Source organism: Manacus vitellinus, unplaced genomic scaffold, assembly GCF_001715985.3.
Source record: "Manacus vitellinus isolate BGI_N305 unplaced genomic scaffold, ASM171598v3 scaffold_23_pilon, whole genome shotgun sequence".
NCBI lineage: Eukaryota > Metazoa > Chordata > Aves > Passeriformes > Pipridae > Manacus > Manacus vitellinus.
In genome coordinates, this window is record NW_021939718.1 from 11,035,197 (window position 1) to 11,179,375 (window position 144,179).

Here is a 144,179-nt window from a genome sequence, read left to right on the forward strand (position 1 = left end):
AGGATTGGGCAAGAAGAATGGGCCTCAATGACAAGTAAGGTCTGCAGGGTAAAGTGACCACATTAGAACAAACAGTGTAACTTCATTACTGTTCTAAAAGTTCCAAAATAAATAAATAATTCACCCAAGCTGCATCCATGTTGCCATTACTAGTATGGGTAGTTTGGGAATAGGTGTTTCTTTGCAATGACATTTCTTTTTCTACCTGCCTCAGGTGTCCTGCTGTACAGAGAAAACCTGAGCTGGCACAGTCAGAAAGGGCAAAAAAAAAAAAGAAGGCAGGTTGGGATGGGGGTGAAGGCTCATAAGTCAGCTTGTTTCATTAAAAACAAAACAAAACAAAACAAAACAAAACAAAACAAAAAACTCCAAACCAATCAAAACAAACAAACAAATAAACCCCCACAAGAAATAAAAAAGCTATTTCTGTTTTCAGGAATAATTAAACTTTTCAAACTCCAAATTTCTCACTCCCCTACTTCCCCTTTTGGGAATTTGTCATAAGGGGGAGAAAGGATTCCCATAACTTCTCCAGTCCATTAAGACGTATATGTTTGCTACAAACTCATCTGTTTGATGGCATCTCCAGATTTGTTATGCTGATTCTTGAACAGCCTTGGAAGGACTTGGAAGTGAGTGTACAAATTTTTATCTCCCCTGGCTGCAGAGGATGTTCCTCATTTCCCTGCTGGAGCACACTCATGCAGAGGTTTGTGCTCCAGACTGCACAGGGGGGTTGAACAATGTCCAAACCTTTTCCAAGGAAAAGAGGGAGGAGGAAAGGGACAACAAAAACATGCATTTCACAGTATGGGGAGCACAGCTGAGGTACCCTCACAGCTAATTTTACAATGGCCATTTGTCACCAACTTGTCCTTATGTCAAATTTAATCATTTTACCTCAAATTAGAAACAAACACAGCCAAATATTTCCATGTGATTTTTCAAGGGCATATTTTTCCTGCACAATGGGCGTAATTTTGTGCAGAAATATCCTTGTGGAGCAGCACAGCCTCGTGCTAGGAGGGCTGGTCCTGAAGAGAGACAGGGCTCATTGCCTGTGATGGAGCATCCTGCTAATTAAGCAAGTCCCAAATGAGTTGTGCCCCACAAAGTGCTATGTCTTTGTCTCTGAGGGCCCGCCACCCTGCACTAACTCAGAGATCTTGCACAACCTCGTGCTGTGCAGTACAACCAGGCTTTGGCATCACTGTTGACTTGCAATTACCTGGCTGGACTCTCCTTTTTTCAGCCAGAGTGCAGAAAATAAACACAAAATTTAAAAACCAAACAATCCAGGGTAACTTGTCAGCAGTTTTCACAACAACGTCCCTAAAGGCAAATTCAATGCAGTAAAGCAGAGTTTCCTTGCCCCGGTGCATCCAGTCCACAAGTTTGGTCCCTTTGTGAATTAACAGAGGTTAGTATGGATTTACCTTACACAAAACACTATGAATCCTCTAAATACTTTTATTTAGACGTAGGATGTGACACACATCACTGTCAGATATCTGACATAGAGTGTAAGAAGCCTTGAGCACAAATGGCAGGAAAACATGTCATTGTGTGGAACAACCACGTGTGTACCAAGGTCTCAGCTGAACCCCAAATGATTCACTGCACTGTGTGTGTGGCTCGGTTTTTGTTGGCACCTGCATTTGGCTGAATGTTTCAGCTCAGTAGATCATTTGATGAAAAAAGGGCAGTGTAAGTCATCTCAGGGATTGTAACAAAGAGAATGAGAGGGAAAGCCAAGGAATCTTTCACTTTTCACATCTTTGAGTTAAAAACTACAGAGCTCTTGATTCTGAAGTAACAACTGCTGCGATGCCACCTGCAAAAAATGCAGCAGCATTTAAGAATTGGGCACCTGTCTAATGAAGGTAGCAAAGACCACCCATTTGTGGAAGAAAACTTGAAGCCTTGGAAATTCAGCAGTTTCCTATTACTAATACCATCAAATCAAGTGCATTCATGTGTCTTATCTTCTATCGAGTGACTGAAGAACAAAATAAGATAAAGAAATCGATGTTCTCCTTCTGATCAGCACAACATCAAGAGTTTGGGAGATAAAGCCAAACCACTGTCCTGAGAAGGGTAGAATCTCTTTTTTAAATGTTTAAATGCTTTGTGCTCTGTTAACAGCACTGCTGACAGGGCCTGCAAAGACATTGTAATAAATTTACTTAAGAAAAAAATTCAAGACCTTTGAAGCAGAAGTGGTATTTGTTTTGAACAAGTCTCATGTCAGTCACGCTTCCAGGTTTCACCTGCTCTTTTATCGTACTCACAGCCTCAAAACGGATGTGTCTGACTGGTCCAGTCAGTGAACTGACATGCAGAGGACAAGGAACACCAGCTGTCAAGTTACTTCCACATCTCCTAAGTTTGTCCTGATGATATAAAACAAGATGGTTTATTGTCTAAGTCCTTTAAACTCTTTAGAAGTCACAACTCAGAGTCAAGATTGCTGCTTTAATTACAAATATCCTCAAGGTTTAATGATGTGTGGCCAAGGACTTTCTGAAAGCCACACAGTCCCAGGTTTCTTTGGTATTTTATGGCCATGAATTTGGAAGGACTCCAGGTCCTGTCCTGGTCACCTCCCTCACCTTGCTCCTGGGAAAGACACGGGGATCTAGAAAGATTCTTCATTAAGTCCCCCAGCATCATATAGATTTTCCTGAAAGGGTATTTCCCCTGTTCTAACCTGAAATACTCCATTCAAAACTCAGCAAAAAGACCTCTTTAAGAAGTTGAGGGATGTCTGCAACACAACACACACTCCAGTACTGCCACAGCAACCATTTCCTCCCCTGCCAAAAGCATCAGGATCCACTGTTCCTCTGCCAAATATTTCCAGCTTAGGTCACAGTGTTGTGCTTCAATCTGCACAAATATAGTGAAAAAAATAGCAAGGGCCAATATACAAAAAACACAGCGCAAATACCCCCCAAAACACATCACACAAAATTAATACTTCCTGTTGCAAAATTTCAAACGCTGTCAATTTCTCTCGAGTTTTGAAGGCTCTGAAGAAAGCTGTCAGTGAAATGACAAGCAATAAATTTCATTGGAAGCCACCCAATAAACGCTTCACTTTGGATTGATTTTTTTGTGACTGCCTGCCACTCCATCAGCAAATCTTCCCTCTTTCCATGTGGTATCTCCTGGAATGCAGAAGCATGGTTAGTGCGGGCAGTTCAGATGGTTTTTTTCTGAATTCAAGTATTTTATTCAGCACAAAATGCTGTGTCATCTTACACACCTCATTTCTGTACCTTTTGTGTGTGTCACATGTGAAATGCATATAATTTTGCCCTGCTTTATCTGGTTTGTTATCACATGTTCAGTAATCCATAGCCACTCTGCTTTGCTAACATATATGGGGTCCAGATGGAAGGATGGTAGGTACAAATTATCCGCTAGGAAACTTGGAAACTGATTTTTTGCACTTGAGTGTGAAAGGGAAGTTTCAAGAGGGCCCTTTGGATCTCAGATTTCAGAAGGAGGATCAAGGGCCATTCAGAAACCAGAAGAAACTCATAAATCAGACAGAAGAGGACTTTGGGCCCACAGAGGTGAGAAAAGAGAGATCACTAAATCCTTCATCTTAAATGTTGACTTAGCTTGGTTGACTGGACACCTCAAGACAAACTACCTGGCATCTTTTGAAGAGACAGTCCTACTGCTTACTGTTTCTTGCCAAATCAGCAACTTTTGTCTGCATCTCAGCTGGAGTTCACAGCTGTGGTCACACGAGTCGTGGAAGTGTCTTATCCAAATATTTGTGTCGTAGTTTAGCACTTTGTACAATGCCTGAGATACCCTTTGCTTCTGAGGTTTCAGCTCCACTGCCACACAGTATTGCCAGGCAGAAATCAGGAGTATCTTCCATTGAATTCTCTGCTTGTTCAATCCTTTGACCCATCAATGCATTTCAAGCTGTGTTTTCTTTACTGCTGGATGGGACTGGAAAATAGCCATGGCCCACAGCACCTCTGCTGTGGTCGCAGTATGAGGCTGAGATCTGCTCATCAGGGTTTGGGGAAACACTACTGACCTCCCAGGGCACCTGTTTTTTTCCAGGGTGAACCCTAAGAGGTCTTGGACTGGGCAGATCTCTCCTAATTGGTTGTGAAAGCTGCTGTTTCCAACAGAGAACAAGTCTGGTGTGTGAGGTTCAGGACTGTGACCAGGAAGAGAATCCCACAGGAGCACAACCGCATCTTCCCCATCACCAGCTCCTGCCCCCACTTTTTAATGAGAAACAGCCAATGCTTCTCATTACTTGAGTTTCCTTTTACATCTTCTCCTACAATGCTGTCCAGTTTTGAACAGTTATAAATGCACTTCTTTACTGTTTGAACTAAATTTTGCCTCTTTGACCCACCATCTCCATGACTGGAAAAGGAATTGAGCTTGTGTTAATTAAATTACAAAAAAACCCCAAAAACCAACAACCAAACCAAAACCAAGCAACACTCACACACACACAAAAGGAAACTAATTAAAATATCTTTCAGCCATTTTACAGTAAACAAAGTTTAGATAAATAAATTTCACTCTGGAAGAGATTTCATCCAGCAAAAGCAACCTTTGTCTCCAGGACACTGGTGCATTTGGCATGCCCAGAATTTGGGTTTGATCCTTAGCACTACTCCAAACCTTCAGTCAATGAAAAGTAGATGGAAAGCTGACTTGGATTGCATTAAAGACATTGCTCTTGCAGAAGGTGTGCAAATAACTACACATTTCCCACTCTTTGTCTGTTCGACCAATTTTGAGTGGAGATTATGAGGATTGTTGATGATTTTATTGCTCTTGCAAGCTAAAACACCAAGAAAGCCACTTCTCACAGCAGACCCAGTACAAAGTGAAGTATCCTGATTCACTTTCCACGGAAATATTTTATTCTACAAAAGCACTGCTTTTGATACTTTTTTGGAGACATGTTTTTAGAAGAAATAAGAACGCATGTGAAAGTTGCAGAGGTCTGTATCACTGACAGAAGAAACTATAAAGATGCCATTGTTGATAATTTTTGTTCTAAGCTGCCTTCATGCCACTTTATTTGGGTAAAATATTGCATTTTTTCTAAATTAGGGTTTGTTTCTGACTTGTCTGATTGTCTCAGTTTGAAGTGACTGGAATGTCTGTTAAAGAGGATGAGTTATGAGACAGTCCAAACTCCTCTCTCTCAGCAATTGTAAATTCAAAAATTAAGGGGCTTTAATCAAGGAAGTGTGGAAAAAAAGAAGAAATAGCAATCCTTTATTAAAAGATATATGTATATTGGCAAGAACAGTAACAGAACATAAAACCAGCTACCCAACAGTCCTGTGCCCAGCAGTCCCCTTCAAACAAAAGAAAGCCTGAACACTTCTCTGTCCTTCAGCGCATCCTCACCGTGGCCTGCAGGGGGCGCTGTTGGGTCACTGGAGGAGCAGAGCCTGCAGTGCTCGGTGTTGGCCTGCAGGGGGCGCTGTCGGGCTCTGCGGTCACCATGAGGGAAGGGGCTCTGGGGGGGTCTCGGATCGCGGGAGAAGCTGAGGAGAAAATGGGGACCCTTCCCTCAATGGAAGAAAAGGGGAAAAGGAAAGCAGTCCACCCCCAACGGAACTCACTGTTGTTCCCAGATGACGGTGTCTCAAGGCTCCTCTTCTCTCTCCCTCAGTGGGCACAGAGCTCTCTGATGAAAACACAGTAGGCTCCGGCTGGAGTCACGAGGCACTGTGCAAAGCCAGCCGAGACCAGTGATCCGGCTTCACCAGGGCGAGAAGCCAGAAAAACAGACCTCTAGGCCTTTTCTCCAAATGCACCCACGCAGACCCCCGTCTCCGTCCCAGAGAGAGAGCTCAGCAGTCTGACCTGTCCTGTGTGAGGGCAGCCAGCAACCCCCCGTGAGCTGGGCCAGCTACCGAAATCCCAAACTCCTTCCCCCCCCCCACTCCAGCCTTTGATGGGCCATTAGCTAGGAATGCGGCCGTGCTGGCTAGACTTTTTGTAAAGCTAATCGACTCCCTTCCCCCTTCCCTATTCGAACTCCATTCTTCCCACAGCGGAACAGGGGAAGAGAAATTCCACCTATACACCAATTTGCTGCCATACTGAGGAAAAAGTCAATATTGAGGTTTAAACAAAGTCTGGGGCAAGGATGGGGGTAGGTGTGCTAAAAAGATATGAAGAGAACAGGGAAGTAAAAATGTGTCCTCCAAACAAAAGGATATCATCAAAATATTAATAACTTGAAGTCAAGAAAAATAATTGAAGCATAACTCTGGAGAAGAGGAAGAAGAGAAAGCAATTGCTTTGTTTCTAATATTGGACAATTTTTTGGTACTGATTAATAGTAGGTTGCATCCAATTGGGTTTCAGTCAAAGGTTTCCAAGCCCAAATGGGGTTTCAATCATGTGACCAGACAGCTCACTAAATCAATATATGATTTAAGTTTGGTTTTTTTAAATTCTAGATATAAGGAAAACTTTTTTTACGCAGCTAAATAAATGAACAGATTCCTTTAATTTCTTCAGCATAAGATGGAAAAAACTAAGCACAACCAAGCCATTATTCACACTGAGAGTCAGATTTGCTGAGTAATAGAGTTCCAAGCTGATCCTCAGGCTGATCCCATCCCACCTGGGCACAAACACAAACACGCAGAACAGCACTGGCCAGCTCTCAACAACTTATGAAAAGGCTGTTTCTCTCCTAACCCAGCAACGGTCCGTCACTCCATGGCTATGCTCATTCCAAGGCTGGATTCTGGTTGGGACCACAGTAGAAAACAGCCCTCCCCTGGTTGGCTTTGCCATTGGTACCTGAGCCCATGGCCACCATGTCGCAGTTCCACTACCAATGGCTCTGTGGAAAGTTTCGTTACAAGATGGAAGAAGTTCATCCCCAGCTCCCTCAGAAGCAGCACCACTGGCACTCAGGGGACCAGCTTTTCCAGAATGAGGAATAAAACCAGTATTTGGGTGAGGAATAACTGGTAAATCCTGCAGAATGCCATGAGCAAGTAGATGGAGCGTTAACTCCAAGGTGACATTGTAATAACCTTTGAGCACTGGTTGTGTATGGGTTGTTTCTTTGCTTTATGACTACTTGAATCAGCCCCATTTAAGATGTCACTGAATTAACTTAGTGAATGAATGAATCAGCTAAAAATTAAAAAGATAATTTCCATGTTACTCAAAACACTCCAAAATCTTGGGTGATCATAGAAGAAGACAATTGCAAGAGTATAGCTCTCCAAACTTAGACCTTTCAAAAAAGATCATTTAGTTATAAACCAAATAGAAATGTCCTTCTGCTTCCATTATCCACCCTGGACTCTACCACTGCCCTTTCACACTGATAGCTTTATTCCACTCCACACAGAGCACAATTCCCAGGCACTTGTATCATCACACACTGGCTATGAATTATTTATTTGATTAAAAGGTTGACATTACTTGGCAAATAAATACCTCTGCAGTAATGGATCTGAGTGCGGACTCTCCGCTGGTATTCCTGGAGAGAGTTCGGCTGCGCTGTCCCCCTTTTGGCAGGAGGAGAGAGAGACCAAGCTTCCCTGGGTGTCCCATGGCGAAAAGACCTTTAATCTTAAACTTGCGCGGTTTATATGGGTTTGGGGGGAGGGTAGGAAGGAGGGCTGTGATTCGGTTGAGGTACAGGGGGAAGGGAGTGGCTTGAGAGCCCACTGACCAATGGGAGATACAGGAGAACTGCGTTCCAGTAACCGAGACAGGGATTTGGGGAGAGGCGGGGACAACAGGAGTCTGTAATTGGGGAGGGGAGACAACGCTGTTCTGAGTAGGGGGGCCGTGTGGACCAGGGGAAGTACATAACTCAGGGAAAACCCGTACAATAAAAACGCAAGTAGTTGTTTTTCTGCTTCGCTCGGTCCCGGGAAGCTGCCACCGTAATGGGCCTGTTTCTAAAGCTGTTCTTTCCCGGTCTCGTAATCCTGCCGGTCATCCACACTGCAGGGCACTGAGGCAAGAGACATTACTGCCTAGATGTTTCATGTGACATCATAACTCAGGAATAAACTTTGTAATGCATGGACACAGAGTCCTGTAGCAAGGAAAACAAATCCCAGCTCCTCCCAGTGATGCCCAGCAACAGGACAGGAAGCCATTGACAGATACCTACCTAAGCAAAAGAAAGCACTATTTTATAGTCAAACATCAGGTGTCCCAAGAGGCTATAAAGTCTCCCTACATGGACATACTCAAAACTCCTGGTCAGCTTGTTCTGCCTTTGAGCAGGGAGGTTTGCACTGGGTGATCTCCAGAGGAGCCTTCCATCTTCAGTTGTTCTGTGATTCCAAGAAAATGAAGGTGTAACAGTGCCACACTTCCAACAAGACATCACATAAATACAAACTCCTCTGCTTTGCTTTCTTTCATTGCACATTCCTCTTTGAGTAATTAAACCACACTATCTACAAGGCAATATCTCGTTCTTCCCCCAGAAACCAACTAACTGCAAAAAGTCATGATAGTTTAAGATTTTAACTATTCCGGTCACAATTTTCTACATAATTCATGACCATATGATATTTATCTCTCTATTGATGATTCGAGTAACAAAGTATATGAATTTAAAGCTACAGGTTCCGTGTTCCAGGCATAAATTAATAATTTAGAATGATTACTCAGTAATAAAAGCAGCCAGACTGCAGATGAAACTGTAGTGGGCACTGGGCAACTGTAGTGATTGTAATAGAAATACGAGACACCGTTGATAGATGTAACAAGACACAGTTGTCCCCCTACCCCAAAAAGTCTCCAAAGATTAAACGATAAAAGGATTGCAAATGTGATTTGTAGAATTCTGCATAATTTGGGGAAAGTTTAAGGCTCATACTTTAAAGATCAAATTTTAACTAATAAACTACTGAACTTGGCATCCAGGAAAAAGAAAACTTATCAAAAATGAGATACAAACCAAAAATTTCACTGTTCTAGTCATTATATATATATAATGTGGCATGAGAACTGAGGATATTAATGAAAAGAGAAGATGAACAGTCAAAAATGAGTCAGATAGCTCTCTGTGTACAGAGAAAGTATGTGATTTATCTGAAGGAACTAGTGCAGGTTTGGGTTAATTTGAATTTCCCCGCATCGTCCTTGCAATTGTAACAAGAAATGGAATTTCTACAGCAACTTCTACCAACAATACCCAATATTTGAAAATACAATTTTAAGTAATATTCCCCTGCAAATGGCAGTCTACTCTCTTCAGAGTACACTAAGAACAACTAAATCAAAACAGAGTCACTTTGAAGTCTACCGGTCTGGAAAGAAAGTACTCAAACCTCAGCTGATGGTCCTGTGACAGGAATATAAGATTATATTCTCCTTAGAATAACTTGTGAAATGAAATGGTTTTATTTTCTATAGCACCTGACATTCATAGTACCGCTGGTCTATCACAAGTTAACCCGAGGCTGCTGCTGAAAGAAGTGAAAATAAAGTAAAAAGGGAAGAAAAAGAATCTTTCCTTGGATGCTGCTTCCCCTCGCAATAACCCACCTCTATGTGACATCTAGTGTTCGTTTACTCAAAGGACAAGCCTGTGTGCAGCAAAGGAAAGAAAGAGAAAGAGCCTGGAATCATCCAAGTCATCCCAACCGTGCCACCAGGGGGGTGGAGGAAGGTGCATCGTTATGATACAATTATTTAATAACAGGTATGAAATTGCTTTACCTGTTCTAGCAAGATCATTACTAGAAATGGACCTGAAATGAATTAACCCAGTTTATTTCATTTAAAGGATGAATAAAACAGCCTTTCTCAGGTGTTCTCTGGGTAGTGCATGAGGTGGGTTCACAACCAGAAATCAGTTAAGGAAATAAACTTCACTGAGTGAGCTTTAGTGCTCTACAGAGTTACTGACATTTGTAATCTCAGTCCTTGTCAGTGGACAGGTCAAATAAATAAAGCACAGAGGAGAGGCTTTTCAGAGGGTCCTAAAACAATTAAAAGGGAAAAAGCTGGACAGTACTTGTGTCCCTCAATCCTCTTGATACTATTGTAAACCCACCGTCAGCTTTGTAACTTCTTTGGAATCCCAACTTTATCAGGGAAAATACAAAATCCTCAAGAGCCTTTCTTGTTGACTGGATGATAGGAAAAAGAAATATGCTTTTAAACATGTGGTTTGTAGTTTCCATTTAAAACAGTATTTGTGGCTTAAGATTAAATTTGCCGTTTTCCCCAAGGTTGTCAGCGAATGTAACAAAAGGCAAAGGTTATAGGAAGGTAGAGGATTTTTCATTCCTTTAACTTATCTAGTTGAGAAAATGACATTTTTACAGGGAAGGGGAAAATGGAAACCCTTAAATCCTCTGTTACAAGAGGAAAACTGAGAAAGAGCTGCTGGGAGTGCAGTGTTTTCTTTTTTCCCCTTAAACTGCAGATGTCTGACGTGCATCTGCATATCACCACATTTTTGCAGTCCATCCATACATAAAAAGTATGTTGCACTGCACCACAGCTACACATCCCTGAAGAAAGCTGTCGTAAAGTCCAAGGATATTTGTACTCCATGCAGGAGAAAACACACAGCACATTTTCTCTGTAAAAAAGCAGAAAAAAACATCAACTCACAGGCCACATGAGGTCACTTTTTCTCATTAACTGGAAACAACAGATGGAGTACTGGAGACAGTTTTGGCCGGGAGCTGCCAGAAACCAAATCAGGTTATCAGAGAGGCACCTGGAATTGCAGAGGACTGTAACTGATCACAGAGCTCATAAAAATAACTCTGCCCATACTCAGCTACTCACAGGGAATAAAACTCCAGAGGAGTAGCAGGGCATCAGATACCTGGGAAGCTGATTTAGAAAGTCTTGGCTTATAAAGCACTGATATTTTAATTCAAAACCCACCACCACAGTCTGCATGATTAAAAAAAGATAACAACCCCAACATCAGTGGACACTAATCCTTATGTAGGATCTGTTAAATTACAAATCCCTATAAATCTCTCTCAGTTGACACATCACAGAAACTCATTTCTCCTCCTTTTCCCTTAAATCACCTACTGAAATCCTTAACCACACTTGCCTTTTTATGCCTGAAGGGGAAAGGCTTTGTGTGTTCTTTCTGTAAAGCTCTTTAGGTTTGACAAAACAGCCCTTAAATGGATCTTGTGCTTCTTCAGTAAAATACATAGGGAAGAAGGAAATAAAAGCTGATGTTTCAGGAGTGTTGTTGTACAAGGACAGGCTAACAGCTGAGAGCTTTATATGCTGCACAGTGTTTGTTGCTGAAGAGGAGGCAAACATTGCACCCTCCCACTTCAAGGTTAAATCTTAAAACTGGTCCTAATATGGTCAGAAATGCCAGATTTCTCTTGAACCAACCAGAGAAGCAAATCATGCGCATTTCACAGGGGTTTTTTTAAGTTGTCTTTGGCTTTGTATTGGCAAACATTGCCTCTGGGCCTAATGCTAATCATACTGCAAAATCAAGTACTGTGTGATGATAATAAATTTGAGCAAAGCCTCACATCCCAAGTGTACTGAACCATTTTCTGTTGGAAATTAGTTTGCACAAGCCCAAATCTAAATGAAGAGCGAGTGTGTGGAGACTTAAATTCTTGTAAGAGCAAGTTCTTTATGTTCATGCATTTCCTCATGATGTTTGAATGCAGGTATTTCCATTCAGAATGATGCTATAAAAGTATGTCTTGTTGGCATTGCTTGATAAGCAATGAATATATTTACTTCTTTTATACTTATTATATAATAAGCAATTAACACACTTACTTTGTAATCTATCATCTTTTTTTCTTTCTGACTCTGATCCATGTCAGATCAGATTATATAAAACTAGTAATGATATCAAACTGACATTGTAGCCACCCAAAGCAATTCTTTTAATAGCTGAACAGCAATATAAATTATTACTGACCAAAAATATGTGCTGTAAATTTGTAAAGCAGCTTACAATTTGTCCCTTCCTTGATTAGTTCCCAGCAACCAAAAGTCTTTCAGTTACTAGGGAATCCATCATCAAGAAGAACAATTTTTTGAGGTGATGAATTCTCCCTAATGGTATAAAATATTTCCTCTGTTCAGGTAATTTTTCTCCTTTTGAGATTTTGGGGAAAAAAAAGTCCTGATTAGTTTTCCCTTTTTTCATGACTTTTCAAGGTTTTTTCCTCCTACTTTTGAACTTTCACAAAGCAATCGCACTTTTAAATAAATAATACAGAGAAGCAAATAAAGCTTTTTCACCTCCAACTCCCTGAGTGAGAGTATCTCAGATGTTAGGCAGCTGCAGGACAGGTTCTAAGCAGAGAGATACAGCCCTGTAAAATGCAAAAATTTCCATTTTGCTACTGTCACCCATTGCTAGCTGTTTCATCCACAGCTGTTTTGCCCTGGGCCATAACTATATAGATTTAATTTTTCGGCACATGTGAAGTTGAAGAAGCCCATAATCGTTAATAAAATCCATGTAGTCCAATCCTCCTTGGAGTTTATCTCATTCTTGAGTGTGGAGAGGCTGCTCTTGGAAGGAGGCTTACAAATATCCACCAAAACTTAATCCCAGATAATGATTTTATTTGTAATATTTCTCTAGTGTCTTGTTCTCCCTCTTTACCCACTCATGCAACAGACACGTATATATTTGTAATGTTTGTGCTAAAACTGATGCTTTTCCACATTGTTAAGGAAAGACTGAATAAAATGCCTCCTTGTGTTTGCATTCTATAATTTCATAGAATAGAGAATTTGGTTGGAAATTACCTCTAAGCTAATTGAATTCAAGCCAGCACTGCCAAGCCCACCACTAAAACATGTCCCTGGTTGCCACACTACATATTTTTTTAACACTCCACCACTGCCCTGGGCAGCCTGCGAGAGTACCTGACCACCCTTTCAGTAAAGAAATTTTTCCTATTATCCAATTTAAACATCCCATAAGCAACAGAGCAAAACAGAGAAAAATGGGTTTCCTTCACCACAAAAAGGCAACGGTGGGTTGAGGGAAAAGGGATGCAGGGGTTTGCATTAGATCTTGGTGATGTTGTGCTCCAAGGTTAAAAGCATGGGAATAGCTCCCAAAGGTGACTCCAAAACTTCGCAAAGTATAAGCTCCCACCCAACAAGCTGTGCACGTAGGTCAAGCTCTAAATGTACCTGCCATAAAACAGCTTAGAGATGTGAAACCGGGTATTTCACATCCAAATTCAAGTGGGTATCAGTCCCTTGATTTAGGAAGCTCCTTTTTTCCTCTCAACTGTACAATTAAATCCTGATTTATTAATTCATGTTCTGGCCCAGGTTTCAAAGGCATTTATTTACCTCTGCAAAACCAGGTTACTATAAATCACTGCAAAGGATTCCTTCTCCGCCTGATCTAGTGGAAGATGTCTCTGTCCATTGCAGGGTTTGTAACAATATGAGTTTTAAGATCTTTTCCAACCCAAACCATTCTGTTATTCTATCATTCTATGAATGTAACTGAAAAAAGGTGAACTTGATTTCTTCCGCTCTAAGAATGGAACATGCCTTTTACTCCGGATTGGATCTGTGTGAAATAAGTACTTTACCTATTTTGAGAACAAAGTTAACAAAGTGAGATTAAGGCTACTAAATATTTGCACTTTGTCTTTACTCTGGGAGAGATTCTTCTTACTATCATGATGATCAATTATATTTAAAAGAAATTGTCAACATTTATTAATTTATGGAAGTTGGAGATCATTAATTAAAGAAACACACTTCTTGGTGAGGTCAAATGATACCTGTTGATCTATATTGGGGTAGGAGGCTTAACTCTTCACTGTGAATGGTCAGGGTAGGATATTACCATTGCCACATCTGAAGATACACAGGTCTCAAAAACATCTATTATAAAGAAATATATCATAAAAAGTAAAGATATGACATTTCACTGCTACTAAGACTTGCTTATGTAAATAGTAATACAGTAGAGGTGAGAAAGGAAAGAAGTTTTTTGCTACACAAAATTCACTTGTTTCCCTTTTGTGATCTGTGCTCAACATCCACTGAGCACAAGCTGAAAATTTACAGCCAGAAAGGATTATTGCTTATGTGATGTGAGATCAGCTGGAGTAATGTATACATTGGCTATCACACAAAATATATTTGGGCCAAGATCCAAAGAGGTGTCTCTGCTTCGAGGAATTCACAGAAGTCATAGGGCAGACCTGGTTTTTCAGGTGCAGATGGCACCATACTCTTGTTAAGAAGATAAGGTAAGTGAAGGAAAATAAAACAATGTGTTAATGGATTTCTGTGATTTTATTAATCTCTCCTTTGGAAAATACTTTCTCTTTCTAAGGTTATTTCTATGTTGTTACTTGTGCCTTGAACTCCCTATATTGAACCTATGAAAACACATATCTCTGATTTTTTTATCCCTGAAAAATAAATATTTACTATATACAACTATAAAACTATGTCCTAAAAGGTAAAAGTAGTGTCATTCTTTGTGCAGTCACATGTTAGTATCCAGTACACTGCCAATCTCGAAAGACTTTTGTAGACTATACTCCAGGTTTTTCCTTAGCTTTCATATTTGGAATCTCTTTTTCAGGAAGAATCTCCCCCTTCACTCCCAAGAGCAGCATAAAGTGATGCTGGACATCCAAAGCTCTTCTCTTTAGAAGTCATTCCACTCCATTAGTATGTTAATGTCACTTCAACTTGAAAAATCCCTGTGTCCATGCTGCCTGTCACTTTAAACTCAAATGTTTGGCTTACAAATGCAAACAGCTGTTCCTAACAATTTTCAAGGACTAGAGAGCGATGGGAAGTGTAGCCCACTAGCACAAACACAGGCTAAAAGGCCTGTCTTAAATAAGGCCTTGAAGGACTGAAGTAGCTTTTTAAAAATAATAAAACACCTGTCACCATAGAATGCAGACAAAAACTAACACAAAGTGCACACACATTTAGGCCAGGTTATCAAAAATAGAATAGTGTATGTTTTGTATCATATGTAGCTGCTGTACTGGTTTGTGTTTGCTGCGAATATTACTGTCTGATTGGTCTAAATCCATTGGTATAAATTCAAATTCCTCTCTAACACAAAACTAACCTAGAATGATTTTCCATTTTCAAATCAATACTCTTTTACTTTTCCTCTCATAATTCTTTTGAAATTCACCAAAATCCACACGTTTTGTTAATAGAGCATGGGTTCCCATGGAAATGCACTTTTGGGAGACACAGGGCCTGTTACCCTGCCATGTACTAAAAAAGTTCATGTATTTTGGGTTTTTTGATCCTTGGTAATCCAAGAATTCTTTTGATTCCTGGATTTTGAATCCTTGGTAAAGATTTGAGCAAATCTGGAAGCTGTCATTTAAGCAGCAGGGGAGGAAGAACTGGGGCTCCAGGGAATCAAAAGGATCCCTCATTCAGCAAGCAAACAGCAGTCAGCAACATCTGGTGCTTCTTGCTGCCTTACTAAGCCTATTAAGAATATATGTTTTGACAAAGATGTAGCACATGGGTGAGCCCAAGGTTTGTTCTAACCTGAAGAGAGTAAACTGGGATCCTGCTGCCACTGGAATTAAATCTTCCATTACATGCTTAGAAAAGTCACTTCTCTTTTTTTTTTTTTTTTTTTTATGTGAAATAACAGGGTCTTCAGTGAACACAAATTCCTCTCTCAGGTCTGCTGCAGATCTTTTTGTGTGACCTCTGCCAAATCACTTAGGAACAAGATGTATGATTATCACCTCAAAGACTATAAAAAACACAGGACCAAAACTCCTGCCATTCTCCTGCTACTGAAGAAAACTATACCATTTATTCCCTTTTCCAAATGGATTACCCTCCTGTCTTAATAAGGACTTTTGGTGCCGTGGATTTCTCATCACTCCATGATGTCACTTCCAAAGCCTTTAATTGCTCATCATCCTGTGGCATCTATGCAGGATGCATCAGTATTTGCCTTCCTTTCATCTTCTCCACTCTTCCAACCACCACAGAAATTCAGCTACAGGACCATTCTCATCTTGAATCCATTTCTTCTAGCTCCGAACAGCTGGCAATCTAGAGGCATTCTGGTGGTAACATGAGTCCACTCCTGCCTTTGCAATAAATTCCTCACTAACATACCTCAAGGTTCCATTTCTCTGTTTTATCTGCATTCACACAGCAGCAGAGCCTCTACAGCAGTTATAGCCAATGGCTTCCCCACCTGAAAATATTTGCTACGAAAAACAAAATTTGCCAACAAATTGCACTTTACGAGATCTTAAGCTTCCTTCCAGGTCTACTGGTGAAGTTTTCAAATGATGTACCTTTTTCTGGGTGATATTTCTGTCTTTACTTCTGGGCTCCACCATGCCTGATGTGGCCTTCAAGCTTTTGTCCATGCTTTATCCAAACATTATTTTCAGGAAAATAAAGGGTGCTCATAGAGTCCTACACGTTTCTGCTTACAATCAGTAATAGAGTTGTATATTTTCTCTGGAAAAAAGAATGCATTCATCTTTTTGCACCAGCTGTTGCATTTTCTCTTCCCACTGCCCAGGGACTGTCTCTGCATATACTCAGAGCAGAGTTGTTGCCTCTAGAAATGAAGACATCTCTCCTAAGAAGGTGTCACAGACATAGATCTTAACTACGGCCACAGATTGAACCTCAATGTTCTTCCAGCCACTGCCCTGGCAAAGCAATTTCTTACTGCAAACTCCTCTTGGCAGCACATCCTTTCAGCTGGCAGCCTCTTACCAGCTCACCTGCACCTTGCTGGCCCAGCTGCTGCAATTCCTGGGACTTGTGTCTCCTCCTATTGTTGTTCCTCCATCCCTAGTAGCTGATGAGTTGTGATGTCTCAGGCAAGGGGTCCCACAGAAACCAAAGTATATCCATGAGTTCTGCCATCAGGGAGCTATCTTTTTCTCTGTTGTTTCAAAGAGTTTGTGCATCTTTTTGGGCGTAGCTGGAATTCAGGAATGTTTCCACTGACCCGCACCTCCTCTTGCTACTTAAAAGCTCTCCCAGAAGAGTAGGCCTGACTAACTCCTGCCCTGTGTGGTGTGAACCTGTGCAGGATTTGAGCCCCGTGCCCTGGGGTGCACACCAGGAGTCAAATACTATCAATATCTGCAGAGACAGGAACACATTCAGAGCAGAAACTGTTACTCTCAGGGATTTTCATTGGCTCACAAAATGCAAAATCAGTGTTCAAGTCATGGAATCATGGAATCATTGAATGGTTTGGGTTCAAAGACACCTTAATGATCATCCAGTCCCATTCCCTGTCATGGGCAGGGACACCTTCCACTATCCCAAGTTGCTCCAAGCCCCGCCCAACCTGGCCTTGGTTACTTCCAGGGATGGGGCAGCCACAGCTTCTCTGAGTAACCTGTGGCAAGGCCCCTCCACTCTCACAGGGAATGTTCTCCTCAATATTCCATCTAACCCTGCTCTCTGGCAGTGAGAAGCCATTCCCCCTGTCCTGTCACTCCAGGCCCTTGTGAGATCTCTAGTTCTCTCTTCTCTCTACTCCAATTCCAATACACTTCCACAGACTGGAGTTCAGAGATGTTCTACGTAAAGGAATCATGGACCTCATGGTGGAATTGCCTGGGATTCACAGCAGAGCCAACTCTGTGACATGAGGGTGTGCTTTTTGCAGGGGGTTGGTACTGGAACACTTTGGAGTTTACACCACAATTAGAAAAAGTCTCCAGAGCTGAATAAATTACCATTCTCTGTCTAAATAAACAAGCATGGGTGACAGGGATTTTTAGGTTTTGTTGTTGTTGTTGTTGTTTTTAATAAGGAATGTTGTCAGACTTATTTTATTATGCATAATAGAAGGTGGTGAAAAAAAATCGATATAAGCTCTGAATCTAACCTAATTAAAACTACAAACACAATGTTATTTGAATGTCTTACAACATTGTTTAAATCCAACAAGTAGACAAGAAAACAACAAATCTATGCAGGGGTTTTTATACATATGGTGAAGAAAATTTGCAAAGTGTTAAAATATATTTTCTGTTCTGTATGTTTCTGGTACGAGGAAGTGATGTGTGGATTACTGTATATTTATGAACAGAGCCTTGACTTTTACAAGCAATAATCAGCTTCAAAACATACAATGTATATCTTAAAATATCCCCTAAAGCTGCTCATACAAAGTCAAATCCAGCACCTACTAAAGTTCAGCCAGCTGACTCTTTGACTGGGCACTTGACCAGGCCCATGGTAATTGTGAAGTACCTGACAGTCTAATTGTATTCATATGAAAAAAATCACATTGCATAGATTTAAACAGGAAGACATGCAATAACAAGACAAGTCACAGTATAGCAAAAAACCTTGTTTCTTTGGTGAAACAAAAGCATATATAAAAGTTACAAAGATTTTAGACTTTCATTCACAAAAAAAAAAAAAAACCTCAGACATTCACATTATACACTATACAAGATAATAATATAAATAGAAAAAAGTATTATGTGCATTGTTTGGGGGAAGGGGTGGGCAATGAACCAGCCAACTGTGTTGGACACATGAGGGTTGAGCAGCCACGGCCTTTTCCTAAGGGATATTGTCTGAACTGTGATCCCAGTTCCCAGCCTATGGCCTGGTCACTCCATGGGCAGCTCTGCCATGTTAGCTGGCTTTCAGCTCTTATCCTTTCCTTTCCAACCTTTTTCATTACAACCCCACATGAACACAAAGGTGTCAACCTCACATCTGTGTGTATTTGTCATGTTGCTTTAAAAGGTACATCTTAAGGAACTTACTGTTCTTTATTTTCATTTTTTTCCTTTTTTCCCCCTTTTTTTGTTGTTTGTTTTTGTGGTTTTTTGTTTTTTTTTAAATCTCGTGCCCAAAGGTGTGCAAGGCACTTGGCAGGAATAACAGTCCCTTCTGTGGAGAGATCGTTCCAAATGTTAACTTCTACTTCACTGTACACATCAAGGCCAGTTATCGCACTAACCAGGGTAAGAAACCACAACAGAAAACTCCTACCTACACACTGCACCAGCTACAACCTAATCATCTCCCTGTGCACACACTTCTCTCTAGAAAGCCAAGATCCTGATTCTTCTGTAAGTCACACAGTTCTCACTCATTTAAACTGCAAAACAAATGATCCTGTTGAGCAGGAATTTTGCTCTCTGGGGAAAATAGCAAGTTGAACTGAAAGATGGTTCCAAAAGTGGAGCTCAGGGGCTAATACTGCACTGGTGAGCTCTTTCAATCTTCTTTGTATGGGTAAAATAACATCCAATAAATTAAATCAGTATGGCTTACTTCATTTATTTATGTACGCTTCACAGCTGCAGCATTCATACACAAACATTCATTACTTTATAAAAAGGTTAAAAAATGGTTATATATACAAAATTATTTACTTTTTTGATTTTTGCTTGTTTTTTACAAAAAAAAATCCCCCAAATACCAGGTCTACCTCCATTTTTGGAATGCAGAGACCTGTAATATAGACCTTGTGGTTAATGTCATGAAAGTAATTTTTTTCCTTTCTTTTTTTCCTTTTTTTTTTTTTCTTCTCCAAAAAAAAAAAGTAGCCTTGTTGATAAAGTTAATGTATTAGCACTTGGAATTTTACAGGCTCTCCCTGTCATACAAAACTCCTCCACGCAGTCCTTTCTCATGAGTGGTGAAGCTGGAATGGAGAGCAGAAAAAAATGTTCCATATTGCAGTCCCTAGTTCATGCCTCATGCCACTTTTATGTGCTCTGTCTAAACTTTGCATCTCATGGGCACAAACTGTACCTTGGATGGGAATTGGCACAGTTCTCATAAAAAAAAAAAAGTCATGTAACTTGTGTGTTTATCTTCACCTGATAACAGCAAATTTCAGTCAGTGAAGTCATTATTTCAACCATTTCCAGCCTAAGTAAACAACATAAAAACAACGTCATAAATGACTGAAGACCTCTGAGGCCATTCTAACCATAAATATGCCTGAAATTAGTGTGACTTTTCATTTTATATACATGATTTTAAAAACAACACACAAACAACATTAAAATCATCTTATTTACATTTTCATTGGTGCTAAAATCGAGCTGTTTAAATATTGCAGAAGGCTGGTACATATCATTAAAATGGTCCACACCGATGGCATATAGAAAACTAATAATCTTTACAGGCTGGAAATGGTTTCCTTTTATCCCCATAAGCACTTCTCCTCTTTTATTTATTTATTTATTTATTTCTTAAATTTTATGATAAACACCTTATCTTTTTTTATTTTTTTGCAAAAACACATTGTGAATACTGCAGTCCGTAGTTTTCAAAACAAGTTGATAATACTCCTATAAGTGATAGAAAAGGCACAGGAAGTTATGACTTTGGCTGAAATGGTGGAGATCCCCCGTTCACCATTTAGCTCTCAGCGCCTTGAGTCCTGCCATGTCCTCATCCAGCGGTGGTAGTGCTTCGACGAGTTTAGTGATGTTCCCTTCCCCAGTGAGGAGTGTTTGTAGTAGTATTTCTTAGAGTAAGTCCTTTGGTATGTGGATGCTGCAATGAGAAGGAGGAAATTAAAAAAAAAAAAGGGAAATTAGTTTAAAGTTCTTTAATTGGCTACATTTCATGACACAGGTCTGTTAATTCTTGGTTAATTAGAGAGTTATGCTATGACTGCTATGACTATGAGTGCGATGACTGTGCTACAGGCAGGAGAAGCATCTCTTACACACAATGGCAGAAAAAATCATTAGTGATATTAGGAACCTGTTGATTCCAGAAATTATAACCGTGTTATTGTTTATTTTTAAAGAATCTCAGTGCCTTCTGTAAAGACAGAAAGGAAATATTTTCATTAATATTTTAGTAGTTTTGGAGGGTTGATATTCCTTCCTATGGACAGAGCGAGCAGTGCTGCTGTCACAATCTTTCATACCACATTTGCTCTTCTCTTATTAATTACTCATTACTTATTGATCATAAATTTTCCTACTGTTTCTGGTCTGGCACTGTTTTGCTTTCAAAGAACTCACGATTCATGCAGGTAATTTTGGGCATGTCCCATCTTCCATTCCCTTGGCATCGAATGGTTGGGATGTGGCGCTGGATGAAACCGTCTTTGCAATGGTATCTGATGAGGGAGTTGATCTCGTAGCGAGGCTTCATCTTTCCAAAGGTCTTGGCATTTTCCACAACAGGAGGCTGACCACAGGCAACTTGAAGGAAGAGAGAACAACACCCAAAACATCACCCTGCAAACCCACTTTGTGCTGGGACTGCCCACTGAGCCCTAGCTAAGGGAACGGGTCAGGGGACCTCAGTCAGACCCCTAAGAGGCACATCCAGACAAGGACAGGGGGATCAGTCTTTCCTGTAGCTCTCCAGTCTTGTAGACCAAACACAGTAGCAATGTAGATTGGAAAATGGCAGATACTGTGGTTAGTATCCCCTTTCTGGTTTAAATTGTGATGTAAATTAGAGCCAAAACTGTGGGCACAGTCACACAAAGAAGGGTGACTTTCAAAAAAGTCTTTCAAAAGCCTGAAAACCAGTGAAGTTACTACGGGCATTTAAAAAAAAAAAAAAGTCTCATTTTCAATATTTCTCATGTCTTCCTCAATGACACTGTTTAAAAGGACTTAAAACTGAATCCACCAAGGCCCAGAGAACACGTTAATACAAAGTTTTAAATGCCAGTTTAGAGAATTATGCTTTTTGTCACTGGAAAGTTTGTACCTGTTGCTTTCTTGCAGGTGTAGGTCAGGTGATAATTGCATGGTACATCATTCCACTGCCCATTCTCGTGCCAGATTATAACAACACAGTCTTCTCCAGCAGAAAAGAAGCTGTCTGGCTGGTTTGGTCTCCAGTTCTCATATTGCTGCAGAGAGGTGAAGCAAAACCATGATCCCCAGTGCTGGAGAACATTCACATTCCATTTAACAGAAGTGCACCTTTGGTGAACAGCAATCTCAATTGTTTGATTCAGGCTGTTAAGCATGGACTAAATAAAGCTAGATTTATGAAATGCTCCCAGTCTATTAACAGGTTTTCTCAACGGGAAAAAAATATTCTGGTCTAACACCTCATTTACTGTAAACTGATGTCAGGTGAACAAAACAAAGAGACACAATTCAGCACAAGCAAAACCAGATCCTAAGTGTGTCAAAACCACTCTTTCCTACATAGGCAGACATGAAGTAGAATGCTAGGAAATACAGTAAATAGCCCATAACCCTCATTAGTCCATATCTACAAAGTGGTAAATCACAGACTGGCTTTTTAGACTCAGGTTATTTATTCTCTGACCTCATTTAATGAAGTCACTCAATGAGATGACGTGCAGAATTAGGTGAAACTTAAGTGAATGTTTCCCCAGACCATCCCAGAGTGATGTTTCCATTAAAAATGCTAGGTGGCAGACTGAGCACAGACAGCAGTCTTTCGGCCTTAGAAATGGGCATTCAAATACTGCCCTCTGCAGAAAAGCTGACTTCAGGCATCTATGAACATATATACGAATAAGAGCAGAAAGTGACAAACTGGTTTTAGAAGTAGAAATCCGGTTGTTGGTATGTGCAAAACAAACTAACAAAAAAATCCCACAGAAGAATCTTCAAATGACTGTAAAATATCTGCACAATGTCTTTTTTGGATGAAAATTTGGGAGGATTCAGTCTGTTTTTTCAATCAATCAGGAGGAAAAATAGCAACATAGGGAGTGTCACACCAACTGAAACCTGTGCATCAGTCCTTGTCAGGGACATACAACTTCCTCCTCTAGCAGTCAGCAGAGATGGCATAATCCTGAACCCTTTTCTCCCCTAACCTTGTTCCCAAACAAAGCACAGTAATTTGAAATTTGCACAGAGCAAAGTGAGAGAAGATTTGGAAACCATTCCTAGAGATTTTCGTTGGGATTTCTGTTGTCTGACTCTGAGAAGAATTTAATGAAGGATAAAAATAGATATCTGTAAGAGCTGGAATTCACATAAATGCCAGACATTAACTAGGCAGCTAGCTCCTTGTATGGTCAAAATTACACAGTTTCTACAGTGCTTATATTTTCCTCAGTGCTTACATCCTTCTGTCTAGAGCTAGCCTATATAAATGTCATAAAAGTTTAGCTTTCTATTTTTTTAACTTTATTACATAACCCCTATTCACTGCCTGGGTGAACACATTTTAAAAATAAAGTTAACATGCCCCACACAAGTAGTATTTACCTTCCAATGAATCAAACTACGAAAAAATAAATTAGTTAAGTACTTAACATTTTCCTGCCATGTGTCATCTTACTCATCACAGGTTTTAATTATCCAGGCACTTTAACCATCACAGTCTAAATAAATTTGTTCTGCACTGAGTTTATTACCTCTAATAAACTTCCCCCCTTTTATGTGGAACTAACTTAATTCCATCTTGACTTTCCAGTGTTTAACAGGTCTAAACTACAATGGACACTAACTCATTTACCCAGGTCCAGAATCCATTTGCTTTCAAGAACATGCACAGACACACAAAAATTGAGGAAAGCAGTAAGTCTAACGGTAGAAAATCTGATCAATAATTGAGAGCAAAGGAAAGGCTGCAACAAGCTGTTTCTTGTGGAAATGACACCAGAGAGCTGTTTGCTTCAGCAGGAATCGGAGTGTGGGAATGGAGGATATTTGATGGCTATTGGGGGCGTGTGAGCTGGAGGCGCTCCCACCCTCAGCACACAGACTCCATATACTCTTGCCTCAGCAAAACGATTCCAAAATATGTATTTGCTTTGCTGGCAGGGCTACAGTGTAATGGCAAAGGATTATATCTTGGCCCTGTGGCTTGTTTAAGAATGTCTAATACCCTCCAGCATAACTTGCTATTACCTCACATCTGATATCATAATTGCACAGATTTATTTTGGCTGAGGACCTCTGATTTTTGCCTAGGTTTAGTGCCAGAATTGCTTAGCAGAGGAAGTTCCAGACTTCTGAATTGCTTTCTTAGGTCTCCACCCAGATCTTCTGTAGTTTTTCAGCTCCTTATTTAGCCACTGATAATGGGACAATGATACAAAGAGATTCTCCCTGTTTGAGTGGAATAAATAGCTAGACAAATAAACTAATATTTTGCTTTCCTTTTATGGATTAGATCTTTGCAGGATCATAAGCATGGTTCTGATTTTCATTTACACTAGTGTAACTCAGGTGTTACTGCACCATGTCCAGTAAATATATATCAGCAAAAGAATTAATGGGAAGAAACCCTTGGCAACACTCTTAGGTTTTGAGTCTATTTAGTTTTGTCTTGTGAATGATACAACTAGGTTAATATGCTAAAGAAAAGCTGATACCACCCTTTTAGTCCTCAGTAGAAATACTTACACCGGGTGATTGCACAGTGACCTAAAAGCTATCACTACCCTGGCTTTTAAGCAGCTTTACTACAACATTTTTTCTCTGGATTAAAATATAAAGTACTTCCAGACCACACATTTTTGGACATATAACCTTAATTATGTACATGACTCAAAATCAGAGGAGGTTTGGCTCAAGACATTTTTCTCCTGCAAGCTGTGGAGAGGCAAAGCAACAATGGAATGACAGAATGGTTTGTGTTGGGAGGGACCTTAAAGCCCATCTTGTTCCCTACCCTGCCATGGGTAGGGACACCTTCCACTATTCAAGCCTCATCCAATCCACCCCTGATTAAGCCTCAGGCTCAGACCGACACTACTGTACCAGCCACTCTGCAAAGCTTTCAGCACCCACAGTGGCAGGAAAATTGGGGCTTTTTCTTAAAAGCCTAAGGTTTCTCTGTAAACTCGTAACTGCAGAACCTAGCCCTGGGGACAGGATTTTGATTCCTATTACCTCCATTTGGTCCTTGGGGAATCACTAGTCTGTCTTGCCACCATTTCAGGCTAAAAATTGGACCTCTTGTTATGCTCTTTATGTCTTTAATTATTCTGTAATAATTAATCTTCCTTGTAGATTTTTTTCTTATTATTGTTGAAATCAAAGCCTACACTGTCACATTGGATTTACTTGTTCCAGCTTTCTCTGCTAAAGGGCCCTGAAAATTTTCCTGCAGGCAGAGAGTGGATGATCCATGACTTAGAGATGGAACTGAGCTGGAATTCAGCTCTTCAGACTTTCTGTGTTGCATTAGGCAATGCACTTGGCTGGCCATTCCCAGTCCATGAAGTGGACTCACAGGGAGAGTTTGGATAGAATGGTTACAAAAGCACGTGAGGGCATTTTTTTTAAGTTCCACATTTTTGGGAAGGATTTCCTTATATGGCATGGCATTAAGTCACAGCCATGTGGTGTGACAGGCTAGCTAGTCACACAAATCGAGCTAAAGAAGCCAGGATTACAGCAAGAGCTGTAAAGTAGAAAACTTTATTAGCTAGTCACTACTTATTCTCATTCAGATGGCCGCTGATTAAACAGAAGGAGCATAATCTTTCCATAATGAACAAGATCTCACCTTGAGGGAGATTTGTTATTTAAATTCTCAGATAAGCAACCTTCCTTGACGGACTCATTTCCTTAATAACAGGTAATCCACTCAGTTTTGTCAGGTGTTTGCACTACCAAGGTGAATCTGGGAGTAAGCAGAAGCCCAGCTTTGTGACACTCCTTCGGAAATTTCAGCCATTCCTTTATCTCCAAAAGGCCTATCAAGTGGCTGAGATAATCACTTGGATTTTGCATTCCAAAACATTTAATAAGCGCTGTGTTTAATGAAAGACAATAAAATAAAGTACTGCTGCAAACAAAATTTTACTGCTTGACCTCAGTATTGTGTAAAGACCAGTAATTTACCTGAAATACTCCTATTTAGATTTACAGGTTAAGGCTTTTGCCTTTGCCCTTCTGGGCAAAGGAAGCTTGTCTTCAGCATGTTTAGATAACCTTAAAGTACAAATAAAACTGTCTTGGCACTTTTTGGCACTTGTTATTGTGATTTTTATTTTCTTTCATTCTGGCTGCTTCCCTATCTTATTCCTTCTTAATGCAAGACTAATGAGGCAAATTTAAAAAAACAACAAACAACAGTGAGAGAGGTAGGGACTGGCTGACTGGGAACTACCTGTGCCATTTCATCTGAAAGTGAAGCAGCATTTCCTGCCTGGTATTTATGACTAAGCCAAGACCACCACTGCAAACCCCATTGGCCATCATCCTTTTTTTTTGTTGTTATAACAGGAATACACTTTTTTGTTTTTTTCTTCACAATAGCAGACAAAGTCTTAGAAATCTTTATCAAGAAAGCCCCTGAAAGAGACCCTCACTATGGAGGTTCTGCTGTGATTGAATAGCTCAACTAAAAGTTATATCTCACTTTCAGACAGTCCTGGTAATTACTCAGTGGCTGAACTTCGGCAAGATCAGCTCAAGGTTACAATGAGTACATAGACTCCTCATTTGTGGCTCATGCTATTATAGAGCACTGCTACTGTTACATGAGATATTTGGAAAGTTTGAACAGGATTGCATTTTCTCTAAAAAAAAACCCAACAAACATATTTCTATGAAGATTTGGCAATGTCTGAAATACTTCTATTAATGTCACCTGGTATTTAAATGCATTTATACATTGGGAAAGACAGGAAACTACCTTATAGTGTAGACTCTTTTTCACTAAAGTTCACCCCAGTCCTGTAAAGAATTTTTCTATTTAATTTTGTGAATGGGAGCAGTCTGACAGAACTCACCAGAAGAATTCTTGAGACTAAAAACTCCATTCAGTGACTGCTTAAGCACATACCTTGATTTAGAGGCATAGGTGGTGCCTTAAACTCTGCAGGGAAGATCAGATGCCTGAGAGAGGGACCAAGTTAAGGGTATGTGTAAACCTTTGCTGGGAGAAACTCAAATCAATTTGAAGACAACTGCTGTATTTAAACTTATCTACAAGTACACACCAAAATCACATGTCATGATCCTGATGATTTTTTAGGTCATAGTTGAATAGCTTCCCTCTACCTCTTAATCTGAGTTTTGTTTGCATAGGATTTGGGAAACTGGCAGAGCTTGGCCCAGGCAAGAACCCAACACTCGCCATGACTGAGTCACACTGTGAGCAAGACAAACTCCTGAGAAGAGCTTTGCTAAGGACTTTTGCAAAAGATTTCACTTGAAAGCGTTGGGGTTTTTTGGTAACAGAAGAGGTGGGATGTATTGAAAAACTCTCTGAGTCCTATGTAGCAGCTTGAAAAAAAGAGGGACTCTGGAAAACATACGCTCGTGTGTATCTATGGATATCCACAAGAAGTGATTGCATAAGATTGAATAAGCAGGAAGATATATGCAAAAATAAATACTTTGGGAAAGAAATGTAATTAATAGGAATTAAACTAGTGAAAAAACGCCACCTGATGAAGCTGAAATATAAAAGCACTGTCAATTCTACATTTTGGGAGGAGCCGATTGTGAGGTGGAGCAGATAACCAGTTGACTTTTTTTAAAATAATACCACAGTATGACATTTTTTCCATGAAAAGCGGAAAACAGTGAGCATGGCGATAAACCCCCACTAGGTGACACTGTCTACTCATTACTGAGTCCAAATACCCACTGGAGTACTCCAAAATTATAATTATTCAGAAAAGACACCTCTTTTATTAACTCTTTCAAAGCTAAGTGAACCCATGGACTTTTATCTGCTCTGTATCATGGTTTTGCTGATTTTTTTTTTAGAGTAATCGCTTTCAACATGGTTCTTACACTGTACAGTTCAATTTTGAGGGCATGCTATGTGTGCTGGGCTTTTGGAAGTCACTTCAGTAAGAGAATTCACTTCAAAAGTAAGTGGCAAAGAGCTGATGAAGTTCTCTTGGTACTGAGCACATGTTTTACTGTGAAAGAAAGGTATGGTAGGGTGGTAAGTGTTGGTTGGTGTAATGTTCTTTGGGAGTCACACTGACATAATTATACGTTCCCAAATTGTATAGGGTGTGACTTATTCTTTTTGTGCACAGCTACCAGGAGAGCCACCGGGAAAAAAAATTTATGTCATTTATGTCAACAATTACTGCAAATTTGAAGCTGCTCAAGATTTTTAGCCCAGAGCCAACAATAATGAGGCTCTGAAGTAACTGCTGACCCCCTTGACAAAAACAAGACAAAACCCCACTTTGTCCAAGAGGACCTCCTGTACTGCCTACGGCATCCTGGACCGAAAATATACCTGTCATTAATAACATTATATAGTTCTCCTCCATTTGAGTGCAGGTCAAATGAGCATCTTAAAAAGAGGTCGTAATGACTGACTGCAGCACAGAACCAAAACATTTGGTAGGTTTAAAATCTCCTTCTCCAAGGACCCTGTGGGACACGGGCACAATGAGCTTTTTGTTTGCAGCTGACTACAGCACTTTTTTAGTTTGTTTGCTTTATTTAACCCAGAGAGGCAGGCTCCTTCCCTACAATACTCTGTGCCTTTTTGAAGGGTTTTTTTTTGTGTTTGTGCTCAATGAAGTTACTCTTTCTGAGAGGGGTGCAGTTACAGATTTTTTTTTTACTCAAGTTAAAGCTTTCTGATTCACCAGCCAGTAAAGGAGGGAAAAGAGAAGGCTTTGTTTTCACCAGAATTAAACTTCTGGTTGTTTTCTTTTTTCATTTTTTTTTTTTTTTAAATGTAGCTACCTAACACTGACAACCGGAGCACCAGCTTTGCAGAACACAAAGCATAAGTGCTCCTGTGATAAAGGGAAGGAAAACCAGCTCAGGTTCTCTAGGCAGCATTAAAAGTGGCAATATGCCCCATTACTTCCCTGGCTGGCAGCACTCTCTCAGTGACAGACAATCTGGCCACAGACACTGGCCAGCTCCTTGTTGCAGCACTAATCTTATGTAATGGGGGTGAGCTCACCGCCCTGAAAAGTTCTAATTATCAGCAGCATTTTCCAGAGGATGTGAATAACCCCCCTTGTGAGGCACCACCCCAAGTAGCCGTATGGGCTTAATCCATAACATGAATAACTCCTTCTCTGCTGTGCCTGTCACAAGGGTCCTTAGCAGGGAAAACCCAGCCGTCTAAATACAAAGGGGAAGCTGCCAAAAGCAACACCAGATTTTTCTTTCTTTTTTTTTTTTTTCCTTTTTTTTTCTTTTTTTTTTTTTTTTTTCTGTTTGGATGGGTGTGCTTTACAGCTGTAAAAGTTGATATTCACAGGCCTAAGTGAACTACTTAAATTTAGTTTTGCCCAGGGATCTTTTCCAGTATCACATTTTGTTCTCTTTCCCTTTGATCAATTATTAAATGTCTCCACTGATGACGTAAGTTTTGGTGTTTTGTAGTTTGTATTGCATCACATTTAAAGTATAAAAAGATACAAATAGCATGGACAAATTTCTCTGTCCACATTGTTCTGACTGTTTAGGTCTCTGTGTTTTTCCCAAAGTTGTTTTTATTGCTCAGTGCTTTCCATGATAATTGTGGGATGAAGATTGCCCATGATACATCCTTAAGGAGTTGTTCACTATTCAAGAAATGCTGGGAGCAAAGTCTACAGGAAAGTGCAAGAATAATTTTGATTCTGTAGTTTTCTAAATGCAAATGAAGACAATATTTAGCCATTTTCACTCCAGTGCAGAATATAAATCAGAGGAAAACTAATGTTTCTCCCACACCAAGAGCCAACAGAACAGCCCTGTAACTACCCTGCAACAGAAGGAAAAAAGAGCTAACAAAATATGCTCTTAAAAATACTATAAAATTCTCTTCTGCCTCTTCAGTCTATCCCTGTAATCATACCTGAAATGCCTTGAGCAGAAATTGGCTTGATTTTCAGTGAATAACAAAGGTCTAAAAATGTTGGGGTGTTGCGAGTTCTCTGAACACACTTCAGTACCTGCTCTCACTGCCTTCACCTCTGAGACAAATTATCTGAACTCAGGGGCTGAGCAGATATGCCAAAGTTTTCAGTTTACGAATTCCCTTCCTGCTGCTCCACACAATTTTGGGTGCTGCTCCCAGTCCAAGCCCATGACTGTGGCAGTAGCCCTTGATCTCCAGCTCTCAGTGAACTTGCTCCACATGTGAGGATCCCTGAGATTTCCTGAAAGAACATTCACTTTTTTATGTTGTACTAACACAGCTGCCATTAGCTTCTTTCCCTTCATAAGAAAAGGGAATGACTTATGCTGCCAAAGTGGTTCATCAGCTCCAGAACATGAATCCACCTCTCTCAACTATCAGAAACATTGAAAAATTATTTCTTTCCTAAACAGGAAAAAAAAAAAAAAGAGAATTAAAAGAAAGACAGCAGAAACATGTTGGGACAAATTTCTTCCTGCCATGGGGATACAGTACAGCAAATCAGAACAAATCACATACGTGGGAGTGGCCAATGGATCCCACAGCTTAGTATAATTATAGCTTATTTTATTCTGCTTATTGGCTTTGGCTAAGCTCCAAGCTTAGCCAAGGAGCTCTTTGAAGATATGCTCTGACCTTAACCAATAAGCTTCCAATTTTAATTTTTTTTAAGAATCTGCAAAAAAGACAAATATAAGCAGATTGGTCTGACCAATGAAATCCAGTATAATGATGTATCAGTTACCTGGAAAGCAATTTCTTTAAGAAAAAGTACCACCTGGACTGACAATTAGACTTGAATGCATGAGAGGTATGACACAACTACATTATTCATGTAATTTTTCACTTCTCAAGCCCAGTCTGTGTTTGGGATTTAGTGAATAAAGAATGCTGAAAAAGTGTGTTTTACCAGCATATGGTGAGACTTCATCTACACCACTCAGCCCCTTGCACAAGATTATGTCACTTTGCCTGAAAGGCAGGAAACTGCTAAGCAGTTTTAAATAAAAAAAATCAACAACAACAAAAACCCAAATCAAAACCCAAAACACTTTACAGTTAAGAAATAAACCTGCCAAAACACCCCAAAAGTACCCAGATAATGATGCATTAGACACTTCAGTGAGGTAGATCTAAAAACCTCTTCAAATTCTCTCTGCAGTAGCAGATTTGCAATACTGCGATTTAGGAGTGGACCAGTGGATAATTTTTTTTGTCTTAAAACTTTTTTTGAATGGAAAACAGGTAGACTCAATGTAGATATGGACAAAAGTTATGTGGGCCAAGAAGTATTAAATACTATTTCTTGCTTTCTCACTGAATCTGTACTTGCTTCATTATTCAAGACACCAACATTTTTCTTGGGGAATTCTGAGAATCAGAGCATGTATTTACTCTTCATTTATTCCAAGACTTGTTTTCTGTCATTATTTTTGTTCAGCATAATTCCAGTTGATGCACAAAAAGCACATACAGGAATAGAGGGGCTTTTTTGACTGCTGCTGGTTTTGATGAATTGCTAACAGCTAGTACTTTCTAGAAGGGTTAAAAAGAATGAATTCCAAAATATCAAGGGTGTCTGATTATTTTTTTTCCACTACTATGCAACTAAACAATAATTTTCAGTAGATCTGTGAGCCTGTCAAAGGTACTCTGCATTCAGTGTACGTTTCCCAGTGAGAACCTTAATTCTATATTCTCATGTACATGCTTTGTCCAACTATCATATTTAATGGTGGCTGGCATTTGGCCTCAGTTAAAAGGAAAAAAAAGGAAAAACAGAAACAGGCATAAGCTGAAAATGTCAAAAAATTACTGATTTCCCTCCATTGAGCTCATTGGTTGAAATACCTTTTAGGGGTAAAGTTAAATAAAAAAAAAAAAAAAAAAAAAGGAAATGTATTTGGGTATTTGATCCCTTTTCCAGAAATTGCTAAACAAATACATGCCACCTGGCAAAAGAGTTCCTGTCTATGTGCTGCATATTCCAGTTAGTTTCCTCATGTTTGTGGCAAAGGAGTGATGCAAACCTTGTTCCATAATCTTCAGTAATGGCGCCTTTGGTTCAAGGATTCACAATTCCAGGGGCTTTTTTTTTTTTTGTTTAAGAAAGAAAACTCATGTGAAAGAGAAATCACTAAAATTTATCACACTATGGTGTAAACAATTCCGTCCATAACATGTTTTGCTGCTGCTGCTGTTGTTGTTGTCAATTTGCTTTTTCTTTGAAGAAAGAAAGCATCAGAACAGTGTGGGGTTTTTTTCAACCCAAAACCTCATAAAATCGTGTAATCATGATTTGTAGATTAAATCAAGATCTTATTGGAGAAAATTCAAAGTAGTATCAAGATAAAGATGAAAGTACATAAACTTGTAGATGCCCAACCAGTTTTCTGATAGTATCTCCAAGACAACTATTATCATGGGGACCCTCAGCAGAATTGACAAATTTTCCCCTATGCCAGAAGTGTTAAACAGAATTGTAGATAGAGAAGAATATTTTGGAGAGCACATCAAGCTGGGAAACAAATTTAGAAACAGCTGAAGTACAGATGCATCCTGATATGTAAAACATATGAAGGCTATTTAGGCTTTGACTGTAGGAAAAACCCATCCCTAAATTCAGAAATTCAAGTTACAACCTGAGTGTTGATGTAATAAGTCTGATTTTTATGATCACAAATTGTACTAATGCATTTAACACTATCATGAATACTACTCAGCTGCAACTACATAAAAGAGGCAATTTTTTTTACCTACATAGTATTCAAATTCATTGCAAATTTAGAACATCATCAGGGAAATACATTTGATGCATATATTTAATTAGGTCATCATTTCTATTAATCACTAGAGAGGTTATATATCACTATAACCAGAACTGTGATTAGAAAGTATGAGAAATGAGTTAAAAGCCAGGACAAAGGAACAAATGAGGCAGTTGGTCAGCACCACAGGATGCAGAATCCATATGGAATAAGTTATGAGGGAAATCTATTGAAGCAGTGAACATAAATGATTTCAAGAGACACCTAAATTGTTTCTGAAGGAAGAGACAGAGGGAAGTTGTTAAAATTGAAAGAAAAAGAAAGTGAGATAAAAAAAGATCAATCAAAACAGAAATCTGTTGGACAGATGCTCTTATTCTGTTCCTAGAAAATCTTAATTTCTTAAAATTGAAAATTACACATTTGGTCAGTAGCCTGAATTAAGAAGTAGGATCTCAGTTCTAATTTCAATTTTAATTTGCCTGCCTTGCCCCAGGTGTCTTTCTACATAAATTGCAGCAACACATGCACATGTGTGTCCAAAGGCTTTCTGATTTCAGAATTCACAACTGGAAAACAAAATAATAAACATAACTAGTTTGGGGGTTTTTCCTTAATGTAATTTTCTTCAATGGGTGCTAAATAGCAATAATTCACCTGCCTCTTCTACAAAAGAGATGGGTTTGAGTTGGAAAGAGCTTGATCAGATTCTGCATTCACCAGCTTTTTGATTCTCCTTCTGCTGATTCTCCTTCTTGTTTTAAGGCAGAAAGAGGTATCAATAGCATCCTAAAATGTTATGGGTGAATTATTGGTTGCAGGCCCACTGAACCACCTCAGAATGGCTATTTCTCCACCCCAGCTGTAGAGCTGCCACATAGAACAGGCTCCAGCAATACCTGGGAGGCTCCTTTGTGCGCTCCACAGACCCAGCAAACGCAACAGCTGGAATACCAGATCCTCACCCAAAAAATGCATCCTGCTCCATGGTCGGGGAACTGCTACACATGCCCTTGTGTAAGACAAGAAATGCCCAAACCAGCTCCACCAGAGACTCTTAAATTACTACTCTTTGAAATCCTTGAGATTTCTCACACATACAAAAATAGGAAGTAAGAACAAGACTTCAGAACTAAACCACAAAATATTAGTTATCCCAAAATGATTTCACTGGCTGTTTGCTCAGGTCCATATTTGGTGGCAGCTTTTTTTTTTTTCCTGCACACAACTTCTCTCCTTGCTGGTGGGAATTTGCTATGCGACCAGAAAAAGAAATGGATGAGTGATTTCATTTCAAAGGCATCTTACCAGTGGGCTACCATCAGTCCAGCGGAAATCACGCTCAAACATCTTGTCATTGAGGCCAATCCACTGGTAGTCGTGCCCAATACCTAGGGAACCAGAAGGGTATTTTCATCAAGCTTCCCATAAATGGAACGGATTTCACCAAAGAAAATAATTTTACACAGACGTGAATCAGACATCCTGTCCTTAAGATTCTTCTACTCATTATGCAAACAACTGTTTTACAGACCCTTTGCCGGTTTTGTTTTGTTTTAAATTTGGAATGTCTATAAAAATGCAGATTCTCATCTAACATTCTTAAACAACCCTGTCTCTTCACTTCTGTTGGTGTCTACCAAGGGAAACAGAATTAGTTTTCTACCTGAACGCATATGAGAGGGAGAAAAAAAAAGGCAAATATAATATTAAAATAACGAAATCATGTATTATAGTCTACATTTTTCAAGTTTTGGTACGGCTGTGACCTGTGTTGTCTAGATTTAGCAACACAACACAGCAAGACTATTTCTGTAGGCCAAACTAATACGATATATGATGGTGTGGGCATTGATATCATGTGCACAAAAAGATCTTAAGCCTCCAGAAAAATAATGTTTCAAGAATTTCCAATGTCAACATTAAAGTTCCTATCTTCTTCCCCCCATCAAAAAGTGCCCTCTTTTCCCCCAATAAGGTATTTTCTATGCAACAAAAAATAACTTAATAGTGACAGGGAACTTGTATTTGACTGTAGAAGTAAACATTAAGAACACAAAGTGTGCCTTTTAAACATTCTAAAAGTATATTTTAAGATGGAGTTGTAAAAGCTGAGTAGTCAGGAGGGTGTTTCGCCAGCTCTGAATCCTCAGTGACCAGAGTCATGGAATATCCTGAGTGGGAAGGGACCCACAAGGATCATCCAGTCCTGGTCCTGCATAGGACCGTCCCCAAGAGTAACAAAATGTGCCTGAGAGGATCATCCAAACGCTCCTTGAGCTCTTCAGCCTTGGTGCTGTGACTGTTGCCCTGGGGAGCCTGTTCAGTGTCCGACCACCCTCCAGAGGAAGAACTTTTTCCTGACATTCAACCTAAGCCTGCCCTGACACAACTTCAGGCATCCCCTGGGGTCCTGTCCCTGCTCACACAGAACAGAGATCAGAGCTGCCCCGCTGGAGGATCTGCAGACCCCCATGAGGTCTTTATATCCTTCTAAAACTTTACCCCCCCCAAAGCTGGAGGCAGAGGAGCCCTCGGATGGGGCACATACGGTTGACGAAGATCTGCTCCTCATGGGACAGGATGCTGGTCAGATGAGCCCCCTGGAGCCGACACTCCCTCTCTGCCGTGTCCCACGTGCGCCGGTGCGCGAAGTACTTGTAGCACTGCCCCTGGAACTTGTGCCAGCCGTAGTCACAGGTCTCTGTATCTGTGGCAAACAAATAAACCACTTCTCTGTCAGTGGGTAAGAAACAGAGGGAAGTTTTGTGCAAGCTGATGGATTTTCTGTAGGGCAAAGCTCCAAGAAAAAAACCCACCTTTTAAGTAGTACAAAAGCAAACATTCATCCATGAGACCTCATTTGCAGATAGTTCTGTTTATCCAGTTTCAGTAAAAGCTGCAAGAATACTACTTATCTAAGGAGTATAACTGCAACTGGAAACTTTGTGAGTTTCCACTGATGGTACTAGGCTCTGTTTGGGCCATCTCAAGAGAACATCATCCATCACTCTGGATGAACGAAGTGCCTGGATGTTCAACTGCGGTTATTCTACATCTCATCTGAGTTTTCTGAGTCTGTGTATGTGAATGAGAATTTTTACTTGCAAGGACAAACAGTTCTTTGAGTTAATGTACTGAATTACTTTTGGAAGAAAATTATGAATGAAAATAATACAAAGGAAAATTACTGTGATTGTTCAGCCCACAGAAGCAAAGATGCAATATTGTCTTTCTGAACTTACACCTCCAAATGCTGCCCCAAAACCCATCTTCCTTGACAAAGTCTAACTTAATAAACTTTAGGCATCAGCTTCTTGGGAAGGTTGCAAAGCTGAAATACAAAGTAATGAAATTGTACATTGTCTGTGCTTCTCTGAGGCATAGTGCCGATAAGAAAGAATCACAGACAGAAGTTCACACCAGCCAGTATGTCCTTCCATCTAAAGAGAAATAAACTTGAACCTTGGAACAGAAACAACCTGTAGATTTGATGTTAATTATTTTCTCAAGTTAGGCAGCTGTAAACAGAGTAGATGGCAAGAAACTGCACCTTTTTGGTTCCAAGTTTGCTGAATGAATCACAGAAAAAAGTCAACATTAATAAGATGGACAAAACAAATGTGATGTCTGAATGTATCTGAGCTGTGCTTGAGAATGACAAAAACTTGCCACTGATAAGAGAGTGTTTTAGGGAGGAGTGGGAGAAACAACAGGGAAAACACAGACAGTTTTGAGCTATGACAGACAAAATGGCATCATAAAGGACACTTCAGCACAAGATTACAGCCTATTCCAACCACAGCTATCTCACCCTGAGGGGCCTCAGTGGCAGGATGTTGAAGAACAGAAACACAAAGCCTGACTTCCCACACCCCACCCACCCACCAGGAATTTACCCCTTCCCACCAAGTTTTATCAATCCCTGAACAAAACTGTGCCTGAAAGCAACTCTTTGGCCTTTCCAGAGGTATAAAGGTGTCCTGGGTATGAAACTGGATTTCTTATTTTCAGTAAGTCAATATAGTCAGTGGTCAATAACAAGCTTTGGTCAAAAGGGCTCTTTTTGCATTAGTACAGAAACAGCCTATTATTGCAGAACATGCCAAGGACAGATGACTGAAAATGCCTTAACTAAGACATTACTTAGCTTTGAGATGCTACCACAACTGTAGAATAGTTTTTCACAACCCCAGTCGGGTTCTCAATTCATAGCAGGAAGAGGCCATTCACATCCCGAAGCAGAAAAGTGCCTATTTTTATGAAAAAAATTTAAATTCCTCATAACAAAAACTACACTTTAGATGTATATAAATGGACTTTAAAGTGCAAATATGTCACATCAAAGGCTTACTATAATTCCTCTGATACTGGTAACACAGCAGTCATTGTCTTAGGAATTTGGTACCAAAATAATTTCCCAAAAGTCATTAGTACTGACATAAATATAATGAATGCAAAGGCATAATAAAGTTTACACTGGTTATCTTCCTTTTATTTTCAGAAAGTTGAACTGTAGGAAACTGCTTGTACCTTGAGTAATCTCAGTTACGAAAAAAGAAATGTAATCTACACTACCAACTTGCTAGATTTTTTTATCTTTTCCCTCTTTGTATTCTGTGTGAGGTACAGGATGTAGATACATCTTCAATCTCTGATATCTAGGTAATTTTAAAGCTTAGTCTGCCTTTGGCCTTCTAGAACATTTCTTTAACCACACGAGGCTGACTAACAGTCCTATGTCCTTTGTGAAAGCTCTCCAGGTTTTATTATTTGTGTTGTTCAGGGACTCCTTTGTCCCACAGGAAACAAGTCAGATAATAACAAGGAGGTTTGCATGCTGAGAAAAACGTGGCCAGAGAGGATTTCCACATTATTCTAATCAAGACCTCTCCTAGGGAAGGAGTGAAGGATTTGAGAGAAGATCTGCTGAAAGACAGGTAGAGGAGGTAAAGAGGCCTGAAAAAAAAACCTGAGAGGACCGTGTTCAGAAAATAAGATACAATGGCCTGAGTATCAATCATAAATAACACAACTTTTCTTCTTAAGATAGAAAGTGTCAAACAGTGACCAGAGAGTTCTTTATTTAAGTGCATGCACTGCAATGCACATCCAACTCCTCCCTCCTATACAAAATTGTACATTGCCTTCCAAAACAGAAATGTTAAATAACTTCTTCTGCCCCTGTTGGTAGTCCAAAAATCTAGAAAAGCAGAAAAAGACAGGACTGATGGCCATAAAATACATAATGTTTGCACATGAGGGAGAAGAGGGTAGTTTTGTTTTGGGTTGGTGAGTGGTTGGGGGTTTTTTTTGTTGTTGTTTTGCTTTTGGTTTGTTGGGGTTTTTTTGTTTGTTTGGGGTAGTTGAGTTGGTGGCTGTTGTTGTTGTTGTTGCTTTTTTTATTTTTGAGAGGAGGGGTTGATGAGAAAAGGGGAAAAATGAACAGGGAAAGGAAGATTCAGGAGGGCAGAGGATGAAAAATGCAAAACCAGCCAAGTAAAAATGTGGGGACTGCTTCGTGCCTGCACTCATCAACATCTTTGTCCTCAGCTCATGTAACTTACCAGACAAAGAGAGCTGCAAGGCTGACAGAGAGGTAAGGGTTCCATATGGGTATAAACTTTTAATGCCTTTACTGAACCAGTAAAGCCTAATTGCAGGTGGCTGTAAATTTTCTGACTCAGTCACCTGCAAGCAGAGTAGGTGCAAGCACTTACTCCACATTCATTGTGTACTCAGCCAGGGAGGCAATCACAGACCTCTGTAACCTTATCCCAGAATGTGATGGAAAGAGCTAAACACTCATATTTATGGTGTTTTGAAACTTGTCTCACTAGCGTTAAGATTTATGACAATTTACGGGAGTATTTGGGTGATGTGTGGAAGGAGTTATTTTCGCAGCTTCGTCCCTCTGTAGCTGCAATTGTACATGTGTGACAACATCTCTAAACTCTGCATTAAAAAAAGAGTTGTCTGTAGGTTTAATACATAGATAAGTACTGCTTTTTCAATAGCTGCAGTAATCTGCTGACAATAGGTCCCTTGTCTTTAAAGAAATACCATAAGGGGCTTAAAGAAAATAAAGACTGACACAGGTACTAGAACATAAAGAGAGTCTTACTCAGCTGTGAATTTTATCTATGACTCTCTGTCTTCAGCTAATGAACAAATGCCAGAGGCTCATTAGCCCACACTTCTTGAGAAGAAACCCATTTTTCTCGTACATATTCAAAATAATCCCTTCTCCTCTGAAAGACATCAGTAAGAGACCATCTGTTTTCAGAAAGTATCTTTGCACTAAGCCCTTCTCAACTACTTCAATCCCCAGCTACCAAGTCCTAGGAACAAAGTGAATTAAATAAGACTGGAGTAATCACAGACACTGGAATGATGAACTTGGGTTATTAAAAAAACCATTGTTTCTAATATGATAATTAAAAAAACCCAGTTGTCTTGTCTTCAAAACCTGGAAGAGAACAGCTGGTTGTACCATCCTGAGGAGCCTCATCCTGTACAAACAGGTGTTTTGGGGATATTTATGCATTGTAAGAAGTGATATTCAGATGTCACCAAGTGTCATGCAGAACGTGCATCTGTACTTTGAAAAGATACAGGTGATGGGCAAAACAGGGTCTAAGAGAGGTACTCCACTCACTTTTGATCTCGTCTGAACCAGAAGTGATGCTACCTGACTGAGCTAACAATCTAGTTTAAAAGTGAACAATTTCAGCTGCTCTGTTTCTAAGACAACTTTAGCTCTCTTCAGGAAGATGTTCCTGGGCTCAGACTGTTGAACTGTTTCCACCTGGCAAAAAAAGGGGTGCCAGGGAGCCAGTCCCATGGCTGAGTCTCAGGACTGATTTCCCTCATCCGGACTGGACCTCCTAGAAGGTTCCTCTCACTCCTACCATCCCAAGCTCCCTGATATGCAGCTGTGATGTCCCCCACTCACATCCCCTCCAAATGCTGACACAGGCATGACACCTCAACTGGAGATCCCTTAGTATTGAACAGTCTCACAGGGGCATCTGGGTGAAATTCTGAGCTCTGAGTTTCTTTCTGCACCAGTGGTGCAGATGTGATGGAATCACCTCCTACTTTTTGAGCCTCATTTCCAGAGGAAGCCCATGCTCCCTTCTCCTGTTCCCTGACCCCCCGTGGCATTTTGAATGCTCAGCAGTGTGCCTAAGAAAGCCCTTCAGCTTGATTTTTTTTTTTTAAGTTTTCTAAAATGAATACTATATTTGAAGGGGAAAAAAATAATGAAATAAAATCTCAGTGTATTTTTCTGTGAGCACCATCTTTTCTGTGGCACCAAGGCAACACATTCTATCATCCTGGCTGGTCTTTAAATCTAGTGAGGTCAGGACTGGTGCCTTGAAATAAAGCCTGCTTGCCAGACAACCATGTCTGAATCACCAACACAGTTTTATTTTGTCTGGTGGAACGGAAATTTGGCACTAAAACCTTTTCCCAAATCCCAAACCACTGGAGGACTTTAAGTGGAGGAAATTTAAATTCCAAAGCTGAGAGAGCACAACTCTGGTTCTGATTGACAAACTAGGAAATGTTCCCATTTACCACCTGAAATGCACTCTCAGGTCATAAAAAGGAGCTTAAAGCTACCATGGTACTCAGAGCCACTCACTGCTATGGATTTGCTGGAATGAAGGGGAGGAAGAAGGGAGTGAGAACATTTATTTCTTTTGTTGTGAAAACACTGTCAATTTATAATTTGGGACACAAGATTCAGAAAGTCGTCTCAAGTTGCAAGGTTAGCCAGACTACTGAAAAAGGTTAAACTTTGAAAAGTACTGGTCAGGTCTGAGATTTTTCAGCTCTGACAAACAAATCTCTATAAATTGAGCTGGAAGAGTTTGCAAACTGCTCTTCACTGAAACTGAGAAACAAACATGAAAATACACAACATTAATTAAACAAATCCAAAGGTTTAGTTCATTCGCCTGTGACCAAAAATATTCAACTGAAGAAAAAGAAAAAAATATTTTCATGAGCTGAGCAACTACATTTTAATACACCATTTCTTTTCCCATGGAAATGCCTTCATTACTTTTATTAACAGAATACATTTTGCTACTCTAGTCCTCCTCCTACATATTGAGTAAGCATCTCGTACTATAAATGTTTCTTGTAAATACAGTGGCATTTCTTGCAGGGAACTTTCTAACAATTACAGAGACATGGATATTTAACCTTATTTCATCTGCCAGTTTAGAAAGCCTCTTACAACTTACTTGTATAAGTAACTTACTTGTATAACTATAAATCCTCTACCTGCTTTGGCTGAAATAACTACAGAACAAGTAATTTTCAAAATTCTGGGATAAAGCTGTAAAATCTATGGCTCTCAGTGGATGAATACATAATCTGAATTATTCAGTAGATTATTCCTACATGACTGATGTTTATTGGAGGTGAAGGGTTCTGATATGTCTTACAGTGTGTGTAAATTTTTTAAGACAGAAACTCAGTCAGTTTAGGAGGCTTTGCCTAGTTACTCCAGAAGGGTGTTGGAATGGAAAAGGACAATCTCCATCACCACAGGCTGAAGAACACACCTTACCTTGCTCACAGAGAGCACCTATGTAGCTCGGCAGGCACAGGCAGGTGAAGGTATTGAGGCCATCAATGCATGTGGCTCCGTTCCTGCATGGGTTGGACTGGCACTCATCAACATCTGCAGCAAAAAGATAAGAGTGGTTTTACAACCCACCCAGCTCCCACAAGGTAAATGCTCTTCAGCCTTAGTCACACTGGTGACTGGGCCTTGTTCAGCACAGAAGAATAAAACACTGTGCAAGATCCAAGTGGTCACTGTGTGGATGAGAAGAAATGCTGCACCATGCAGCATTTTCCTGTGCTGGTGGAAAATTTGACTTTTATATGTGACCACAGCACAAAAACTCTCACTAAGCACTGAGGACCTCAAATATCTTCATGAAACTCAAATATTGGAAATCTTATCATGTAGCATCAAACACACTGCTAATTTCAGCCTGCAAGTCAGCAGGCACTGGCTTGTTGTCGGCTTGCATTTCTCATTTCTTCCTTGTCTAATCTTATCAAGATGAGGACAAAGCACCATGAAGGCCATATCACTTAATGACCAGTCAGATAGTAGCAGTCTTGCACAATAAATAAGTAACAATTTCTGTCCCCCACTCCTCCAAGGCTAAAACACCTTGTCTTCACCTTTTAAACAGGAGCATTAGTTCATTTAAAGTCATTACTTTGTACAAGTATTCATATAGTTTATAAGCTAGTCTGTCTTTTCATAAAGATCATATGATGATTTCTAATGAGTTCTGTTTCTCTGAAACAATCACAACTTAAACTTTAATGCAGATTTTGCAAACATCTCAGTCCAAAGTCAATTGCTGGTAATGATTCACTCATTGAAACATAAGACAGAAGGTAGACATATCTACAAACCAGAAAACAGCAACTAGGAATAATTGCTGCATCACGAGGAGGGCTTTTTTAAAAAATATTTCTATTTTAAAATATTCTCTGTTCAAATTTTTGCCAGGTCTTACTTGCTCCAGTCATTTGGAAAGATCTCAAGGTAATATTTTAGGCTTTATATACAGAATATCCCTGAATACAAGGGCTAAAAATGCTGAGGTTTCCTTTCTTAGGTATCACAAAACCTATTTCTACATGGCAATGGTCTGTGGAGAGTCACACTCCAATTTTTGGATAAGCCTCTAAAAGTGCTTGGGGACACAAAGTGCACAGATCATTATTTTATAAGTATTATACCTGACCTATGTTTTGCAACCAGGGGATGCCATATTCCTTGACAAAGATTTAAGATGCAGGATCTAAAATGTGATGTCTACCATTAATGAACTAGTGAAATACCAAACTCATCAGGATGAGCTAGGAAAGCAGAGAACAATATTAACTATTTTTTAAATCACATATAAAACAAAAATTTGTCTTACAGAACACAAATAAAACCATATTAATCCTGACAGCTATGCTGCAGTGATTTCTTCAACCTTTGGGTGGAGTTGAATTTTTTTCTCCCAACCTATATATGATGAGTTAAACTCATTTTAGCATATTTTTTTTCTTTCAAATTTGGCAGGCAACTGTGTAACCGACAAATCCATGGTATTTAACAGGGAATGAAACCTACAGCTTTTCAACAGTCTAAATTATCTCTGCACTAAACAGCCAACCTACCACTTTTACCATATTTTGGTTAGATTTCTGGAAGAAAACCTGGTTATTTTACACTGTACAGGTGAGTCTCTGGAAATCCACAGTCGCAGCAGGTACACATGGATGTCACATGCAGCTTGAAGAGGTCCTCAAGTAGAGTTGTCACAAAAATACCAATCTATACCAAATATGCATATGATTACCGTAATATTTACAATTTCCTGGGAAAAAAATACCAGACTGCCATTCAGTACTCATCTTCCCAGTCACTTTTAAGATAAATTTATTTTACCAGCCTTCCAAATAATTACTCCAGGCTCTTAGAGAACTATCCCAAATATTAATGTTTGTTTTGTTTTATTAAGGTATTTTTTAACTTAGTGTTCTGAATTTGAGTTCCTGTATAGCTCTCTCAACCTTTCTGTGCACACATCAGTGCACTTTATGGGGAGAGAGAAAAGAGAGGACCTCCTCAATTTTATTGCTCTTAAGGGACTCACTGCAGAGTTTTTCAAATGTCTGGTTATTCTTCAACTTCAAAACTCAGCACTTGTGCAGATCTCATGTAGGAAAACTTTTCTTAGGCTTCGTCTTACCTAATTCACACTGCTCTCCACTGAAACCTGGAAGACAGGTACAGATGTAGAACGAACCACGAGAGTAGCAGGTGCCACCGTTGAGGCAGGGGTTGCTCTTGCAGGGATCTTGGTCTGTTAAACAAGTAGAAAAAAATGAATTTGACTCCACAGTTTGAAGGAAATAGTATATTTTCAATTTTTTGGAAGAAAAAAAAATTTTCATTGCTGCATTGATGGTGCAGTTTTACTGTGATTACAGAAATTATTAACACTGGAAGTAAGATAGTTTTGTAAAACAGTAAAGCTTGTCTTCAGGCATCACCATATTTTAACTTCAACAACAAAATATGGCACTTACTAAGAACTAATACAAATTATTTTTAGAATTATGCTTTTTCACAGCAATTTGTACTGTATTTGGCAGTCATGATACTCTAAGGATTTAGTTTGCATGACATGACGCTTAATTATAGCTGAAAACAGTTAAACATATGCACAATGAATGAGAAATGCTTTTCTTTTGAACAGGGTTAGTTTATGCAGAATGACAGGGTACACAGAACATACTACTGGCTGCTGTTGTTTCAGGTCTTAATTTTATCTAATCAATCAATACCTGCAAAGTCTTTCTTAGAAATACATTTGAAGAACAAAAATAAAGATACTGAGTACATTTGTAACTGAACTAAAAAGTCAGAGAAAAGCTTACCTGATATGAAATCCTCGGTTGTTACAGGAGTTATCATTTAAATAGCTTTTCCTTGCAGAACTTTAGGCCTTCTAGTGGTGTTTATTTCCACTGAGTTTAGATACCTAGGTATTTGCATTTGATTTCATGCCTAGGAGAACTCATTCACACAAACAAGTGCACACTAAACCATTTCTAAGTGTTAGCTTCTCAGAGTTAGAGGGAAATCCTGAGGACAGTCCTTCTAGGGTACAAAAAAAAAGCCCTGGCTTTGAAAATTTACAAAATGGTTCAGAGATTTCTGCAAACCAGAGAAATGAGAAAAATTAAGATTTCTGATTATATTTTCCACAAAAAAAATCTGATTATGGTCAATGGAAAAAAAAAGGTAAATAACATCTATTTTACTCTTGCAAACTGGACATTCAGTCTTCCTAAAGTACCAAGTTCCCTGTCTAGTCATAGGAATGCAGAAAGTCTAGTTGAAAGTCTCCTGAGGAAACTCCCATGTACATAAGTTTGGGAATATAACTAAATAATTAGGGATTTCACCTTGGAGGTTTTGAAAAGGATGATACCATCCATACAAGAGGGTGTTAGTTTTAGGACTGCTTCACTGAATGTCACAAATGTAGGGTTGTGTTGAGCACCTTAATGATGTTTATTGTGTGCTTGCTGTCGCTTTGTCCTACTGCAGACTGGATATTTTGCCAGTAAACATTTTCAAGTTGACAGCTACCTGGATTGTTTGAGGAAAAATAGTACAAACCCCTATAAAATTAAGCCCATTCTTTACTCAGCTATATCCAGACAAAAATTTGGATTGAAGTTACAATACTCATAGAGACCCTACCTGCATCATCCATGTATTTGGTGAAATGGTGCCTAATAACCATCATGAAAAAAAACTCCGTGGTAAGTGATGTCTAATAAAAAGATCTGTAATTTTTAAGAGGCAGACACTTTATCAACCAGTTAAAGCTACAGATAGGCTGAAAACAAGGTCTTGTTTCTCTCTTGTGTGTAAAGTTATCTTGTATGTTAGGAGGTGCTAATTTTTGTGAAAATTCTAATCTTAAAATGTGCATGACGGTTTCTTTTTAAGTCAACTGCAAGATGTTAAGAACAACTCTACCTGCAAACCAGTTGTATGAGTACTATCTTCACGCTAGCACAGAAGAGCTATCAGACAAAATTATCTGCTTGAAACTGGAAAATTTAATAATTACAGCAGAATTCTCTACCACAACCAGTGTTACTTTCTAGAACTGGCTTGTTACCTCAAGTCTGATCCAGAGCTCCATGATGCAAACACTCATGAAGAGCCACTGGGCTGGAGTTTGGGAACCCCCATCCTCCTCCACTCTGCACGGGTTACACCCACACTGATCTCACAGCTGGAGAGTCCCAAGAGCTGATGTTATTTCACAGGATGCTCTGGTAGTCACACCTCTCACCAGAGCTAAGACAACACTTTTACAGGTGTAAACACACATAACACAGTGATCATATTTGGGAGTTACCTGGGATTTGTACTGCTGTTCCTTCAACTGAACCCACACTGGTGCCAATCACAAAATCTGATCCATTAGTGACTTCAGGAAGGGAAAATGAGGAGGTTACAACTTCAACAGTGTTTGGCTCCTCAGAGCTCATTGTGGACTGTTCATTTTGGTAGGGACGGTTGCCAGGAGCAATGCCATGTGTTGCAATGTTAGAAGAAATTGTTGTGATCTCCCCTCGACCAAACAAAGCTGATTGTGTTTCTGTGCTTCCTTCCAGAAGTTGGGAAGGTGAAGTCAGCTTTGTAACTGCTCCTTGGTCACGTTTAAATCCTTCACTTTCAATGCTGTTGGGTGAGTTCGGTGTGGAAACGAGTAAGGGGTTCTCTCTCTTAGTAGTCCTGTCTTCTTCTTGATGGGAATTACTCACTCTCCCTGAGAAAGCTTCAACTTTTGTTGTGCTAACTTTTGGGGCATCTGTGCTCACTCCTTCTCCAAAATTCAGAAAAGCAGTAGGCAAGACATGTGTTGATGAAGAATCTCCAGAAACTGTAGATTCTTCCTCAACAGAAAAATCAGTGACAGGGGTTTCTGTCTCCTCTGTCCTGCCTGTTACCACCCTGCCAAAGTGAGGAGTACTTTCCATAGATGTGCTTTCTGGGAAAGACTCAGGAGAAAGCTCCAGCGGAGAAGACTCTGTTGTGTTGAGAAGGTCTGTAGTACGGGGTTTATATGTTGCTGCAATATCAGAACTAACCTCTTTGAAGGATCCTTCTGATGAATGATTGGGCTGATCTGAATCCTTTGTTGATGATGATGATGTACTTGGAATGATTACCTCAGGATACTCAGACACTCCATTAGCTAAATGAACAGTTACTGAGGATGTAGGAGTTTGAGGGACAGAATGAAAACTCCCAGAATCTGTTTCCTCATACTCTGCTGATGCTGATTTTGTGTTTATATATACCATGGTGTGATTTTTTGCATTTTTGCTGGGTGATACAGTCACGACCTGGGATGCATGCTGTGTGGTGACAGTACTCAACTCAAGCAAGTCAGTTGTCACAGGCTTTTCTAGCTCAGTAGCTAAAACTGTTGTAAGGGAAGGAACCACAGGCTGATAATCGGTTGGTTCTTCTTGGCCCATTCCAGAAAAGTCAGACACAGAGATTGTTTCACTTGGATCTGCTATTACTCTGTTGTTTGCTGAAGTATTTGGTTCATAGCTGTCTTCTGTGGTGGTGGTTACAATATGTTTAGACTCATAGGGCACCTGAGGGATTCCCAGAGATGGTGCTGTAGGAAGGAAAAAGCTCAGTTCAGAGAGTTCAGTAGTGGTGAGAGTTTCTGTTGCAACATTCATGGCGTTCCCTGAACCCAAATCCATATCATCTGGTTTTGGTCTGTGCCTAGCTGTTACCGATTCTCTGCTTGGTGGACTGGAAGTAATCAAAGAAAGACTATCACCAGATTGAAGTGTCTTCTCTTTGGTTATGGAAAATTTGGGCGTTGAATTATATTTCTCTCCTTTAGATGTAATACTATCATCATCACTGCCATATGTTGACTGTGTAACAGGATTTGGCATTGTCTGCACACTTATTATATCTTCAGGCATTGATTTTGAGTGATCCATGTCTATAATTGTTGTGTCTTCTGATGGGATTTGAAATCTCTCTTCAATTAGAATGATGTCACCATAAACAGAAACGTTCAATAAAGTGCTTTTTTTGTCATCAATCATGGGAATAATTTTCTCATCTATCCCCGTGTCACTTGCTAGTTCTTCTGATGTAGTTGCCTTTGGATGAACAGTAGATGGATTTGACACAATCTCTGTTTCTTCAGTAAAAAGGGATGCTAGTCCTGTGATCACAGTCTGTGGCCCATCTGTCAGTGCCTCTGTAGTCGTAACTTTGGAATAAATATGCCCAGGAGCACTAGATGAAGCATTTAGTTCTACTTTTGATACCGGGGGTATTGACAGATGAGTAAACTTGTCAGGAGAAGATGAATCCAAAACAGCAACCCAGCCAGATCCTTCTCCAGAGCTTTCAGGTAATACTCTGCCTGGCATTTTTGTTGTTGATGTTACAAGACATTCGTCTGCTTGAGGATTGGGAGTTCCATTCAGTATAACAGACCCAGGAGTTACTCCACCTTTAATCACAAAATGTGAAGTTTCCTCTCGTGAAACAGCTTTAGAAGTAGCCGTTGTCCTATCTGTTTCATTTTCTCCTCTCCTATAACTAGTTTCCCGATTGTGAGGTTCTTCAGTTGCCACAAAATAATGGGTCATCTCTTCCATCTGTTTGGAGATGAAGCTCTTGGAGCTGACTTCCGTTAAAGCTGGGAAACTGGGGAACACAGAGGTGGGGAATTGGTCTCCAGTTTCTGAGAGCAGCTCAGTCACAGCATTTGAAACTTCTTCATTAACTTCAGTGTTTGCTTGGGTGCTTCCTCTTTCAAAGTCTTGTGTCTTTACAGTTGAAAGTTCAGGTCCCATGTTTGCAGGATGAAAAGTTGGAGGACTCTTGATTCCTTTAACAACCAATGGCACTATAGAAGGAATTACATCAAGGTCATCTCCTGATCCCTGTCCTGAAAATAATGGATCATTAATGAACTCATTATTTGATTGTTTTTCTTCCTGAGATGTCAGTAATGTTCTGGGAATATCTTTTGTAGGGAAAATGTTTTGTATCAACTTCTTCTCTTGTTCTATATCTGTAACTGGAGAGCTTATGTATTTTCTTTCAATCCTTATAGGTTCAGTTACTCTGTCATCATTAAATGGCAAAAGTACTTTCTGAACAGGTTTGGTTTCTAATTCCTTTTCTTCTGAATGACTGACAATCGGAACATTTGAAAATTCCAGATGTTCATGGGTAGCCTGTGTACTTTTAAAGAATGGGTCTGTTGCTGCTTTTTCTTCAGAAGATTCCATAGCTTTTGGCAAAATTTCCCTTGGCCTGTCTTCCCCAGAATATAAATCTTCTACCAAAGGAATCCTCATTGAAAAAGTTCTCACTGTCAATTCATCAGTGGTTTTCTCTTCCATTCTCAGGTCAGTTACAGTTTCCATGGTGGTTTCGTCACGTTCAGGACTTGAGACTGTCTCATCAGGGTTAGTGGTGAAGGCAAGATTCACAGATGATGTGCTGACAACATTGTGATAGTCATGCTTCTCCCATGTTTCTGGGCTCCCAGTAGGTGAAAATTCTGTTTTTGCAAGTGATCCAAAGAATGTGTCTGGTTCTCCAGACCCCTGATTAGTGAGTGAGAAATGATCCCCAAGTATTTCTTCGGTAGGTCCATTAAACATCAGTTTTGTGGTGCTACTGTCGTCTTTGAATTCTTCTCCAGAGCCATGCTCAATCAAGAGAATCTTACCCAGTGAGGCAGTAGAAGAACCAAATCTTGCATTTTTGCTTTCTATGGATTCAGCTGCTGCTTTTCCACTGCCAGTACCACGTGTCACCACATTGTCATGAGGGTTGTTATGAACCATGGATTCTGGAGATGGTGGGACTTCACCTGATTCTGAACCTTCTGTTTTAATTCCTGGTGCAGTATGAGGTCTTATCTCCTTTATAGAACCAAATATTATGTAAGAAGGAGCTGTGTAGGTTGGTTCTGTTCCCATGTTTTGTTCTCCTGGCTTTCTTGTACTAAACACATCCAAGGATGCCTCACGTGCTCCTCCAGACCCCTCTGTCAAGCCATCTGACCCAGTACTTGAAACTGTTACTGCGAATTCACCTGTTCTTGCATGTTTCCCATATTCTGTTGTTGCACCCTTTGTGGAAGCATCATCTGTGTTGTAAACTTTTCCTTCATGCTTTTCAGTATATGTTTCAGTGACAGGCCTTAATGGAACTGAAGTCAAAGTAGCAGACTGAATGATAAGGTCTATGTCACCAGAACCTGGACCAAAAAATGGGGAGTCAGTACTTACCACTTTTCTTGTGGGACTCCCTGCAAATAAGTCTGCTGGTTCTTCTGCTGATCCTTCATTTGTAAAAAGCTTCTTGTCTCTCAAGAAAGGAATGGAGGTGACCTTTTTGGTTTCAGAACTTATGGTACCTGGTACTCTTTTACTGGGTAAGCTGGGCTCCTGAATTACAATTCTGACTTCACTTGTAGTGCTCTCAGATTCATTCAACTCCAAATTTCCCTCTGCAGCAGTAGCTGAATTTTGGTGACCTGAGTAAACAGTGGTCTGTATTTCCTTTTCATCATCAATATTTTTTTCAGTTACATGAGAGATGGAAACTACTTTTTTCGTAATAAACTCAGACACAGAGTTGGTGGCAACAGGTGCTTCAGGACTTTGATCAAAAGCAGAATAATGAGTTATACCCCTGGGCAAAGCAGAGGTGATTCCTGAGGCAGTTACAGAAACTTCTGTTGGCATTACTGTACCAGAGCCCAAAGAAATATCTTGCATTGAAAGTGTTTCTGTTACTGCTATTTCTCCTGTTGTTACAGCGATGTCCTCTTTTTCATCCCCAGAGCCTTCCAGAATCATAAAAGAAGCAGCACTCATCTCAGGCTTTGCTGTAGGACTTGTTTCCAGAATATTATCGACAGAGGAATTTGCACTAAGTTTAGCAGTTGATTTATAATGACCTCCTGGAGCAGAGGTTGCCTCTTCTGGAATAGGGTCAGTCACACTTTCATGTGCTGTGGCAGGAATAAAAACTGCATCCAGAGAAGCAGTTACAGCAGAACTTTCCACAGTAAATGCATCAGGAACAGAAGTTACACCAGAATTTTTTTTATCATCTTCCTTTCTTGACATTGTCACAACTTCTAAGGCAGAAGTGGATAGATTAGACTCCATAGAGCCATCTCCAGAAGATTCAATAGTATCCAAAAGCAAGTTTTTGGCACCCTTAGTAGAGCTCTCCTCATTTCCATGCCATGTTATGATCTCTTTATTGTTTTGCAGAGACTGCTTGTGTGAAGAAGTAATGGCTATTGATTTATTTGTTGTGACAACTTCTGACTCACCACTATAGACAGGCTCTAACATTGCAACATCTGCTGTTGGCTGAGTAACTTCAAACCCCCCTGCCACTTCTCCAGCTTTGCTTGGTTGCATAGTACCAGAAGCTTCAGATTCAGATATTATAAATGTGTTTGTTTCATTGATTTGAGCAAAGGTTACATTTTTGGAATGTGCAACACTTTCAATTTTGTCACTTCTCGCTTCCTCAGCCTTTGTGCTCTTAGGGGCACTGGTAACCTGCTGCTTCCCATTGATGAACTGCAAAGCTGGAGGAGTTGTAACGTCAGTAGTATTTTCACAGTCTTCCTCTTCCTCAAATTCTATATAGTTTGGAAAGAAAGGATCCAATATTATAAATTCAGACGAATCCTGCACAGAGTCTGAGGTACAGGGTTCGGTCTGAGCTGACTCTGCATCAATGTGGGTCTCATCTATTGCATGGGGGAGCACGTGGCGATTGAACAGATCCAAAAATTCATTCACCGGATGATCTGCAAAAAAAAGAGAGTTTTTCATAATCCCTGAGTGACAGCAATAGTTGTGCATTACAGTACACACATGAAGTACAAGTAACCTGTCAGAGAAAAAAAAAACAAATAAAAAAGCCTTCAAAATTAAACAATTTTTTTAACGTCAGTGTGTTCTTCTGTTGACACAAAGTTAAACTCAGCCATGATGTGTGACTTTCTAGTTGAAGCCTTTCTGCATATTAAACACAATAATTATTTAGTGCTGTTGATTGTCACATGTATTTGACCCCAAACCCACACCCAAGTCACATTGTCCTATTCAGGAGAGATGAGAAATGGACAAGATGAAAATAATTTTTTAGACCAACCTGTTGTAACTGCTTCCATGGATTTAGACACCAGCTGACCTTTACCAAAAACTAAAATTAGACAAAGCTAAGCAAGGTAAAGTTTAAAATAAAATAGGACATACAGGTAATACCTATGCATCTCCATTATTGCTTAGCATAGAGTAACTCAATTACTAGGAACACCATAAAAACTACATCAATTCCTCTGTTCATTAGACTTGGACCCTAGGTCAGTGAATGAAGTATCGCTTTACTAAGTGACTGCTATTTGGAATTTTAAAGCATTATGAAGCAAATATGAAAAAAAATCACAGATTTAAGAATCAAGCACCACTCAGAGCATAACATGAGTAAAGTCCAGTAATTGTCTTCTGGTTACCACTCACTCCAAGGTATTTACACACTCCCACAGGTCGCAAACATCTCGGATTTTTTTCTAGGTGGCTAAGCAGAAAAGGAGGAAGAAAGGAGATCTAAGAAGGCAAGATTTTAGCTGCAGAAAGCCTCACGAATTCCTCTAATATTCATGATCCCAAACTCCATAGACACTTTTTAAACTTGCCCTTTCAGCACAAACATTACTGCAAGCCTTCTGTTCCAGACAATAGACGCTACCCCCATTACAACAAAATTAAATAAATAAGTAAATAAATAAATTTTTTTTAAAAAAAGAATACAACAGACTTAGTAAAAAAAAAAAAAAATCTACATTTCAAGCTTGTCCAAGTGACTCTAAATTGGAAACCTTGAGCTGAAATCTTATTCTATGAGAATTTCTTTCTTCTGAATCTATCTTTATAATCATTTTGTCCAATGCAAAATTACTTTTTGTTGGTACAAACTGGGGCAGCCAATGGAGCTTTGTCCACATCTGCCAGAAGATGATCTGAAAGAATTAATGGCACTCCTGCCTTACTGTGTTGTCTGCATTGACTGATCCTCAAAATATATTTACAGAATATGACAGAGCTCATTTTTTTTAAGCAAAACTTCCCCATTAAAACTATTTATAAGATATAGAACAATGAGAACCTGAGTCAAGGTACTTCACTGTTTCAAAGTAATTCCCCTACCTGTGAAGATCATTTAACCTCTATGACTACTGAGTCATTAGAGAAAGAGTCATCAGGTGATCATTCTGGAAAAGAATGTATTAAGTCACATTGAACTGACACAGAGCACTGCAAAAGGCTTGTGATTCCATGGCTTGGGCTGTTCTGTGTGTGGAAATTGACAGCAACTTGGTTTTGAAAAGGTCACTCCAACTCCATTGAGAATTAATGTCCTAATATCTTATGCTGTATTTACAGCTAAACTCATAAGTGTTACTGAGTCTTATCTTTGCTAAACCTCCAGCTGAAGAATAGAGAAAATAAATCACCTTCAGCATTATTTATTTCAATCACAGTGTACCAATTGTACAGCACTAAGCTCAGCGCTCCCAGTGCTATGAAATAAAGGTTGTTTTAAACCTCAATTCTGCCTGGCTGTTCTACGTTGCCCCAGTGAAACCTGGTGTTTACTTTGTGCCATGACAGCTGTATTAGATGACTATAGAACTGAGATTTCTTCTTGCTTCCCTCACCTGCGCTTTTTGGGAGTTATTTTATGCAATGCCTGTAAAGGAAGAATTTCTTTCTCCAATAAATTGAAAATATTTACAGAGGCTGCCCAAAACCACAGAAAAATAAAGTTTTATTTGAGCTTCCCTAGACCTCTGTGAAAAGCAGGAATTTGGTAATCTGTCCAAGACTGGCAATATGACTTCAAGTGTTTAACAACATCACTTGCAGAATCCACAAATTATAGCAAACAGCACCACCAGTCACACTGAGAAAACATGTTTTCATAAAAGTAGAAGCTCTGAACAACACAGAATTGAATACCATCTTTTAGAAATTGTGAAAAAATATGTGGAAATTCAATAAGCAAAAGAATAGCCAGGCAAAGCTACCATGGAGCTCTGATAGTTTCTGATTTTCACTAATTTTGCTAAGAAGTAACCGCACCCACACATAGGGCCAGAAAACTACACCTAAAATGTGCATGGGCAAGAAAGATGTCTTGTACTGCATACACAGCTGAGGGAAGAATATGTACAAATAACCTGGCATATAGACTAGTGTACCATAAAGATTAATTATAATTTCATACAAAGCAGTTGAGTTTGTGTGACAAAGCCTGTAGCATGCTTTTGCACAGAACTGTACATTAAAAGAAACAAATTAAAGCCTGGATGGGGCTGTGTAGGCTGTAATTTGTAGGAGGGTGCCCTGACTAACAAGTTCTGACCAGCAGCGTAGTATTTTTGCAGCAGTGCACACCTGAGAGTCCTTCAAATTACTGACTCACGGGAAGTCATTTATAGTAGGTAATAAATTTAGTGAGTAACATCTGTTCCAAATTCACCTAGAAGACACACACAAATTCTTACATATGCAGAGATCTCTATCAGACCCTACTTTTACTTTGTTAGCTTTTTCAAGATCTCACATGCCACAAAGATCCACATAAAAGAACGTTAGCTAAAAGTATGATATTCTGATAATAAACTTTCAGGAGGCTCTGTCATTAAATAATAAGTGTCTTTGGGGATTTTGTATTTTCTTTTTCCCCAAGGCAAAAATAACCAGCTTTTAGGAAGATCATGTTGCCTCTTCCAGCTGCAGGTAAAGACGCACAGACCAAAGACTACTAAAAAGAGATGAAATTAGGACTTTAAGGAAAAGGACTTCGGCTACTAAACACGTTTATCAATAGCTCACATGTCATCATGCAAAACCAGCCAAAAGAAGTACTTGTTCAACTTGTGCAAGTTGTAACTGACTCCAAGAAAAGGAAAGTAAAAACAAGTAGCTAAAAAGGAGTGAAGCCAAGGGTTGTCAGCTCAGAGAGCCAATCCAAATAAGCCCTGAGGAAGATTTATCAGTAAAACCTCTTTTTTTGAGGGAAGTGATGAGGTATGCACTGGAATAGAGATGGAATGGATAGATGGATGAGTGTATATGCAGCATAGATTGTTTCTTAGTCCATCTGTCTAGATGTTTTAAATTACCTGTATGGAATAGGCATGTACCTCAACAACAGTAGCTGTGAAGTGAAAATCCCTCTAGCTACAGGGTGCTTTTTAAACTGCTACTACAAAAAACCACAGAGCCACTGCCCGAGGTGGCACCAGTTTTCATTACAACCCTTCTTCTAATCAGTCACAACTGGTTCCAAACCCACACCAGTTTTTCAGTGGATCAAACAGAAAAATTCCCTCTCTGCTCCTGATGCACAAGCCGACTCCTGCATACATCCAAATATGTATCATGCAGTAATATTTTCTCTTCAGAAGACTTAATATTCTACAGAGAGCTTTTCCAAGACTATTTTTGAGGGGGCAGGCAGTAAAAAGCATTTTTCTCTCTCCAAAGCAATCAGATAAGCAGCTGAAGAAGAATTAGTAGGGAATTAAATATAAAACATGCTCTGGTGTTTTCCAAACTTTCAAAACCCAAAATATTTCATTCAGTAGACATGGATTTAGAGCAATTTTGTGACATTCTCATTAAAAAGGAGGCTGTTAGCATCTAACCTGGCATCCTGCAGATAACAGAATTTCACCTGCAGATTTCAGCAGTTTGTTTGTTTATTGCTTCAGAGCAACATGCTGAGTTTGTGAGCAATAGCAGAGTTCAGTCTTTTATAGAAGGGTTAGAGGTCTGATAAACCCATGAAATTCACAGAAAGGGTCACAAAATGTTCTGTGGACTTTAAATCAGGTCCTGTATTTTGATTAGAATAGAGCTAAATAGAAAAAAAAGATTTTATGAATAAGAAAAAAACTATTTTGGGCTGCTCATTTCAAAAGTATTTCATTGCACAATGTGATAAATGTGATACTATCACAAAATCCGTTATATTCACTACAAAGAACCCATAGCCACAAGACAGGGCTGCATGAAAGATCAAAACAGTTTGCATTAGTCAAATTATTTCCTGCACTTGATAATCAGAAGTTTATTTTTTGGCTTCAATAGAATTATATACAAGTGAATTAAAACTAAAATGTAATTAATATTATCGTTGGATTGAGGAAAGACTTAAACAGCTTTATGTCATATTCTGCCTCCCCTGAAGTCGGCTCTGCCAGGGACCAGATTTGCAGTCTGGGTGGACTTGAGCAGTTTTATGACTATGCTTTGCTGAAAGTCCTCCAGCAAAAAAACCCCAGCTTCGACCAATTCCACAGGAATGTGCCAGTCTTGTTGAATATATTTTGTTTTAAAGGCATATTGAGGAGGTAAAAAAGGTGATTTGACAAGCTGTTCCCATACAAAAAAAACCAAACAACCAAACAAACAGAAAAACCCCAAACCTTCAAATTTAGTGGGGTTTTTCCCCCTTAAAATATTAAATTGGAACAGAAAGCTTCAATTCTACAGAAATAAACCAATTTGATAACATCTTTAGGGCTGTTCCATAGAAAAAGGATTTTTTTAAATGTTCTTCTTTTCATCTCATTTCAAAAGAAACAAGATTTTGAAATATGGACATTTCCTGCTGAAGCGAAATTTCAAGTGTCAGCCTCTGGTACGTGCAATTCCTCCAACTTGTGCCATCTTGTAGCATCATTAACCTACCTAAGCACAGTCAAAGTGCAACAGTGCTCCAGGCATATCCCATCTCCCCTTCAGGAAAAGGTGGGAATACTGCCAAGGAGATAGTCTAAGGTGTTAAAGAAACATGGCTACTAATATATATACCTGAGTTAAAAAACCAAACCAAACAAACAAACAAAACGAACAACAAACAAAAACAAACACAAAAAAGTCCACTAAGAAAGGTCCAGAAAAATTAAATTTTTGATACTTTTAATCCTTCTACCTCATGTTAACGTGACTAGTATATATGATGAGGTGTAGTAAAACCCAGTTTTTGATTACTGCTCAATCTAAGTAAACAAAAGATTTTATTTAGTTCACTTTAAAATGTTTCCCAGCTGGCTCTGTATTCCTAAAATTTTTGTTAAATTTGGCTCCCTTTACAACTGCTTAAGGTTGTAGGGCAGGTTTCAATAGTTTGGGGATTGGATTGGGGTTTTTTTAAACTTCTAAATTTTATCAAAATTTATGGCTTTGTTATCCCTCCGAGAGTCAAAAGAGACAAATGCATTTTAGATAGATAGATAGATAGATAGATAGATAGATACATACATACATACATACACACATATAAATTTACCTTGCATAAAAATTTCAATGATTCAGGTAAACTTCTGGAAGAAAATCATTGTAAAGGGTGATTTTTGCACAGCTGGCTGAGTAGAAGTTGAAAGAAATTCAAGGTGGGTGGCCAGCCTTGCCTACTGAAATTCACTTATCCAGTCCTCTGCTTCACCATATTTGGGGATTTCCTTGCAAAATACAACCCTGCTGGAAACCTGAGCATCAATTTCTGGCATGTTGCTAAATTGCAGCCTTTTTTACAGCCACACCGGTCCCCCCAGGCTCCATCCTAATGGAGTTTTTGGCTATGACCACAGGCACCTGTGGAAAGTGGAGGTCGCTGTGGTGAAAAACTGCTCTTCACAAGGCTTTTGGGATCCATGGATGTGCTCACACATCTCTGCCAAACTTTAGAGTGATAGACATGATGATGCAGAAACCATGTCAGAAACAAACTGTTCTATTTCAAGAGCATCTCATGAAGACTTCTGGCAATCCTTGGTGTTTCCCTCAGCCTCATGGCTTCCTTCATTCCTCCCCCTCAGGCTGAGGGAAATGTCAAGTTGTTAAAAATTGCAGTGTCAAGGCTAAGTCCCAGCAAGGGCTAACTTAAACCTCCCCAGGCACAATTCTAAAGCTCAGTAGGACTAAACAACCCAAACCCAAGCAACTGACATGCAGTAAATCATTTTCCTCCAGGTGGAATCACAAACAAAGCAAGGAGATGGACTGTGCAGCTGCACAGTGTCTGATCAGCTGGTGTGTCTGGGTGTGCACAGGGGGAAGTCCAACTCGAAAGGGAAGGGAGAAGGGGAAAGGGGGAAGGGAAGGGAAAGTTGGGAAGGGAAGGTTTGGGAAGGTTTGGGCAGGGCAGGTTCGGGCAGGGCAGGTTTGGGCAGGGCAGAGCAGGGCAGGACAGGTTGGGGCAGAGCAGGGCAGGGAAAGGAAGGGAAGGGAAGGGATATCTTGAGATATTTATACCACTTATCTTGGTACTTTTCTGCTATTTTATCTCCTACCATTTTCTAAGCGTTTTTTCAAACACCTCATAAGAACACTTCTAGTTTAGTGTTTGCACAAGCCCACTGTTCGTGAAGCCAACACTCAAAATCACACTGTTTGGCTGCAGTCCCTGCTTCTTTGGGAGAGTTATTAATCATGTAGCAACATATAATGATTTGTCATAGCAAATCTATTTTTTTAAGCTTAATTTTTCTTCAGTGAAATACCGCTAAAGCTTTGCTGGAGTAGTTCATTGAGGCCCAAAACACCCTTGTCCTAGACCCATCTGCTTCTTCAAAAATATTTGAGTTGCTACAACAGTGTCAGTGATAACTCAAACTATTAGAGGATCTTCATGACATCTTAAATGCAAATATGTCTTAGAATACATAATTAGGGTGGTTACATACACAAATATTGACATATATGGTACATGGATTTTTGCACATAGATCTGAATCTTCCGCTTTTCAACTATTACTCAGAAGACACAGGGTGGATTCTGTAATTGCAATTTTAATGGCGTATTATTAACATCACCCTTTGACTTCTGAAAATAATAAAAAACACAAAATGTTTTAAATTTAGCTATAGGGGTTAGGAAATGAGATTGCTTTGGGTATTAAGAAACCAAAGCAACCCAGGGATAAACCAGATTCTCAGTTAAACCAGCATAAGGCTGCAAAAAACCCACTGCTGCAGACGGAATAACACAAGTGTGACTCTCTTTCAGACACAATTTCGTATAACGCATACAGAACATAAGCTTCTTTTTAGCCATATAATCACATGCATTTTGCTTTTAAAAACAGAACTTTTTTCATCCAAGGTTAGGGGTTTTTCCCTTGGCAAAACTGAAAATAGATGCCTAGCTGTGGTAAGTCCAGGACACCAGTAAAAATCAGCAGAGGGGGAGGTATTTTTGACTATGAACCCATTAGCACAAACTCCATCCTGTACTAAAATGGTGACATAACTACAGAATTAATTTACTTTTGAGAAGTTCTGTATGTGGACAGAATAAACTGAAAAATGTATGTGAGTCAAGAAGTCAAAAAATGCAATTAAAGTATGAACAAATGCATGTTTGAGTAACATTTTGGGTTAATCCTTGCCTGTCAGTTGGACTAAGTGTCCACAGCATTTCCAAAGGACTCATGAATTTTGCTTTTAATGCTCAGTATTTGGCTAAACACATCACTGGAACTCACTACAAGTCCATTTACTGGAGTAGTAAATATATAAGTAACCCCAGAATCATTTTAATCATCACTTCCAAGAAAGGAAAAAAATGTTTTAGACAAATGCCACAATAAAATATGATCAAAAATCCCTATGCTGCTCTTTGTGCATATAGGCATATTGTTTCTTGCTACTTTGGAAAAAAAAAAAATAAAATTACATCAGACACGGAAATTCTTGTCCTAATGCCAAAAAACCTCCCACTAAAACTATGGAACTCTTGTTTGATGAGGTATTGCATGAAAAATCCAAGATTTTGGTTGAAAGCTAGAAATTAATGTTTCTTATGCAATCTTTGAGCTAATGGTCGGTATCAAAAAGTTAATGAAGTGTAGCAGAGGTAACACCAAAGCATGGAAGATAAGATCCCTCCTGACCAGGAATAAAATTCCAACTACATTTCTCTTCCTCAGGAAGTAGAGAGTTTTCACACTGAATTCTCCTCATTTAAGCAAAAATAGTAACACACCACTGGTCAGAAAAGTCCTAATTCAATGAGCAGTTAAAAAAAAAAAGACTTACTCCATAGAAAAAGATCAATAACTTCAGTGGCATGTTCCCAAAGGAAACAGAAAACATGCAGCAAATACTTTGCATTCATTCTCACTTGTGCCAGGCAAAAAATCCACAACTATCCTGAAAGACACTACGGGGTATTTTGTATATCATTGATTAAATTTATCAGCTAACCACTTCCAAAAAGAGGGAAATAGAAAAAGACTGGCTGGATTAGCAAGGATTAATTCAATCAGTAAATCTTAAAAGGTGAGAAGAACAACTGCAAAAAAAGAAAAAAAAAAGACCACTGGAAACTACATACTTGGAAAGTTACAGTCTGGATACACTCAGAAAACTTTGGTGCAGAAAACCACTTTCCTAAAAACAAAAAATTAATTCATATTGCATCACCATGTAAAAGACAGCTCATCTTTTCTGCATTAGGAATTCTTAAGGCTTTCTCCACGTGCAAACAAAACTTCTAAAAGGATTCCTGTTCCTTAAAACAAAAGTATGAAAAACCACATTGTACCTATGACTAAAAATCCTTCATTTCTCTCATGAATAAACAAAGAGCTATAAGAAAGCAAGAAATGTGTAATCTCTATGTCTAAATCTGAGATGTTTCCTTGGATACAGTGCAAAAACAGCAGGGAATGTGTAGGCATCCTCTGAACAGTGTTTAATGTGAGGGCACTGTTCCTTAGAGGTCTAGAAAGGAATGTGGAAAAAGAAATTATCGTTCTATAATAAGACTTCAGGAAGAGCCAGAAATAGTGGCCTGAAGATCACTTACTAATTCAGTCTTAGCTTCTTCTGAAACTTTCTAAGTTTCAAGTTTCAGCTCTGTTGGATATGGGGCTGGGGTTTTGGTTGTTTTTTTTCATTTTCCTTTGTTTTGGAAAAAGGAGAAGTGTGCAAAAAGCTTGAATTTATTACAATTACCTGTTTATTAGATCTTGCTTTCATACAGGGCATCATTGCTGTTGTATTTTAAGTATGATTTATATGAGATGGTGTACAACCTATTTTAAAAAGCCCTCCACAGCAGCAGTGAAAAACAAGTGTTCTAATATAGAAAAACTCCTACTGGTTGAATTAATCAATGGTTCTACCAGTTTGGGTTGAAGGTGTGACTCAAATGTGTTCTAAAGAAAAATAATCGTAATCATAAATAATCATAAAAAAATAATGATCCAGGAGCATCAAAAATGTTATGAAGACATTCTGATACCTACTATCCTCACATCCACACAGCAATTCTGCCCTCAATCACCTCATTGGAATTACTATGGTGTAATTACCCTTGGGAAGATGATATCAGAATCTGGCCATCTCAGTTGGAGTTTAACACTTCAGTTGCTTGAGACACAACAAGGGGAATGTGGCTGTCCCTGTGACAGGTTTTGTGAGTAACATGGAGTGTCTGGTCATTCAGGACATGAAAATTACTTCAATGCCTGTTGGACACTGACAAACCTGTTTTGTTTGAAAATTAGAGTTAATAAGGAGACAAGCCCAGCCCTCCATTAAACAAATAGGAGATTTTATGTTTAAAAAGACGGGAAATTGGCTCAGCCCACATGAGGCCACTCTTACTATTGCTTCAACATCCCACTAGAAATGAATTCAGGTCAGCCTACAGAATCTTTCCTCACAGTAAACCTTGATTTGAAGTAGGTGCTATGAATAAACAATAGCCTTTCAGTAGCGCATGCTCTTCATTTGAGGAAAAAACAAATGGTGATTTCAGCAAGTAAAACACCAAGTCTCCTCTCCTTCAGCAGAAGTCTCTCTAACACTGTAATTAATGCTTGTACTTTTTGAAAAGTACACCAGTAATTGCACCTAGCCCATGTGTGTACACCACAAAGTGTGATATCCAGATAGATTATTTTCCATAGGGCATACATAAAATAACTTAGGAGAGAACAATGTGGGTACAGGTGCAGACAGATCCATGCTCCAAGCTTTTGAGTTGTCTTTATTGGACATGAGGAGCTGTCTGGAAATGGCATTTTGAGCCACACTTCTCCTTCCCCTTCACATCCTCATCTGCTCTAGTCATCCCAACACCCTCAGCCCCCAGGACAGAGCCAGAGTCTCTCCTCCCAGCATGGTACCAGTGCATTCCCACTCTCTCACACACATCCCCCTCAGAAGTGAGCAAAATGAAGGCTGAAAAAAGGGGACATGGTTATTCTTTATGACTGAACAGAGAAACAAAAGTACCAAGGGATAAGTGTCAGGAAGAAAAAAGACCTATTCAAGCTAAAGACAATGCTGGCAAGAATAAACACGGGTATAAACTGGCCAAGAAGCAATTCAGACTAGATGTTAGAATCAGGCTTAAAGAGAGCCATGACGGTCTTTGACAGTCCTCCAGAAGGAACTGTGAAGACAACAGGATTAAAAGAATTTTAAGGCAAGGCCTAAGATGGGCCTGAAAAGACTCCATTCTACCTTCTTTGTTAAGGTTTATAACTATGACTCATTACCATTCTACATTTCATTCAAATTTCGCATGCCTTCTCACATTGCTAAGGCAGAAATATGCGTGTCAGAGAATTACGTGTCGAAATACAAAGGTTTGTAACCTCTTTCCATAAAATTTCACATCTACAAAGCACAAGTTCCTGCAATTTCATTCTCTTCAAAGCTGGAAGGGACAAGAAACCAGACAGAGCTGATGTGAGTCCCAGGGTTCAATAAGCACTTTGAAACACATTTCCCTAAGTAAAGACTTTTAAATGTCTCCAAAAAATGCAGGTGTGCAAATTACTCCTGATACAGATGGGAGTTATGTTTCCAGCATCCCCTCAACCACTGTTAAACAACACCCCCATGAGCATTTTTCAGCTCATAAAAGCTTTATGAGCTGAAAAGTTCCTTCAGGTTTGGGTTTGGGTATTTTTTTTCTTTTTTTCCAGCTGCTAATCTAATACCTTCCAGCACCAGCATCAGTCCTCACTGCTACAACACACGGAGCTATGAGGATACAACAGGGCACAAGTTGGCAAGTTTTGCATCCTCACAGTGAAAGATTAACTTCTCTGTCACCTCTGATGACATGGAAAGCTGCTCAGGTGGTAACACCTCACAGTGCAGGAGATATTTTTCTTTCTCACTTCCACAGTATGGTCATAATCCCAAGGGAATAGCCTCCAGTTCCACCCAAGCAGATGAAAGTCCCAAGCTCCTTCCATTATGAAACATGTCCTTTTTGTGGTATAAAAAGAGATGTTTCCCCATGTACAAATATATTTTCCCCATTAATTGAAACACCTGCCCATGTGCCACGGGCTGTCAGAGAAAACACATCATTAATTTGTGCACCTGTCTTACGCTTGAGCACATGGAATTACAAGGATTGATTGTACAATACATTTCCTCAGTGAAAACTGCTGTGTTCTTACACAAATAAGCAGCTTAATCTATTCAGCTGTGTGTTCTTTCTTATCAGCACTTGAAGGCATTTTCCTGAATTTAAGATAATGAGCTTGACCTTCCACCAGGACTCCAAATTACTTCTGTTTCCAGGGTATTTATTTTTTAATCTAAAAGTAACTGAAATTTCCTTTATGAAAGTTTTAATTGATTGCAAGGATACATTTTGAAGGCCAGGAGTATAGCTATTTACCTCTCAGATAAGGAAAGTAGTCCTCTAGGAGAAACTTTCTGGTCTAATAAATGTAAGGGCTTAATATGCTAAAGAAATGAAAATATTTAATATCAAGTTTCAGTTCTATATTGTGCGCTTCATACTAAGGAGGATGTGTGTCTAAGACAGACTAATATCCTTGCCACCATATTTAGATCAATTTAACCCAGTCAACATTCAACAACTATCCAGTGCAGCTTGAGTCTACAGCAATAATGAGGAACAATATATCCCCCACATTCCATACATCCATAACACATTCCATACACCAGTAGCACATTCTAGCCAAAAACTTCAAAGCACCTCAGCAAAGCTGGTGCCAGTTTAGGGAGGGTTTGAGAATGAAAAGAAAGGCACAAAAAAAAATCCTTCCTACTTTTCCCTCCACCTGGCCACAGGTGGACTCACCTGAGCCAGTGCTGCTCCCCCACACTCCACAGGAGGTAGGACACACACCAAGAGCAAAGGGGCCCCTGTTCTCCATGGGATACACTCTGTCTTGCTTGCTAGAAACTGCTAAAATTGTCTGCAACCCTCAAAAATCCACCCATTTACAACTTGTAAATATAAAGTGGGATAAAAAGCATCAAGTGAATAAAGATACAAAACCACTGCATGAAAAGTCCAGCCAGGATATGGCATATCTCAAGGGAACCACTGCTGATTTTTAATTTCTGAATGGAACTTTACCAAGCCAAAACCTGACAAAATCATCCAAGACACCCATAAATTATGGATTCTGCTGGATGAGTTCTTTAGAGAACCAGTTAGGAAACAGTTTCTTACATAACCATTCAAAAGCAGTGCATGGGTTAAGGTATATAAGACATAGGATCCATTTTTACTGTCTTCCTTAAAAAAAATATATTATGCAGCTATAAAATAATTAAACAGAATAAAACATTTAACCTAACAACATTCTGTGCTTTGTCCTGCTTGTCAGTTCTTTTACATTTCATTTTAAAAAATAAGGTTTTACCAAGACATCTTTAAATAGTAGTCAGTTAACAGGCTTCTTTATTGTGAAATTGCATAGCCTTCAGCTATTGCATTATGGAGATATAATCAACATAAAACCGAGCAGTTCATTACTACTTTAGAAGTTTCTGTTCTGGATACCCATGGAATTGAAGCTACATACACATGTACAGAACCATCAGCCAAAAAATGAGGCAGAATTAAAAATTATGTCAATTTGCATCACATATTCTCTAAAACCGATTTTAAAAAATACCATGATATGATAAAAAAACATGAAAAAAACCCCCTTTCCCCAAATCACAGGAGGCAGTAGAGTGTTTTAACCATTTTTTAGCTGACTCCACTGTACATGGCATTGTTAATTGCTACAGACTAATGGAATGTTAAAATAATCTGGCACTTTGTTTAGGACTAGTAATGCATGGAATGGAAACCGTGAAATTAAAATGCTTGTTTCACAGATAGCTGAAGTTAAATCAGTGACTTGACAATGTTAAATAAGAAAACTAGACTATAGCCATCATGACTTTTAAGAGAAAATACCAGCGTTTCATATTCATTCTTATATAGAAATTTATCTTACTGCAAAGCAAATGTAACATACATTTGTGAGGGCTTTTTATTGGATAGGAAAATAGACCTACCAATATTCAGTAAGTTGCTGTCTAGATAAAACTGGTACTTTGCATCCTTCAGTGATCCAAGCAACATCTCCAATGTATCCTAAAGGACACCTCTTTGTTATGACAAACTGTCCATTCTGGTGGACTGCAGGTCTAAAAGGCAAAATCTTACCTGTGTCATTGCCTGTGATTTGAATAACATACATTCTTATGTCACTGTCAGGGTGTGAAGTAGAAGGAGACACCTCCCGATGTTGCAAAGCCTCTGTGGCCTCCTCCACCCTGGGTGGTGCTGTTGGCCGTACCACTGCCGTGGCTGTGGATGCTGTGAAATATTCCTTGTCGATCTCCGGCTCTGATGTCTTTCCTGTCAGATCCTCATCAGCAGTGGCTTTACTGGGAGAAACAGACTCATCAATGATGATGATGTCATGGCTCGTTACCTCCTCTTCTTCCTCAGGGATGATACGAGGGGACTTTTGAGTGACTAAATGTTTGGATGCCGATGTGGGCTGAGTTTTATCTATGGCACTAGTGTGAAGTGTTACATCGGTGAGGATTGTAGCCTTATCTGTTGCAGTAGCTGCAAATACTGGCTTGATTTCTTCAGGTTCCTCAGTCATTCCTGAACCTTCTGTGGTTTGGCTTGGAGAAGCTCCCAAGTTCAGATGAGTGATGCTTTCCACAGTGGAATGGCCTGTCAGCACTGTATGAGGGGGCAGCACAGGTTCCCAGGTCACTGTATCCCTGTCTACTTCCCTGCTGGGAGTTCCTTGGCTTTCCTGGGCACCAGTTGTCATGGGCATTACCTCAGTGACCTTCTGCTCTTCATCAGTAGCAGTTTCAGCTTTTGGAGACACTGTGAGGTGCAAGGTCCTGGTGCTGGTTTCATCAGGTCCCAGAACTCCTCCATGGTCTGTGAACTCCGCTGCAGGCACTGGCACTTCTGTTTCTGGGTATGTCTCATCGGAGGCTGAACCTGTCTCATCCTGCTTCTCATTAACAGGTGTTGGAGATGATTCAGATCCTGGTGCTGTCCTTTGTTCATGTAGTTGGACAGATGTCACAGATAAGGTTGACTCTCTGGCAGTTCCTGGCTCATCTTGATCTTTTGTGGAGGGTTCCTCTGGGAACACCTCCCTGTGTTTTGCAGTTGTTTCTGATGCTTCTGTATGAAAGATACCATCAAAAGGAGTCTGATCAGTAACTGGCATATCTCTAATGACCTCACTCTCTACAGTAACTGGAACTAGGGAAGCATCATGTTCTTTCCATGGGATTGCAGTATCTACCTCTGTTACATCTGTAAATACAATAGTTCCATTTGTCCCTGATGTTTCATCTCCTTCATGCTCAGTTACCCCTACAGTTGTGGCCATAGCACTTGGCCATACGTTTGAGGAGCTAAAGGACCCTATTGTTGCACTGCTTTCTTCCACTGGTATTTTGGATACTGTGGTCATTTCCAAATCCAAAGAGCTGCTTGTGTGGGAGACACCTGTAGTATGTCTACTCTGACCAAAATCAGTTGATACCACTTCTTCATCATTCGTGGTCTCCCCTGGCTCCATGCTTGTCTCAATTTCATCTGTAACTGCTGAAATTGGAGCTCCTGGGTGCACTGTATATTCTGCAGTCTGCCCTGAAAATGCTGTAGGCTCCATTGCAGAGACACCCTCCTCTGTACCTAACTCAAGGATTCCCTCAGTGTGAGATGACTCCTCTGTCATATACCCCTGATATTTATCTGTTGGCAGCCATGTTTCAGGAGCTGGAGGAGCCTGTGTGAATTTCTCTCTTACAGAACATCCCTCAGACTCTGCTGCATCACAGGGAGGGATGATGGCTGTGGCAAGAGGGGTCTTAATGTCCATTGTTCTCATTTCTGGCTCCTTTGTTTTTCCCTGCTCCTCTGAAAAGGCTGATGCTTCCATCTGCTGAGATGAAGAGATAACAAATTTGCTTTCTCCCAGGCTTGGTGGGGTATCAGTGCTTCCTGAGGCAGCCTCACATTCTGTTTGACCAACACATGATACAGAAAAGGATACAGGTTTCCCAGGTGACAGGGTAGGCTGCACATCTCTCAGGTCCTCTCTGCTTCCTTGGGCCGATGTCTCACTATCAAATGCCACTGCAGAACTAAATTTAACAAGTGGTGTTGACCCACTTGCTGAAGAAAATTGTCCAGTGGTTACTGCATATTCATCTAAGAGTGTCTCTGATGCAGCAGACTGCTCTGATTCTGGGACACTACCTGTAGCTGTGCCAGAAACTCTGTCAGGCACAACGGTGTATGTGCTCTCACTGCCCTCCCCCTCTGCAGTAAGATCATACTGATCAGTGAGCAAAGCTTTAGGGATTACAACAGTTGTAAGTTTCTTGTCAGATTTTGCCTCCATTGACTTTTTGGTGGGTTCTCGTGTTGAGTGGGCACCATGATACACATTCTCTTTTGTTAGTGAAAGTGAAGTCCCTGACCTGGGAGACTCTTTCCGGGAAGTCAGTAACAAGCTATCTGTAGCTGTCATCACAGGGCCCACTTCTATTTGCTCAGTTTGATTATCAACATCATGTTTTTGTGCGTCTCCTGTGTCAGCATCTTCCCAAAAACCAGTAGAACTCTTATCTACAGCTGTGCTATCCTGAAAAATTACAGAGGTCAAGAAAGCGTCCTCAATGCTTTCAGACCTACCTTGTTCCTCAAGCAGTTCTGCTTCAGAGTAAGTGTGGTCCAGTTCCAAAGCTGCAGATGTGCTCTCTGTTAGCTTGGGGAAAACATATTCAGTCCTTCCCAGTGTATAGTAAGTGCTTATTTCGCCATCTGTGACAGTCTGAGGTAGAAGGGTGGTTAACTGAATGTTCTCCATAAGCACCTCCATCTCCCTTTTTTGTTCAGCCAGTTCAGTAGTCATTTCTGTGTCTTCCTCACTCTCTCGGGTTGTTTTCTCCCAGTCAGGGGCCTCTGTTTGGGTGTCAGGCACTTCAGTAATCGGAGTCTCAAAGACAGGAGGTTTAAAGGTAACTTCAGCAAGTAGTGATTTCACGCTGTCAGTTTTCAGAGATGTCACGGGCTCAAAAGTTGTAGGCTGTGTTGTGACTTTTTTACCTTAAAAAAGAGGGGGGGGGGAGAGTTAAGGACTCATTCAATCAGAACACAAATGACTGTACATTAATTCAGTTTGAGCATTCCCAACAAAAACTAAATGCCACACTGAGAAATAAGTGTAAAGGTAAAAGGCTTTAGATAGTTGTTAAGAGCTTTGAATGACACACAATAACACAATATTAAGGTGCAGAACATCTAACTCAAAGTCAGATGAAGTGAGAAGAGTAGCAGTATTCTCCATATTTTTTTACTTATGTAATTACTTCTGGAAGTCCTTGTGCTACATGAGTACCCATCAGAGAGCTCAAGGCTGATCTGGGAATATAAAACTTTATTTCATGATATCACGAATGAGTGGAGCTGCAAACCTCTGGGTTTTCTTCAAAGTTTGCTGCAGCATCCAACCCAAACGCATAAAGGGACTGAAAAATTGCTTTAGTTTATTTTCAGCACAAAATTACAAATTGCAAAAAGGAAACCTCACTGGAGTGAGAGAGTGGCTAATCAGTAGGATCAAGCATGCCATCAAAAAGTACTGCATTTAAATTCTGCTGAGAGAAATTTATTATGGGGAAAGGTGAGAATGGTAAACCAGACATTAAGATCATAAACTTAATTCTATAATGATGTTGATCTTTGGAAAACACTTCAAAGATCTGAAGTGTTCTGAAACTACTCCACATACAGAAATACTTCTATGGGAGTGCTGGACATGAAAAGGCAGAGTGTTGAACCCTCTGGATGGTGGCCAGAGTAAGGGGTTAGCTGTCCTAGACCCACAGGAGACACAAAGGAAGGTCCTTCAGTAAACCAAATTGAGATGTTTTAAAGAATCTTGTTGCCTCACTCCTTGTCCACTCCTTCTATCCCAGTTTTCCATTACTATCTGAGGAGGAAATGTGTGCCAGCACTGTGAGGCCTGTCAGCAGATTTTAAATTCCTGAAAGAGGTAAGTCTGTGCTCTGAAAACAGGTTTTACTTAGGAAAAGCCCAGGGTGGGAACATCTTCCCTTCTGCCAGTCTTCCAGATCAGGAATCTTCAGAGGGGCAATAGGAGCATTCAGGTGGAAGATGTGAATGTCTTAAATAAGTGCTGTTAATTTCTAAGTGACTGAGAGCCGAAAGCCTTATAAGGATTCAAATAAAGAGTAAAATATAGTCTCTAAATCACACTAAGCATATGAAGAATGTTTTAAACAGGCCATGTGTATGAGGACTCACTGCTTACCAGACAGACACAACTACACTACAACTTCTTGAAAAACAAAATATTGCTCAGCTTCTAAGGGAGCAAAGAACCCTATTCCTGTCACAGGCAGAAATCAGAATAATTCCACTGTTTTACAATTTATACTCAAGCATAAGGAGCATGTGTGCACAAATCAGTTCTTTTCACACACCCGTGACTCATTAAGTGTCTCATTGACAACTGCAGATATGAATTCCACACATGTAAGTCAGAGTCACACAAATATTTGTTTAGTTTCATGCACCAAGCTTTGAAAATGTCACCTTTGCAAGAGACCTGCTTGATTTACCCTAGAGTAGAAAGGCTTGCCAGAGAAAAAAAAGTTGATATTTCAACTTTTATGCATGAGAAGTGAAAGTGAAAAGGAAATTATGAGGGTAGGAAAATATGACGTTGCTATGTTTAGAAGTGGTGGTGGTCTTTGCCAGCAGAAAGGAGAATGGATTATTATACCTACTATATATTAAATCTTGTTGTGGTTTTACAAAGAAGACTTAGCTACTTATATATTTATTTTTTTCCCAGTAAATAAAAACATTCAGCTGAGCAAAAAGGAATAAAATTGTTGAAATCCTACCAAGCAAAAGCGCAGCCTTAAGACAAGAGATTTTTGTGTTTTGGGGTTCTACCGCCTCAAGTGGATCTTTATTGTTTTCAATGCCGATGTGATTCAAGTATGAGATGGTACTTCCAAGAATCAAGAAATCCTTGCAATTTTCCCCCCTCTCTGCTTGTGTGAGGCTGGTTTAAACCACACAGGTTTTATTTCACAGCTGGGGAGCAAAGGGTGTACACAAGTGCTGTGTGCTACTGTAGCTCTTAAAATTTCTACCAAAGAATTCATCGATTTTTTTTCTTTAACAGCTATTTTTTTATGGCAAAATGGAAAGGAAACAGCCCAGTCTCAAACTCTCTCTTGTAATCATGGGATCAGTTTCCTTAATGCAGATGGAATTGGTTTTGCAGCCAACACAAACGCTCATTCAGACCCCAGTTGCCATACTCTAAGTGACTATCAAGTTCACTGTCTGAAGGAATATGAAAATGTAATACCCTCTCACAAAGTTAGAAAATGAGGGCATGGGAACAGACTTTAAAACCTGCAGAAAAAAAAAGGTAACTTTATTTCATCACTGCTGGGAAGTTGTGTATACTTACTCACAGCCACTTATGTTGCTTCCAAATTTCCAAGAAATGCTTGGAAGTCCCAAAAGTTCACATATTTATGCCTGAGATGCAGTTTTTTATTGTTCATGACTCATATCTGCCAATTATTTAACAAAATAGGTGTATATTCATTATGCAAACCTGAAAAAACACTGAGTGCATTTTATTTGCTTATATTAAGAAATGAATAAATAAATATTAGATTTATATAGTAGTAAGAGGCAAGCCCACATTTTCTAAGAGTTTATCAATAAACAGCCAAATTTTCTCCCATGGAAACTGTGTGCAGTTCAGCTCTGGTTAAAATCAACTACAGGACCTCTAAAATCACTTTGTCATAGACATGATATCTAAGTTTTTTTCATAGAGGTTTGCAAACTTATTTGAGTGGATAAAAAAAAATTGTGCTGCTTCAATAAGAAATCTGTCAGTGTTATATTTTTTTTTCTGTGGGAAAAGAAAAACAAAACAAAGACGAGGTTGCTTTTTTAATAAGCAACATGAGTTTGAACGCTGTCTGCTCCATCCAGATGTTTTGCATTACTGTGCTCATTGCCACATGCGTGCAATGTGCTATCTCCTTTGTCCTCCTCCTGATTCAAGACATGAGGCAGATTTTCCTAATAAATTTCATGAACATATTAGCAGCAAGAAAGCAAATTATCTCACCAACAGCTGCTCATATCAAAGACTGTCTTTTCTTTCTTTTTTTTAATCGAGTCCTTTTATACTGAACAACTTGCATGAAGATGATTTTGGAAGGACTACATGACTTTGCAGAGATACTACATTTTTTTTCTCTGTATTTATTTATTTTATGCTTTTATTGTATAGAATTTTCTTCCTCTGTTGTTTAAATAAGGATTCAAAATAATGAATCAATATTAAAACAATATTTTTTCAAGGAAATCGAGCTGCACAACTTTAGACAGAGTTTTACTTCGCTATTACCAAGTAAGGATTTTAATATGTTCTGTGCTGTTTAATAATGATTTCAAGATATATAGGTGTACTTTCTGGAGGAGTAATGCTTATCTTTAAGACTATAAATATATTATGATTTCTATATATGCTTTTTCAACATTACCAGTTCTACAAAATCTTTACTAACTTGAACCACTTGAGCAGTTTTTCTGCACTCAGAAATATTGTTTGCATGTTTACATTCAGGTATGTTCCTAAAAACCTGGCAGAAGAATATAGACCCCATAGACCTCATTGCTCTGAGTCATTGCCAACAGCCAAAACAACAAAAATTGTTTTAAGTGGGAACAAAACATGAAAATAGTGAATTCTTCATGTGAATTATAGACAAAATAAATTATTAGAAAATAACAGTCAAAAATAATAGTTTAATATTTTCCAGCCCAATTTGAGCATGATGCCTATGCAGAAATCTGCTCTGCTTAGTTTTTATGTATTTTTTTGTGTTAATTTGTTGAGTTTGTTCTGTGTGTCTGTCCCTTCCCTGCTACCAACCCTAGCAGAGAGGACGGTCTTGAATGTTCCCCTGACTCCAAGAGTTTTGCTAACTGGAGTTTAAACTACTGGCAGAACCTTCCAAACTGGACAAGTCTAAGATTAAGAACAGATTAAAAAAAACAAAAATAAAATAAAATAAAACAAAATAAAACAAAATCAAACAAAATAAAATAGTGTTCTGAGTTACAAACTGCACAAGAAACCTCTGATTATGGTACTGACTCAGTACCTGCTCCTTCACACCTTTCCAGAAGCAGGTTGGTGCACAGGGAACGTGGAATTGTGTTCATAAATAGTGAGACCTTTGGTAGAACAACAAGAATCCAAAATCTGACCTTGCAGCTGTAGAAATTTCTCTCTAACTCCAGGTGTATACTTCGACTTACCTACACTGTGTTTTTTGATGTCAAAATCAAAAGCCAAATGTAATGAGAAAAATATGAAAATCTAAATGCAATGTCCATTGCACAAAATATGTGCAATATCAGACTAAAACCAGTAGGATTCTTATAAAAATACAAATTTGGAAGCTATCAATCTATCTTATCTGTAAGAAAAAAACTTATAACGAACAGTCATGCATTCTCTTCACACCATTGCCCAAGGCCTTTTCTTCCAGCTAACAAAACAGCAAAGGCAGCAGCTCTTTTAGTTCTGTGAACACAAACACTCTTAAGTAAAACCACTTGCTGTTTCATAACATCTGAAGTCAGATTGTTAAAGGGGAAAAGATATGTTATCTCCTGGTTTCCCCACATGCAAGTATAGTCCTGTGAACAAATTATAACCTGCCAATCTACCCACAAAGGAACAATAGCAAAAAACCCCAACATTTCTCTTTCCTCATTATTTATAATAAAACTGCCAAAGAGGACAAAAAAAAAAAAAAGAATAAACCAGCAGGCCCCTTTAGTCAGCTCTTCCTAATTAAATCTGTATCCCAGCACCAAATCAAAGCAACAATCTTTGCTTCATGATTGCAAAAAAACAATTGAAGGACAAAAAGAGCCAAGATTGTCACTTGAAGAAGAATTGACAGCAAAATTCTTGCTGCTTTGCTTTCCCCACCTGGTGTGAAAGGAGCAAAATCACCCCTAGTGGTGTCCAGTCCCTGCAGCAGTGAGTAAAGAGCACAACCAATTTATCTTTGCTGCCCATGAATACCTAAAGGGATGAATCTTTTGCTTCTTCACCTTATTGCTCCTAATCCTGTCCTTGTTACCTGACCCATTCAATGACCTGAGGGAATGAAAGGAAAATGCCTCCAGATGTGTCTTCTTCTCTTTCCGCTCTCCCTCTGGCCACAACATTTGCACTTAGAGGTTACTCTTAAAGCATCCAGTTTTGAGTCACTCAGATAAAAGCAAGTTCACTTGCTCTGGCAGAACTCCTCAAGCACCACCTCCTGAGGCTCCCAGCAGTTGCTCCACACACATCAGTTAGATTGATAAATTGGGTTTTCTGTGTTCCTACATTTAAAAGCTCAAGCTCCACCTGACTACCTCCTTCTCAGGGTGAGGTACTAGAGAGGTGTTATAGCACAGTTGTTTGAAGTGGATTGAGATTTTTCTTGCCATTTTCAGCATGGCTTGACTGACTTCTAAAAATCCCAAGGCAGAGCGAGGTGAGAAACCTGCAGTGAGCTGTCAATGTACACAGCCTCTGTGCCTGTTGCTATGAACTCAGCAGGGACCTACAGGGACTTATTACTCCCACACCTAGTTCAAGGTATTACTGGGGATCTCCGTATATGCAGCTATAACTGCATATCTAACAGAAGCACAGAGATTTGCTTTCTTAGGAAAGTAATAAAGAGCTGGAGAGTTGTTATCTGATGGTACCTGTCTCAGTAAAGTGGCTTAATCTCCTTGCATACCTTCACCTTCACAGAGGGGAAAGGCAGCTAGAGCAGAGCCAACAGCCTTGTACACACTGTGGTCAGTACCATGACCTCGAGGTGCTTGTCTGCTCAAAGGCATCTGCCCATTCTGTTACCGGGTTGTGAAATGGTGGAGCACACTGGCTTTATTATGCCCAGCACTCTACTACCTTTCATTTAAGATAAAACTTCTCTTTTTGGTTTTCTTCCTCTCTTCAGGTCAGCAATTTTGCTCCCTGGGTATCACCATCACACCCTAGGTCTTCACTGTTCTGTGGTTATTTCCAAGCTGATCAGAAATCCACAGATCCCCTGTAATGCAGTTCCTGAAATCAGGCTGGAAACAACTCCCTCATCCAGGAAATAGCTGGGACACGCAGCTACCGACAGTTGCTGCGGAGAAGAACAGGGCTGCCCAGTTATTCAAAGTTTTCCAGGCTAAGTCACATGCAGGAAAAGGGAAGACAAAGTTTCCTTTGCCAGCTATTGAGCTGTGCTTAAGAGTCTTATCCTTCCTGCTGCCAGACAAGCGGAGCACTGTGGATGATTCCTGAGGCTCTGCCTGCAATTGTGGTGGCTCTTCCTGTAGGACCTCTTGAAACAGAGGCTACATATTATGGAGATCATCATTCCCTATATTTCTTCTATAAAATCATGTTCTGATTTTGAGCTTTAGGTGGATGAAGTATCAAAGCCAGAGGCCCTCAGTCCCAAATAGTTGTTAGCTTGGAAACACCCTTGATGATACTGTGTTGGAACAATCAGAACAACATGAACTCCATTCCCAATGCACACATGGCAATACCATCCTAGAACTGGAATTTCACAATCCACAGCTAAAATTAAGTCATGGTGCCAAATCAAAGTGGTATAACCAAAGAGAAACAATAAAGGTGTGCAAAACTGAGTCAAAACTAAAGAGCAAATGTGAGAGGAAAATGGGACAAATCCAGAGCGAAACGATCAACACATGTTTTGAGTAAAGTAAAAAAGTGTTTTGCTGAAAGGTTTGCCAAGATCAATACAGTCTGTGAAACAGTTCGTAAATCAGTGTTACTCAGCAAAATGGGGATTTACATTTCAAAAATTCAATGACTTCTGTGTACAAAGCTCATCAAGTTCAGTTTTGTTGCAGGTATGTAAGGAAAAAAAGCCTTGCATACATTTTGATTAGTGCATTTCTGAAGTGCAATTTGTCCTGCAGATGTTGTAGGATAAAGTGGCCCATCCAAAGTCAGCTGAAGTCTAATTTCTACTCAGACCAGTGAATTAGGGCTGGAAAGACTGGGAGGCTGAGGGATTGGATTAAATAAATACACTATAGCTTTAGGCAAGAAATATTAAATAGGTACATATTAAAGAGGATTTTTTTATGATAAAATGCTTTAACCTCTTAAAAATTAACATAGGTGCTCAGCACAATTGTTCTACTTTTTTCTAAAAAAACCCAAAAATTACATTAATATATTACAAGTCCTATATGTTAACACTTGAAAAACCTTCTTTCTCATGATGCCTCCAAGGAGCTGCAAGTACTTAATCATATGTCTAACATGAATCTTTTTCAGGCCTCATCAGTTACAAGATTAGGTATCTCTCAGGAAAAAAAAAAAAAAGGTCTGGCAAAAGCCTTGGAGAGATGAAATTAAACACACAGATGTTTCAGAAGCTCAGAGCCATGTGGCTTCTGCAGAGTGAAAAGCACTTGTGATCAAAGAGATGAAGTTTTCAGGTTTTCTAACAAGACTTTCTGATTTTAAATCATGTGTTATTAGTCTGAGCCGCTCTTGTTTTCATAAAGTCAAGACACTTCATACCATGTAATTTTGTAACCAAAACACTGCTGAAGTTAAAATCCTGAACTTAACTGTGCTTTTAAAAGTTGCCCAGGTTGGCTGCTTTACTGAAACTAGTGCATATAATTTTTAAATTGAATTTACTTCCTGGATCCATTGTACATTTTAATAAATATGATTCCTTTTTAAAAAGTAAGCAAAATGTTCAAAATATGGATTGAAGTTTCTTTCAACTGCAAATTAAAATTAATATTTTGAGATTTTTTCCGCCAAAGAGACTTTCAATCACAGAATAGGGGTGAAGAGTCTAAGCTAGGATGAAGGAGGAGATATTCCCCTTCTTAAATACATGTTTTGTCTTTGTGATGACTAATACAGGTGCCTGGTTTACCACAAATCTCTTGTGGTATGACTGGGCGTTCAGGTGAGGAGGGAAACAGCAGTGTAATGTGAGACACATAATTAAGGGCTATGAGCACTGAATTGGGGTTATAGGGAAAGCCAAGGGTTTTGGGAGCATAGTTTTGTCGTCAGGCACTGTAGAAATCTCTCTGTAAAAGCTTCACATTGACCTAAAAGCAGCAAGAGCTGAGGAATGGTGGGGTTTGTGATGGACTAACACACCAAAACTTTGAAACAGAGATAACGAGAAGCTTTGGAAGACACTTCTAGACAAAAGATGGTTTGAAATACAGACTTTAAATTCAAGCCTTCTGCTCTCACGCAGGACCATTTTTTTCACCCGCTCCCTTTTTCTGCCCCAAGAGAGGGACTGGTTCCAAGGCTCCAGTAGGAGAGAGTGACTCACTCCAAAGCCACTGCATCAGGCAGCTGCTGGAGATGTGGAGGACCAAGATGCCGGGAACTGAGTCTCATTACTCACCACATGCATAAATCTTTTAGCAAAAGCAGTGAGGAGTCACAGCTGGTTTCTGTGGGGTCCCAAGCACCTTCTGAGAGGGGGAGACAACTTTCAGTAACTTCTGAAATATGCAGTAGACAGGCTCCCTGAAGGAGGGTACAGCATTACACTCCTGCATTTCCCTATGTAAAACCAGATGTATGGTAAAACCTGAGTCATGTAGCTAGTGGTGTTTAATTAATTCTGATGTAATGTTGCTTGTAATTAAAGTTGCTAGAGAGCAGCTCACTCTTTATCAAATTGTGTTGGTCCTGTTTAGTCTTATTGTGTCGCATAAAAGGGTTGATAGTCCTACACTGTCTACTTCCTGGGCTGCAAAGTGATGAAATATTTATTCTTCATGTATCAAGGGCAAGAGTTTGCAGGAAAGGCAACAATCCCATACTTAATCAAGGGTTTATTTAGAACAAACTGTCTGTTACTAAAATTTGCTAACGAAAACTGCTGGGAACAACATTGTAAAGGCACACACTGCTTGAAAGGGGTGAAATTCCCAAAAACAAACAGCAAGTTGGAATTTGTCCTAACTAAAGACTAGGTTACAGGCAAAATTTCCAGTTCCTATTCCAGTCTTTTAGAGGGACTGATGAAATTCACCCCCATTAAAGACTGTTTTATCTGCAAGAGTTTAAACAGACCATAAACAATTTCGAGGAGGAACAGAAGCAGTGATATGACAAAACTCTGTTCTGCAGAATTGAGCACAGACCCCTGAACTTGACTGAGTCCTTTTTCCTGTGTGCAGTTCCCTTGAAGTCCATTAGTACTACTTTCACATGCAAAGTTTTAGAACATCATACCCACAAATTACAAAGGAAAATTAAAAAAACAAAACAGTGTCTGAGAACAACCAGACTGCAACAGATGTTGGGATTTCTTATCAAACAGTTCATAAATAGGTCTTCAATTCCTGAGCTAGAAAAATCAGCAGCTGCAGTTGGTTCACCATCCACAAAAATGGGGACAGTACCAACTGCACATTTCAGGCAGTTCTGAGTTGGAGGCACAGGACTGAGTCCAAAAAACCAAGATATTCATAGTTACAACCAAGCTCTGCACTTTCAACTCAGCAAAATGTTAATGTCAGTTGTGCTATTTGCAACCACAGGAACTTCCTTGAGCAGAGAGGCCTGTAGGAAAATTGCTGGGCTCTCCAACCTCCCTGTGCTGCTGAGGGAAGTAGGAGATTCAGCTGGGAAACTGGTGAAGTTTTGGGACAACAGGAGCCTGTGCAGGGATAGGATGTACCATAATAGCAGAGCCAGGCAGCGATCACTGGAGATAGATGAGGTTGCAGGGGAATACTGAATCCCAAAGGAAGGCTGAGAGGTGTGGAGGACATCTGGTTTAGACTGATGCAGTCTACCATGTGACTGTGGCAAGTGCTTGATGTGCCTCTGAAAACACCAGGAGGGAAACAAGCAGCACTAAGAAAGGCAATTTAGACAATTCACGGCGACTGAGCAAGTAAGAGAAATATTATGACGGGATAAAGTGTCTGGGATCCAGAGATAGCCCCAAAATTAGAGGCATCTCAGAGACCTGAAAGTGACCAGGCTTGTACACAACCTGTTAACAGCCTCTCCTACTGCCATCCCTGGAGACAGAATACCAAGTTAGATGACAGTCATTCACCTGGTCAAGTAGGACGTTTCTGTTTTTATCACAGAATCAGAGAATAGCTGGGGTTGGAAGGGACCTCTGGAGATTATCCAGTCCAACCTCCCTGCCAAGGTAGGGTCACCTGCAGAAGTTGACATAGGAACATGTCCAGGTGGGGTTTTGAATGTCTGATATGTCTTGTGTCCACCGACATGACACAAGTATACCAGGCTACACTCAGACATCAAAAAATGGAGTATCCACAGACTCAGGGTAACTATGGGCATGTGAAAATACTGCTCAGGCTGAAATCTTACCTTAAAACCTTGCCTGTCTTCATCTGCCAGCATTACTTTATGACATTTGCTTTAGTATGGTTTTTCTCTTTTTGGTAAAGCAGTAGTGATAAAACCAATTCTTTTTAAAAAACACATGTGCACAGCAAGAACCAAAATAAAACAAATATTTAAAGAAAACAGGGTAAGCACAACAAAAATAATGACTGAAAGAAACCTGCTTACGTTCATAGCAGTAGGCATCAAACTTGCTATGTGGGTAAGGGAAGCCTGTCTGGTTCTCATAGCGATACAGGGTTCTCACCCCAAGCAACCCTCCTCCGCACTGGGGTCGCGCCACGGAGGCCGGGTAGCGCACGCTGCCATCCGCCAGCCACCCGTAGTCACACTGGTCAAAACCATTCCTCCAGGCCACATACAGGTTCCCCACAGAGGCCAGGACACCCCCTCTTTCCTTGCAAAGCTCCTTGGCTTCCTCGAAGGTGAACTTCTCAGGGGCTGAGACATGAACCACTTCATCTAGGGGAAGAAAAGAGAAATAACAAACACTGTCAACTCAGCTTAGTTCTCCTCTTCCAGTCAATATCTGCAAGGTTGGATTTTTTTTGCCAAATATGTTTTTCCTTGAAAGAAAAAAAAAATCAGCTAGTTGGAAACCAAATATTCCACATTTGGATTTGAAATTAACCTACCTCAAAGCACGAGCATTTGTAAGCAAACTTCATGTCACAAAGTGCACGGTGGTTGGACACTGAGTCTCTGCCTCAGTTCCTGAAGCTTTGTTAGACTTTGTTAGACTCCTCTGTTAAACTTTGCAACTCAATTGAGCTAATTAAGCCCAGCTCAACACAGTTTACTTTCTCTGTAGAACAAATCTTTTACATTTGCAAGCATCTTACCTAATCATTTAATCATCACTAGAATCTCACTTGAGACACCCCCTCAAAAACAAAACAGGCAAATGTTCTGCTGTTCCAGAGCAGCTTCTAGGGTCAGATTTCTGCCAGTCTTCACCTTGCTCCACAGGGAAACACAGGTGGGGAAACACAACAGATATGTTTCATATACAAAGCCCTTTTTGTGTGAAGAAAAGCTGAATTAGTCTAGAATGTTTTTAGTATTGTTTAGCTTCCATGGACTAACAGTTTGTGAGTAATAGCCGTTCAGCTTGAAACTGAAACAAAGCAAATAGCATGTGTGATATTTTACTTCCAATCTAAATCACCCTTATACAGTTGTCTAGGTTGCCTCATTCACCCAAGTACTATAAAAAAAAAATAAAAAATCAAGCCTCTAATGTTCATGTCCTGGGAATGAAGCAATAAACTGACTCTTTTCCAGTTTTTGCTCAGACTTCAGATGGAACTGATGAGACCTAAAATCAGTATTTTCAAATCAACAGTGTAAAATTCAAAATATTTTTTACAAGACAGCAGTTCCCTTCCTCAGATGGAGTAGGCCAGAACACAGCAGCCAGTGTTGCAGGAGACCACTGCTTTTTCATACTGATCATGCAATCTCTCTTAGCCCTGTACTAGTCTGAAGGGAACCCAGAAAAATGCAGACAGAAACTACATCACCCCGAGCAGTTCCATTCACATCAATATTACACTTGTTTGGGGACTGAAAGGAATGTAAGTGTGAAAGGAGGCAAAGTGCCAACTTTCTTTTTCCTCCCAGGTAGAAACACTTGATTTGTTATTACAGCTGTAATTCCAATTCCATAGTGTAAGTTTCTTTATACATGTTGTGTGGAGCTTCCAGCTCAGAGGTAAAGGGCCAGAACATATCTATGGGAGAGGGACAGATAAGGAAAGCAAGGAACCATTAATCCTCAGAAGCACCAGAATACTTCGTTCAGCTCTTCAGACTACACAGACAATGAACTGTTCTTTTTATTAAACCGTTTTGCAGAAGGCAGCTTTTTCTGCATCTGCATACCAGCTCTGGTGTCATGGCCAGCACAGAATGATGGATACAGTTATCCCACAATCCTGTCCCAGCACCAGCATCATGGAACAATGGGGCAAGGGAAGGCCTCTCCATAGCAGGTCCATTCTGCTCTGAGGAAGATCACTGATCCTCTCTCACAGCAGCTATGATGTTTATGAAAATTAGCAGTTACAATGCAATTAAATTGAAATTATACAGCAGTTATCAGTCCAATTAGATAAGAAAATGAGACAAGTAAAGAAGAACAATGAATTGTCATGATTTCTAGATGAAAAAATGGATCAAAACCTAAATAATGTCAGACAATCTGACAACATTCTTTCTGGGGGAAACTCACTGAATAGACAGGAAAATGGGTAAACATGAAAGATTACTAGAAAAGAAATTTTTCCATCAGCTGATCTGGATCACTGGCTCCGAGTGCCACTTGTGCATAATGTCATTAATGTTGGTGTTATTTATTCCTCTGAGCTGTCATCTGTACTCAGCTAAGGCAAATAAACTTAGGGAATGCTCATGTCTTGCTGTAAGATTTCAAAATACAAGGTTCTTTAAGAGAGGTCACTCGGCAGAGGAAGTACTTATCTAAATTGCACAACAGCATTTCTATATGGAAGTCTACCTCAAATTCGCCTTGGGGTTTGCCTGTATATGTAATATTGATAATCCTGCACATTTAAAAGATGGGTGGCATATCTTTCTTTGTATTGAATCTATTCTATTGACCCCGCACATATTTATTTTGTTAATCTCTTAAAAGTCATCAGCTGGCATACAGATACTATCTTTGTCAACGGCTGTTTTAAAAAAAAAAAAATAAAAATTATAAGACCCCCATGTGTCTAAGGCAAAATGCATCCTAACCAGAACAATACAATTAGTGAAATCCAAAGTATTTGCCACCTAACTTGTATATTAAAGAATTTGTGCCAATAAACTCACAAAGAAGGCAAAAAGGCAGCAGAGGAATCAGTAAAATTCCATCATATGCCAAGTAAATATTCATTTATTTCATGAATTCTAGAGATAAGATAAAGCATAAAGATGGTACCTTAAACATGGTACCTTGCAATTGCTCTAGTTAAAGAGCATTTTTCATTGATTTCCACAATTATTATTTTTTTATAAATCAAGTAAAGTGCAAAAGTCAGATTCCAAATAGCAGTCATTTACTCTAGGAGTTTTGGTTCCACAATTTGTCTATCCAGTCCGAAAATAAATTGAAGTTCTGTGTGATTGAGTGTGCACTTAATGCACGTAATAATTGTTGGAATAAGATGTGAAAAATAAAGCAAGAGTTTAATAAGTGCCTTGCTTGCTATATAAATCCAGAAACACTTAGAAGTGGTCATGCAATCTTCTAAAAACACCTTACCATAGAAAAGTCTTTTTTTTTTTCTTGAGTGCATTCACTTCCAGCACATGACTGAAACATCCTGACTCCTTCAAAGTACCAAAGAGAAAAAGACTCGAAACTTGAACAGAAGCTTCTTTTAAAAAGCAAGAAAAATAATGCTGAGGCTAATAAAACTTACTTAATCCATGAAATCTCTAAAATTTGCTCCTATTTTTGAAAGTACAGCAGGTTCTACATTTAGCAGAGGGACTGACCCTGTCACACTCTCACAAGTGTTTTTGTTATAGTGACTGAAAGCACCTCAATTTCACAGCCAAAACACTGAAAACAAGGAAATTAGGAGAGAAAATTTTTCTGGTCGATAAACAAATGACATAGCCACAGCACCAAGCAGGGCAGATCCAGTTCTGTGCCTGTTAAAGGCAATGTTTTTGTAGCTGGAGTTCACTACGAGTAACTGAACAATATTACACAGATAAACCCCAGGGCTTAGACCAGCAGATGAGGAAAAACCAGCCCTGCAGTACCAGGAGGTGAGATGGAGAACATGACAAGGTTTAGACTGCAGACAATAATGCAGGGTATTTTTGCTGGCTCCTATCTAAAACCAAGCTCCAGGCTGATGGACCACTCTCAGCCATCACAGCACTTGAAGAATCCCCAAGATTTTCCTGTCATGTGTGCTTGTTTTGCTTGGTTAAAAGAGACACCTGATGAAAGTCATACTTTTTCCATCTCTTTCCAATACATTAGGGCAGAAAAAGAAGCCAGGTTTTCCTTTGGAAGACAGAAGCTGATTCACTACAATCCCTAAGGAAAAAGTTTAATATCTACAGGCTTATCAGCCAGTTTTACAGCAAGTTTCATCCCTTTGATTCACTTACTCTCTCCCATCAGGAGGAGTCTCACTGAGCTGGGTGTGTTTTCCAGATATGAATTTCATGAATCACACATCTTAAAAGGTCAACACATACTGACTGAGGTAGACATCATGAACCTGGATGCAAACCCTTCAGCGCAGACCTTGCTAGTAGTGGGGTTTTTTTCCACAGATGAAGCCAAAATCAAGGGATTAGTGGGCTGCTACCTCCTAGAGGACACTTGTGAGCCTGACTGTGTGGCACTCTCCTCCCAGAGCAAAGCATCATCTCCACAACTTTGCTTAGCACAGTGCCAGGCACAGCAAAATGAGCCACAAGTCCCTTGCGGAAATGAAGGAATTACATGCAAGTCTGCAACAAAAGCTTTACAGAATGATCCTCCGAAACTGCAGAGAAGCTCAGGAATCTCTGGCCAGATGCTTTTAACACTTTTTTGACCAACTGCTGTGGGTGGTAACTGATGAAGCACCTATGCAGAGTCCTTGCTATTACTCACTCCATGTGAAGGGAATGAACACATAAGGTTTGCAATATTTTTAGTCTCTTTCCCTGTTTTGTTCTCTAAGAAGCCTTTATTAGGGCATGGTTTAATGGTGAATGTAGTGGTGGTGCTGGGTTGGTGGTCAGACTTGATGATCTTAAAGATCTTTTCCAGCCTTAGTGATTCTATGATTATTAATGTGATTATTACTGTCCCATCTGGAATTTGATGTTCACGAGCTTCATCTTGTACTTAGGTGCTCAGATTCCACAACCTTCACTACCTTCAGTGTCAACTAAAGAAAGACATTAAAATATCCAGAGGGATATTAAAGACACGAAAATCTAATCATTCCTGTAAATGGAAATGCTTAACTCTCACAGTTTTAAATAAAAACAACACAAAGTTCCAGTGCTTTTTCATCTTAGCTCCTTGGTGGAGTTCTAATTTGAGGAGAAGAAACATTATCTTCCCACTAAGAATTTGGTAGCTCTCATTTTTTTTAATGTGTCTATGTTGAACTCCAGACTTGTTCATTATCTGCTTCTGAGAGATGGTGGAACTCACCAAGTTTCATAAAGCAAAGATGCCCTTTTGGGGGTGTTAGAGCTCCAGGGTTCTGTGTCTGCAGTAGCAGACCAGGATGCCCTGGGTCAGTTATGAAAGATGTCTCAAAGTGACAAAATATCATCTTTTCTGGTGTTATATAGAGCATCCCGAGGACATTTTCCCACCTGCGGCTGTAACCTGCTGTTTCTTCTCATAAATGTTTGGTCACAGCCACATGGTTGGCAGGTCAAAGCTCAAACAGTGATGAGGCAGTGCCATCATGACTTTCTTTTACTCAGAAACATGGAATCTGCTCAAAACTTCATTCCTAGGACACTATCAAGTGTGCAAAGAAGCAGAAATACCATGGGCACTTTGGGGACTAAAGCATTCACCCTTACACCTTCAGGACTACGTGTCCCAAGAAATTCCATTTCCTCCTCCTCTCTTTCTCTGCTGTCTGTGTTCTCTGACACACCAGAGTAATAAAGAGGTGTCCTTAAAAAAGTCACTAATTAATAGGAAACACCTTTTAGGAATGGAAAATCACAAACCTCTAAGAAGTTTGGTTCAGCCTTAAAGCAGAAGGCTAGACAAGGTGAAGAAGCCTTTTTTTTCCTCCAAGTGAGTCAATTCCTTTTGATACATATCGGCAATGATTTAATTAAACTCTCCTGAATGCCTTGAGTCTATTCTGTGCAAACCTGTAGGCTGAACAGGAATCCTCTTGAGAACCCTTGGATCCATGAACATGGATCCATGATGGCACGCAATCCTAGGCTGGATAAGTCTCCTGGATAAGCCAATGCAAAGGCTGTGCCTCTACCACAGGCCCTGAACTAGAAAGCAAAAAAAAAAAGGTTCTCTTCTCTGTGTCCCACTTTTAAAATCTAATCCAATTGCTGCAGCAGAATCAGAATGGATTCCAGGGAGTATCTTTAGCTGCCCCAAACACAGAAACAACATCTCACCTGAAGCCGTATTTTAGACTATGACTTCTTTAATTATTATTATCAGTCCCACAGAAATTTCCATGACTGTGGCAAAACCGCATGAGGGTAGGTGGAAAGTATTCAAAGGACATCTGGTTTTGTTTCTTGTTTTTATTCCGTGTGCTCACTGTAGGGGGTAAATGGTGCCATGGAAGGGAAGCTGTATAATCTTCCCCATAGACACCCCAAAATAGCTTTCTTAGCGTGAGTCCCCATCTGCATACATTATAGGTTTGTTAGGCAGATATGGGTTCTCGTGGCTTTGACCAGGAGACAATCCTGACAGGCTAGTTTGTGCCTTGGCTCAGCACCAGACACGCCAAGGCCTTCACTTGGCATTTTGTCTCTGTCCCTGACATCACAGCACTGTCAAATGAACCACACACCCCCTTTATCTGAGGGCACGATGGAAACTCTTCCTTCCCCAACACCCACCTCTGTCCAAGGGATTATTCCATGGATATTGGTGCTGACACTGCTTCAGCTGGAGGTGTTCAGAGAACCTCAAGAGTTAAACCGAAACCTCTGCAGCTCAATCACTTTACATTAAACTCTTTAATAGCAAGTCATCTCCTGCAGTTTAAAGTATCCTAAATGTTTCTGTTAATGCTTGGTACTCTGAAATATATGATAAAATATGAGGGATGTAGATCAGTTTGCAATAAGAGACCATGCCCAGCACCCTTTTAATATTTTGACTTCAGATTCCCATTTTTATCACTAGGAGCACAGAAATTTTAAATCCTTCCCATAATTATTCTTCTGAGAGTTTTAGCAAAGCTCAATATTTAAATTAGGATTTTACAGCCTTTAATCTCTCTGGCTTTCCTCAGAACAAGGAAATGGTAAGAGTTAGCCTAGATAACTGGTTTTAATTTAAGCTAATCATTTGTGCTTCAAGGAGAAATCCGTGTCTCTGGCTAACTTCATGATTTTATATGGCCAGAAAGGAATAAAACTGAAATGGAGTTGCTCCTACAAATCCTCAGCGCAAATACCAAAATTAGTACTGTAAATTCAAGGCACATTTACTTTGAAATGTATTGCAAGAATTCCTACCACCATTTATGGCCTTCTGAGTAACACACAAATAGCAGCCAACAGACCAATAATTGTTCAATGGCTTCCATCCTCACTATGGACCAGATTTTAGATATCATTAATCAAGCACCATCTTATTCCACGAATAGTCATTCCAATGATACAGACTCTCCAAATAAGGACCTATTTAATGCAAGTAAGTCTAATAGTTTTGGTATTGAACAAGAACAGGCTATACAAATATAAGCTTTCAAATTTGCATGGAAAAAGTCATGTTTAAGCCTTGTTCTACAGTATCTTCAGTGCCATGGATGTCCTTTGTTATGAGTTAAGTGTTGGGAGTGCTCATTACAAGAGAAAGGTCATACCTTGCAGAATTAGCCTTTGATGGACAGGGCAACCAGGAATTTGACATATGCTTAAATTTTGAACTGCAAGTTTTCCACCAGCACTGCAGTCTAGTTTAGTGCAACCTTCACCTTGTAGTAACTTCACTGACATTTTGTCTAAATGTCTGTCTTCCGTGGGTGAGTGGCAGTGAATTATAAACTTATTAATGTTACATGACTGCTATCAAGCTCTTCATTCAAAATTAACCTTTTTTATCACAGAAACTGCTTCTGTTGTACAGAAAAAGCCACCTTGGCTCCTTAGTCCCAACTTAAAAGAGAGTCTGGCTCAGAGGCACACATTTCTGTGAAGGCACTGAGGAATAATTTATCCTTCACTATTTCATGATGTGTCTTCCTAACAAGCACCTGTTTATCTTCATCCACACAGAGTAATTTAACCTCTCTGCATCCCACTATAACATGCCTACACCATTCCTGTACCCTATATCTGTAAACAATCACTCCTTCTGGAAATCACAGAAGTTCTTTCCACACTCCAGATCACTTGAAAACTTCTGAGAAAATAGGAAAAAAAATGTAATCACACACATGAAAAAAGGAAAACAAACACACCAGTGGAGAAAAAAGGGGGGACTATTTTTGGCTAAATATTATAATAATCTAGCATTAAAATTGATCAATAAATGAATGTCCTTATTGCTACCTGGGTTCATAGACCAGATATTCCCTATATTCTCTCCTGGATTATATTTCTTAAATGCTCAATGTTTCATATCCAAGCAGATCACTTTACCACAGTACCTTTGATAGGCCAGAACAACAGGCATATGCTTAAGCAAACCATCACCCACAACAATAGGACAGAAATTTAAGTGTATCCAGAGAGGAAATTCAGCTCAGAAGTCTTGGCAAATGAAATTTTATAATGAGGAAGAACCAATCAATACCCACGAGAAATTGAAAATCTATGCATATGGATCTTCACCCACAAAGACCGCACAGTCATTGCAATTACTTTGAGCCTCGCAGCCTGGTTCCAGATTGTTCCATGCAGAGACCATAAGCTTCAGTGAAAAATGCTTCAGTTTTTTGGCTTATTTTAATTTTTATTTTTGAAAGCTTAGTGGGAATATTTGACCCTGAGAAATTGCTGGCTCACAAGCATCCAGGATGGGCTTCTCTGTATTAAGTTACACTCCTCTGTTCTTAAAGAAGGAAAGGATCAAAGAACTGCCCTTCATCCAGGAATGAAACAGATTAGTCAAAAGTTCTTTTTGTAAAGTAGGAAAGACCCAAACTGAATTTAACACTCTTGGATCAGAAGTGATTCAGAATTCAATCCCATCAAGGACTGATGGAGGATCAAATGTTATGAACTGTAGATGTCCAGGAGTGCTGCTCACTTACATATATAAATGGGACATAACTAAAATTAAGGCAATGAAGAGAACTAACAAAATTCTGCCACTTAATTTTCAGATTTCTCAAGTTTATAAGTTTTTTGAGGCTTTGCAAGACTTGTATTACTTGTACTTTATAACTCTCCAAGCTGAACATAACTTTGGCCAGATCTTCAGCTGCTAAAAGAAAAACATTTTTTGATTTCAGTGACTAAGGCATCTACAAATCATCAGCAGGAGAAAACTTTGCATGATCTAAGCTATTCCTTCTCTAAGACAGATTACCAACACTGAGCACCTTCATTTTTTAATTGCTTGCTGCAAATATATTACAGAATCATGAGTGATTTATTGTTCTGCTACCTGCAAGAGCACCAAATGAAATGTATAACTGTCAAGGATCTTCCCAAAAGATATTTAATTAGGAACTATCAGGATTTCTTTAGAAAGGAACAGTGAAACTGGTATGGAATATAAACTTGCAAAGGCAGAAGAAGTGTGACACTATCAGATCATTGTGGTAAATTGAAAATGTACTTTGGTCATTCTTGCAAAGTATTTCTGTACCAGAATGGGGGTTCCCATGTGTATAGCCAGCACAAAGCCAAAAACACACAGGCTACAGGACAGAAAAGATTATTTCTGCATTTACATTTTAATTCTATGTATTTAACTAGTCATAGTAATGTCTAAGCATAAGAATATTTGATGCCTGGAGTTTATCTATGGGCCCACTGAAAGGATATAGTTAAATTCACTTCCAGAAGGGAGATTATAAGAAATTATTACAATATCACACCTGTAGTATGGAGATTTGTTCACATGGGCTAAACTGCTTTATTACAGAAAAATTTACCATATTTTTTTCTTTACCATCAAACCCTTTCTTGAATAAGGACGGATCATAGATCCCAACAGTGGATCACAAGATACCACAGGGTCCACAACATGATCTGTAGCTCACAGTCACCATGTGGTAGAATCATGATCACCCTCATGAGCCCCTTAAATAGTAGATTTTCGAAAGACTATAGTTCTACTGTGAAGTGGCAAAGAATTTTACTAAAGGAGGTCCAGATTTCTCACTAGAAAGTTTTTTTTCTTGTTTCTTTTTGATGAATGCCCCCCTTCAAAAAAGATATTATTCAAATTAGATGGCAACTCGATACCTGCTTAATTTTATGTCATAAACACATAAAAAACTTGTTTACATACTCTGTGAACTATAATACAGTCAGCACATGTACTATGTCTACCTTTATATATATATATATATTTATATATAGTTTCTCAAACATTAAGTGTATTTCTATGAAAATACTTCTATAACATTCAAAAAACCACAAGATGCTTCAACAGCAATTTTTGTGAGATCTGCTGCACTAACTATAGCAGCTTTAACCCTGACTGTCTCTTTGTAGGGTCCACATTTGCCTTTAATTAAGACCTACCAGACCACAAACTGTAGGTTTGCTCCATTCAGCAATTCCCTGCAGATCCAAGGCAGCCAAAACATATTTTAAATGGGATTTCCTATTTCTTTGCCCTTCCACATGAGGATCTGCAGCCCAGATCCCATGAGTTTTGCAGACCCATCCTACCTTCCATGTGCTCCACGTAGCAATACACATCGTAGGTCTCGTTGGGGAAGCGGCGCCCATATGTTCTGACTCCTTTCTTTCCCATCTTATCTCCAAAGCAGCCAACTCTTGGATGTCTAATTGGATACCTGGAATGCAGCACAGTTAGATTTATTATTAGGGCAAGTCAGCAGTTTAAGCCTGCACAGTCAAAGCATATAAATTTTGGGAAAGTGTGTCAGTGGAATGTTTAAATGCCTCACCTCACAGTCTGGTCAGACACCCAGCCAGCATCACACTGCTCAAACCCATCCTCATAGGCTGCTTTCAGTTGCTCTGGGCTTGCCATCACAGCACCGTTGTCCCGACAGGTCTGGTGAGCCTGTGTGAAATTCAAGGTGTACCTGCTGGTCGCTGCACGGTAGTGAAATACAACACCTGAAAAAAAACCAAAATTTTTTGTTAGTGACATGTTTTCTGTTGTTCCTGCAGCCATCATTGTGCTGTAACTCTGCCTAGACATTGTTAGAATGCTGAAACAGATAGGTAGAATAAAAATAGTAAAAGGCTGAAAGATATATTTGATATAAATGATGTTCCCCCTCTAGTGGTTGATACCAATAATGATAAAATACCCCCAAAAATTGTGCTTTTGAAGCACATTGGTTAGCCTGATCTAGTTCTATAATCTATTCCTAATGTGTCAAAGCTTACTACAAATACTAAATTTATAAATATATGGCTTTTAGTCAATTTTTCATAACCACCTTTTCCTGCGCATGATATGAATGATACAGACAAAACAAGGTGTGCTTTTATTTGGGGTTTTTCTAGTTCTGGAAAAAGACTTGACAACTTCAGCTGGATGTTTTGAGATGAGGTCTACAGTTAAGATGGTTTTGGTTAAGAAAGGATCTGTCTAGAAGCCACATTCTGCTTTCTACATACACATAATTCCCACTGAATTTGACAACAGCTGAAACAAACCAAAAAGGGCACCGAAGTGGCAGGAAACAGCAATTCTACCTTGCAAAACCACTTCCCCCTATTACCACTGTCTTTTATGGTTTACTATCAAAGGAGTGTCCCCTGATTGTCTCTTAAAAATAACATCCAACCTCACTTATTGCACTCTAAATACTTCAGAAAGCATTGCAACACCATAAAACATCCACAGAATGACAACAAAACAAGCAAAGAAAATAGAAAAAGCCTAAACCATAAAATGTTCCTTTTCTCTGATGATTTCACTGGAGTACTTCATGATGAGGCAATAATATACTGTAATACAGTTTGCAAAAATGGTGACATTTTAGCAATAATGATTTTTAAAGTATTTGTTATTAGAGCATTGTTGAAAGATGGAAAATGTCTACTAATTTACAAGTAAAAAGAAATATGGGTCACTTAGTGAAACAATGCAAGAGGTTGCAACACATTTAGAAATACTTTTCTCTTGCAGACAAATTCAGTAAAATTTTACCCCTTATCAAAGATCTACATATGGGCAATAAATGGAAAATATACATTTTTAATCTTGTTGTGGTGGAATAAGGAATTAAAATAGAAAATTTTATCTGAGAACTACTCACAGATAGGTTAGACCTTGGCCATCAGACATAAATTTCATCAAAGCTACTTGCAGAGTAACAGGAAATGAAAGAGGAAATGGTGGGAACCCCCATCATTTGATGTGGAGTCACACACCAACTGCAGCCACTAACTGGAAACTTGCAGACCACGAGCATCCCTATAAAATGATTTTTCAGAGCCACTGACAAAACCTACCACAAAGAGTTTCTTCTGAGCAGTGATGTAATTTCACCTTTGAACGGACCCACAAGTTGTTTGGCAGCAGTGACAAGCAAAGAATACGCCCTGAAAAATTATGGCTGTTTGCATCACTAAATTAAATATCCCAGGTGAGAGATTTGGTCATTAAGGGTGTTAAATTGCCAGATTAATTCACTGCATTATTTGGCCCGGGCCCCATGACTCTGTTCCAAGGAGTTTCTTAGCCAATTTCAGCAACTAGCAGAGAACAGGGAGAGCTTCCAAAGGGCATCTTCATCTGCTGCTGGGAGCCAAAGGAGCATGACAGGGTGGATGGGGGCCACACTGCTCCAGCCAGCCTTGTTGCAGAACGAGTCAGGCAAGAGCAAATAATCACATTTGGCATCTAAAATCTTAAAATAACAAAAAATATTCTTTGGAGGTTATTTTTTTTTAAAGATACTGTCTGCACTAAAATATTTATTTTAATATATTCAGAATTTAGTAACATGGGCTGACACTTTGAGGAAAATACCTGCTGCTATAAGTGAGCATTGCTGTATCAGTAGTACAATAATAAATAAAAACAAAAGTTCAGGTGACCTGCTTGGTGTTCTGAGTCTAAAAGTAAAAAATGGGTAACTATTGCAGAGCTCACAATGGAAGCAGATAAAACATTTACCCTGAATCACAACTACAACCCATAATGATATTCACAAGCTGAGCATCTGCCTTTACTCCATATTATTGTTGAACATGCACAGACTTTTTAAAACTTTCCTTTTTTTGGGAAACACTGATGTTTCTGCAATAGATAATGTTTGGTACCAACTCTGTAACTCAGAGTCAAACCAGAAACGTCCAAGTATGTGAAGTAATTTTTCTATTCGGTTTTAATGTTAATTAAAATGTATTTTGTATTAATTTAGACTAATTGCCTCTTTTTTTTCTTTTCCCAAGGTTGCTTAACTAATACTACATGACTTCAGCTGGGCACAAGAGCCCTGATTCTCAGTACAACCACAAAAACTTTCACTACCTTAGCAGGGGATGGCAACATATTTCTCTGAAGTTGCACTTTTAAAAAAAGCTTCCTGTTGCTTAAATATATGAGTACATTCTCCATAACCAGCCATCTCACCTCTCATTTCTTCGATATTGGAAGTAACCACTGCCATTCCTAGCTGACATGTACTTGGGATATCCCTGTGACACCTGAATAAGGGACTAAAGAGTTAATATCCCCACCAATTTATAGTGGATTTTGCAGTGAGCTAAGAGCCTTCTGGTCAATTGTAAATCCTGGAAAGGAACTCGGGGAATGCTTTGTTCTCCTCAGCCTGATCCTAAAGGTAAACTTCACCTATTCTTAAGAGCTGGAGGCTCTTCCATTTCCATGGAGGAGGAGCTGATGGACATGAAAGAGCCTCCAAGATGAATGGGAAGGAGGACGCCACTATGCATAAGCCTGTGCAACAGCTGCAATAATTAGAAGACCCCCCGGGGCTAAGAAGATTAAAGTGCAGGGCTTTCATTGTTTCAGCTAGACAGAGAGAGGGGCAAAATCCATTGTCCCAGCCTTTGCACTTTAAAACATTTGTAAAGGTTTTGGGTTTTTTTAATTCCCCTTTTGTCTATTTCCTCCCTGAAATAAAAAAGGCAAGGAAGGAGTTGCCCTAGGAACAAATAAAGCAACTGGAAAACAGACTAGAACAGTATAATGTTGTCACTGAACATCTGGCAAACAAAGTCAGCGTAATTACAGGAAGGAGTAGCAGCAAGGAAGAGCACTCACAGGGACATAATTTGTAGCATCCAAAATTCACTTCTGTCAGAGCAAGAGTGAATGGCTTTTAATCATTTATCTCATGTCTTGGATCAGAAAATGAAAATGTAAAGTATTTAACTTTTAACAAACCAGAGTTTCCATGGGTTAAAGCCTGGTTTTGTGTTTCCGCACCTGTAGGTTGCAACTTTCCTGTAGTACTTGACAGGGTATGGTGCACCAAAACCTTGTGAAGCAGCAGGGGAAGTTAGTTTATTAGCTCCTGGTATGGCTAATAAATTACAGTTCACTCTCAGTAGTGAGCTCAGGCTGCTGCCACATGTGGTGTTGGATGTGGCCACATAAAGCCTGAATTTCAGAAGTTGTCTCATACAGCAAAGAGAGAAAAGCAGAAAAGTTATGATGGCAGTGGTTGTTATTCTGTTAATTTTTGCCTTTAAATGTTGGACGCTGTGGTGCAGACTCCCGAAATAAGCCCCAGCCCACTGACAAAACTGCCACGCATTTTGATGACTTTCCTTGCCTTTAATGCAGAACAAAACTTACATCACAAATACACCCCAAAATAGAGGTTACAGGACTGAGCACTGTAGGAAAGGAAGGAACAGGGCAGGGTTTTCAGCTTCCCGCATGAATAATTCATGTATGTCCCTCATTTGAGGTTTTCCACTCATCTTCTGACCCCTGTCTTAGCGTTTGGCAGCCTGAGGAGCAGGCTTGCCCTGCATCAGCAGGAGCTGCCTTGCCAAAGCCTTGGGGAACTCACTGTGAGGAGAGAAAGTGCTTTCCAAGCCCTCTGCCCTGCACCTGCTGCCCTGTAAGGATAGAGATTCATGGCACTAACTGTGTCTTTATTACCTAGAAATAAATTTCTCTCTCCCATCCTTCAGTGGTGGCTACCAGTTGTGCCCTTCCCTTCCCAGGGAGATATCTTAAAAATGCAGAAGCCCACAATAATTTAGTCAGAAAGGAAGCACAGAAGTTCAACATCAAGGGGAGGTGAGGTTTCAAGACAGGTAAGCCTAACGGATTAAATAAAAACATCTCTTCAAACGCTTAAGAGATAAAGCAGGGGAGTTCTTGTGGAAGGAACAGATTAATTAGGTTGTCAACATATCTCTCAGGGCTAACAGCACCTTTGAGTGGCAGCATTCCCACATAGAAACAACTTTCATCAAGTATTATTATAATGCTTGTAAGAAAGATGAGTTTGCATAAACATGAAAATGTGAATTGCCATCTACCCTGCTTCCCTAATTGCTGCTTCTTTCCATTAACAGCATCAGTATTTTAAGCCTAGGATTTTCTTTACTGGCTTTAAAAAGAAAACAGAAAAAAAATTGGGGGAAAAAGTCCCCCAGATTTGCAGCAGAATCAAACAGAAACAACCAAAATGAGGCCCATGAAAACAGTGGACTCCCAAAAAATCAGTAAAAAAAGAAAAAAGTGCTCTCACTTTTGGGAAAAAAGTATTTACTGAGAAGTTGTGACAAAAGAGTGAGGAAACTGGAAGAATCCCATTTGCCAGTTTGATCTCTTTAAATCAAATTATCTCCAAGGAAGATAAAAATTCAGCTCAATGAGTTCTTCATTCAGATTTAGGGTTTTTTAACTACATTTGTCATACACGTTATTTTTTGTTGTCCAATATCATAGCATCACATAAAACAAGAATTTAATTAAATATTCAATTATGTTCCAGGATAAAGAGTAGCAAGCATCCCGTTTCACTTCTAAGTCAGCTTTTTACAAGGTAGGTCAAAAATATTTTATACAAGTGGACTTCATTACAGCTAGAGAGAAGGAATAAATGTGGACATAGAAAGATACAGCAATACTTTTTAGAGAATCCTTTCTGGGATTCAACTCACCAAAGCTGGCTTTGCTAAAGGTTAGAAGCCAAGTCTAAAATTGTCACCTGTAAATCTCTCAAATCAGTCACCAGGGATATGGAATGGCAGAGAGCTCATCTCACCCAAAAACATTCAAAAACCGTGAGGCCAAGGACTCCCAATGGGAGAGAGTTTGATCTGTGGGTTTAGTAACATTAAGAAACGTTGGAAGAAAATCTCAAAGCATTGTAGAGAAATGAAATTACAAAAACTGACAAAGGAAGATTTGCTCCTGAGACAAGGGGAAGATTTCAGAGGAACATGCACAGAAGGCAGAGAAGAAAATACATGGAAGAAAAAATGAGTGTGAATGACTTATTCTGGAGTATTGGACTTTGATGATCCTAGTGGGTCCCTTCCAACTCAAAATGTTCTGTGATTCTACATTTCTCTTCTTGTAAGAAGCTGAAGCATCTTAACATCGTGATGCTGTTGGATTCATTCTGAATACCAAATATCCTTGTCTGAGAGGTTGATGTAATTACAGCAACAACCAGGGTGTGAGGAAAGCATTTCCCACAATTAGAAATAGGAAAGGGTGTATCCAGTGGGACAAAACTGCCCCTCCATGGGCACCATCCCCTGGATCACGGACGGCTCTGCAGATGCAATTAACAGGCAGGGCAGATATCTGGCTGCCCTGGGACTTCCTGCGTGGGCTAAAATTGTTTCCCCTCCTTGCTCTCTTACACTTTCACCAACTGCAAAATGAAAAATAGCAACACTGATTTCAGAGGTGGAATATGGGAAGCACCTAATCCATATGAATGGGTGTTCCCACTTGATTTTGGGATTATTAAAGGCAGGTAGCACAGCACATAGTGTGGGGACTCGCAATGCTGAACGAATGAGTTCAAGGGGCCCAAAATGTCCTTCTACTCCTACTTTGCTACAACTTTCCTGTCACTCTTTGGAAGCTTTTACCTGCCAAAAAAAAAAATGTAGCAGAAATATGCAATGCAGAAAAAAAGGTAAAGTGGGTGATGAGAAATGTATCTTCCTTGTGAATAACAACTAAGGTAACCAGCTGTGGTTAAGGGGTGGCTTAACCTGTAGTCCAGCTCTAGATATTAAAAATCCACAGACATTCCAAAAACAAATGGAAAAAACCATATCTGCTCAGGACTGAATACTATAAAGCCTCTGTGTGAGTAATTCCATGGGTGACAAGTCTCTGACAGTAATAGAGTAAATATTTAGGTTTGCCCTTTGATATAATCTATTGTTGCTTTCATTGGAACAGGACACTTGGACAGCCAGATCTTTAGTTTGAAATGGTACAGACACAAGTTTGTTGTTAATCACATATGATTATGACTTTTCAGAATTTCAGAAGTTCATTTGTCATCTAAAAGAGCAAATTAACTGGATACTGGCATGCAAATTATCAAATTTGTCAGTTGTGATAGCTAAGCAGAAAGAAAAAATAGATGCACAAATACACACAACTTTTGTAGATGGTCTTGGGCTTGAGGCTCAGGTAAAAAAATAATTAGGCATTAAAAGCTTTACTTTCAATGCCTAATACCAACTATTCATCTTGTACAGCTTGACTGAAGAAAATCTATATGCTACAGAGAAAGTTCCTCTTCCTCAGAAATCCCATTTTTAGTTCACAATACATTCCATCACTGGTAAAATGCATTTGCTTGATGGACAGTGTATTCAACAGCAGTTTTATATACCCAGCATACCTAAAGGATAGAAATAGCAATTACAGCAATTTTATTCAAAATAGCTCTCACAGATACCTGTCATGTTACTAGCAAAGGTTAATTTGAAAAACAAGCAGGGCAGCTGTCTAAGCTTATCCCTCTGGCTTCATTGATGCTCAATTGTGCTTTTTGTTTGAAGGTTTAAAATTAGGGAATGTCCATAAAACAAATGGAGATCCTGAGCCTAATAAATCTATTATCATGGCAAAAGAAGAATTACACCTACTTCAGAGCAATACTGATATTTTTTGCTTACTTCATGTGAGCATAAAATGTGCAAAATAACAAAAGTGGTGATAAATTTGCCAGGACTTCATGAGTCACCCTGCAAGCAACAGCCCCAGCTCCACCCAGGAGAGCTGACCAAAGCACGGTGCTGAAACTGCCCTCAGCTCTGGAATTACCTCAGTTGACATGGAAATACCCCACGAAGGACAGGCAGTACAGAGTTCACAAAGGAGTGTAGAGGAGATCACTTGTCTTCAACTGATATCACTTTGGGGTGCATATTCAAAAAGGCAACACAATGGAGATAATTCACTTTTTGGACTAAAGGTTTTTGTTTTCACACTTACAAGCTGAAATCATAAGAAACCATAAAGCCTCACTGAAAAAGGGGCAGAAGATTTGAGTATCAACATTCACAAGAAACTCTTACAAGTCTGATAAATGACATTTGTTTACATAACACTGTAGAAAATTGAGAATGGATGTTATTTTTCATTGGGTTAAGCTTCTTCCTCTCCTGAAATTTTAACATTAAAGCAATCATGGAAAAGAACAGTCACAGAAAGAAAATAGAGCATGTGAAATTTTCTTTGAATTGAAAACATAAATGTAATCAGTTCATCACTTTGCAGTGTTTTTCCAGGAGCACTAACTACAAAAGCTGAATAACATCAGATATTTTATTGTAGTAAACATCTACTGCTCCTGGATATAGATATATAGTCAAGGGAGCACTTGAAGAGGAGTAAGGAATGCCAAATACATTTGCTACTAAAAAGTAATGTTCAAACCAGGATCCCTTTTGCTTTTTTCATTAGGACCAACAATTTATGAGGTTATGCAGGCATTAGTGGCAACATTGATTTATTTCATTTCCAAATTAAGACCACACCTTCAAATCCTTTTATTGAACCTATGGCAACAGACTGTTTACGTTAGGTAAGGCATATTGGAAGAACAATGCAGTGTTAAGCTCACCAAAAAAATCTAAGCCAAAGCTATAATTTCCAGCAGCAGATATTAATGCTTGTTTTGGGATCTAGTCATTTGAGTAAATATTGGACTTCCAAAAAACACAGAACTGCAAAGGAGTGCAAGGCAGGGTCCAAACCAAGGCTCCTGCGAGCAGATATGTCCACACAACACATTGTTCTAAGTACACACAGTAAACCTGGGTCCAGAATTTGCCTATGCATGGCACAGAGCCTGGGCTAATACATCCAGCCTTTCAGCACAGTCTGTTAGCTCAGACTTGGTGCCAAACTGACAAGGCTGTACAGCAGTAGGCTCTGGGGCAGCCTCTGTGCTGTACTCGATGTGCTGGTTAAGTGGCTCCTGGGAGAAAAACACTTATAGATCAGATATTCCTTTTGCCATTATTTTTTGCATAATCCCCTGCAGCTCCAGACTGGGGCAGAGGGGTTGAAAAGCTGGAAAAGGCCCTGAGAGTGCTGTCCCTGTGCTGGGCACTGCTGGGGCCACACCTTGAGTGCTGGGGGCAGTTCTGGGCCCTTCAGATAAGAGAGACATTGAGGGGCTGGAGCACTGAGGGAACAGAGCTGGGGAAGGGTCTCGAGCACCAGGAGTGGCTGAGGGAGCTGGGGAGGCTCAACCTGGAGAAAAGGGGGCTCAGGGAGGAAGTTCTCAGTCTCTGCCACAACCTGATGGCAGGATGGAGTCAGGTGAGGATTGCTCTTTTCTCCCAGGGAACGAGGGACTGGATGAGAAGAGGAGGCTTCAGGTTGTGTCAGGGAAGGTTTAGGTTAGATATGAGGAAATACACCTTCCCTGAAAGGGTTGTCAGGCATTGGCACAGGCTTCTCAGGAAAGTGGGGGAGCCACTATCTCTGAAAGTGTTCAAAAAAATGCATGGATGTGGCATTTGGAGACATGGTTTAGTGAGCGAACATGGCAGTGCTGGGTTAATGGTTGGACTTGATAATCCTAGAGGTCTTCTCCAACGTCAATAATTCTATGATTTTGAAAGTCCTGTCTCTTCTGTCTCTCTACAAGCAGACTTCTCCCCCTCAAAATTGTGGAGGCTGTTTCCTACAGTGATGGCAAGCATACTGTTATCACTGGACACTCCACATCTAGCAAACCCCTCCACTAATTGTTTTCCTGCAGCTTCTGTCAGCTCTGCCCACACAACCTTTACCACTGCGTGAAAAGTAACTTTCTTTGTGCTTGACATTCCTGCCGCAGAAAGAGTGGTTCTGATGGCAACATGGTTTGGTACATCATGAAGGGCCAACCACAGCTTCAGCTGCAAGACTGTCGCTTCTTCTCATTCTACACAAACAAGGGCAAATTGCTGAAGATGCTCCTTTAAATACTCCCTAGTTCTGTGTTAATTACTAAGTTTTACTAATTTAACCAGAATTAGTGTTGGTTACAAATGAAACAGACAAGTCCTTACCCTCAACAGCCAGTGAGACAATCCCTTGTGTATCCTCCACTCCGTACATGACGTCGCAGCGATAGACCCCAGCATCACTTGCACGCAGCTTCGAGAAGGTCAGCGAGGCGTCACCCGTCTCTTCTGAGTGAGCTGGGACAGACACTCTGTCCTTGTAGCTCTGACCTATCTTGATGTTGCCATTCTGGGCCACCAGGACGGTGGTTTCTTTCGCGTCTTTCCTGCTTTTATCCAGTTCCACCTTTGACCACTTGATCCGGAGATACTCAGCTGCATAGCTGGAGGCTATGGTGGGGGTGGTTGAGAAGAAGCATGGCAGCACTGAAGTCCCAGAGAGAGAACCCTTCACCACGGTTTTTTTTTCTGCTTTAACTAGGAAAAGAGGAGAGAGGGAGGAGAGAAAGGAGAAATCACATTAATGAAACGGGAAACAAATATGTTTTGTTGTTATTTAATGATTTGCTTGCACAAGACCTGAAACACCTGAACCTTAGCTAATTTGACTGGTTAGGATAAGATAAAAAAGAGTTTTTAACAATCTTAGACTGCTGCTGGAGCCCTTTTCTCTTTGGGCAAATTTTAATTCTGGTTTATTTTCTCTGTTTGTTACAGTCACCAAGTTATTGACCTTTGGAAACTGGTCTGAAATTTCAGGTGACAGATGAACTGCAAGGGCTGTTTCTTCAATTGACAAGAAGAAGATCACTCTGAGTGAAAGATGATGAGTTATCTCTCACCTGTTGCTGACCAAAACAATATATATATGGGAGCTTACTGGTATTTACACCTTGCCTTTCCTCACAGCAGCTTGTTCACGTGCTCCTGTCCTCAGAGGAAAGCACAGCCCACGACTTTGCCCACATGATATCCCTGACTCCTCTATTCTTCCAGGGTTTAACTCTTTTTATTGCAGATGTGCTGAAACAAAAGACTTTTCAATGAGATTCCCCCAAATAGTCATTCTTTCAAGGTTGTTTCCTTGTAGCCTCAGGGCCTTTAACACATTGCAGAAATTAATTATCTCAGGATGTTAGGCAAAGAAGGAAGTAAAGCACGGAGAAGGTCCCTGCTTGGCTTAGACTTGACGTGATAGGACCTTTATCATTTTCATGACATCTCCAGCTGCAAACACTTTGCAAACACTTCCATCTGACAGTATCCCGAGGGAAAAGTTGACTACTGTTCATCCAACCCGCACACAGCAATTTGAAAGAGGATTTCTGATGAATTTACTTTTTTATGCACTGTTATTTCATCATACATGGCTTAATGAACATTAAAAGCTGATGCACAACAGAATCTATTTCACCTCTTTCACTGTCCTGCACTCTAACATTTTTTGAAAGGTGGAACTTGGTCATCATTGTGATGAACTAGGAGTCATAAAGTTTAGAAGTATAATAAATTATATACTAGACACCAACAAAGTGATACATGAAGTAGGAGACACCACTACATGAAAATTATCTAGCTATTTATCTATAATAAAAATATAATCTCTCCATCTCTCTGTAAAGAGTAGAGGATTGGGGGAGGGAGGGAAATTAAAGAAGAGGAAAAGAGAAAGAGAAAAAGAGATTTTTTACCTTTCTTTAAAAAGAATGCAAAAAAAAGAAGAAAAATGTAAAATTGCTCAAGTTGATTATTTTAACAAAGACAGACTACTTTATACAGGATAAAGTATTAGATAACAGTATTATCTAAAAAGGTTCAATAAAAGAATCACAGCTTGATGCCCAAGCATTTCAATAATAAAGCACTAAGGAGAAAAAGAGAAAAATTATCTGATACAGGGGATCCCCAGAATGGAAGTACTCAGGTCCTTTCCATCCAGCCTCCCTAATTAGAATTCTTTGGGAACACAATTCAGATAGAGTCAAGATGATGGTATCAAAACTGATTAGATCAGAGACTTTTTATATCACCTTTAATTTCTGAAACTTCCCTGAGTTACAGTAGGTTAGAGATAAAGAAGCAGAATGAACTCTCAGTTCTATCAGTTGTGATGGAATTACTGCCAAATTTCACAGGTGGAAGATTAAAATCAGTCTCAAAATATTTAGTATTTATTATGATCTCTTATTATCTATAGACATTACAGGAAATTTCTTCTTAAATGAAGAATGACCTAGTTATAATTATTCTGACTGACAGAATTTCAACAAACATTTGAGAACATTGTTTCTGATTATGAGCGATCTGCAATATCAGCACTGAACCCCGAGGAAATTTCCTCTCTTTAAAACCTTCATATCAGCTAATGTAACCCTGGGCAAATAACACATATCCTAATGACATGCAAACTAGATCCAGTCTAAGTTGTTTTACATCCCAGAACAGGAGATTGTAGCTACAGACACATTTCTCTAACTCCAGAAAACACCACAGAAAAAACCCTATTTGTTTTGATGAGAGGAGGGAAGAAAGAGAAGGAAGAGAAGAAGGAGAAGGAAAAGGAGGAGAAGGAGAAAGGAGAAGGACAAAGAAGGGGAAGCAGAAGCTTTTTCCTACTGAAAAAAAAAAACCAAAACTATTTTTCTGATATGGTATTTGAAATATAAGATTAATTGATGTCCTGCACAGTTGTGAAAAGCCTGATTTCTAGCAGCAGTCCAAATTAGTTAATCTAGAAGAATTCACTGACCAGTGCAGAAAGCATCAATGTCTTATAATAATCCATATAGCCCTTTTTTTCCTTTTACCATTTTCCCTATGGTATACTCCATGTCATCCACTATCAATGGTATGTGATAGACTATTTCTTAGAAGGGATACGGAGGGCAAAAGTATGACCAAAATATTAAGTAACTCTTTGTAAATTGGAAAACAAGTTCAGAAAATCAAGTATTTGCCAATATTAATACCAAGTTTCCACATCATGTAGGACCTAGAATACTTATGACATCTGTACTCTTAAAAGAATGGGTTTGAAAATACTTTGCTTGCTGGCAATGAATATAAGCATTTTCCTCAGTTGCTGACTAACTGGTATCACTCAGGCATAATTAATTTATTAGAGAAAATGCACAGACAATAAAGGAATAAAACACACAGCTAAACCCAAATTACCTGGCCACAGCACTTATTTTGGCAGAACTCCCAGCAAAGTCAATGAGGGAGTTGTACAAGATGGTGGGACTAGAGTTGGTGCAGTTGTATTTCGGGCAGATCCTGGAGGTAATGTGCCTCACACATTGGGGATTTTTGTTGCCGTGCTTCCATGGTTCCTCCCAGTCCACTATTCCAGCTGCAAAGTCAACTTATCCTACCAATGACACATAGCTTGATAATTTCCTTTGGGGGTGGAATCAAGGAATTCTTGCTTGAGGACAAAGCCTCTTTCTCTAGAATTTGTACATTTCTTCTGTGGTAAATGTTACAAAATTCTTAAAGTGTGAATCCAAGGAGATAAAAAAAATTACAGAATTCTGCCCTTCTGTTTCACATCAGCCATAATGACCAGACTGGTAGGTCTGCAACGGACAAGGAGTCTGAAGAAAAGAATGCCCTACATGAAGAGACACTGCTTAGAGGAGTGATTTTGCTACATAATTAAGCTTAATTGAACTGATGTTGCTACTGACTATGCAGACAAATCTCACATGCTTAAAAAATAAAAGATTCCATTTATTTTTAGCTAAATTTATGAGGAAAAAAAATTGCATCTCATTTTTCAGTTCATCAACAACCTGCCTAGACATATGGTATATTGCCCTGCCTAGCAGCGGAGATAGAAAGGATCAATAAAATTATGTGTTTTCTTAACCCAGCCACTAGCACTGAGCCTAAGAGAAGTCTTTTCATTAACCACAAATCTCTAAATGAAGATAATGATGAATTAAATTGAGTGCACCGCTCACACAAACTTGTATGAAACCGACAGCAGAAGTAAAGGACTGAGGCCCAACAAAAACACTCAGGGAGGCTTTTACTAGTTGGTTTGTGGTCTAAGCAAGAAGAATAAGAGAAGGAGGCATAGTGTGATGGAGAACTACTTTTATAGTCTGCAGGAGAGTCACAGGAAGCCAGGCAAATATAAATCTCAGCTACAGAATTCAACATAACATATGCAGACATTATAGACACGAACACATGTAGTTTATAGCACCCATGACACAAAAATGATCACACAAACTGATGTTTACACTGGCATGTTGTTTATATATTTTTGAAAGAATGTACCACACGCTACAATCTAGGGGATTTCTGCTGCCTTCTGGATTACAGAGCTTTCACAAAAGGGTGCTCACCCATGGCATGGCAAATAGACACTTAAAACAGGTAAGGAAAACTCCAGCATAATCACAGGGTCCAGCTCGTAAACTACAATACCCTAACACCAGTTCAAAGTGAGTAAATGCCATATCAGCAGCAGGCATAAACCTGGATGGTGAACTTCTGTCATTAATCCTTCACCTGTACCCGAGCAAAAAAAGGTCTCACAGAGGGACAGTCACGGAACCCAGAACCTTAAACTCCATTTCCTGCTGCCTCTTGACACATATCTGAGAATTCAAAGTCCTAAAGAACCCATGCAAGGCTATTCTCTACCTCAAAGGAAAAACACTTTTGTTACTACATAAAATCTAAGGAGAATGCTGTGCAAACACTGCAGGTATTTATGAATGTGACCATTCAAAAAGATGAGGGTGAAAAGCAAGGGCAGGAATAGTGGTGAGCGGTGGGAATTTGTGTCTCACAAAAGATTTCAAGGCTTCAATTTTGTGTTCAAATTAAGGATTTGAAAAGAAGAGATTGAAACTCAAGATGTCTAACACTTCAAAATGCTGAGATGTATTTTATTTCTGGAGTATTTTCAAACAAAAGAAACAGCTGCACATATAAAGATTCTGTAAGTCTTCTAACATTCATCCTTAAAAATATTACACAAACTGACTGACGTTTCTGCAAAAGAGAAGGATGAGAGTTGATCCCCGAGACTCTTTGGGATCATGAATTGAACGAATTTATGAAAAAGGAAATTTTTTACTCTTTGTCTTCCTCACCATGGCCATACTTTGAATTTTTTTAAGTCTCTCTATGGTAAAAGAATGGTCTTCAAAAATAAACCCCACAAAGTTCACAGTGTGTTCTAGGAAAATCAAAGTTAAAAATTCTCTCAAAAATTTTGGGCAAATAAGGATGGGTCGCAACCTGGTTTACATTCCAAAGAAGTCCTTACTGGGACATTCATCTAGAACTTTCTTAAGGACCAAAAATTCTACTCTGGAGATAACAGGAGCTTTTAAGAAGTAATAAAAAGTGGAGTAAGTTAGGGGATATCTAGAGATGCCCTGCTATTCCAGGGATGAAGAATCCACAACTTCTCTGGGTGACTTGTGCCACTGTCTCACCACCCTTACTGTAAAATATTTCTTCCTTATATCCAATCTAAACCCATTCTCTTTCAGTCTAAAACTGTTGTCCCTTGTCCTGCTCTAGTAAGAAACCTGCTTGAGGTAAAAATCAACTTTTTTTTTAGTTAGCTCCACTAAGCATAACAGTCTACTCCTTTATCTTTCAGGACTGCCTAAAGATTTTGCTAGCAACAGTGTTCAAGCCAGGCAGGAAGAAAAAAAGAAAGAGTAAATTTGATTTTCCCGAAGGCTAAATTCAGCTTGAGAAATTCCTGGAAAGAGGAGGAAAAGAAAATAAAGAAAGATCTCGTTTTGAAACTTGGGAAAGCTGTTATCCCAATTTTGTGAGCCTGCAGCAACTGTAGGGACGTTGTCCTTACTGACTCAAAATTTCAAATAACCATGGCAACCACACATGAATACACACTCTAGTTCTAGCATGTAATTGCCAGGAGAAGTAGTAAGGGCTCTTTCCTTTCCACTTAAACTGCAGACCTGCAGCTGCCCTGACAATCCTTGCTCCAGACCCCAGCAGCTAAGTCCTGGGAAACACACCACCAATTGGACTAAATTGATTTTAATGAATGGTTCTGGGTACAACAGACTTACCTTTAGGTAGCATATATGTTATAACTAATGTAGAGCACATCCATAAGATACTTTTTATACTTAACAACATCTTGACCTAGAAATAAAGAACAAAAGGATAAGTTGTTAGTGTTGCATTGTGCTCTTAACAAGTGTTGTAACTCAGTAAATTAGTGTTTGTCACTGATATCAGAAGCAGTCCTTCCTGCTTCCGGGGTGTCTCCTTTTGATAATTTATGAAGGAAATTTGTTATAATGATGATGTGCCCCTGTGGAATGTAGATCTATAATGAGTTCCAGGTGATTGAGTCCAGAGGGATGTTCAGACACATCAGTTCCATTTGAATTTGCTTCTCATTCCCTTTACAGGCTCCACCTTTAACAACTGAAGGGTTCTCCACATGTATCATATGTACAGAACAATAATTGCATCTTCAAATAGTATTTCTCCATTTCTATTTCAGTTCATAGTTACACACACCAGACCTATAAACCTCTCAAAAATTTCAAAAGCATGCTGACAATAGCATTACAAACTCCACAGACACCGATAACTATTAGGGGTTTGTAAGTCCCTCATCCCTAGGTACCACCCAGACATCAGAAGAAATAACTTTCAGCAGCAGTTTTCCAAACCCTGCCATTGAAAAAGTTTTATCACAAAACCCTGATAATTGCTGTCAAAATATGCTACTTGGGTTCCTCACTTGGCCAAGTAGCCTGACTGACAGTTTTCTCCTGTCCAAGAGAGATTACTCAAAGTTGAGCTGTTCTAAGGATCAGTGTAGTAGAGATTTATAACACAGAGATATGTCTGTGTTATAACTCTGGAACCTGCATTGCACAAATGTATAACAGAAAACATTAATACATTTAAAAATCTTCACAAGTGATAGTGAACATGACAGCAAGACACACAGAAAGACATCTCCAGAAAACTGCTGTTGACATCTTCAACCTCAGGACAGTTCTCTCCACAGCTCACAGCTGCGCCCCATAGGCCCATACTTCACACATGTCTTTGTGAGCTGCTGTATGTTCTGTAACATCTGAGCAGTTCAGAAAAGACACAAAACATCCCAAACCGAGCCTTTCCAATGAGCCAAGCTAAAAATTCCCACCCGCCAGGGCTGAAAACCCCAAAGACCTTCATTCCCTATACATGGATGGCCAGAGCCAGATGGTTGCACTAGGAAACATCTGCTACAGAGTATTCCCAGGGCGTGGAGGAAGAAATGCAGCTGCTTTCCACAGATCTGCCTGTGCGCTGCCAAGGACACCCCATCTCTGCCTCAGCCATTCAGGAGGGCTGAGTGTACAGTGTGATATCACTTATTTTGCAACATGAACTCCATGGAATTTGCGCTTCTCATGTCCCAAACAAGAACCAGGGACATCTTTGACTTCATTCAGTTTAAGCCCTATCTGCCATAAAACTTTTTCTGAAGACCCTAACACACAACCCCAACACCCAGACAGTTTCATGTCTCCGTACACTTACATAAGCCAACCTGCATGTGCAGAAAATAAAGTGGCTATTTAATAGCTAATCTTAAAATTCTATACTGTGCTCTGATATAAATTCCCTGTAGAAGGTTGCTGTGAGTGAGGAGGTTGCACAAATTCAGAGCTGCAGACATTAAAGTCCTTTAAATGCAACAGACCAGCTCTGAAATACAGATAGTCACGTTTGCTGAGATAAACACTTAAATGATCCTCATTATTACACAATAATTAAAGAATAGAGAGGTCAGTCTGAGCCTACACAGACTAGAAGGCCCTTCAAGCAATGCTTGTATCCTGAAGCTGCTGGAAGCCCCAAGCACCAAACCGGTCCCTACAGTAACATAAGCTCTCTGAAGAGAGGACAGAAAGAAGACTGACAGAATTCTCCACCTCCCAAGGTGGTGGGTGATGGTCCTGCCTGCAAGACAATGTGAAAGGCTTCTGTGAAAGCTGAGTGGCTCCAAACCTTCTTTAGAGATTTTCTGTCCTCATGTGCTCTCGTATGTCACACATTGGCTACACCAGCAGCAAAACAAAAAATCCTGAACAGAATGTTTACAAGTTTAGCTTTCCATATTTACCCCCATGCTTTCTCTTCCTCCTCCTCCCCCCAAAGGCAACCTCGGCTTTTGGGACCAGAAACCAGGAGAATCAAAGACAATGGCCAAGAAAAAGAATAAAGTATTTTCTTTTTCCAGGACATGGGTTGCATGTTGCATCCATCTCCTGCTCCATTGTCCTGGTTCTGATCTGGAGTTCCTGGACACCTGACACATGCCAATGGAAGCCTGTTGCCCTTGGAAGCTTGTTGCAATACTGTCATGACACAACTGATTCCAGGTTTGGCAAAGACAAACCCTACAGCTCCACTCCCAGTCACTAAACACAACATGCACACCCACAGTGATATGTGAAAACAGAGAGGCAGCTGTGGAAGAACAATTTTTGAGGTATCCATGGGAACAGAAGAGAGCACTTGTGGCTGTGATGGTTCTAAGCTTTTTATTGAGTAGAGCAGGAATTACACCTGCCACACCAAGAGCTCGGATGGCTCCAAAAAACTGCACTGTTTGAGCACCAAGATTAATATGAGACATCTGCCAAAAATCCCCACCTGTCTATTGGAACACCACTTCTTGACTTTTTATAAATCTTCCTTATCCTGAAATGCTTACTGGAGCAATGAAAAACCCTGGGGGAATGGTCTGATTTCCAACCCACAGGCTCAGGAGAGTGATTCCCAAACAACCCTCCGCACCTGAGGGTTGGTTGTCACGTTATGGTCCTTGGTGGGCTCCCATAAATACTCCTGGGTTACTGAGTGCTGTTCCCCTACAGCTGCCAGAATGAGATGTGCAATTATTCCTGACACCCTCTCCAAACATGCAGACCACAACAGCAGCATGCCGCTCAGTCCCCCAGGGCAGCCCAGCTTAGGGGAAAGTGGAGTTTTGCAGACCTGGTGCCAAAAATCCTCCCCAGGAGCCACAGGCAAGGCAGAGGTTGTGACTTACACCTTGCATCCCAATTCCCCTTCAGTGCTGCCCACGTTTCCAGGACACTGGCCTGTGGCTGCTCCTGCCTCCTCCCCTTTTGCTGGCAGAGGATGCAGCTGACTGTGTTCCCTTGCAGCCTCCTAAGCAAAATCCCTACTCTAAAACTGGTTTGTGTTTCCCATTCCTGCACTCTACAGCTCACATAAGTCTGCTGCCTGACTGCCATACTGCCTCTAAGTCCACAGCAATTAGCCAAAATCCTTTTAAACTTACGTTTTCCACAGGCATTTTTTTTCCCCCTTGGTGTCACTACACCCAGAGTAAAAGAAATCCATAACACTATGAGAAAAGCTTGCCAGCTAAAGCTGCAAGACTTGAGTGAGTGCTTAATTTCCACCTTCTATTAAAAAAAAGTATCTCACTTAACATGACCAAACTTGGGTTGCCTGCTGACTGGTTTCCAACTGGACTGATTCACTTTATTAAGAGCTACCATAGGCAGATGGATCTACAGTGGGAATTTGCACTGCATTTTTAAATGGGATGCAACCCTGAGCGCAGCATCTTTTAACCAAAAGTTGCCAAAGTCCTTGTTAAACTTCACATTTTTAAAAACTTGTAGTGGGGGTTCTCTCTGTGGGGACAGAGCATGTCTCCTATTTTTGCAGGCACTGCTACCTTCCCTTACTACAGCAAAAACTCATAGGAGCAGTAAGTTCTGACCAAATTCCAGCTTGTGTTTAGTTTACAATGTAAGCTTGATCTCACACCAGTGCTACTTTAATTTAATCAGGTGGTAGAACATCATCTCTCTCTTTCTGTTTAAAACTCAAGGTTCAGAAAGACAGTGAATTGTCCTGGTGTGGAACAGACTAAAGTTCACCATCCAAAAACTACTCCCATTTTTTCTGAAGCTGGGACAGTGAGGAATTAGCTGCTTTGATGGAGGTAACACTGTCTCTGAAGCCTGCAACTCCTCAGGTCACACTGAAGTTGATTCAGCACATGCTCCGCAGCCGCACTGTGAATGCTGAACGTGTTTCTTAAACACATAAAACAGCCTCTGCCCATCGACCCTCATAGTGAAAGTCAGAAGGATATAAAAAACTAAAAGAAAAAATAAAAATAGGAGGGAGGAACCCAACAGAATCTAGTACTGGAGAAGTGAAGGAAGGTTGCTGCTCATAGTAATGGGTAAAACAGTAAATTACAACTTCCCGGTGGAATCCCAATAAGCTGGAAACAACCAGAACAACTCTTGATACCTCCCAAGCCCTGAAACGTCACAGCTTCCATCCTTTCTCAAACATGCACACATCCTGCACTTTCTTTTGCTTCTGCAGCCCTTTGATCCTTTTACACTGCCTGTTTATTGCTGACATGTATCCACCTCACCATTAACGCTGTTTAATTAACTTTGCCAGTTTCACCATGTCTATGCTACATGATTAATTAGCCCACTGTGCTGCCATATGGTGCATCAGCCTGCATCTGATTCATTAGCAACCTCTGCTTGGCCTGTTATCACTTGGAAAGGTCCTCCTAAGGCCTTGCAGAAGGTCTTGGGGGCTACTGCATCATCCCTTCCTCATCACCTTCTGCAGCTGGGGGGGGAAATCTTCCACACTGAAGCCTCACTAGCCAGAGTGCTGGCTCTAGCCTGGGGCACAGATAGGAAAAGTGAGCAGAGCATAGTGTGTTCTGGTGGTCCTCCCTGTGGCAGTGCTGCCTCAGGACATCCCTCCCAGTCCCGTGCTCATTTATACCAGAAGTGGCTCCAGGCTCCGGTACAGCCATGCAGAGACATGCTGGAAAACTTCCAGAGGCAGTGTGTGGAGAGATGACCCAGAGTCCAGGAGCCTGTGGAGGAGCAATGAGCATACCTTGCTCCTCCCAGCACCACCCCAGTGCCAGCTCCAACTTCTGACTCCTGCTTTCCAAAGCCATTGAATATCCCAAGCTGCACCCATAAGGATCATTGATCATAACTTCTGGCCCTGCACAGGACACCCCAAGAATCCCACCGTGTCCCTGAGACCATTGTCCAAATGCTTCTTGACCTCTGGCAGCCTTGAGGCTGGGACCACTGCCTGGGGGGCCTGGTTCAGGAGAGCTGCAGACATCCCCTGCCCACCTGTCTTGAGCACCCACACTGGTGAAGGGAGCAAGAAGTGCAGTCATGGATAAATGACACAAAGGTGCTGCTCATGCTGCCATCACAGGGGTTCAGCTCCAGGACCAGCCTGTGGGCTGGGTGAGGGGCTCCTCGGTGAATCTTGGGGTCCATCCAGCACCAGTGCTGAACTCAAGGGAGGTTGAAGGTGCCCTGCTGCACCTTCTCCGCACGCCCAATCCCATCTGATGGCACTGAGGGGAGTGGGAAAACCTGGAGCTGGGAAAGACCCCAGTTCCACATCACTGTCAAACACAGCCCTTCAGGCACTGCCGGCTCCCCTGTCATAGAATCACTGAACAGTTTGGGTTGGAAGAGACCTCAAAGATCATCCCATTCCACCCCCTGCCCTGGGTAGAGACACCTTCCACTAAGCCAGGTTGATACAAGACCCGTCAAACCGAGCCTTGGACACTTCCAGGGATGGGGTACCCACAGCTACTCTGGGTAACCTGCACCAGGGCCTCACCAGCCTCACAAGGAAGAATTCCTTCCCAATATCCCTTCTAACCCTGCCCTCTGTCAGTTGAAGCCATTCCCCCTTGTCCTTTAACTTCAGGCCCTTGTAAATAGTCTCTCTCCATGTTCCTTGTAGCCCCTTCAGGCACTGTAAGGCCACAACTATGTCACCCCATATCCTCCTCTTCTCCAGGCTGAACAATCCCAATTCTCCCAGCCTTTCCTCACAGTAGAGCTGCTCCATCCCTCTGATCATCTTGGTGCCTCCTCTGGACTTGCCTCAACAGATCCGTGTCTTTTTCTGCGCCCAGAACCCCAGAGCTGGATGAGGAGTGCGAGGAACACACCAAAACAGAGAAGCCACAGAGTTGCTTGTGTTTTGTTTTTTTTTTTTTTTTCTTTTTTTGTTCGAGGGTATTTCTTTTTAATTATTTTATTACGATGATGATTTGGGGTTTGCGGTTTTTTTTTCGGGGGGATGGGGTGGGAATTTTCCCCTCACAGCGAGGAGTCCGGAGCCCTCGGGCGGGAAAGCAGCGGCCGCTGCGATGCCGCCATTGCCGCCGGGGGGCGCCGCGGTGCCGCCGCGCGCCCGCGCCGTTCCTTCGACAGCGGCCGCGCCCCCACACCGGGATCCCCAAACCTGGGATCCCTAAAACCAGGACCCCCCAAACCGGTCCCGAGGACACCCAGCCCTGTCACAGCCGCCCCCTGCCCCGGCTGCGCGCCCAGTGGGCTGCGGCATCGGGCCCGCCCCGTCCCGCGCCCCGCCGGCCTCTCCAGCTCCTCATGAGGGAGGAGGAAACTTCCTCTTTCGCTCCGTCTTGTTAAGAAAAAAAAAAAAAAAAAAAGAGAGAGAGAAAAAAACCCGGCACAGAAATAAAGCCAATCCCTAAACCCACCCGACATTCATACTCTCCCATCCTGGGATGGGTCTCAAAGCTCATGCCTAAACTTAAAAAGGAAAAGGGGGGGAAAAGGGAAAAGAGGAAGAGGAAGAAGGAGGGTGAAAGGAGAGGCAAAGGGGAAAGAAGGATGGGAAAGAAAGAAGGGGGAAAGGGAAAACAGGGAGGAAAAAGGGAAAAGAGGGGAAGGGAAAAAAGGAAGGGAAAGGAAAAAAAGACGGAAAGGGGAAAAAAATACAGAAAGGGAAAAAAGGGAGGGAAGGGAAAAAAGGAGGGGGAAGGAAAAAAGGGAGGGGAGGAGAAAAGGGGGGAAAGGAAAAAAAGGGGGGAAAGTCAAAAAAAGGGATGAAAAGGGGAAAAAAGGGGGGAAGGGGAATAAGGGGGAGAAGGGGAAAAAAGGGAGGGAAGGATGGGGAAATGGGTGGATGAAGGGGGAAAACAGGATAGGGAAGGAGAAAAAAGGGAAAAGCGAAAAAGAGGGGGAAAGGGGAAGGGGAGAAAACGAAAAAAGGGGTAAAAGGGGGAAAATGAGGGGGAGAAAGGGAGGGGAAACGGAGAAAAAAGGAGAAGAAAAAAGGGGGGAGGGAGAGAGGGAGGAAAGCGGAAAAAACGGGGGAAAGGGATGAAAAAAAGGAGAAGTGGGGGGGGGGGGGGGGAGGAGGGAAGAAAAGGAAAAAAGAAAGAAAGAAAGAAAGAAAAGCCATCGGGGCTTACTCCCGAAAGCCGGTGCCGGGAGGGAACGACGGAGAGGGGGTGGCCGAGAAGACGTGACCAGGGGGACAATGAAGGCCGGGACCGCCCTTTGTGTGGGGACGGGGTCGGGGGACGGAGGGAGCTGCAGAGGGTCCCATCTCTCCGCACATACACTGCCCCCGCTTCTTCCCGCCGTCCGAACTCCCTCAATTCCCTCCACGATGCTCTCACTTTTCCTTTGTAACACAAAGGCGAGATCCCCGGGAGCGGAGGGGGAAGACAGTGCCCGTGCCACAGAGAAGCTGGACGCGGGTCTAAGAGGGGGCGTTTTGCTCCACTGACCTCGCGATCCTCCTCCTCCTCCTCACCCACTGCCTCCCTTTCCGCAGTGAAAATGTGGCTCAGGGGGATACGCTGCTCTCCGGCTCCTCGGGAGAGAGATGCTCAGCACCTCAGCTCCGCTCTGCTCTGCGAGCAGCTTTCCAGGAACATCAGGAGAAGAGATTAAAAGGGAAAAAAAAAAAAAAAAAAAAAGGGGGAGGGGGGAGATGGATGGGGGGAGCACACAGGAGCGGAGGAGATCGAGCACACGCTTTTCCCAGCGCTAGAAAAGCCGGTGGCTGAAGGGAAAGGTCCGTTCTGGTAGCTCCTGCCACACGGGCGCTTTGTGTACTTAACATCCAAACGGAGCAACTTCCTCCCGTCTCCCTCCCGAGCCCAAGGTGCGGCTCTGCCTTCCCAGCCATCCAAACCACCAGTACCAAACACTTCTGCCAGGGCTCCCACCCCAAAGTCTTCTATTCCCTAGTTTTCTTTGTTCTCCTCCTTGCACTGGATTTTTTTTTTTTTTTTTTTTGTGGGTTCCCGAGCATCCCTCCTTCTCCTCTCCCCTGTGCGTGTCGTTGAACTTACCCCAGGTTGTTTAAATTCACCAATCATCGCTTATTCCCTCCCGCTTAAGATTTGCAGTTCAAACTCTTTGTTGGTACAGCAGTAAAACAATTGTTTTAAATCCCACACTAAGTGTTTGCTGCAAATCATAGGTAAAGAAAGGGGGGGGGGGGGAGTACAAAAAACCAAGCCGCAATAAAAGAGTTATAGTTACCTTAAAAGGTAGCGTATTGCAGAGATCACAAAAAATCACAACGTGGTGGCTGGTCTAGTCCAGAGATCCCAGTGGCCGCATGAAAGAGTAAATCCCCTCGCTAGTGCTGGAAGGAGCCGGTGGATCCGGGGTCTCCCCTTCTCCCAGAGCTCGGTCTTCCCTCCTTCCCTGCCCTCCCGCCAGCGAGCACCTGACTCACGGCTGCGGAGCCAGGACCGAGCTGTGGGCAAAGGGAGCTCGCCTGCAAGTTCAAATGCGAGCCTCAGCCACCCATCATTATTATATCGTTGTACCGTCAGCGCTGCAGAGGAGGGGCGCTGGCTCGGGGAGAGGAGGGTTCACAGGCTCTGCGAGAGCCTCCCTGCAATTTCCAAAGCTCCTGCAGCTGCTAGGCGCAGGAGAGCCCCCAGCGCCCGCCTGCGCCGAGCGGGGCCCCCCTCTCCGCCCCCTCGGGGCGCCCCCTGCACCCCAGACCCGCAGTGGGACCCGCAGCCCGGTGCGGCGGGACGGGCACTAGCCATCCGGAGAGGGTGCACAGGGCGCATTGTTCCCCAATTAAACAATTAACCGAGAAAAGAATGCAGAGACCTCCTGTACCCTGGCTCCGGAAGCCGGTTGAAATGGGGGAAAGTGACTGGGACCGAAATCCTTTTTTTTCCCCTTTGCCTCCCCAGTCTCAGTGGAGATTGCAATGAAAGAATATATTGGTGCTGGCTCCAAACTTCCCCTGCCAATACTAATTCACAGGCAGACTTGCATAGGCAGCCTCCTGAGCCAAGCTTCTCCACCCTAGCTTTATGAATCTCCAGCCATTTTTCTTTCTTTTTATTTTTTTTTTTTTTAGATTAGACTCTGCTTTTGCTGTCCAAACCTCTCAGAGATGAAGTCATAAGCAGAATTCTAAACCACTCTTTTACAAGGGACTTTCACCAGTTAATAAAGGGTCTTCTGTCCTCTCCAGGCAGCTCCTGTCCCAAAATGTTCCTATCTCAGTCTATGGGAGACGCTTAAGGCACCCTCTCAAAACACTGGCAGAAGAGGTGCCTCTGGCATGTGCCTTCTCAGACCACTGGATGCCACAAGCCCCCCTCCTCCAGGAGGGTGTAAAGCCCAGGCCAGAAAAGAAAACCCTGGAGGAATAGGTGTGCCTGATCACACTGCTCACACCTGGGCACGTCTTTGGCAGCCCCAGGTACAACTGGAAGAGGCAGAGGAGTTTTCTTTCAGCACCTCTTGCTGTTACTGTTCCAGCTGGTCTGTCCCCAGAGTTATGCTGACAGTGGATTTCAGACAATCCCAAAGCCCTCATTTCCAAAGACAGACCTCCATTGCCAAGTTAGAGGAGCTGCAGGTGGAAAGATGACAGACAAACAGGAGGAAATAGAGACCTGGAGGCTTAAACCAGACAAGGTTTGTGTGAGCTGTGGCCTGGAGATGGAGTGCTGGGTGAAATGCTTATCTCACCTTGCAAAGCTTGTTGATCTTTCCGCCTTGAATAGGGTGAACCCACATCTGGTTACTTGGGGTGCTGGAGAGAGGCTGCTCCCCTTCTCCCATGTGAAGACAGTGCAGGAGCCCTCTTCACCATTGCCAGCCCCCACCAGCACCAGTCCCTCCAATTCCCCGTGCATGGATGAGACCCTACCTGGCACATGTTCCTCCTGTGCACTGGTCTTGCCCCATGTTGGGATGCAGGTTTCTCAATCCTTGAACCTTGTGTGGTGGAAGAGCTGACAGAAATACAATTCTTTGCTTTCAAACAGGCACTAAAAAGAGTTGCAGGCACATTTTTGAGAGGGTTTGATGCAAATTCACACAAAGGCTTTGCAGTTCCTGTTTTTGCCAGCCTGGCCTTCCCTGCCTAGCAGTGTCACTGCTGAGACGGTACACACTTCCTCTGCACAATGTTGTGATGAAAGGAGAACACTTCACTTGGAATCTCTCCCACATTGATTCAAACAAGCCTCTTCTGCTCTCCCAGACATAAGGGGTCTGTGTGAGACACACTTTTAAGGCACTGTTCCCTCTCCCTACACAGTCTTAGCCTCCTCAGGCTGCAGACAAACCCTTTGAGGATATGTGCATAAGGCAGGAAACTCTCTGGACTTCTCCTGTCCTTTGCACCAATTCTCTTTTCTGGATGAAGAAGTGGGAGACCATCCTGCCACCATCCCAATCCTCTGGAAAGGACAACAGGACATACCCCATAACATTAGGTATCTACCTATCTCCAGGCCACCCTCAAAGACAAATGATGAACTTGTAAATGACGAGGCATCACAGTCAAACTGAAGTTGCCCCTCTATCCTTCACCATCCACCCCAACTTTCCAGCTTGTTCTCACTCACTCCTGCCTTGGCTTCAGGCAGGATGGGTGTCCTCCGATGGAGCAGAAGCCTCTACAGCCCTCGTCTTGCTTCTCCATCATCTCTTCACTCATGTCCACTGGAGACAGAACAACTGCTGCTGGCAAAGGATGGGAAGAGACGATTCTGCTGTCCCCACCCTGTGGAGATCCATGCTCTGCCGAAGAGCGTCTCCTTATAGCCGTGACTGCCCCGGGTGCCAGCAGCACAACCCCGAGAGGGGAAGTTGGACCTGTCTCTTCCCACTGGGACACGCGCTGTTCTGGGGGTCCAGCTGAATTGCTGACCAACCTTTCTGGGAATGAGGAGACAGCATGACCAGAAATTTGGGGTGGGGGTAGGGCGGGGTGGTAGGGCGTGTTCTCTACCTGCAGACACCTATAGACACCACCAAGAAGCAACGAGGAGTTAAACCCTGGGGCTAACTCAGCCTTGCTGCTGGCACATCTTTCTTTTCTTTTTCTTTTTGTTGTCATTGTTGGTTTTGTTGTTTTTTTCCCCCACGATAGAAAAGAAAATAGATTATTTTTCCAAAAAGAAAAGACCCTTCAGCCCTTCCCTTTCCTCTCCCACCCCACGCCTGCCGGAGCCCTGATAAAAACCGACTGGCCAAGCTGCTCGATTTCGGAGCTGGAAAGAAAGCAGAGGATGCAGAAACCACCCCCTTCCCCCCTTCCCATCCCGCCCCACCACCTTCCTCCTCCTCCTCTTCCTTCTCTTCCCCCGGAGGAGCTCCTGGAGCCCCCTTTCCAGAGGGGAAAACCGAGGGGGGCACAAGGAGAAGAGGCAGACGGGGAGCTCTGTGTTTCCCCCGTGCCCCCCACCCCTTCACTTCGCGATGGGATGGGGGTTTCTGGGCAGGGGGGTGGGGGGCGATGCGGAGCGAGTGAAGGTGGTAGCGGGGCTTCCCTTTCCCTGTGCTCAGCCACTCTGATGGGTTACACCAGAGACCCTCGGGGCTCTCAAAAAGGGCTGGGGAAAGTGAAGAGCTGATCAAGCTGCAAAAACAGACCTCTGCAACCTCCCGGTGTTTTCGTCCCTCTTTAACTCTCCCCGTCTTCCTCCAGAGCCAAGGTTTCTGCACTGAACCAAGAAACTGTCTAGAAAGGGGATCTCCTTTCCTCCTCTCAGAGAGACCACTCAGGCTGCCTCCACGGATTTTGTCAGAGGCCCAAAACATTGTCTGACTTACTGCGAATGTCAGATATTTTGCTTTGTAAATATTTTAGGAAAAGTAGAAACAGTAAACCTTTCCTCCAGCTGCCAAATATCTCCCATGACAAATCATTGTTTTCAGATGTTCAGATTTGTGTGAGAAAACCCAAGAAAAGGGAAAATGTTTAGGCTTTGTCTGCATCTTAAAGCAATATCACTGGAGAAAAAAAAATAATCCTGCTAGCTACATCATAGTCCAGAGATGAAGAAAAAATTCTATTTTCATTACACACTTTTTAAGCATAGGTTTTATGTTACGGGCTCAACAATGACTATGATTTTAAATGTGAAACATAGACCCTAAATGGTTCTTTACGAGGAACCATTGTTTTGAAATATCTGAAATTAATTAGACCATGGCTACAGCCAATGTGCAAATATCAAACTGAACATCTGTTAAAAAAAAACTTCCCATCACTTGAAAGAATACTGTGAGTCTAAAACACAATCTCTCAAGGAAAAACTAATTTGTCTAGCATAGGTTCTCTTAAGCCATCTTTTGTGGCTTCACAATCACCTTTTCTTTGTCTTTTCTGTACTTGTTTCCTCCTTTTTTTTCCTCCTAAGCCACTGTATGTGAAAAACCTTATGTAAAAAAAAAAGGGAATAATTAATGTAATTTAGGTGCCAGCAGCACTAAGGTCAGTTTAGGCAAATCAAAGATCCTTGCAAAGTTATTCCACTTTTCAAGGCCACTAGATCTGAAGGTCCAGACTCCCATTGCCATCTCCTTGTAAAGGGCTGTGCCATGCCACATGTGCTGAAAAACAGTCCACTGACCCAATTTTCCCCTTTCAGAGGTACAGAACTGTCAGCTGCTTCCTGATTCTGCAGTGGTTCAGTTATCTAAACCCCAGTGTGCTTTCAGAAACCACAAAATCTTTTGAAACAATAGACTTCTGCAAGTTCTTGGATTCCGTGTTTAAGAAAAGCTTTTCCCAGTCCTTCTCTTTCCTACTCTTTGAGTCAAATGTGTTTTCAGAGGCAAATTAAAACTCTTCAGAGGAGTCAATCTTAGCAGCAGCAGTAACCATAGCGTATACAACCACTTTCTCAAATGAAACACTCGATGGCTTATGTCAATGTTTCTTTTGTGGCAAAACCCTTCTCCACCTATTTTTGCTCCATGTTTCTTCAGCGGAGGGGAGAGCACTCAGCTATGAATAGAGTGTTTCCTTTGGTAACAGAATAAGGCACGATTGATGGTTAGATATTATTCCTGCATTAAATGTAATGATGCAGACACGGCATTATCTACCTTGAGATAGTGTGTTTCCAGGACAGGGTTTATCAGGAGTAGGTCCAGGCTTTCAGCAGCACTGGGTGGTGACAAAGAAAATGGTATGTTTTCCTCCTGTGTTTCGGTGCTGCCTTCTTTTCTGCTGCAATGTTTCTGCTCTGACTCCAAGGACAAGAGGCCAGACTGGGATGTTTTTTGTTCCCATGGTTAATCCCCTCAAAACCTTTGTCAGAAGGCTCTGGTGGTGTTTGGTTCTGCCTGGTGTAAGCCAAAAAATCAGGCTCTGTCTTCAAGTCAGACTGAAAAAGCAGTCTGCATCACACAGCCAGATCTGACTCCTTGAAGAATAGTTGCTTTGTAATTTTGGGCAGGAGTTGTCAGCGTGGGTAGGTCACCACCAAGGTCTTTCTCAGTGTTGATCCCTATGAGGACCAAACACAGGACAAGGCAAGAAAGGGGGAAAGAAACTAAGAAACTTATCAGCACAGGATGGCCTGAGCCATAGTCAAGTGTTGTTCTAATCCATAGTGTCCTGGGCTTCCTCTGATAAACTCCATCCTGGGCATGCATTATTTTTGTTTTGATAACTCTGTGGCTGGATCATAAGCTTTAGTGAAGAAGTAACACTGAATAATCAAATGTGGGTTTATTCTCTTGCTGTTACCAAAACAAATGAGTCTATTTTACTCTTTTTAATTTATTTTTTTTCCTTTATGATATGAAGGTACCACCATTGTGCAAAGAATAAACTCTCTGGATCTGGTTCCACACTGACAGGGCAAACTCTTGAAATGGATTAAGAGAGATTTTCTTAACTAATCTCTTCTTCCTGGGCCTTCTCATCCTTGGCTAAAGGAATAACAAACATTCGCAACACGATTAATCCAAAGCCCACTGAAGTCACTGGAAAGATCCTCCTGACTCCACAAGTGTCAGTCAACAGTTTCTTCTCCCTTGACGTGTGTGCAGGGGAATCAAAGAAGTGATATAGATCAGAAAGACCCTAAAGAGTCAGGGAAAGGGAGGATTCAGGCTTTTTCATCATCCTCCATCACGCGGGAAAATCTATATTTTTCTTTCCTGGAGACATATTTTTTCAGATCAAACCAGAAAGGTGGAAACTTGGTAGCTGTTAGCAGGCAAGGAAAGATTAAAAGATCCATGTCTACAGGAAGAGTCATAACCCATCATGAGACAAAGAGTGTAAATAGGCTGAAAGAGCTGATCCAGGCCTATTCCTGGAATCTTATGTCTTTTGGCTGGCTCTCAGACATGGCCAGGACAGCATCTGTGATAACATCATTTAAAATAAGTAATAAACATATAAACAAACAAACACACAAAGTGGGCTAGTGGGGTCTGCAAATACTTCTTGCACAATTTGCAAGATTCTCGGAGTAGTAGTAAATATTTGTCTCCCAAAAAACTTATCACTAGGAAGTGATAATTTTTTTTCAGTGGGGAGAGGATGGGTATAAAAGCAGAGAGAAGTATTTGGTTATCCCCTGTTGAAAACTTTGCTCTGTTGAATGTTGCTCTGATTTTTAATACTTTTCTATTATTATTTTTCTGAATGTCCTCTGTTTTTTAATGCACTTTTAAAATTTTTATTTTGAAGGCCTCAAAGCAGGAAATGTAGTACCTACAAAGTTCATTTTCCCTTAACATGGAACATGAATCACAGTTGTAGCAGAGAAAAGTTTGGAAAGAAGAAGCAAATTCACCTGAAGACCCAAACAGCAAATAAAAATAATCAGTGACAGAAAAAAAACCCCAAAGACAGCTCCCCAGGTGAGCCCTGAAGGCCAGGCATCAGGCAGTGCTGCTAAAATGCCTCTGCAGACTAAACCAGGGCACTCCGCCCAAGGAGCATCAAGCTCCATGTTCCCCCCACACTATCCCAAGCTCTCCTCTGTGACCAAGTATCCTCAGGGCTGTCACCAAGGATTCCTCATCAATTTTTGTGAAGACATATGACATTTTTATCCTCCATCTGCTGAAGGAAGGAAATATTTCTGGTGTCCAGATATTCAGTGAAAGGTTTTCTCTGTTGCGGTGAGCAGAGTCTCCCAGGATGAGGGAGAACGGGAACAATGTTAGCGTTCATAACACTGGCTGTAGGAGTTAAAAGATGTCCTTTTTACTATAAAATCAGACAGAAATAGCAGAAACTTTGTGACATTTTTCTGTACTAATGCAAGTGGACCTACTACTGCTGTTAGCCTGGTGCCAAAGTGCAACGGAGGGTCCTCTCTTCACCTGGCTGAGCACAGGCTTTCAGCAGACAGCCCCAGAGGGTGACACTTCTATGCCCAGAGTGCTTAGGTAGTAGCTCCTGCTATCTCTTTGGAGTGGTGAGTTTGCAAACAGGGTCAGTGGTGTGCTCTGGAGCAGATAAGGAGCTCTCACAGTGGGGGCACGAGCTCCCCTGAGATTCTGAAACCTGCTGCCATATGGATATTTTGTAATGGCTGCTGGTCCTTCCTGCTGGCTCTGTGAGCCAAGAAACATGGAGCTCTGTGGCACCATAAATATAGATAAACCACTTGCCTGGTATTTTATTTTAAGGGATGGGAGGGGGTCAGGTCTCTGCAGAATGGGAGATAATACTTTTTTTTCTTGCTTCTGGCCTCAGCTACATCATTGCACATATCATTACAAGAAAAGCCATTTAAGAAGGAGCTGTTTAATCACCTTCTTATTTTTGTTTTCTTCCTCTGGTTCAAATGCATAAGGCATACAGGAAGGCATGTTTTTTTGAAAGTTTCGACTGTAACCAGTAGCATCCCCAGTTTCACAGCTTCTGTGTCTTGCCCATTACCAGCATTGTAGGATATTGCACTTATTTGTGTTCAATGGGTCAAACAGCTCACCTTTCAAGATGGTTATGGCCAGGCTGCTACAACAAAGCTCTCTGAAGCACAGCAACCTCCTTCTCTTCCAGTTTTAGCACTGCAGACCCAGGACAGTCCAAGGAGAGAAACGGTCTCCCCGACGTGTTCCAGGGAGGCAGCTGTGAGCAGCTTGGGGTGGTAGGGTCTTCCTGCTTCTATGCTTCTATAAAAGCAAACCAGGAAATTTGAGGAGCCTTTGGGACAACAGAGACTGAGAATTGACTTGGCAGCAGCAAGGCAAAGCTCTCAGAGGGATGGTGTGGCCTGATGGCAGGAGCTGCTTTGAGCAGCTGCCCAGGCAGAGGAAAAGGGAGCTGAGGAGCAGCAAGATGCCATGAAAACAGCAGAAATCGGGGGACAATCCAGCTGAAGGAGGACGAGTGTCAAAACAAACTCCACAGAGCAACAAAAGGCAGGGGGAAAATAAGTGTTTGTTTTTCTCCCTGTTTGCTTTTTAATGAAAGTGGGCAGGCGAGTGTTTGAGGGTTGTTAGCATTTCTTGCTGACCTGCAGCTGGCACATTTTTCACCCACTTCTGTCAGAATTTACTTGAGTTTGGTACTGAACGCTGATCAGACTTTGCCCCTTGCTTTACTTAGGCTTGGAATTGCTTATACAGCAAACACTCTCTACTAAGTTTCTCATTAATCCACTTCTTTGTTGAGGTTTCCTAGAGCAATTCCTATTTGGTAAACCAAACAGAATTAAGAGGAATGCATCTGCACTGGGAATATCCATCTTGAGTGTCTAGGACCTATTGTCCCAGTTAAATTAGACTAGGAGTCCTCCCCTGTTTGTCTGGAGCCACGATTCCCATTGGCACTTGATAAACCATTAATAGGCTGTATTATTCCGGGGTATTTAGCAGTTTTGGGACTACAGCAGTGCGGGATATGGGATGCAGGATGCGCTTCCGTGGCGCGGTCCACTAGGTGGCACTTCCCTTCTTACAAATTACAGTAATTAATGCGAACATCTGACACAGCTGATGAACATTGCCCACATTATTTAATCGGCTACAGAGGATGGAAGCTGATGCACAATATTTTGTTTTAAACACACAACTGGTGAATATTTTCTGCCTTGGCTTCTTATCTCTGCTCTTTTTTTTCAGATGCTCAGGGCTCACAATGATTTCTTTGCCTCTGTTGAAACTTCTCAGCCTCCTACATGTGTGTAAAGTTGGATCTCTTCCTCCAGAGATAGTCCTTGTTATTGAAAACAGACAATTTTCAGTCCCAATTCATTCCATCTTTGTTGCCTTGGTATCAGACTCCACCAATGCGACACGAAGAAAGGATAAGACAATGTGGGCCTTCCAAGCTACTCCTTTCACAGCAATCACAGAGAAAATTTAAAATGAGAGAAAACTTCACAGCCCAGCCTAAGAAAATGCACACTTTCTTTATATATATATTAAAAAAAAAAAGAAGGTAGTGCCAGGTTTTACTGTGGATTATATGACACTTTGCTTTGTGCTTTAGGTTTCCATAAAGCCCGCTTTGGGTCAAACCAATTTTTTGGCAGAAAACCAGGCACAACTAAGAGCTTCATATAGCTTCCATCTGAAAACATAAATCAAGCAGCAGGCTCAAGGACAGCTCTGCCAAGGTTTTCTGAATCTCCTGGCCCCAGACAGTGGGGCTTTCAGTGGATGTAGCCTGATGCACAGCACCGGCTATGATATGAAGATACGTAGTTTGCTTGTTTTGCAGAATATCTGGGTGAGAGAAGAGAAGGTAAGATAAGTGAAATGTGGCTTTTTCCAGGGCCCAGGAGCTGCCCCCAGCTGCCCAGTTGCCGGTGAACAGTGCGCTCTTTTACATAGCTTAGTGGAAGCATGTGGCATACAAATGGAAAAAGGGGATGAAGGGATTTATACGTACATATGTTTTTAAAGTGTGCACCGATGTATTTATACTGTATCATCTGTGATGCAACCAGATATCCATTCATAGCTGCACACTCCCATTGCCCCTTTTACTTCTTACCCATTCATCTTCGTTAGCTCCTTTTTTTTTTGTGTGTGAACTTATAGCTTTGGACTTCGCAAGATTCGATTTTGCCAAGACTTGCATGTTTTTTTTACCCAGCCCCTTCCCTCTGTGTTTAGCTCTGTTAGTTATTCTCATGCTGTCACGTAAGAATTGAGAACTTTGTTTGCAGGGCAGGATCTGTATATTTTTTCTATGGAGTGTCTTGAGATGTTCAGTTTCTCACAGGTACTTATGTTTTTTAAAAATGTAATGAGAAGACAAAATTCCTTTTTTGTGGAATCATGTGACAAGCTCTCACAGGCTTAAAGAAACACAAAAGGAGGCTTGAAAATTTGCTCACTTTGATGTAATTTTGATTTTGTGCTCTGAAAGTCTGGTGGCTTCTAGCAAAACTCTCCACATCACGTAACCTCTGCTCCCTGCAATCATTTCACTCAGATTCACAGAGGGCTGGATTGTTCCTGTCCCTGAGTATCCCCCAGGATTAATGCCTTTAAAAACTTCCCAACGTATTCCAGCCAATTCTGCTCCTTTCAGCATCTCACTGAAGACTTTCACTGTACCACTTTGTACCACAGATTCAGTGCCTTATTAACAAACTCCAGTTATATCATGGCAGCCACACATTGCAATAGTGGCCTTATATGCAGCCCAGGTGTGCAAGATGGGGGGGGGGGCGGAAATAAGGATAAATGCCCAGCGCAAAATGCTGCATGGATAAAAGGTGAGAGAATTTTTATACCTATAATATTTCAAAGCTGGCAAGAAAAAGCATGTTCCGGTTTGTGAATACAGGGATGAAGCCAAGGGATCCAGCACTGTTGAAATCCCTGGGAAATGATCTGGGAACTGCATCAGCAGGCTCTCCAGAGAAGTGCCTTGGAGACAGTGGAGGTCCTAGAGCCCTGTTAGCCCCTGGTAAACCTGGTGTACTCATCAGCAGCAACTGAAGAGATCTTTCTACGGAGCTTTGTTTCTCCTCGAAGAGTTTGTCCAGACTCTTCTGTTCATACATGTCTTCCTTGAATGTGTAACTGCTTCCTTCCAGGGCCTCTCCTTTCCTTGAGCAAACACTCCCTCCTTTTGACCCAAAATCCAAGAAAATTCTGACTTTTGCGTGGTGTTTGAGGTCCCACACACCAATCTTCACTCTATCTTGTGCACTGGTAGAGAACAGGATCTGAGGTCATGTCAACATCTATTTTCACAGGATGGTTCTTCAAATCCCTGCTACACCCTGAATGGCTGATTGTGTCCCAGGAGCACTCATCAGCAATAGTTCTGTTCCTGGAATCATAATCACTTCCAACAGCACAAGGGAGATTGAATCATGGGTGCTAATACTGCTGCTGCACATATCTGCTTGACAATTCTTTTTCCTCCTAATTAAATTACACAACTGTGAAACTAAAGAGAGGAGGGGCTGAACAGAGTAAACACAGGAAGAAAAGATTTGTACATTCATTGCTTTGTGTTAAAACTTTGTGCAGAAGCTTTTGTTTTGATGTAGGAATGGAGTTAATTCCATCTCAACAAAGAAAGCTAAGCAAATAAAGCACTTTTCTTAAGCAGGGAAGTTGAGGAAATATTTAAACTCTTACATATTCTTTTACAGATAAATTAAGGAGCTAGATCAAAAACGTCCCTAAGATATAAAATAATAATAAGCTATTCACTACGGTTAGGGTCATAATACCTGTGGGATATATAGGTGTCATCCATAAGAGTTCCCCAGCATTGTCCTGCTCTAGGAATGAATTAATTATCCAACTGTAGATGACCCTCAGGTCCTGAAAAGCTACAAAAATACTCATTAACTGAAAATAGACTGATAGTAACCTTCATTATATGGATAGAAATACCTTGCTTGGAAGCCTCGACATAATTTTTGCATAAGAATTAGTGGTTCATGCAGAAAAATAAGAGAAAAGTTCCAAATCAAGAAAAAAATGGTTGTTTCTTTTGGTTTTCAGTATTCATTGGTTCATAGGAAGGTGCTCCTGCAACTAATCCCAAGGAACCCTCACAGTCTTAACCACTGAATTTTTTTGATTTCCCAAAGAATTAAGGAGATTCTTAAGATTTAATTTGCAATTTTTGCTTGTGGGGTGCATACATGTAAACACATAGTTAGAACCTATCCATATACTTTTACCACATTTTCATTGTTTTTATTGCTGTTGTATTGGTTATTATTAGATTTTATTTTTTAGACTAGACCAACCCTTTGAATGAAGAAAATATTGGAGGTATTTTTATCTCTTGTTTCTTTTTAGAATATATACCTAGTCTGGAATCTTTTGACTTTCCTCAGGAATCTTCTGCCAAGCTTTGAAGAGCTTTATGCTCTGGCGTGTTCAGTAAAAAGGTCAAACAAAAGGAATATGTTGACAGTGTTTATGATTCTATAAAAGGAAACCTGAAAGTATTTCAGTAGAAAAATGCTATCTTTCCTAAATGCATGTTTTCATGGCCAAACATTTAAGCCTCCCCAGAAGCCTGCAATAAGCTGGTCACTTAATATCAAAATTAATTTAACAGACTCAGGTAGGACACCCAATTTGTGTGAGTTCATGCACCCACACATAAACCACAAACTCCACCTGTCAAGAGAATTCCCTAGGTTTTGTTATTCTGTGGCTATCACCCTTAGGGAAAAAAAAAAAAAAAAAGAAAGAAAAGTATATTAACATTGAGTTCAGGGGCTTAGTTCAGAGCTCTGAGTTTGCCAGATGAAAGCTGAGCCCTGGTTTGACTTGGGCTGGCTTTGAAGAAGGAAGAGATAAGGCAGTATTAATCTAAGTGAGTAGTTCTTTTTGCCTGAAGGGAGAGATCTGGAGCTCCTTCAGGAGGCCAGAGACCACCTGGGCATTCATCCTATTGGCTCACAAATCAGTGTGTTAATAGTTTGTGTACAATAGCCTGTCAGAAAGAGCAGGAGGTACCTTTAGTGCTTCTACAAAACAGCCAGGAACCGATTTATTTTGTCCCCAGGACAGGAAAAGTAGATATTACTTTTAACTCAGAGCCATATAGCCCTATGCAATAATTTCTTGATAATTTGTGTGATTAGATATGGGTAATCATACAAATACAATTTTGTGTATACAGCTGAAGTGCTTTTTTGGATGGAAGATTATGAAAGGAATTGATGTAAGTGCAGTTGAAGCAGCTTTGTGGACACAGCCAGTGTTGATGATTGATTCAGGAAAATTGTCACAATTTTAGACTGAAATTTTCACTTTGGGATGTGGGGCTGTGCATTGCCATCTGCTCAGAGGAGAGATAGGAGCAGATTCCAGAGACTCAAGCCACAGTGTTCATGCAAGGACTGGCCCAAAACAGGTAAGGTCAGAGTGGAGAAGCTGTGACTCAAATGCACCAGCACCACAATTCCTTGATGTGTAGCATAAAGGACTTCAGTTCCACCACAGATCATGTGCCCTTCACAAGAATTTGATATTAGAGACCTTCTGCTTATGTATTACCCATATATTAACATTTCTACCACCATGCACCCAGTCAGACAAGAATGTTTTTCATATTCCTAACTTGAAAAAGTGCTCCCACATACACAGCAATTCCATTATTGGGTCCCAGATAGCAAATGAAAGATCTTACAGAAAAGGACTTACTCAATGACCTATTCAGCTTAAAATTTGTACAGGCAGCCCCTTTTTTAGAGCAACAGATACTCCATCAGAAATCAGACAAACTTAAAAAGAGTAGATATTTTAATATTGCAGCCATTTCTACTTTGGTACGAGGAATCATTCAATAAATCTTAACATTCATTGGCAAAAACCTTTCCAATTACTCATCTCTCACTTGTACGCATACTAGCATGAAATAGGTGACCTATCTCCATGGACAAAATCTAAGTGATAAATATTCAGTATCTTTGTACATCGTAAAAATGTAGAAACTGATACGGTATAAAACACACCTCAGCTGTCTAACACAAAGAAATCAAGACCATATTTGTGCATACTTTGGTCATATTTATGCATACATAACCAGCGTTCTCTTCTCTTTGCACAACGTGTGATTTCACCTTTATTCTTTGTCACACCAAGTCTGTCCTGCAGACCCCTGGCATGACTTCATGGAGGTGCCACTTCCATGGCATGTTATGGCAAAGAAGTAAAAAGGCTGCGAAAAAAGGATGAGGGAAACAGCCCAGGTCCTGATGAGCAAAACCAGCCTTTAGAGATTCCTTCTCTGCAGGCTTTGAATGCTGAACATAACACACAGGGGCTGAAGTTTCTGTTCTTTTCCCTTTTTATGCTGTGTTTTCATAATTAGCCTCACATACCACTTATGGTCAAATGTTAGGTATACTTATGTAGAATGTCCATGAAACGAGCAACACAAAGAGTTTCGTATGTATTGTTCAAATAAGTGTTATTGCTATCTTTCTAACATCTATCATTTTCCACTGATTTACCATGAAAATGCAAAGCAAATGGTTTTGTTACACAAAGTGCTAGCACTTTCAGTTGCTGAAGAGTCATTTTAAAGCTGGAAATGTTACAAGTGGGGGACATTACAAATGAACATTTCAGTGTTCTCTTTTCTAACCTGAAGAGGAAAATAAGTTCAGCAATCATAAATTTCCTCTTTCTATCGTTGTTAGAAATTTCTCTGCCTACAACCCAGTCAGCAGCAATTCAGTTGTGATTCATGGTCCTAAAGCCTAAATTATGACAAAAGGAGTCATAAATTGCAGGAATTATTTTACTTTAAAGATGATGGAGTATCTACTCTGACCAGAAGGCTTTTAATCTATTATATTTCTTAAATAAATATGCCTGAGCAACTAATCACTTGCTATTAGCACTCTCCTATGACCACTTTAACTAACACAACACTGTATCACTTAAATAAACTGGCAATATGCACAGGGTAGATTTATGGGTCTTAATTTCTCAGCTCACACTTGTCTCTCTTGTATGTAAAACAAATACCAGAATGTAGCTGTTGGCCGGTGTTTGTAGAATCCATTTGTTTCATATTTTGAGAGCAACTATAATATTTTTCAGCCAGTTTTGCCTTGATTTTTTTGCATGGTAAAAAAAAGCAAACCCCTCCCCCCAAACCAACTAAACCCAATTAACTAAAAAGGTAACAGAAATGCCTTTGGATAATATGGTAGCACTGGAAATAGTTCTAAAATTTTCACAGTGTCATGTTATCTATATTGTTTTTTCAGTGGAAATGGTTATGGATAGTGCCAGAAAAAGTTCTGCAGCTCCACTGAGTTAAAGAGATCCCAGCTGGAATAAAAAAGGGGGTCTTAAGGAGAGCCCTCCTAAGCCAAATTGGCAGATGTCCACTAGACAGAAGTCAAGTACCCAAATTCCAGTGTTTTGCCACCAAGAAGGTGCCCAAGCAGGTAACATTTAAACTGGTGTAATAAACATGGGATATCCATCAACTGGTGTCAGTCAATGCAAGTTATACATCAGGATATTTAAAAAAAAACAACAACCTGTTTCAATATAAAAACAACAGATGAAAAGTTTAGCATGAAAAAACTTATTATTTGCTGATGGCAAAAGATTTAACTTTTAGGGCAATTCTTCATCAAAGATGACCTCACGTCTGCAGCAGTTTCTTTGCTTTGCCTTTCCTAAATATGTACAGAAGGCCTCAAGGGCAGAAGAGGCTGCCTGGGGAGGATGTGGAAAGGTCAACCTCTCATTGCTCTATTTGCGTAAATCCCAGCAGCTCCACTGGCACTTCCCTCCTGATACCAGAGCTGAGGAGGGAACACATCCTTGTTTTTCAACTGCTGGTTGGAAACAAACAAAATAAAGGACAAATAGAAAAAACCTTTATTTCAGGCTCATCCAAAGTTTAGCACTTTCAATCAACTCAAAAATTACTTTGGCATTAAGCAGTATGTTCTCAATCCTAAAAGAAAACTAATTTTGCTTTGAATTTAGCCATTTAACTTGAAGACAACATGTAACAAAAATCTAGCCTAAATGGAAGTCTCTAAAATAATCTGAAGTAGTGCTTGGACTCCCATTTTCTTACTGTTTCCAGTTTTTCCTGGACTTTCTCAGATTTTTTTTTTAATAGGAAAAATGACTTGGCAAAAATCAAATCTGAATTTCTAGAATGTTTCGATGTCACCACATCTGTATGTTTCATAGAACATTTTTTACCCAGCTCTAATCAAATAATTGATGTCTTCTGGCATCTGTAGTAAATACAGCTCAAAAAAGGGTTATTTCCTATTAGCAACTAGTCCATCAGTTGGAAGGGAAAATAAACCCAATTTCTCTGTTTGATTGTAGGGCAGCATCTTCTCCAAGCAGCGTTTCACTCTTCTGTAATCACTATTTTCCAGTTAAGTGGATTTATAGGGATGTGGCATGGCATCAAAAACCTGGTGTGAACCTTCAACCTACAGGCAGACAGAGGTGATACCTGAGAGAAATACTAAATAGAAGCTAAGAATATAAAAATAATTTTTAAATAGAAACTAAATAGCCTTTTACTCTGATTTAGGCTTTGTAAAATGTGACTGTGTCTCAATAAAACTTGGATTTGGGATAGAAGTTACAAACCAGGAATACTGTCCTGGAAGGATCTGGTAGATGTTCAGGTTTGGATTAAATTTAGTGCTTGGACAATCTGAACTTTAATGCAGGTGACCCCCAGAGAATGCACATGGAGCTTGGTCATCTTTCCAGGCACCTCAGGTACTGCAATTCTTGAGAGATTTCAACAGTATTTATACTATTTATATTGTGAATCCAGAGTTAGGATTTATCTTTAAGAGGTCCATGTACAGTCAGTACCAGTCTGGGCAGCTACTGTGGTCTAATTTGAGAGAGTAAAGGTGTCCATGCAGTTACACTGAAATATGTGGTAGTTCAGCCTAGAAAAGCCATGCCTTTTTCCATCCCACATATCCCCTTCCCACCACCCTCTAAAAATAATTGCCTTGGTTCTGTAGGAAGTATTTCTGAAGAATCTAACTATTCACTTTTACTTAGTTTGTGCTTATTTTATGGAAAGCTACATGTTTTCAGGTCAGTGGTCAATGGAATTCTTTTCACAGCTGCCTCCTCCTGTTTATCTTTATCTGTCAGTAAAGTAAACTCTCTTCTAGTTGTTTAGAAATGAATGTATTCTGTAGTGCCGTGTCTGTGCTGCCCATGGCAGAGGATGGGCTGTCATGGAGTTACAGGAAGGTGTTCATGGCAAGGGGTTGGACCAGGTGGTCTCTAAAGTCCCTTTCAACCCAGATCATTCTGCAAGTCAGTGATAAGTAAAATAAATTCTGTTTATTAACTCGAATCTACCATGTTACAAATGGTATCTGAGTTAATTTCACACATCCCATTATCCAGGCTCTTTGTGCTGGCTTTCCTGCTACTCTCTGGAACTCTGATCCACCAGCACATGGAGAAGAGTCCTCCAGGAATAATCTCCATCACCTTCTACCCCACCCCGGGCAGGCAAATTCACTGGATCTCATCGAAGTCTAAGTTGTTCCTTACACCTTTTGTAATCAGTGAATTTGTGTTGCAGTGTTTGGACTTCTGTCAGGTCTCTCCCTAAAGACTCTCCACTATGGTTGAAATATTCACAAAAAACCCCACCACCATTGAAGCGATATCCTTATATTTTGTGAGGAAAACAAGCAGCTCACAGCATGTATGCTCCAGTCAGCTTTGCCTTTCCCATTCTATGGGAAGAGCATCTCCGAAGGGCTAGATTCCTTCTTTTATTTGGCCATATGCTCTCACTGTTAACTATGTTCTTTTCATAACAACCCTACACTAACCATACATTATTAACCCCCAGAGACAGAAACTTCATTTTAACATTTTCCTGTAAGCACTGTGCAAACTCAGGTTATAACACTAATATCTTTTCCCCCTCCCCCCTCTGCTTACACTTTAAGCATAAAGGAGATGGGAAGTCAGCTTTGAAAAAAAGAAATAAAAACTCATCCAGTGAAGAACATCCAAATCTGAATTATTTTCTGGTAGAAAAGAGTGTGCAGGTGGTAAAACATCTGTTCTCTCTCTGGGCTTTAGATATCCAGCATTTGGCTTGGGCTCAGCAACTCCTCTCCCATATGTGTCTCTTACAGAAGGTAAGAGACTTACTTGTTGGACTCTCTATAGCATTTTTAAATTCAAAACAGAAAAGGAGATGCTTAACCAGTAAAGGATAGTGTTATTTTCCAGAGTCTCTGCAATGAAAATTCCCCTCTAGATGAGGACTTTGGATTGTGTGAGGTTCTGTGACTTGTCTGACAAAGAAACCAATGCCCTCGTTAGGTGTAACTCACACCTTGACTGATGGACCCAACACAGTGATGTCTTTAAGAACAAAAAAACCCCAAAAGTTCTTTTGGCTCTTGTTCCTGCACTTTAGGGAAAAAATTTTATATCAAGAGATCTCAGAAAATCCCATGATGTCTCCTAAGTCTCAAGCTGATGCCTGTCAGGGTGTAATTAACAGATGCAGACAGCCCCTATCTCAGCATGACTAAGCTGGTTTTACACTGGATAAGCACAAATTATATTTATTTTCATTTCACAACATGTTCATAATTCTAATGAAATCATCTGAGATATGAACAGGAAACAAGGCATCATGACCAATCCTCCTCCCTCAGCTGTGGGGTCTGGTATTTCGATGGAGACAACAAAAAAGCAACTGCACAGCAACCACCTTCCCCACAGATCCAGCAATGGGCTGGCACAAGGAACAGGGCGGTGTCCAGAACAGTGAGTCCAGCAGGGCCAGGGCAGGGATTGTCCCTGTACTGGGCACTGCTGAGGCAGCTCCAGTGCTGTGTCCAGGTCTGGGCCCCTCAGGCATGAGACACATTGAGGGGCTGGAGCATGTCTAGGAAAGGGAATGGAATGGAGCTGGGGAAGGGTCTGGAGCACCAGGAGCAGCTGAGGGAGCTGGGGGAGTTCTGCCCGGAGAAAAGGAGGCTCAGGGGGGACCTTCTCAGTCTCTACAACTCCCTGACAGGAGGGTGGAACCAGGGCAGGGTTGGGCTCTGCTCCCAGGGAACAAGGGACAGGACAAGGGGAAACAGCCTCAAGCTGTGCCAGGGGAGGGTCAGGTTGGACATCAGGAGGAATTTCTTCCTGGAAAGGGCTGTCAGGCATTGGAAGGGGCTGCTGCCCAGGGATGTGGTGGAGTCGCCATCCCTGGAGGTGTCCAAGGAACTACTGGACATGGCACTCATTGCTCTGGGCAGGGTGACAAGGTGGGGATTGGCCACAGGGTGGACTCAATGGGCTGGGAGGGATTTTCCAACCCCAGTGATCCTGTGATTCTGAGAGGAAGCAGCAGCCACTGGGGCTAATTCCCTGGGATTAGGCTTGTTGTTATCCATCTGTGATCAAATCAAACAGCCATAATAACAATGTCTCAAGAACACTGCATTTCAATCTAAAAACACTTGGCCACGGAAACCAAATACTACAATACAAAACCAAATACAGCCAGTGAAATGTGTGTCTCAGCTTGAAATGCAGGAAATGTTTTTTACACAGGGCAACACGATCCAAATGTGTAGAAAGGTAAGTGGAGACCAGGATGTTTTAAAAGGAGACACAGAGGTAGACGAGAGGCAGTAATTCAAGTTAGACCTTGTCCGGTTGTGAGGTTACAGATCCTGCTCTTGGAACAAAACCCACATTTTCCTTCTGCTGATAACAAGCAGCCTAAGGGTGCTCTGCACCGGCACCTGTGCCCAACATCACCCTGTGTGGGGTGATAACTGTCCATGCAATAGCTGGCCAGGTGTGGATCTGCACAGCAAAGGCTTTTCTGTGGCTGCAAACATACACGCTATATATAAAGGGATTGTGTGGTTACCTGAGAGCACCACATTTAAATATCTGGAATTTTCTGACACTGGCTGAAACACAACTCACTTTGTTGTGTCAAACACCAGGGCATAGCATTGCTTTAACCTCTGGATGCTGAAGAGCAGGGCCAGATTCAGCTCCGACCTTGGATGGAAGGACAATGATCACATTCTGCTGCTCTGTGATTTTGAAAGAACACAAAATGATCGACCAAAGGTCTTATAGGAGAGGTAGTTTTTGGTGGAGCAGGGTGCAGGTCTTCACCCAACCCTATATTGAGCTCAATTAAATTCACAGGTGAGTTTTAATTCAGAAGTCATCCAAAGCTCCCAAGTTCTGCTTTTGGCACACCTGGATAATGTAGAGCATCCCTCAGCAGTGAGAGCAGGACGGCACAGAGGATCCCTTGAACTGCACCCACCTCAAGGACTGGGGCCGCTGGTGGTACCACAGGCTCCAGCCTGGGCTCTTCTGTTCTATAAATTAATATGCCAATCCCCTGTTTTTCAAGGATTACCCCATTCCTCCAGAGCACAGCCAAGGGAGATACCTTTTCATACATCAACCTAAACATCAGAGCCCTCCTGTCTCTGAAATGCCTCTGTTTTTCTCCTACTCTTCCACCTTAGCCATTTTTATGTACTTTAAAAGTACTGTTTTTCTTTAGAAAGCACGTAAGTCACACCCTTGCTCTCCTGAATTCTGCACAAGGTTTACAGTTGACTACAGTGAGGTGAAGGCTTGACTTACACAGCCCCAGCAAAACTCTTGTCAAATAATTTTGTGCCACAATGGAAAGCAATTCATTACGAAAGGGGCTAAAGCAAAAATCTAGCCAGGCAAACAAACATACCACTGTCAGTAGAATTTATTGAGACATTTTTGAGGCTCTCAAAGGGATTTTATTTTGAGACAATTTTCTATTGAAATTGTAATCACAGGGCTGGGTGTGGAGTAACTTCTTATTTGGCAACTCAGCCCTGGTGAGAGGGAGGGCAAGTGTGTTACAATCACAAGCCATAAGGGAACAAAGGGGCTCAGGCCAGCCCTGCCGAGATGCCCCCCCGAGCTGTGAAATACAAATCACTATAAGGCAGTAAAAGCCGCCCAGAATGTGCCTGCCTCCACTTCAAACTGATTTTTAAAATTTCCTTCAAGTCAGTTATGTGCTAAGGAGAAGGGAGAGGATATGAAGAAGCTATTGAGAAGGGACAGGATATGAAGAAGTTATTGAGAAACCTTGTGTATCTTCTCGTGCTGGTTAAGTTTAATTTCTTGAGTTTAATTGAACTGGAGTGATGAAACCAAACAAGGTCACCCTCCCACATCTCATTGTCTTGGGAAGTGCCAGTGGTTTTCATGCATCAAACTCTTGTCTGGGCTGCCTAATTTTGGGAGTTTAACTTCAGAGATGTCTCTCCCTGCAGGAGTCTCAAGCAAGTCTGCAAGTTTCATGGTGAAAGGTGCAGGTTTTTCTGCTCTTCAGGAGGAACATATGCCCACACACACCTCTGGTTATGCTTAATTAAGCAAATACACCTGCTGGAAGATGCAAAAACCTGATCTGAAGGCAGCTGAACCTACCATTGAAACTGGTGACAGCAAGAGGGAACATCCTTACAGCACTTGGAGAAAATTGCTTGTTCCTCCTTACAAAACTGAAAGCAAAATCAAGATTAAAAAGAAAAACAAAACAAAAAGATTGCAAAGCAACAGCTTATTTTGGTCTTAGAGAAGATCAATATTGAGCAGTTGAATAAATCATCATCCAGTTTGGCTGCTGAGCCTGGCTGAAGTCAAAGGGGAAGATACAATATTCCTGAGATTTGTCATGAGGAGGTTTGTCACATCTTCCAAAGGCATGCATGAGGGAGAATGAGACAGGGCTAAGTGCTGGGCAGAAATTATTTCACCTCCTCCACATCTTTGCAGCATAAAACATCCCTCATCATAAATCAGCTCTGATTAATTTATTATGGATGTTTATGTTAAATGTCTCAATTGCTCTTTCGTTCTTGGGAATACACTCTTATTTTCATAGATATTTATTAATGCAGCTTCTCTAGGTGGCAGATTTCACTTCCCATCTCTTCTGGTTTTGGCTCTGTGGAGAGAAGGATGGAGTCATAAAACTAAAACACACACAGACACAGGGAGCAGGACACTGGCCCTTCCCTCCATCAATTGCAGAGAGAAGCATAGCTGTGGAAGACATTATTTCCTTCAGTTCTGAACCTTGGTTATTCAATATCAGGGTTCTACTGCCCTTGTGAGGGCATGGAAACACTACCAGAGAGCATTGCTGATACTTGCTTTCCTAATACAGCAAGAAGTCAAAAGCTTGGGCACAGTATTTCACATTTGATACATTTTGAATGACTATTTAATATAAGTATTTCTTTACTTCTCTGGGTCCTCATTTCTTTCTGACATAAAAGCTCTCCCAAGTGTCTTTGTAAATTTGAGGTGAACTACTTCACTGCTCTCGAGGGTACAGAAGTCCTGTAAACGTATTTTACTACCTTTTCATATTTTATATGCAATTGAGTCTGGAGGACAGACTGATCTCCAGCCTTTTCTGTTCAGAACTCTGGCTTTTGGTTAAAATCAAAATCAATTTTTAAAAATCATCCTTCAACCACCTTGAAAGCCAAAGAGCATCTTGTAACATCTCAGAAAAAAAAGCAGAAGCTACATGAGAAAATTGTGGTAGGTGATTAAACTGATTAAATCCCGGGCTTAACTCTGGTCTCTCAGTCAATGCACTAGAAATGAGATGCACACATTCGAAATGATAATTAATTAAGCAGGAAAAGAAGGACAATATGATGTTATGTATTTACTCAGAGCAACATAGGTACTACATGCTGTATTGATGACTATTACCTACAACAACAGTAGTTGCATAAAGCCAGATAATTAAATATGTACCTTCATGCCCTTCAGAAAGTACTGGAGTGGATGTCTATGTCTATTTCTCCATCAAATATTCCTCTGAGACTGCCTTAAATAAACAACAGCTCTGTGGGGGGGGAAGAAGATAATAAGGACAGCTTAAATATTAAAATGATTTAATCTGTTTGTTTCCTAAGTAGGAAGACTGTTCTAGGAGCACTCATTGGTTTAAATCTCAGGAGAGGTAAAAAGCTAAAGACTATTTTTCAGTAATGTTGGTTTTAAAAATTCAGAGCGTTTCATTTTCCTAGCACTAGCAGATTAGTACTGATGAATCTTATGAATGAAATTGATTTTGGACTGTAATTATAATAGCAGGGAAATCATTTAATGGTCATAGAAGGATGAAAATTCAGGTGTTGACCAACATTATACTGCAGATAAAAAAATTATACAGAGGATGACAGATCACCAAAAGGAAATTATTAGGAAAAAGATTTAATGAGAGCAGAAAAATATTTGGAAGAAAAGTAATGAGAAGACTGATGGTTGATGAAAACCCTCTCCCAGCTGCTTCTCTTACAGCAGAATAACCAGCTCCTGGACATTTTTCTCTACTAGAACTGCTCAGAAGATGTTCAAATATATCATCTTCAGCCTATAAGCAGCCTGGACATGTTTTTATTACCTCATTTTCCTTCCTTTCCTTACTTCACTATTCCCACATTTTATTTTACCCACAAAACCGGAAGTAAAGAAGTTTTGCCTTAAACATATAGCAGCATGTGAATTCCCATGTGTGAAGGCTTTTTCTACCCTCAAGCACCTCCAGGCTTCTAAATCAAAGTGCAGAAGCTGTCAAAGCCAGCTAGACTATACTAAATATTTCCAGAGAAAGACATTTATACACACAATAACAATATGTTACAGGTACAAAGTGAGGAAGAACAATATATCCAATACACACATAGACAGGGGTGTTTGCTTTTGGGAATAATAGTGAGAAGGTAGTTAAAATAGTGATATAGATTGTCAAAACATGATCTCAAAATCAAAATAACACTATCATCCCAAAGGCAACTCTTTATACAGCATTTCCTTAAGAAAAGAGGGAGGTTTTTTGGTTCAGAACCTTCTTTTTGCTGTCTTGAAAATAAATATTTTTGAGCTTTGCTTTTCAAGATTTGTTGGATAAACCCAGACTTCTAATGACAAATTAGAATGTACATTATGTCTAAGAAGTTACATTAAGGTATAAAAATCTGGATGAGTCCAAACCTTTATTGAAAGATATGTTTTTCTTCCTGTAAAACAACTACATATTTCATCTTCCCCAGAAGTACAGTTTAAAGTGACGAAAAAAAAATTACCTGGGAAATCATTTGCAGAGTAATATCAAAGAGAAGTATTAATAAAGGATCTCTGAAATTTGATCTGTGTTTCCTAACTTTGGTTAATTTCCTGCCTTCAAAAACCCATTTGTGGGCATGTTTCTCTATTTTGTCTTTTGTCATCACTGAAATATTTTGAGTGGGGGAGAAGCAAATGAGTTCCCTTCCCAGACATCACAGGTTAGTTTGAAATGGATTTTACCTGGCTTGGTCAACTTTCACTGATTTTCTGCAGCTTTGGCAACATTGCTCTCACATGATAAAAGACATACACAGAGTCTAAACTGGTTTTAAGACTGGTGGGTCATTCTTTTTCAAAGCCAATTGGAAAATGGAAACTTTATCTTCAGAAAACCAACAGCTTCTCACATAAATCTTCAGAAGGAAGGATTTCACTGATACTTCCGATAAGGTTGTGGACACTGTGTGCTGGTTTAAAGGTAAACTGGCAGGGGAAATGAACCCAACTCAAAAGAGAGATTATAAATCAGAATAACAATTTAATAAAATAATACAATAAGTACAATTATACAGACAAACAACTGCTTTTAATCCACAAAACCCAAATGTATAACCCAGCACCCTGGGGCATGAACAGAGTGGTGTTCTTTGGGCCCCCTGAGTCCAAAGTAAAGGGAGAGGGGAAAACCTGTTGGTGAGAGTGCTTTTGCAGTCTGGTCAAGAGTGGTGGTTGCAGTCCAGTCGAGAGTGGTGGTTGCAGTCTGGTTGAGAGCGGTGGTTTACAGTCTTCCGCTGGATCCCACGAGTGGTTAAAAAAGTTCCAAGACTCCAAGATTATATATTCTCCAGTTCAGGCAGGAATGCCCAGTACTTCCCTCAGGGTGGGGAGTTCCACAATGGGTGTGAGGACAAGAGCACCCTCCTGTCTTGTAGGCCTCTTAACACCTAGTTTATAGCCTGAGGAGTCAGGCTGCTCTGGAAAGAGGGTGTAAATAGTCTATTGATAACCGTTTCTGGGAAATGGCATGGAAGGCTATAAAATACACAGTTTTGGGTTACACCCAAACAGTGATGAACTGGGCCCAGCTGTTCTAACTAGGACACATCGACATATTGTGCGTAGATTTCCAGGGGAGGGAAGGTGTCCCTGTGAATAAAACCAGTCTCAGTTGATTGGAAACTGGTTCTGTACCACAACTGCCCTCACCAGACAACACACCTGTGCTCACACAGCCCAAGGTGTGTAACACCCACCACATAATTTTCTGTTCAAATGACTCTATAAATCTCAAAAAGGAAGAAAAAAAGAGAACATAATAAACACACTGACAGACTTTATTACATCTGCCCATGGCGTGTAACATTTCCTATTTGTACAACAACATTTTGCCACTAGAAACCAACAGCGTCCTGAAAGCAGAGTTTTGTCAGATGTTCAGCTTCATTTACCTTCATTTTCTGCTGCAGGCACAATTAAACCAAGCTCTTCCACTTCGGGTTAAGTCATGGAACATATTAACTCCAAAACTGGAACCATACACGAGCTTTTGCTGAAAGCACTGTCAGATCAGCACTGGAAGATTTTGAATGGGTGTATGAATAGGGCTTTTGTGGCCTTGCCACTTCTCAGGCACAAAGCCTTTTTAGCAAGCAAAATATTTTAGCCATTCTTATTTTTACTGTGTGATTTATAACACTGTCCCAAAGCCCTTTGTGAATTTAAAATGCTGTGACCATTTTTCCAGGGAGGAATGCTTAAATGTAATATTCCCAGACCCTTGTGTTCCTATAAGAGTCCATGATGTTGCAAATACTGACATGGGTGTTTTTAATAAATTATAGGATGGAATTTTGGCAGAATCAGAGCCTAAATAAGTAGCCATTTCAGAAACACCAAGTAGGTGTTTTACCACAGACCTTTGCAAGCCACAGAGCACAGAAGACTTTAAAGACTGCCTTCATGCATTAACACATTTTGCTAACTCTGTCTTTACTCATAGTGTCTAAGCAAATAAGAACAAAATTGATGTCCTTTTAGAATGCATTTTATTTATTTCTTTTTAGAAACCACCTTAAGGAAAATGTTGAAGTATCAAAAATGACAATCTTTTTAAATGCTATGGGTTTCTACGGAAGCTTAAAATCGAGTCAATATCTACTTTAGAAGCACTTTACTTCCAAGAGCAAGAAAACCTTATAAGGCATTAATGCTACAGAGAACCTTTGAATAAAAAGGTATTTCTTTGGATGCTTTGAATCAGAAGAGACTATTCTAAACCTGCATCTCGAACAAAGCTGAAGATGATTTATCTGGATCATGTTTAGGCTGAGCTAGGAAAGGTGTGGCATGTAAGGTTAAGTACAGCAGTAGCTTAAAGTCGGACATTCTCTGGGGACATCTAGAAAACCTGAATACAGCCAGCAGCCACTGACTGTAAGGATGTAAAAAAACATCTCAGTGGTGCTCTTGCTTCCCATATACACTTGATAAAAGGTCTACACAGGGGATAAACTCATTTTTAAGACCATCACAAATCAGGTCTATCAGGGTCTACAAAATCATAGCGAAGAATGGGGACAAGTGCAGTGCAAGAGGGTTTAGAGGGCTGTGCCACTGGAAACCACCTCAGAGCACAGATCTTGGCTCTACTCTACAAAAAAAGCCTCTAATTTTACAGCTTATCTCTGGTAGAAGCACCAGTCTCTGTCTCTCAGACCACATGTGGCTACATGTCGTCGAAGAGGTCCTCTGGCTCACAAGTGTTCTTCAGTGTTTCCAGGTTCCAATCCACAGAATGCTGGCCAGATGTCTTCTGTGAGGCCAGGTCAGGTCTGGAAATGTAAAGCAAAGGGATATGAAACAGATTTGGATAAAGATATAAATAATTCCAACATATACTTTGCGAAAGTAACCCTTCACAGTGAATTCTGAGCTTTTTGTTAAGTTTGCATTAAGAGAAAAGTGGTTTTTGAAAGACCCAATCACTTGCAGAGACGGCAGTGGCAAAACAGATGAAATTCAGCTTACAAATGTCACAACTTCAGCTATTTCATCACAATTTTTTTTTTTTAAGACCCTGAGAATTTCACCCTGAGTCTCCACAGTGAGAGTGAGGGAGGACAGGAAAGATGCTGAAAACATGCCAAGAGCCCATGTGCCCTATTTCTCCAGTCTCTCCAGGACACTACTCCAGTAAGGCTCTGCCCTTATGCCTGGGAAGGTGAGGTATCCTGTGTTTCCAAAAACGGTGGCATTTGCAACAGCTTCTGATCCCTGTATTATTTTTATTATATTAATCTTATATGTATAGGCTGAATGCACAAAAAAATATGAATCCTGCACAGAAAACTTTACTTCTGTGAGCTTAGAGAATTAGGAATCACAGGTACGTGTGTTTTCAGTGACAAGACATTCCAGGTCAGCATCACTCCTTGCATTCAAAGTAAGACGTGATCTCCCAGTCTTGCCTCAGTCCTTGGCTGCAGGGAATTGGGGTAGGAAGCAGGAATCAGACCTGACATGCTTGTACTGCAGGTTTTGGAGTATTGCTGGCTGGAGTTTCATAAGGGTCGATGGCTTCATGATCAGGAATATTCCACTGGTGCAATCCTGACAACAGGTGAAAAACTCATACATTCCCAAGGACAACACGTCAGCCACCAGAATGGAAAGGACTGGACAGAGGTGGTGGAGAGTGTTGCTCTTACTCTCAAGTAAGGGCTTCCCTGTGAGGGTTCACAAATACAGTCTTAATCTTCAGACTGATTCAAGCATTTATTTTGCCTTCAACCACTCCACACTGCAGAGCCAACACAGCAAGTGAAATTCAGCAATTTTTAAAATTTGGTTTCAAACTGATTCAGAGCCAAATTTTCCAAACCTCATCCCTAGAAATCTCCAGGTAGCAGAAGTCTCTATGAAACACTGTGATTTCAAGATGCAGTGAGCTCCTTAAGTCACCAGGCACTGCCTCACATGACTCACAGCCTCTCATACTTCCAGTTCCTTGACCCCTTGGAGGGTCAGAGCTCTCATTATGGACCTTCCTGCTGTGGATCTAGGGAATGAATTTCATTTTGTTCCCCTTGTGCTCCTGAGGAGTCAGCAAAACCCCAGTAAATGCTGAGTCCTGGATGCTGTCACTTCCCAAGTGGTCTCGAGTATTCATAGGGGTTTCCTCATCACTCAATCCACCACCCCAGTTCTGCAAACCCCTCTAAATTCAATGTGCTGCTATATTCGGATTATGATAATTACTTTACCTGAAAGTCTAACTGGCTTTCCATCAGGACTCTTCCAAAATGTTCATCTTCAGGCCTGAGTAATTTGTGTCCAAGCATTGTTTATTCTCCTTTTGGTATGCAGTGAGATGTAGACAAATGTTTGTCTCACCAAAAATCACTGGGATTAACTGTGAAACAGACCTGCCAGAATTGGATCCTCAGAGCACTCTATACTGTTCTGATTGCCAGAAATCAACTTATTTCTGCCCTAATTTTAAAAAAAAAATATATATAGGCAGCACACCCCAACAAAGAATTACATTCGAGTTCACTCAATGGAGCATTGAAGGCATGTTGTTCTTTTACTTTTCTGGGTCTATCCAAAGCATCAAGTCTCCAGTGAGAACAACATATGTAAATCACACAGTGTGGAGCCACACACTAATCATTTTAATTAATTCTGAAAGGTCTCATTAGCAAAGAAATTAGGCTGTGAAGACCTCTGTACCACCAGGGGATATTTTAGGTATGGAATCTTCTTTTGGTTTTTGGAGCATATGCTCATATATTATTAAAGCATTTAGGAATAAAAGACTTCTGAAACCCCACATTTGTTGACTATGACATTACACCTATTCCAGTATTTTTAGATTTGGACAGGTAAACCTCATGGTGCTTATACAATGTCAACGAGCATTTCATTCTCATTGGCTAAAATAACTGTTTTCAACACTATATTTGAGATCACACCCATAAGCCAAGTCATCGCTGAGTTTCAATATCACACAGTGAGAACTATTAAGCTTCTGTGTCCTTGTAACAACATGGTCCTCATTTAATCTCCAAAAGCTGTAACACCAGGCCTGTGAATAAACCCAACTGCACTACCAGAGTGGAAGCATTAGGCTCTTCACACAAAGATCACAAGAAAATTTTTGGTTTTAAGACTTGGTGATTCCTACTTGCATGGCAATTACTCACTGAGTGGCAACAGCTTGCTTTGTGCTGTGATGTTATTTTGAATCTTAGGTTCTCGGTGAGGCTGTGTTACCATATCCTGATGCATAACTGAGTTAATTTCTTCAAATTGCCACAAGTTGTATAGCCCTCTCTTGCCAAAAAGGCTGTAAAGTAAGCTATTCTTCTTGAAAGTTTATTTTGCTGGATCTCTTTTTGAAGTCTTACTTTTTTGGTAAACTTAAAATCCATTAACACATCTGGAGAACTGCTGACTATAAGAGATCATTTCATATTTCCTGACATTTAGTTCATAAAATGAGACAGAGGACTAGATGCACAGCTGGTGTGAATCACTGGAGCACTAATAATGTCTGTGGAGCTCTGCTGACTTACACCAGATGAGATCCTGGCCCAAGAATTGGAAGAAAGTGGTTACATGACTTGATATTTCTTTCCACAGCTGAGTAAGAGCTGCAAGGAACAGAAGACATGAAACACTTTGGTGCTTTATAACACAGGAACTCGAAGCCATGCAAGGGGGTGGCTTTGCAGAGGAGCTACACAAATAACCACTTTTTTTCTGGAAAGATGAAGGATTCTGCACTCTTCTATTCTTGTAGAGCCAGCCCCGCATGTTGTGGTTATGATTCTACTCGAATTTTTGTCCTTGAGCAACTCCCTTGGGATTTGGAAAGAGAAATACCCTTGTAAATTAACACAGATATAAAGACTTTCCAAGAAACTTGAGTAATCTAGGAGGCATCCCTGTGCCCTTCAACCATTGCATTATTTTCCTCATTTTTTTAATTTAGTAAAATAATCAGTTCCAACCATAAGCTGGCATTTTTCTAAGAGGGGAGATCTCAGTTGTCACCAGTGGTTTAGGAAAAGGCTGAATTTCTCAGCATGTACATCTTTCCTTATCTTGGTTTAATGGTTCACTTTTGTCATTTTGACATTTATCTTAATGAAGGCTTTATAATAACAGAGGATATAATCTGATATAGTGTTATAAGAATAGGTGACAGCAGCAGCTTGTAGACAGAGAATTCACGGTCATTACAGTATTAACCTTAAGATTTTGAAGCATCTCAAACAGAAACTAAAGCTCATGGCCATAGGTAAAATCTTGGCCTTGAATAACCAGGATCCCGTGGTGCTCCCAGTGCTAGTGGGAGACATCCTGACTAGGCAAAAAGAGGAAAGTTAACCATAAAAAGAAAAAGAAATGGATAATGGAAGAGGGGAATAGCCTTTTAGATGCATTGAGAACACCATATGAAGACAGAGCTCTTTAAAGTGGAATACTAAAAGTGTAAGTAGACTAAACGGAAGCTACACGTGATTAAAAATATGATGGTATTCCCCTATGCAAATATGCTACAATGACTATAAGATAAATTATGGAGGTATTTTTCTTTTTAATTCAATTTAGAATGGAAAAAGAAATTAAAATGTGTTACTTTTTGGCAGTACTAAGAGTATTCCGCTTGCCAATGTAGTCTAGGCTGGCATTTATTCCTAGAAATGATATGAAAACAAGCCCACATACTTCTAAAGGATTCTGCAAAATGTAAACCCCAGCAAGTCTTGAAGAACTTACTGGATACAATCAGCTTCATGACCTGAAATTACAGCTGAGGGACTTTTGCCTCAGTTAGTAAAGAAACTGAACTTCTTTTCTGCCAGTTTCAATTGTCTGAAGAGAATGGTGGTGTCAGAGATCATCGGAGCCCTACCTACACCTGGCCCCAAAACAAATTGACAGAAACTAGAGAAAAATACTCAAGAAATAGATGAAGAGAATGATTCCTGAGGTGTCCACACGTGGCATTTTCCTGTGCTCAGTGTACTGAGCAAACAGTCTAGTCTCAGTTAAGGGTACCAGACAGACAAAACCACCACCACCACTAATAATAATAATAACAACAATAACAACAATAACAATAATAATTTGTTCAATTAGACAGTTAATGAAGAGTATTTTCAATGCAGAAACCACAAATTTAGTACTCAACCAGGGAATCAATGTTCCTTCATAAGCTTCCTCATCTGGCTGGAGGTCAATCTGCAACTGCACCTGCATCCATCACCACCCCTGCACAGTAGGACAAGTCTGGAATCCTCTCAATCAACACAACTTAAGTAAAAACTCCAAAAACCAGCAACATTGCTAAACACTGTCTTCAGCTCCTGCAAGCGACACTCTTCATGCTCTAGAACCAGACACCATCAATTGGGGATGATTTTGTTTCATACTTGTACAAAAGTTGTCTTTTTCTTTATGTATCCTTGGAGACCTTCCGAGGGAGGAAAGTGGGCTTGGAGTCCCTCAAACATCACATAAATGGACACACTGATTGCAGCAAGAGCAAACTCACAAACAAACCTGCTACATTGAGAAGACTCTCATGTATCTCTAAATGAT

The 144,179-nt window shown here is 40.6% G+C and overlaps 2 protein-coding genes across 7 annotated transcripts in view; both read right to left on the reverse strand.

Annotated features, from left to right (window-relative positions):
- Positions 1 to 17,769: 17,769 nt before the first annotated feature.
- On the reverse strand, positions 17,770 to 113,012 carry VCAN (versican). 3 transcript variants are annotated; one of them, XM_018072898.3, is made up of 16 exons: positions 112,749 to 113,012; positions 104,433 to 104,508; positions 98,467 to 98,838; positions 88,917 to 89,091; positions 88,675 to 88,802; positions 78,292 to 78,585; positions 67,260 to 67,673; positions 64,740 to 65,735; positions 45,533 to 51,019; positions 43,340 to 43,453; positions 41,137 to 41,250; positions 35,101 to 35,259; positions 33,858 to 33,940; positions 21,703 to 21,847; positions 21,000 to 21,182; positions 17,770 to 20,520 (listed from the first exon to the last, which is right to left on the reverse strand). In XM_018072898.3, exons 2-16 carry the CDS (start codon positions 104,500 to 104,502, stop codon positions 20,390 to 20,392), a joined length of 8,865 nt encoding a protein of 2,954 aa, XP_017928387.2. In that variant the 5' UTR covers positions 104,503 to 104,508; positions 112,749 to 113,012; the 3' UTR covers positions 17,770 to 20,389. The 3 variants fall into 3 exon arrangements, with proteins under 3 accessions (XP_017928387.2, XP_017928388.2, XP_017928386.2); XM_018072899.3 differs by lacking the exon at positions 64,740 to 65,735; XM_018072897.3 differs by having other exon boundaries at positions 64,740 to 67,673.
- A 26,163-nt stretch (positions 113,013 to 139,175) lies between these two features.
- Positions 139,176 to 144,179, reverse strand: part of XRCC4 (X-ray repair cross complementing 4) — a 140,013-nt gene continuing 135,009 nt past the window's right edge. For all 4 annotated transcript variants that reach the window (XM_018072869.1, XM_018072871.1, XM_018072870.2 and 1 more), the window contains one exon: positions 139,176 to 139,399. In XM_018072869.1, the coding sequence (XP_017928358.1) occupies positions 139,294 to 139,399 (106 nt within the window). In that variant the 3' untranslated portion in view covers positions 139,176 to 139,293. The remainder of the gene's footprint in view (positions 139,400 to 144,179) is intronic.

What these genes read in the sequence shown, in the direction of transcription:
- VCAN (XM_018072897.3), bottom strand. Translation starts at nt 104,502, where the DNA reads ATGTTGTTAAGTATAAAAAGTATCTTATGGATGTGCTCTACATTAGTT. An exon ending in AACAGCAGTACAAATCCCAG is followed by an intron (nt 43,454 to 45,532) that starts GTAACTCCCAAA and finishes CTTGTTTAACAG; the next exon opens with ACCAAGATCCCTGCAAGAGC. An exon ending in CACCTGCAAGAAAGCAACAG is followed by an intron (nt 21,183 to 21,702) that starts GTACAAACTTTC and finishes TCTTCCTTCAAG; the next exon opens with TTGCCTGTGGTCAGCCTCCT.